Source organism: Crinia signifera, chromosome 5 (assembly GCF_055691185.1).
Source record: "Crinia signifera chromosome 5, ASM5569118v1, whole genome shotgun sequence".
NCBI lineage: Eukaryota > Metazoa > Chordata > Amphibia > Anura > Myobatrachidae > Crinia > Crinia signifera.
The window spans coordinates 195,472,845-195,617,023 of NC_139221.1; the positions used below are offsets into that span (position 1 = coordinate 195,472,845).

At 41.1% G+C, this 144,179-nt stretch overlaps 1 protein-coding gene and 2 non-coding genes across 3 annotated transcripts; all 3 read right to left on the reverse strand.

Annotated features, from left to right (window-relative positions):
- Positions 1 to 19,994: 19,994 nt before the first annotated feature.
- On the reverse strand, positions 19,995 to 78,684 carry LOC146005773 (uncharacterized). The gene is made up of 2 exons (XM_083145197.1): positions 78,069 to 78,684; positions 19,995 to 21,082 (listed from the first exon to the last, which is right to left on the reverse strand). Exons 1-2 carry the CDS (start codon positions 78,682 to 78,684, stop codon positions 19,995 to 19,997), a joined length of 1,704 nt encoding a protein of 567 aa, XP_083001323.1.
- LOC146006109 (U2 spliceosomal RNA) lies at positions 21,854 to 22,044 on the reverse strand. The gene has a single exon (XR_014444105.1). It is a non-coding gene; the product is annotated as a U2 spliceosomal RNA (small nuclear RNA).
- A 575-nt stretch (positions 78,685 to 79,259) lies between the features above and the next one.
- On the reverse strand, positions 79,260 to 79,450 carry LOC146006090 (U2 spliceosomal RNA). The gene has a single exon (XR_014444104.1). It is a non-coding gene; the product is annotated as a U2 spliceosomal RNA (small nuclear RNA).
- Between the last annotated feature and the right edge of the window lie 64,729 nt (positions 79,451 to 144,179).

Consider the following 144,179-nt stretch of genomic DNA (forward strand, 5'->3'; position numbering starts at 1 on the left):
GTAAAATAGAAAACTGTTGACTGACAGTACATAAACCAATTGGAATGGATTGTTTTGAATGAGTATTAATGATGGCCATTGTTGCCTTTGCCAACAATGTTTTTACATTTCAGTGGTCATCCATTGTATTTGACTGACTAGGCTTTGGGCCAATCAGAATATGGGGGCGGGGCTTCACGGGTGTCGTGGGTGGAGCTATGCTCCGTGTCCCAGGAAATAGCAAAACAAAACTAGTAGTTTGAGCTTGACATCGATGATAACACATCGATGGGTTATAAACATCGATGGTCGATGGTCATCCCTAATCAGAATTGCATCAACCAATCAGATGGTCTAATTTCCAAACTAATTTGCATAAGGAATTTATTTGCTCTCCATAACTTACTTAGGTCCTTCCTCAGCCTAATCTAATTGAAAACCTATAAAACCAGCCAAAGATGGTTGATGAGAAGAACATTCTTGACCAATTGGCTTCCTGGTTGAAGACTATTGCATGATGGTCCCATCAAAAGTAGTAAAATAGACTTGGAATTGGAATGGATTGTTTTGAATGAGTATTAATGATAGCCCATGTTGCCTTTGCCATCGATGTTGTTACATATCAGTGGTCATCCATTGTATTTGACTGACTGGCCTGTGGGCCAATCAGAATATGGGGGCGGGGCTTCACTGGTGTCGTGGGTTGATTTGTGCTCCGTCAACCAGGAAATAGCAAAACAAAACTAGTCGTTTTAACTTGTCATTGATGCTGTGAAACCATCTGGTTCTCCCCCTTTGATGTCAAAACTATTGAACATCGACCATAACACATCGATGGTTTACAACCATCGATGGTCGATGGTCGATGGTCATCCCTAATGAGAATTGCATCAACCAATCAGATGGTCTAATTTCCAAACTAATTTGCATAAAGAATTTATTTGCTCTCCATAACTTACTTAGGTCCTTCCTCACCCTAGTCTAATTGAAAACCTATAAAACCAGCCAAAGATGGTTGATGAGAAGAACATTCTGGACCAATTGGCTTCCTGGTTGAAGACTATTGCATGATGGTCCATCAAAATTATTAAAATTAAAAACTGTTGACTGACAGTACATAAACAAATCAGAATAGATTGTTTTGAATGAGTATTAATGATGGCCATTGTTGCCTTTGCCATCAATGTTTTTACATATCAGCGGTAATCCATTGTATTTGACTGACTAGGCTGTGGGCCAATCAGAATATGGGGGTGGGGCTTCACTGGTGTCGTGGGTGGAGCTATGCTCCGTGTCCCAGGAAATAGCAAAACAAAACTAGTAGTTTGAGCTTGACATTGATGGTGTGAAACCATCTGGTTCTCCCCCATCGATGTCAAAACTATTGAACATCGACCATAACCCGTCGAAGGTTTATAAACATCGATGGCCGATGGCCATCCCTAATGAGAATTGCATCAACCAATCAGATGGTCTAATTTCCAAACTAATTTGCATAAGGGATTTATTTGCTCTCCATAACTTACTTAGGTCCTTCCTTACCCTAGTCTAATTGAAAACCTATAAAACCAGCCAAAGATGGTTGATGAGAAGAACATTCTTGACCAATTGGCTTCCTGGTTGAAGACTATTGCATGATGGTCCCATCAAAAGTAGTAAAATAGAAAACTGTTGACTGACAATACATAAACCAATCGGAATGGATTGTTTTGAATGAGTATTAATGATGGCCATTGTTGCCTTTGCCATCAATGTTTTTACATATCAGCGGTAATCCATTGTATTTGACTGACTGGCCTGTGGGCCAATCAGAATATGGGGGCGGGGCTTCACTGGTGTCGTGGGTTGATTTGTGCTCCGTCAACCAGGAAATAGCAAAACAAAACTAGTCGTTTTAACTTGTCATTGATGCTGTGAAACCATCTGGTTCTCCCCCTTTGATGTCAAAACTATTGAACATCGACCATAACACATCGATGGTTTACAACCATCGATGGTCGATGGTCATCCCTAATGAGAATTGCATCAACCAATCAGATGGTCTAATTTCCAAACTAATTTGCATAAAGAATTTATTTGCTCTCCATAACTTACTTAGGTCCTTCCTCACCCTAGTCTAATTGAAAACCTATGAAACCAGCCAAAGATGGTTGATGAAAGTGGTCAAGAATGTTCTTCTCATCAACCATCTTTGGCTGGTTTTATTGGTTTTCACTTAGACTAGGGTGAGGAAGGACCTAAGTAAGTTATGGAGAGCAAATAAATTCCTTATGCAAATTAGTTTGGAAATTAGACCATCTGATTGGATGATGCAATTCTCATTAGGGATGGCCATCGACCATCGATGTTTGTAAACCATCGATGTGTTATGGTCGATGTTCAATAGTTTTTACATCGATGGGGGAGAACCAGATGGTTTCACACCATCAATGACAAGTTAAAACGACTAGTTTTGTTTTGCTATTTGCTGGTTGATGGAGCACAACTCCACCCACGACACCAGTGAAGCCCCGCCCCCATATTCTGATTGGCCCACAGGCCTGTCAGTCAAATACAATGGATGACCACTGATATGTAACAACATCGATGGCAAAGGCAACATGAGCTATCATTAATACTCATTCAAAACAATCCATTCCAATTGGTTTATGTACTGTCAGTCAACAATTTTCTATTTTACTACTTTTGATGGGACCATCATGCAATAGTCTTCAACCAGGAAACCAATTGGTCAATAATGTTCTTGTTAACAACCATCTTTGGCTGGTTGTGTAGGTTTTCAATTAGACTAGGGTTAGGAAGGACCTAAGTAAGTTATTGAGAGCAAATAAATTCCTTATGCAAATTAGTTTGGAAATTAGACCATCTGATTGGTTGATGCATTTCTCATTAGGGATGGCCATCGGCCATCGATGTTTATAAACCATCGACGGGTTATGGTCGATGTTCAATAGTTTTGACATCGATGGGGGAGAACCAGATGGTTTCACACCATCAATGTCAAGCTCAAACTACTAGTTTTGTTTTGCTATTTCCTGGGACACGGAGCATAGCCCTACCCCCATATTCTGATTGGCCCACAGGCCAGTCAGTGAAATACAATGGATGACCACTGATATGTAACAACATCGATTGCAAAGGCAACAATGGCCATCATTAATACTCATTCAAAACAATCCATTCTGATTGGTTTATGTTCTGTCAGTCAACAGTTTTCAATTTTAATAATTTTGATGGGACCATCATGCAATAGTCTTCAACCAGGAAGCCACTTGGTCAAGAATGTTCTTGTTATCAACCATCTTTTCCTGGTTTTATAGGTTTTCAATTAGACTAGGGTTAGGAAGGACCTAAGTAAGTTATAGAGAGCAAATAAATTTCCTATGCAAATTAGTTTGGAAATCAGACCATCTGATTGGTTGATGCTCTTCTCATTAGGGATGACCATCGATGTGTTATGGTCGATGTTCAATAGTTTTGACATCGATGGGGGAGAACCAGATGGTTTCACACCATCAATGTCAAGTTAAAACGACTAGTTTTGTTTTGCTATTTCCTGGTTGACGGAGCATAACTCCACCCACGATACCAGTGAAGCCCCGCCCCCATATTCTGATTGGCCCACAGGCCAGTCAGTCAAATACAATGGATGACCACTGATATTTAACAACATCGATGGCAAAGGCAACATGGGCTATCATTAATACTCATTCAAAACAATCCATTCCAATTGGTTTATGTACTGTCAGTCAACAGTTTTCTATTTTACTACTTTTGATGGGACCATCAAGCAATAGTCTTCAACCAGGAAACCAATTGGTCAAGAATGTGCTTGTTAACAACCATCTTTGGCTGGTTGTGTAGGTTTTCAATTAGACTATGGTTAGGAAGGACCTAAGTAAGTTATAGAGAGCAAATAAATGCCTTATGCAAATTAGTTTGGAAATCAGACCATCTGATTGGTTGATGCAATTCTCATTAGGGATGGCCATCGGCCATCGATGTTTATAAACCATCGATGGATTATGGTCGATGTTCAATAGTTTTGACATCGATGGGGGAGAACCAGATGGTTTCACACCATCAATGTCAAGCTCAAACTACTAGTTTTGTTTTGCTATTTCCTGGTTGACGGAGCATAACTCCACCCACGACACCAGTGAAGCCCCGCCCCCATATTCTGATTGGCCCATAGGCCAGTCAGTGAAATACAATGGATGACCACTGATATGTAACAACATCGATGGCAAAGGCAACAATGGCCATCATTAATACTCATTCAAAACAATCCATTCCGATTGGTATATGTACTGTCAATCAACAGTTTTCAATTTTACTACTTTTGATGGGACCATCATGCAATAGTCTTCAACCAGTAAACCATTTGGTCAAGAATGTTCTTGTTAAAAAACCATCTTTGGCTGGTTGAGTAGGTTTTCAATTAGACTAGGGTTAGGAAGGACCTAAGTAAGTTATGGAGAGCAAATAAATTCCTTATGCAAATTAGTTTGGAAATTAGACCATCTGATTGGTTGCTGCAATTCTCATTAGGGATGGCCATCGGCCATCGATGTTTATAAACCATCGATGGGTTATGGTCGATGTTCAATAGTTTTGACATCGATGGGGGAGATCCAGATGGTTTCACACCATCAATGTCAAGCTCAAACTAGTAGTTTTGTTTTGCTATTTCCTGGGACACGGAGCATAGCTCCACCCACGACACCAGTGAAGCCCCACCCCCATATTCTGATTGGCCCACAGGACAGTCAGTGAAATACAATGGATGACCACTGATATGTAACAACATCGATGGCAAAGGCAACAATGGCCATCATTAATACTCAGGCAAAACAATCCATTCCGATTGGTATATGTACTGTCAATCAACAGTTTTCAATTTTACTACTTTCGATGGGACCATCATGCAATAGTCTTCAACCAGGAAGCAAATTGGTCAAGAATGTTCTCATTATCAACCATCTTTGGCTGGTTTTGTAGGTTTTCTATTAGACTAGGGTGAGGAAGGACCTAAGTAAGTTATGGAGAGCAAATAAATGCCTTATACAAATTAGTTTGGAAATTAGACCATCTGATTAGTTGATGCAATTATCATTAGGGATGGCCATCGATGTTTATAAACCGTCGATGGGTTATGTTCGATTTTCAATAGTTTTGACATCGATGGGGGAGAACCAGATGGTTTCACACCATCAATGTCAAGCTCAAACTACTAGTTTTGTTTTGCTATTTCCTGGGACACGGAGCATAGCTCCACCCACGACACCAGTGAAGACCCGCCCCCCATATTTTGATTGGCCCACAGGCAAGTCAGTCAAATACAATGGATGACCACTGATATGTAAAAACATTGATGGCAAAGGCAACAATGGCCATCATTAGAACTCAGTCAAAACAATCCATTCCGATTGGTTTATGTATTATCAGTCAACAGTTTTCTATTTTACTACTTTTGATGGGACCATCATGCAATAGTCTTCAAACAGGAAGACAATTGGTCAAGAATGTTCTTCTCATCAACCATCTTTGGCTGGTTTTATAGGTTTTCAATTAGACTAGGGTGAGGAAGGACCTAAGTAAGTTATGGAGAGCAAATAAATTCTTTATGCAAATTAGTTTGGAAATTAGACCATCTGATTGGTTGCTGCAATTCTCATTAGGGATGGCCATCGGCCATCGATGTTTATAAACCATCGATGGGTTATGGTCGATGTTCAAAAGTTTTGACATCGATGGGGGAGAACCAGATGGTTTCACACCATCAATGTAAAGCTCAAACTACTAGTTTTGTTTTGCTATTTCCTGGGACATGGAGCATAGCCCCGCCCCCATATTCTGATTGGCCCACAGGCTAGTCAGTCAAATACAATGGATGACCACTGATATGTAAAAACATTGATGGCAAAGGCAACAATGGCCATAATTAATACTCATTCAAAACAATCCATTCCGATTGGTTTATGTACTTTCAGTCAACAGTTTTCAATGTTACTACTATTGATGGGACCATCATGCAATAGTCTTTAACCAGGTATCCAATTTAGTCAAGAATGTTCTTCTCATCAACCATCTTTGGCTGGTTTTATAGGTTTTCAATTAGACTAGGGTGAGGAAGGACCTAAGTAAGTTATGGAGAGCAAATAAATTACTTATGCAAATTAGTTTGGAAATTAGACCATCTGATTGGTTGATGCAATTCTCATTAGGGATGGCCATCGACCATCGATGTTTGTAAACCATCAATGTGTTATGGTCAATGTTCAATAGTTTTGACATCAATGGGGGAGAACCAGATGGTTTCACACCATCAATGTCAAGTTAAAACGACTAGTTTTGTTTTGCTATTTCCTGGTTGACGGAGCATAACTCCACCCATGACACCAGTAAAGCCCCGCCCCCATATTTTGATTGGCCCACAGGCCAGTCAGTGAAATACAATGGATGACCACTGATATGTAACAACATCGATTGCAAAGGCAACAATGGCCATCATTAAAACGCATTCAAAACAATCCATTCCGAATGGTATATGTACTGTCAATCAACAGTTTTCAATTTTACTACTTTCGATGGGACCATCATGCAATAGTTTTCAACCAGGAACCCAATTGGTCAAGAAGGTTCTTATTAACAACCATCTTTGGCTGGTTGTGTTAGTTTTCAATTAGACTAGGGTTAGAAAGGACCTAAGTAAGTTATGGAGAGCAAATAAATTTCTTATGCAAATTAGTTTGGAAATTAGACCATCTGATTGGTTGATGCAATTCTAATTAGGGATGGCCATCGGCCATCGATGTTTATAAACCATCGATGGGTTATGGTCGATGTTCAATAGTTTTGACATCGATGGGGGAGAACCAGATGGTTCACACCATCAATGTCAAGCTCAAACTACTAGTTTTGTTTTGCTATTTCCTGGGACACGGAGCATAGCTCCACCCACGACACCAGTGAAGCCCCACCCCCATATTCTGATTGGCCCACAGGCCAGTCAGTGAAATACAATGGATGACCACTGATATGTAACAACATCGATGGCAAAGGCAACAATGGCCATCATTAATACTCAGTCAAAACAATCCATTCCGATTGGTTTATGTACTGTCAGCCAACAGTTTTCAATTTTAATAATTTTGATGGGACCATCATGCAATAGTCTTCAACCAGGAAGCCAATTGTTCAAGAATGTTCTAGTTATCAACCATCTTTGGCTGGTTTTGTAGGTTTTCTATTAGACTAGGGTGAGGAAGGACCTAAGTAAGTTATGGAGAGCAAATAAATTCCTTATACAAATTAGTTTGGAAATTAGACCATCTGATTAGTTGATGCAATTTTCATTAGGGATGGCCATCGGCCATCGATGTTTATAAACCATCGATGGGTTATGGTCGATTTTCAATAGTTTTGACATCGATGGGGGAGAACCAGATGGTTTCACACCATCAATGTCAAGCTCAAACTACTAGTTTTGTTTTGCTATTTCCTGGGACACGGAGCATAGCTCCACCCACGACACCAGTGAAGCCCCGCCCCCATATTATGATTGGCCCACAGGCTAGTCAGTCAAATACAATGGATGACCACTGATATGTAAAAACATTGATGGCAAAGGCAACAATGGCCATCATTAATACTCAGTCAAAACAATCCATTCCGATTGGTTTATGTACTGTCAGCCAACAGTTTTCAATTTTAATAATTTTGATGGGACCATCATGCAATAGTCTTCAACCAGGAAGCCAATTGGTCAAGAATGTTCTTCTCATCAACCATCTTTGGCTGGTTTTATAGGTTTTCAATTAGACTAGGGTGAGGAAGGACCTAAGTAAGTTATGAAGAGCAAATTAATTCCTTATGCAAATTAGTTTGGAAATTTGACCATCTGATTGTTTGATGCAATTCTCATTAGGGATGACCATCGACCATCGATGTTTGTAAACCATCGATGTGTTATGGTCGATGTTCAATAGTTTTGACATCGATGGGGGAGAACCAGATGGTTTCACACCATCAATGACAAGTTAAAACGTCTAGTTTTGTTTTGCTATTTCCTGGTTGACGGAGCACAACTCCACCCACGACACCAGTGAAGCCCCGCCCCCATATTCTGATTGGCCCACAGGCCAGTCAGTCAAATACAATGGATGACCACTGATATGTAACAACATTGATGGCAAAGGCAACATGGGCTATCATTAATACTCATTTAAACAGTCCATTACAATTGGTTTATGTACTGTCAGTCAACAGTTTTCTATTTTACTACTTTTGATGGGACCATCATGCAATAGTCTTCAACCAGGAAACCAATTGGTCAAGAATGTTCTTGTTAACAACCATCTTTGGCTGGTTGTGTAGGTTTTCAATTAGACTAGGGTTAGGAAGGACCTAAGTAAGTTATGGAGAGCAAATAAATTCCTTATGCAAATTAGTATGGAAATTAGACCATCTGATTGGTTGATGCAATTCTCATTAGGGATGGCCATCGGCCATCGGCCATCGATGTTTATAAAACATCGACGGGTTATGGTCAATGTTCAATAGTTTTGACATCGATGGGGGAGAACCAGATGGTTTCACACCATCAATGTCAAGCTCAAACTACTAGTTTTGTTTTGCTATTTCCTGGGACATGGAGCATAGCCCCACCCCCATATTCTGATTGCCCCAAAGGCCAGTCAGTGAAATACAATGGATGACCACTGATATGTAACAACATCGATGGCAAAGGCAACAATGGCCATCATTAATACTCATTCAAAACAATCCATTCCGATTGTTATATGTACTGTCAATCAACAGTTTTCAATTTTACTACTTTTGATGGGACCATCATGCAATAGTCTTCAACTAGGAAACCAATTGGTCAAGAATGTTCTTGTTAACAACCATCTTTGGCTGGTTTCTGTAGGTTTTTCAATTAGACTAGGTTTAGAAAGGACCTAAGTAAGTTATGGAGAGCAAATAAATTCCTTATGCAAATTAGTTTGGAAATTAGACCATCTGATTGGTTGATACAATTCTCATTAGGGATGGCCATCGGCCATCGATGTTTAGAAACCATCGATGGGTTATGGTCGATGTTCAATAGTTTTGACATCGATGGGGGAGAACCAGATGGTTTCACACCATCAATGTCAAGCTCAAACTACTAGTTTTGTTTTGCTTTTTCCAGGGACACGGAGCATAGCTCCACCCACGACACCAGTGAAGCCCCACCCCCATATTCTGATTGGCCCACAGGCCAGTCAGTGAAATACAATGGATGACTACTGATATGTAACAACATCAATTGCAAAGGCAACAATGGCCATCATTAATACTCGTTCAAAACAATCCATTCCAATTGGTTTATGTACTGTCAGTCAACAGTTTTCAATTTTAATGGGACCATAATGCAATAGTCTTCAACCAGGAAGCCAATTGGTCAAGAACATTCTTGTTATCAACCATCTTTGGCTGGTTTTGTAGGTTTTCTATTAGACTAGGGTGAGGAAGGAACTAAGTAAGTTATGGAGAGCAAATAAATTCCTTATGCAAATTAGTTTGGAAATTAGACCATCTGATTGGTTGATGGAATTCTCATTAGGGATGACCATCGACCATCGATGTTTGTAAACCATCGATGTGTTATGGTCGATGTTCAATAGTTTTGACATCGATGGGGGAGAACCAGATGGTTTCACACCATCAATGACAAGTTAAAACGACTAGTTTTGTTTTGAAATTTCCTGGTTGACGGAGCACAACTCCACCCACGACACCAGTGAAGCCCCGCCCCCTTATTTTGATTGGCCCACAGGCCAGTCAGTCAAATACAATGGATGACCACTGATATGTAACAACATCGATGGCAAAGGCAACATGGGCTATCATTAATACGCATTCAAAACAGTCCATTCCAATTGGTTTATGTACTGTCAGTCAACAGTTTTCTATTTTACTACTTTTGATGGGACCATCATGCAATAGTCTTCAACCAGGAAACCAATTGGTCAAGAATGTTCTTGTTAACAACCATCTTTGGCTGGTTGTGTAGGTTTTCAATTAGACTAGGGTTAGGAAGGACCTAAGTAAGTTATGGAGAGCAAATAAATTCCTTATGCAAATTAGTTTGGAAATTAGACCATCTGATTGGTTGATGCAATTCTCATTAGGGATGGCCATCGACCATCGATGTTTATAAACCATCAACGGGTTATGGTCAATGTTCAATAGTTTTGACATCGATGGGGGAGAACCAGATGGTTTCACAACATCAATGTCAAGCTCAAACTACTAGTTTTGTTTTGCTATTTCCTGGGACACGGAGCATAGCTCCACCCACGACACCAGTGAAGCCCCACCCCCATATTCTGATTGGCCCACATACCAGTCAGTGAAATACAATGGATGACCACTGATATGTAACAACATTGATTGCAAAGGCAACAATGGCCATCATTAATACTCATTCAAAACAATCCATTCCAATTGGTTTATGTATTGTCAGTCAACAGTTTTCTATTTTACTACTTTTGATGGGACCATCATGCAATAGTCTTCAACAAGGAAGCCAATTGGTCAAGAATGTTCTTCTCATCAACCATCTTTGGCTGGTTGTGTAGGTTTTCAATTAGACTAGGGTTAGGAAGGATCTAAGTAAGTTATGGAGAGCAAATAAATTCCTTATGCAAATTTGTTTGGAAATTAGACCATCTGATTGATTGATGCAATTCTCATTAGGGATGGCCATCGGCCATCGATGTTTATAAACCATCGATGTGTTATGGTCGATGTTCAATAGTTTTGACATCGATGGGGGAGAACCAGATGGTTTCACACCATCAATGTCAAGTTAAAAAGACTAGTTTTGTTTTGCTATTTCCTGGTTGACGGAGCATAACTCCACCCACGACACCAGTGAAGCCCTGCCCCCATATTCTGATTGGCCCACAGGCTAGTCAGTCAAATACAGTGGATGACCACTGATATGTAACAACATCGATTGCAAAGGCAACAATGGCCATCATTAATACTCATTCAAAACAATCCATTCCGATTGGTATATGTACTGTCAATCAACAGTTTTCAATTTTACTACTTTTGATGGGACCATCATGCAATAGTCTTCAACCAGGAAGCCAATTGGTCAAAAATGTTCTTGTTAACAACCATCTTTGGCTGGTTGTGTAGGTTTTCATTTAGACTAGGGTTAGGAAGGACCTAAGTAAGTTATGGAGAGCAAATAAATTCCTTATGCAAATTAGTTTGGAAATTAGACCATCTGATTGATTGATGCAATTCTCATTAGGGATGGCCATCGGCCATCGGCCATCGATGTTTATAAACCATCGATGTGTTATGTCGATGTTCAATAGTTTTGACCTCGATGGGGGAGAACCAGATGGTTTCACACCATCAATGTCAAGCTCAAACTACTAGTTTTGTTTTGCTATTTCCTGGGACACGGAGCATAGCTCCACCCACGACACCAGTGAAGCCCCGCCCCCATATTCTGATTGGCCCACAGGCCAGTCAGTGAAATACAATGGATGACCACTGATATGTAACAACATCGATTGCAAAGGCAACAATGGCCATCATTATTAATCATTCAAAACAATCCATTCCGATTGGTATATGTACTGTCAATCAACAGTTTTAAATTTTACTACTTTTGATGGGACCATCATGCAATAGTCTTCAACCAGGAAGCCAATTGGTCAAGAATGTTCTTGTTAACAACTATCTTTGGCTGGTTGTGTAGGTTTTCAATTAGACAAGGGTTAGGAAGGACCTAAGTAAGTTATGGAGAGCAAATAAATTTCTTATGCAAATTAGTTTGGAAATTAGACCATCTGATTGGTTGATGCAATTCTCATTAGGGATGGCCATCGGCCATCGATGTTTATAAACCATCGATGGGTTATGGTCGATGTTCAATAGTTTTGACATCGATGGGGGAGAACCAGATGGTTTCACACCATCAATGTCAAGCTCAAACTACTAGTTTTGTTTTGCTATTTCCTGGGACACGGAGCATAGCTCCACCCACGACACCAGTGAAGCCCCGCCCCCATATTCTGATTGGCCCACAGGCCAGTCAGTGAAATACAATGGATGACCACTGATATGTAACAACATCGATGGCAAAGGCAACAATGGCCATCATTAATACTCATTCAAAACAATCCATTCCGATTGGTATATGTACTGTCAATCAACAGTTTTCAATTTTACTACTTTTGATGGGACCATCATGCAACAGTCTTCAATCAGGAAGCCAAATGGTCAAGAATGTTCTTCTCATCAACCATCTTTGGCTGGTTTTACAGGTTTTTTAATTAGACTAGGGTGAGGAAGGACCTAAGTAAGTTATGGAGAGCAAATAAATTCCTTATGAAAATTAGTTTGGAAATTAGACCATCTGATTGGTTGATGCAATTCTCATTAGGGATGACCATCGACCATCGATGTTTGTAAACCATCGATGTGTTATGGTCGATGTTCAATAGTTTTGACATTGATGGGGGAGAACCAGATGGTTTCACACCATCAATGTCAAGTTAAAACGACTAGTTTTGTTTTGAAATTTCCTGGTTGACGGAGCACAACTCCACCCACGACACCAGTGAAGCCCCGCCCCCTTATTTTGATTGGCCCACAGGCCAGTCAGTCAAATACAATGGATGACCACTGATATGTAACAACATCGATGGCAAAGGCAACATGGGCTATCATTAATACGCATTCAAAACAGTCCATTCCAATTGGTTTATGTACTGTCAGTCAACAGTTTTCTATTTTACTACTTTTGATGGGACCATCATGCAATAGTCTTCAACCAGGAAACCAATTGGTCAAGAATGTTCTTGTTAACAACCATCTTTGGCTGGTTGTGTAGGTTTTCAATTAGACTAGGGTTAGGAAGGACCTAAGTAAGTTATGGAGAGCAAATAAATTCCTTATGCAAATTAGTTTGGAAATTAGACCATCTGATTGGTTGATGCAATTCTCATTAGGGATGGCCATCGACCATCGATGTTTATAAACCATCAACGGGTTATGGTCAATGTTCAATAGTTTTGACATCGATGGGGGAGAACCAGATGGTTTCACAACATCAATGTCAAGCTCAAACTACTAGTTTTGTTTTGCTATTTCCTGGGACACGGAGCATAGCTCCACCCACGACACCAGTGAAGCCCCACCCCCATATTCTGATTGGCCCACATACCAGTCAGTGAAATACAATGGATGACCACTGATATGTAACAACATTGATTGCAAAGGCAACAATGGCCATCATTAATACTCATTCAAAACAATCCATTCCAATTGGTTTATGTATTGTCAGTCAACAGTTTTCTATTTTACTACTTTTGATGGGACCATCATGCAATAGTCTTCAACAAGGAAGCCAATTGGTCAAGAATGTTCTTCTCATCAACCATCTTTGGCTGGTTGTGTAGGTTTTCATTTAGACTAGGGTTAGGAAGGACCTAAGTAAGTTATGGAGAGCAAATAAATTCCTTATGCAAATTAGTTTGGAAATTAGACCATCTGATTGATTGATGCAATTCTCATTAGGGATGGCCATCGGCCATCGATGTTTATAAACCATCGATGTGTTATGTCGATGTTCAATAGTTTTGACCTCGATGGGGGAGAACCAGATGGTTTCACACCATCAATGTCAAGCTCAAACTACTAGTTTTGTTTTGCTATTTCCTGGGACACGGAGCATAGCTCCACCCACGACACCAGTGAAGCCCCGCCCCCATATTCTGATTGGCCCACAGGCCAGTCAGTGAAATACAATGGATGACCACTGATATGTAACAACATCGATTGCAAAGGCAACAATGGCCATCATTATTAATCATTCAAAACAATCCATTCCGATTGGTATATGTACTGTCAATCAACAGTTTTAAATTTTACTACTTTTGATGGGACCATCATGCAATAGTCTTCAACCAGGAAGCCAATTGGTCAAGAATGTTCTTGTTAACAACTATCTTTGGCTGGTTGTGTAGGTTTTCAATTAGACAAGGGTTAGGAAGGACCTAAGTAAGTTATGGAGAGCAAATAAATTTCTTATGCAAATTAGTTTGGAAATTAGACCATCTGATTGGTTGATGCAATTCTCATTAGGGATGGCCATCGGCCATCGATGTTTATAAACCATCGATGGGTTATGGTCGATGTTCAATAGTTTTGACATCGATGGGGGAGAACCAGATGGTTTCACACCATCAATGTCAAGCTCAAACTACTAGTTTTGTTTTGCTATTTCCTGGGACACGGAGCATAGCTCCACCCACGACACCAGTGAAGCCCCGCCCCCATATTCTGATTGGCCCACAGGCCAGTCAGTGAAATACAATGGATGACCACTGATATGTAACAACATCGATGGCAAAGGCAACAATGGCCATCATTAATACTCATTCAAAACAATCCATTCCGATTGGTATATGTACTGTCAATCAACAGTTTTCAATTTTACTACTTTTGATGGGACCATCATGCAACAGTCTTCAACCAGGAAGCCAAATGGTCAAGAATGTTCTTCTCATCAACCATCTTTGGCTGGTTTTACAGGTTTTTTAATTAGACTAGGGTGAGGAAGGACCTAAGTAAGTTATGGAGAGCAAATAAATTCCTTATGAAAATTAGTTTGGAAATTAGACCATCTGATTGGTTGATGCAATTCTCATTAGGGATGACCATCGACCATCGATGTTTGTAAACCATCGATGTGTTATGGTCGATGTTCAATAGTTTTGACATTGATGGGGGAGAACCAGATGGTTTCACACCATCAATGTCAAGTTAAAACGACTAGTTTTGTTTTGCTATTTCCTGGTTGACGGCGCATAACTCCACCCACGACACCAGTGAAGCCCCGCCTCCATATTCTGATTGGCCCACAAGCCAGTCAGTCAAATACAATGGATGACCACTGATATGTAACAACATCGATGGCAAAGGCAACATGGGCTATCATTAATACTCATTCAAAACAATCCATTCCAATTGGTTTATGTACTGTCAGTCATCAGTTTTCTATTTTACTACTTTTGATGGGACCATCATGCAATAGTCTTCAACCAGGAAACCAATTGTTCAAGAATGTTCTTGTTAACAACCATCTTTGGCTGGTTGTGTAGGTTTTCTATTAGACTAGGGTGAGGAAGGACCTAACTAAGTTATGGAGAGCAAATAAATTCCTTATACATATTAGTTTGGAAATTAGACCATCTGATTGGTTGATGCAATTCTCATTAGGGATGGCCATCGGCCATCGATGTTTATAAACCATCGATGGGTTATGGTCGATGTTCAATAGTTTTGACATCGATGGGGGAGAACCAGATGGTTTCACACCATCAATGTCAAGCTCAAACTACTAGTTTTGTTTTGCTATTTCCTGGTTGACGGAGCATAACTCCACCCACGACACCAGTGAAGCCGCGCCCCCATATTTTGATTGGCCCACAGGCCAGTCAGTGAAATACAATGGATGACCACTGATATGTAACAACATTGACTGCAAAGGCAACAATGGCCATCGTTAATACTCATTCAAAACAATCCATTCCGATTGGTATATGTACTGTCAATCAACAGTTTTCAATTTTACTACTTTTGATGGGACCATCATGAAATAGTCTTCAACCAGGAAGCCAATTGGTCAAGAATGTTCTTGTTAACAACCATCTTTGGCTGGTTGTATAGGTTTTCAATTAGACTAGGGTTAGGAAGGACCTAAGTAAGTTATGGAGAGCAAATAAATTCCTTATGCAAATTAGTTTGGAAATTAGACCATCTGATTGTTTGATGCGATTCTCATTAGGGATGGCCATCGGCCATCGATGTTTATAAACCATTGATGGGTTATGGTCGATGTTCAATAGTTTTGACATCGATGGGGGAGAACCAGATGGTTTCACACCATCAATGTCAAGCTCAAACTACTTGTTTTGTTTTGCTATTTCCTGGGACACGGAGCATAGCTCCACCCACGACACCAGTGAACCCCCGCCCCCATATTCTGATTGGCCCACAGGCTAGTCAGTCAAATACAATGGATAACCACTGATATGTAAAAACATTGATGGAAAAGGCAACAATGGCCATCATTAATACTCATTCAAAACAATCCATTCCGATTGGTTTATGTACTGTCAGTCAACAGTTTTCAATTTTAATGGGACCATCATGCAATAGTCTTCAACCAGGAAGCCAATTTTTTGATTGAAAAAGCAGGTCTTTATTGTACATAAAGAATGCAAAAAACAGACGATAACAAATATCACACATATACCGTGTCGCAGCACAGCCAAAACACAGTACACATGCAAACAGTATAGTACATATTATAAAATACAGTACAAGATAAACTTACACTATAGACTATACTATGCACTATGCATTCTAACAGTAACATTTACACACCAGTATACAAGACTATGGGTGTGGAGGGTAGGGGGTGAAGGAGGAGGAATCACATGCCCGAAGCTTTATTGACCAGACAGACACATATAAGGGGAGGGCAATAAATAGAAATACATCAACAAAACAACAGACATTGTGAAGTGAGGGGGAAGGGGCCACGGTCCCAAAGTCTTATAAAACAGTCCAAACAAGGGGAAAGGACCAGAAGAAAAGGGGTTTAGTCCTCTTCTTCCTCAGGGCTATCCCGAATGGAATAGTCTCTGAGCAGGCTGTGAACCAGCCTGCGGCAGTCCTGAACGGACATTCTCTCCCTCCGCAATATGAGACGATTTCTGGCAAACCACAAAGCGTCCTTAACACAGTTTATAAGGCGCCAGGCTTCCTGGGTCGCCCCATATGTGTGGGTGCCCGGGAATAGTCCATACAATACCGAAAGGTATGAAAGACAGTTCCTGGGCACGGAGTCCTTGAATTCAGTCTCTAGGGCATCCAACAACAACTGTGCATAGGTGCAGTCCCAGAAGATGTGCATGGAGGTTTCTTCATGCACAAAGCACCAGGGACAATGTCTATACCTACACAAGTTTCGGGAGTGCATGAATGACCGGTGAGGCAAGCCCCCCTGAATGGCCATCCATGACATGTCTTTGTGTCTATTTGTTAGCCTTTTGGAGGCCACATACTCCCAGACAAACTTGGCAGTTGCTGAAGGGAGCCCTGAAATTGGTTCCATGACGTCTTTTGCTCTGATGAGCTTGTGGACATTTTTAGGTTTTCACAAGTCGGGTTTCAATCCCTCCAGTTGGTGCTCCCTCACAAACTTGGACACATCCAGGTAGAACCATGGAGTAGTCCAGTTGTAAGGGATGGAACTGTCCCACTTGTCCCATTTAAGGGTCCTCCACATAGGTAGGAGGAAGAAGCGGGACATGGAGTTCCCCGCAGAGCCGGTACAATTGTCAATCAAAGTTCTGCGGATGCAGTTACATGCAAAGAAGGTTCTCAGCATAGTTGGAATGTCTGGAATGCCTTTGCCACCTTTGAGGGGATCTTTGTACATAACAATCCGCTTGACTCTGTCCATTTTGGAGCCCCAGATGAAGTGGAAAAAAGCCCGTGTGATGGCCTTGCAGATCGCCGCCAGAGGTGGCCAGGCCAGGCCTGGGCGGTGTACTGAAGAACAGGAAGAATCTCATTCCGCAGCACAAGTGTTTTCCCTTCGATGGTAAGGTCTCTGAGACTCCACAATCCCAATTTCTGACGCATTGTCGCAAGTCTTTCATCCCAGCACTTCAGGGCCGCTCCATCTCCTCCGAACCAGACACCAAGGATCTTGATGAGGTCTGGCTTTACCGTGAAGGGAAATGGGGCGGAGGATGACAGGTGCCACTTTCCGAAGAGCATAGCCTCTGACTTTCCAAGGTTAACCTTTGCTCCTGAAGCACGGCCGAAGTCCTCGCAGGTCTGGACGAGAGCTGTCACTGATATCTGGTCTGCGCAGAACACAGTGACGTCATCCATGTACAGCGAACACTTGGCCTCTGGCTGGTCTGGACCCGGTGCGGTGATCCCTCTGATCTCTTGATTTTGCCTGATGGATACAGCGAAGAGCTCTATAACACAAACAAAAAGAAGAGGTGAAAGAGGGCAGCGTTGTCTGACCCCAGACATGACAGAGAAGGGGTCAGTCTTCCAGCCGTTCACCAGCACCGAGCTGTAAATGTCAAGGTACATCAGGTTAACATAAGAACAGAACAGCTCACCAAGACCAAATTTACGCAGTACCTTGCCCATCAGCTCATGGGAGACACGGTCAAAGGCCTTTTCCTGATCAAGACTGATCAGGGCTGTGCACACATTACGGTCTTTCACGTAATGGACCGTGTCTCTGAGGAGGGCAAGGCTGTCTGCGATTCTGCGGCCGGGAATGGCGCAGGTTTGGTCTGGATGAACGATCTGCCCAATGACAGCCTTCAGCCGGTTGGCCAGTACCTTGGCGAGGATCTTGTAATCCACGTTCAGAAGAGAGATGGGACGCCAGTTTTTCAGGTCACATCTCTCCCCCTTACGCTTATACAAGATCGTGATCATTCCTTCCCTCAGCGAAGGAGGCATTTTGCCCTCCACCACCATCTCCTCGTACAGCTCGAGCAGGTCCGGGCCAATGAGATCCCACAGCGCGACATAAAGCTCTGCTGGGAGACCATCACCGCCCGGAGTCCTGCCCTGCCTAAAGGATTTAGCGGCAGAGAGCACCTCCTCCAACGCCAGGGGAGTGTCCATGGCTGATTTACCTGCAGGATCAATAGTGTTAGTGATACCTGACAGGAACTTATCCGCCTCATCGGTGTCTGTAGTCTTAGGGGAGTAGAGGTCGCTGTAGTAGTCGCAAACGACCTTCATCACGCCCTCCTTCCCCTGTCTGGGGATGCCATTCTCATCACGCAGCTCTGTCAGGGGCGTATGGCCAGAGTGGAGTTTCCTGAAAAAGAAAGAAGTACACTTCTCACCCTTCTCCAGATTCTCCACCTTGGAACGGAAGACGATACGTCTGGACTCCTCCTCAAATTGCCTTTTCAGGCTCTTTTTGGTTTTTCTGAGGTTCCTCTTACGGTCGCATGCCTGGATACGCCCTTTAGCCTGAAAGAAACTGCGGATGTTAGATTTGGCATATTCCCACCAATCAGACATACAGTCAAAGTAACATTTGTCATTCTTCCATGTGATGTAGGCATCCTTAAGCTCAGCCAGTACTTCCTCCCTTTCCAGTAAGGCACAATTCAACTTCCAGGAGCCTGGGCCAGATGGAAAACCATGGCCCAGAACCCCTTGGAAGAGAATGGCCCTGTGGTCAGAGAAGAAGCAGGGAACCATAGAATGTCTAACCTGCTGCACTGCCCGGGATGTGAACACAAAGTCAATGCGGGAACGCACGGAGCCATCGGGGCGGCTCCACGTGAAATTCACGGAGCCAGCCCCCATGGAGCCCACAGCGTCCCGCAGTGATGCTTCGGCCACCATTTCCCTGAGCAGGTTGGACGTGATGTCCAGCTTCGCAGAGTTGCAGGTGCTTCGACCATCCCCTTCAATCGGGCAGTTGAAGTCCCCGGCCATCACTACAGCCCTGGTGGTGGCGAGCTGGGTCCGCAGGGTCTGGAATAATTCCAAACGCTCATTCTTAAAGGGTGAAGCATACACGCAGATTAGCCTGATAGGCTCACCTGCCCAGGACCCATCTACGACGAGCAATCTGCCGCAGACAAACTCCTGAACAGAATCTAACGTGAAGAGGCTGCCCCTAATAAGAATGGCTACCCCTGCAGACTTACACTCACCTCCACCGGACCAGTAGGACGGACCATGGGACCACTGCCGGGCCAGGTGCCTGTAGGACCTGGAGAAAGGGAGAGAGCATTCCTGCAACATATACACATCACATTTCTGAATGTCAAGAAAGGAAAAAATAGTTTTACGTCTGTTCTTGTCCTTAATGCTCCTTACATTAATGGTAAAAAGATTAAAAGCTACCATTTGTTAAGAGAAAAAGGTTACTGTGGCGATACGTATACTTTACCACTCCCATCGGGAGGTGCTTCCTCTGGGTCGGCCACCGGATCTCCCTGCTGGGGTGTCTCGATGTTGTTGAGCAGTTGGTCGATGTTGTTGAGGCTGTCAAGCTCAGGCACCCCACTCTCCTCGAAGACCTCTGCATATGCCTCCATCTCCTCCTCGAGGGTGAGGGAGTCCTGGTCTGGCTCGACCGATTCGACTGCCGCTTTCTTGGAAGATTCTGGGTCAGCAGCTGGGCTGTCTAACTCCTTCCTCTTCCTTCTCGGCTGTACATTTCCTGCATGGGCAAGTGGTGGAAACTCTTCCTCGGAGAGGAGAGGGACAGGGAGGGGGCGAGAGGGGGTGGTGGGAAGAAGGGTGGGTTGGATCACAGGTCGGGAGGGTGAGGGAGGAGGGGTGGTGCGAGCAGCCGGGATGGGAGTAGCTGTCACAGAGGGAGGGAGGGGAGGAGGGTAAGGAATGGTGGGGGAAGGTTTCTTACCACCTTGGTTTTGCGGAACCTTCTTCCTCTGCACTGGTGTGGGTGGCACCTTGGGAGGGACGATCACACCCGATGCTGCTGCGGCGTAGGATCTTGCTCTACTTGGACAGTCCTTGTAGACATGATCCACTGAGCCACACAGGTTGCAGGTTCTCTTCGTGGGGCAGTCCTTTGTCTCGTGACCGGCCAGTCGACAAATCCTGCAAGCCAGGACCTTGCATTCCTTCCCAAAGTGGTCCTTTCCATCACACTTACGACAAGTGCGTGGCTGGTCCACGTAGTGGATAAGTCCTGCAGTTCCCACCAGGGAGAAGCACGGTCTGAGGTGCTTGACTCCATCTGGGCACGAAGTGTCCTTGTGCAGCCTGACAATCACCGACCACTTTCCAGTCCAGAGTCCATTCTCGTAAAGGATCCTTGTGGGGTCCTTTATGACGGTGCAGGATCTGCTGAGAAAAGTGACGATGTCCTTGATGTTTGTGTGTGGGCTTCGCATTGAAACCGTCACCCGCCTCTCCTCTCTTTGGATAGGGCAGTTGCCCACAAAGCGAGAGAGAGGGGACTCAGGCTTCGCCGCTTTCACCGCTTCCCAATACCTCTTGCAGATTGCGATGGAGGCAAAGGTGGCGTAGAAGATGCCTCTGAAGAAGCTCTGGACGCTGAGCATTTCAGGGGCAGAGAATCCTTGCTCCAGGACCATCTTCTTGCCGAAGTATTCAACTGTCATGTCCGGCACCTGGCCATCTAACTCCTTTAGCTTCATCACCACGGTCTGCCTCATCCAGGGCTCCAGGGCTGGGACGCCTTTGGAATGGTCCTGGACGGGCACCGTCGGTGGTGTCACAGAAGGGGCAGTGGAGCTAGGGCCGGCCAATCTGGTCGGACATTCGGCCGGTGACTTACCCTTCTTCCCGGGCTTCCTCCCAGCGAGGGGGGCCGAAGTGGAGGCGGTGGCCATCCTTCCGGCTTCTCGGGGCAGCTGAAGTCGAGGCAAAGGGTCTTCTCCGGCGACGAGAGGAGGAGATGAAGGGGATGCTTCAGAGGGCAGAGCAACACAAGTCTAACCCTCCAAGGAGGCTAGAGAGCGATGCACGGCTTCAGAGGGCAGAGCAAAGCAAGTCTAACCCTCCACGGAGGCGGCGGAGGCTTCAGAGGGCAGAGCAGAAAAGTCTGACCCTCCTAGGCAGCTCGGGAGTGCTGCAAGGCTTCGAGAGGGCAGAGCAAACAAGTCTGCCTCTCCCAGGTGGCTAGGGTGCGTTGATCTCCTCTTCAGGCGAAATCCTCTACTCCTCGCAGTCGGGGGCGGAGCTTCTTCCTCAGCATCGAGAGGAGGAGGGGTCGGCAGTCGCTTCGGAGGGCAGCAGAGCAAGGTTGAGCCTCAGTCTCCTCCTCGCAGTCTCCGCTCAATTCACTCTTCTCGGCCTGGCAGCGGTAGCCCTGAGAAGGACCGTTGTCGGTCCAAGAAACAAGGAGCAGAGCTGCCTCTCAATATAAACTGATAAGAACAGATACTACACTTGATCTTAGCCAAAAAGCCGAGAAGACCAGGAAGCCAATTGGTCAAGAATGTTCTTGTTATCAACCATCTTTGGCTGGTTTTGTAGGTTTTCTATTAGACTAGGGTGAGGAAGGACCTAAGTAAGTTATGGAGAGCAAATAAATTCCTTATGCAAATTAGTTTGGAAATTAGACCATCTGATTGGTTGATGCAATTCTCATTAGGGATTGCCATCAACCATCGATGTGTTATGGTCGATGTTCAATAGTTTTGACATTGATGGGGGAGAACCAGATCAATGTCAAGCTCAAACTACTAGTTTTGTTTTGCTATTTCCTGGGACACGGAGCATAGCTCCACCCACGACACCAGTGAAGCCCCTCCACCATATTCTGATTGGCCCACAGGCTAGTCAGTCAAATACAATGGATGACCACTGATATGTAAAAACATTGATGGCAAAGGCAACAATGGCCATCATGAATACTCATTCAAAACAATACATTTCGATTGGTATATGTACTGTCAATCAACTGTTTTCAATTTTACTACTTTTGATGGGACCATCATGCAATAGTCTTCAACCAGGAAGCCACTTGGTCAAGAATGTTCTTGTTATCAACCATCTTTGGCTGTTTTTGTAGGTTTTCAATTAGACTAGGGTGAGGAAGGACCTAAGTAAGTTGTGGAGAGCAAATAAATTTCTTATGCAAATTAGTTTGGAAATTAGACCATCTGATTGGTTGATGCAATTCTCATTAGGGATGGCCATCGGCCATCGATGTTTATAAACCATCGATGGGTAATGGTCGATGTTCAATAGTTTTGACATCGATGGGGGAGAACCAGATGGTTTCACACCATCAATGTCAAGCTCAAACTACTAGTTTTGTTTTGCTATTTCCTGGGACACGGAGCATAGCTCCACCCACGACACCAGTGAAGCCCCTCCACCATATTCTGATTGGCCCACAGGCTAGTCAGTCAAATACAATGGATGACCACTGATATGTAAAAACATTGATGGCAAAGGCAACAATGGCCATCATGAATACTCATTCAAAACAATACATTTCGATTGGTATATGTACTGTCAATCAACTGTTTTCAATTTTACTACTTTTGATGGGACCATCATGCAATAGTCTTCAACCAGGAAGCCACTTGGTCAAGAATGTTCTTGTTATCAACCATCTTTGGCTGTTTTTGTAGGTTTTCAATTAGACTAGGGTGAGGAAGGACCTAAGTAAGTTGTGGAGAGCAAATAAATTTCTTATGCAAATTAGTTTGGAAATTAGACCATCTGATTGGTTGATGCAATTCTCATTAGGGATGGCCATCGGCCATCGGCCATCGGCCATCGATGTTTATAAACCATCGATGGGTAATGGTCGATGTTCAATAGTTTTGACATCGATGGGGGAGAACCAGATGGTTTCACACCATCAATGTCAAGCTCAAACTACTAGTTTTGTTTTGCTATTTCCTGGGACACGGAGCATAGCTCCACCCACGACACCAGTGAAGCCCCACCCCCATATTCTGATTGGCCCACAGGCCAGTCAGTGAAATAGAATGGATAACCACTGATATGTAACAACATCGATGGCAAAGGCAACAATGGCCATCATTAATACTCATTCAAAACAGTCCATTCCGATTGGTTTATGCACTGTCAGCCAACAGTTTTCAATTTTAATGGGACCATCATGCAATAGTCTTCAACCAGGAAGCCAATTGGTCAAGAATGTTCTAGTTATCAACCATCTTTGGCTGGTTTTGTAGGTTTTCTATTAGACTAGGGTGAGGAAGGACCTAAGTAAGTTATGGAGAGCAAATAAATTCCTTATACAAATTAGTTTGGAAATTAGACCATCTGATTAGTTGATGCAATTCTCATTAGGGATGGCCATCGGTCATCGATGTTTACAAACCATCGATGTTTACAAACCATCGATGGGTTATGGTAGATGTTCAATAGTTTTGACATCGATGGGGGAGTACCAGATGGTTTCACACCATCAATGTCAAGCTCAAACTACTAGTTTTGTTTTGCTATTTCCTGGGACACGGAGCATAGCTCCACCCACGACACCAGTGAAGCCCCGCCCCCATATTTTGATTGGCCCACAGGCTAGTCAGTCAAATAAAATGGATGACCACTGATATGTAAAAACATTGATGGCAAAGGCAACAATGGACATCATTAATACTCATTCAAAACAATCCATTCCGATTGGTTTATGTATTGTCAGTCAACAGTTTTCTATTTTACTACTTTTGATGGGACCATCATGCAATAGTCTTCAACCAGGAAGCCAATTGGTCAAGAATGTTCTTCTCATCAACCATCTTTGGCTGGTTTTATAGGTTTTCAATTAGACTAGGGTTAGGAAGGATCTAAGTAAGTTATGGAGAGCAAATAAATTTCTTATGCAAATTAGTTTGGAAATTAGACCATCTGATTGGTTGATGCAATTCTCATTAGGGATGGCCATCGGCCATCGATGGTTATAAACCATCGATGGGTTATGGTCGATGTTCAATAGTTTTGACATCGATGGGGGAGAACCAGATGGTTTCACACCATCAATGTCAAGCTCAAACTACTAGTTTTGTTTTGCTATTTCCTGGGACACGGAGCATAGCTCCACCCACGACACCAGTGAAGCCCCGCCCCCATATTCTGATTGGCCCACAGGCCAGTCAGTGAAATACAATGGATGACCACTGATATGTAACAACATCGATGGCAAAGGCAACAATGGCCATCATGAATACTCATTCAAAACAATCCATTCCGATTGGTATATGTACTGTCAATCAACAGTTTTCAATTTTACTACTTTTGATGGGACCATCATGCAATAGTCTTCAACCAGGAAGCCAATTGGTCAAGAATGTTCTTGTTAACAACGATCTTTGGCTGGTTGTGTAGGTTTTCAATTAGACTAGGGTTAGGAAGGACCTAAGTAAGTTATGGAGAGCAAATAAATTTCTTATGCAAATTAGTTTGGAAATTAGACCATCTGATTGGTTGATGCAATTCTCATTAGGGATGGCCATCGGCCATCGATGTTTATAAACCATCGATGGGTTATGGTCGATGTTCAATAGTTTTGACATCGATGGGGGAGAACCAGATGGTTTCACACCATCAATGTCAAGTTAAAACGACTAGTTTTGTTTTGCTATTTCCTGGTTGACGGAGCATAACTCCACCCACGACACCAGTGAAGCCCCGTCCCCATATTCTGATTGGCCCACAGGCCTGTCAGTGAAATACAATGGATGACCACTGATATGTAACAACATCGATTGCAAAGGCAACAATGGCCATCATTAATACTCATTCAAAACAATCCATTCCGATTGGTATATGTACTGTCAATCAACAGTTTTCAATTTTACTACTTTTGATGGGACCATCATACAATAGTCTTCAACCAGGAAGCCAATTGGTCAAGAATGTTCTTGATAACAACCATCTTTGGCTGGTTGTGTAGGTTTTCAATTAGACTAGGGTTAGGAAGGACCTAATTAAGTTATGGAGAGCAAATAAATTCCTTATGCAAATTAGTTTGGAAATTAGACCATCTGATTGGTTGATGCAATTCTCATTAGGGATGGCCATCGGCCATCGATGGTTATAAACCATCGATGGGTTATGGTCGATGTTCAATAGTTTTGACATCGATGGGGGAGAACCAGATGGTTTCACACCATCAATGTCAAGCTCAAACTACTAGTTTTGTTTTGCTATTTCCTGGGACACGGAGCATAGCTCCACCCACGACACCAGTGAAGCCCCGCCCCCATATTCTGATTGGCCCACAGGCCAGTCAGTGAAATACAATGGATGACCACTGATATGTAACAACATCGATTGCAAAGGCAACAATGGCCATCATTAATACTCATTCAAAACAATCCATTCCGATTGGTATATGTACTGTCAATCAACAGTTTTCAATTTTACTACTTTTGATGGGACCATCATGCAATAGTCTTCAACCAGGAAGCAAATTGGTCAAGAATGTTCTTGATAACAACCATCTTTGGCTGGTTGTGTAGGTTTTCAATTAGACTAGGGTTAGGAAGGACCTAATTAAGTTATGGAGAGCAAATAAATTCCTTATGCAAATTAGTTTGGAAATTAGACCATCTGATTGGTTGATGCAATTCTCATTAGGGATGGCCATCGGCCATCGGCCATCGATGTTTATAAACCATTGATGGGTTATGGTCGATGTTCAATAGTTTTGACATCGATGGGGGAGAACCAGATGGTTTCACACCATCAATGTCAAGCTCAAACTACTAGTTTTGTTTTGCTATTTCCTGGTTGACGGAGCATAACTCCACCCACGACACCAGTGAAGCAACGCCCCCATATTCTGATTGGCCCACAGGCCAGTCAGTGAAATAAAATGGATGACAACTGATATGTAACAACATCGATGGCAAAAGCAACATGGGCTATCATTAATACTCATTCAAAACAATCCATTCCAATTGGTTTATGTACTGTCAGTCAACAATTCTCTATTTTACTACTTTTGATGGGACCATCATGCAATAGTCTTCAACCAGGAAGCTACTTGGTCAAGAATGTTCTTGTTATCAACCATCTTTGGCTGGTTTTGTAGGTTTTCTATTAGACTAGGGTGAGGAAGGACCTAAGTAAGTTATGGAGAGCAAATAAATTCCTTATACAAATTAGTTTGGAAATTAGACCATCTGATTATTTGATGCAATTCTCATTAGGGATGGCCATCGGCCATCGATGTTTATAAACCATCGATTGGTTATGGTCGATTGTCAATAGTTTTGACATCGATGGGGGAGAACCAGATGGTTTCACACCATCAATGTCAAGCTCAAACTACTAGTTTTGTTTTGCTATTTCCTGAGACACGGAGCATAGCCCCACCCCCATATTATGATTGGCCCAAAGGCCTGTCAGTGAAATACAATGGATGACCACTGATATGTAACAACATCGATGGCAAAGGCAACAATGGCCATCATTAATACTCATTCAAAACAATCCATTCCGATTGGTTTATGTATTGTCAGTCAACAGCTTTCTATTTTACTACTTTTGATGGGACCCTCCTGCAATAGTCTTCAACCAGGAAGCTACTTGGTCAAGAATGTTCTTGTTATCAACCATCTTTGGCTGGTTTTGTAGGTTTTCTATTAGACTAGGGTGAGGAAGGACCTAAGTAAGTTATGGAGAGCAAATAAATTCCTTATACAAATTAGTTTGGAAATTAGACCATCTGATTATTTGATGCAATTCTCATTAGGGATGGCCATCGGCCATCGATGTTTATAAACCATCGATTGGTTATGGTCGATTGTCAATAGTTTTGACATCGATGGGGGAGAACCAGATGGTTTCACACCATCAATGTCAAGCTCAAACTACTAGTTTTGTTTTGCTATTTCCTGAGACACGGAGCATAGCCCCACCCCCATATTATGATTGGCCCAAAGGCCTGTCAGTGAAATACAATGGATGACCACTGATATGTAACAACATCGATGGCAAAGGCAACAATGGCCATCATTAATACTCATTCAAAACAATCCATTCCGATTGGTTTATGTATTGTCAGTCAACAGCTTTCTATTTTACTACTTTTGATGGGACCCTCCTGCAATAGTCCTCAACCAGGAAGCCAATTGGTCAAGAATGTTCTTGTTAACAACCATCTTTGGCTGGTTTTATAGGTTTTCAATTAGACTAGGGTAAGGAAGGACCTAAGTAAGTTATGGAGAGCAAATAAATTCCTTATGCAAATTAGTTTGGAAATTTGACCATCTGATTGGTTGATGCAATTCTCATTAGGGATGGCCATCGGCCATCGATGTTTCTAAACCATCGATGGGTTATGGTCGATGTTTAATAGTTTAGACATCGATGGGGGAGAACCAGATGGTTTCACACCATCAATGTCAAGCTCAAACTACTAGTTTTGTTTTGCTATTTCCTGGGACACGGAGCATAGCTCCACCCACAACAACAGTGAAGCCCCACCCCCATATTCTGATTGGCCCACTGGCCAGTCAGTGAAATACATTGGATGTCCACTGATATGTAACAACATCGATGGCAAAGGCAACAATGGCCATCATTAATACTCATTCAAAACAATCCATTACGATTGGTTTATGTATTGTCAGTCAACAGTTTTCTATTTTACTACTTTTGATGGGACCATCATGCAATAGTCTTCAACCAGGAGGCCAATTGGTCAAGAATGTTCTTCTCATCAACCATCTTTGGCTGGTTTTATAGGTTTTCAATTAGACTAGGGTAAGGAAGGACCTAAGTAAGTTATGGAGAGCAAATAAATTCCTTATGCAAATTAGTTTGGCAATTAGACCATCTGATTGGTTGATGCAATTCTCATTAGGGATGGCCATCGGCCATCGATGTTTATAAACCATCGATGGGTTATGGTCGATGTTCAATAGTTTTGACATCGATGGGGGAAAACCAGATGGTTTCACACCATCAATGTCAAGCTCAAACGACTAGTTTTGTTTTGCTATTTCCTGATTGACGGAGCATAACTCCACCCACGACACCAGTGAAGCCCCGCCCCCATATTCTGATTGGCCCACAGGCCAGTTAGTGAAATACAATGGATGACCACTGATATGTAACAACATCGATGGCAAAGGCAACAATGGCCATCATTAATACTCATTCAAAACAATCCATTCCGATTGGTTTATGTACTGTCAGTCAACAGTTTTCTATTTTACTACTTTTAATGGGACCATCATGCAATAGTCTTCAACCAGGAAGCTAATTGGTCAAGAATGTTCTTGTTAACAACCATCTTTGTCTGGTTGTGTATGTTTTCAATTAGACTAGGGTGAGGAAGGACCTAAGTAAGTTATGGAGAGCAAATAAATTCCTTATGCAAATTAGTTTGGAAATTAGACCATCTGATTGGTTGATGCAATTCTCATTAGGGATGGCCATCGGCCATCGATGTTTATAAACCATCGATGTGTTATGGTCGATGTTCAATAGTTTTGACATCGATGGGGGAGAACCAGATGGTTTCACACCATCAATGTCAAGCTCAAACTACTAGTTTTGTTTTGCTATTTCCTGGGACACAGAGCATAGCTCCACCCACGACACCAGTGAAGCCCCACCCCCATATTCTGATTGGCCCACTGGCCAGTCAGTGAAATACATTGGATGTCCACTGATATGTAACAACATCGATGGCAAAGGCAACAATGGCCATCATTAATACTCATTCAAAACAATCCATTACGATTGGTTTATGTATTGTCAGTCAACAGTTTTCTATTTTACTACTTTTGATGGGACCATCATGCAATAGTCTTCAACCAGGAGGCCAATTGGTCAAGAATGTTCTTCTCATCAACCATCTTTGGCTGGTTTTATAGGTTTTCAATTAGACTAGGGTAAGGAAGGACCTAAGTAAGTTATGGAGAGCAAATAAATTCCTTATGCAAATTAGTTTGGAAATTAGACCATCTGATTGGTTGATGCAATTCTCATTAGGGATGGCCATCGGCCATCGATGGTTATAAACCATCGATGGGTTATGGTCGATGTTCAATAGTTTTGACATCGATGGGGGAGAACCAGATGGTTTCACACCATCAATGTCAAGCTCAAACTACTAGTTTTGTTTTGCTATTTCCTGGGACACGGAGCATAGCTCCACCCACGACACCAGTGAAGCCCCGCCCCCATATTCTGATTGGCCCACAGGCCAGTCAGTGAAATACAATGGATGACCACTGATATGTAACAACATCGATGGCAAAGGCAACAATGGCCATCATGAATACTCATTCAAAACAATCCATTCCGATTGGTATATGTACTGTCAATCAACAGTTTTCAATTTTACTACTTTTGATGGGACCATCATGCAATAGTCTTCAACCAGGAAGACAATTGGTCAAAAATGTTCTTGTTAACAACGATCTTTGGCTGGTTGTGTAGGTTTTCAATTAGACTAGGGTTAGGAAGGACCTAAGTAAGTTATGGAGAGCAAATAAATTTCTTATGCAAATTAGTTTGGAAATTAGACCATCTGATTGGTTGATGCAATTCTCATTAGGGATGGCCATCGGCCATCGATGTTTATAAAGCATCGATGGGTTATGGTCGATGTTCAATAGTTTTGACATCGATGGGGGAGAACCAGATGGTTTCACACCATCAATGTCAAGTTAAAACGACTAGTTTTGTTTTGCTATTTCCTGGTTGACGGAGCATAACTCCACCCATGACACCAGTGAAGCCCCGTCCCCATATTCTGATTGGCCCACAGGCCTGTCAGTGAAATACAATGGATGACCACTGATATGTAACAACATCGATTGCAAAGGCAACAATGGCCATCATTAATACTCATTCAAAACAATCCATTCCGATTGGTATATGTACTGTCAATCAACAGTTTTCAATTTTACTACTTTTGATGAGACCATCATGCAATAGTCTTCAACCAGGAAGCCAATTGGTCAAGAATGTTCTTGATAACAACCATCTTTGGCTGTTTGTGTAGGTTTTCAATTAGACTAGGGTTAGGAAGGACCTAATTAAGTTATGGAGAGCAAATAAATTCCTTATGCAAATTAGTTTGGAAATTAGACCATCTGATTGGTTGATGCAATTCTCATTAGGGATGGCCGATGGCCATCGGCCATCGGCCATCGATGTTTATAAACCATTGATGGGTTATGGTCGATGTTCAATAGTTTTTACATCGATGGGGGAGAACCAGATGGTTTCACACCATCAATGTCAAGCTCAAACTACTAGTTTTGTTTTGCTATTTCCTGGTTGACGGAGCATAACTCCACCCACGACACCAGTGAAGCAACGCCCCCATATTCTGATTGGCCCACAGGCCAGTCAGTGAAATAAAATGGATGACCACTGATATGTAACAACATCGATTGCAAAGGCAACAATGGCCATCATTAATATTCATTCAAAACAATCCATTCCGATTGGTATATGTACTGTCAATCAACAGTTTTCAATTTTACTACTTTTGATGGGACCATCATGCAATAGTCTTCAAACAGGAAGCCAATTGGTCAAGAATGCTCTTGTTAACAACCATCTTTGGCTGGTTGTGTAGGTTTTCAATTAGACTAGGGTTAGGAAGGACCTAAGTAAGTTATGGAGAGCAAATAAATTTCTTATGCAAATTAGTTTGGAAATTAGACCATCTGATTGGTTGATGCAATTCTCATTAGGGATGACCATCGGCCATCGATGGTTATAAACCATCGATGGGTTATGGTCGATGTTCAATAGTTTTGACATCGATGGGGGAGAACCAGATGGTTTCACACCATCAATGTCAAGCTCAAACTACTAGTTTTGTTTTGCTATTTCCTGGGACACAGAGCATAGCTCCACCCACGACACCAGTGAAGCCCCGCCCCCATATTCTGATTGGCCCACAGGCCAGTCAGTGAAATACAATGGATGACCACTGATATGTAACAACATCGATGGCAAAGGCAACAATGGCCATCATGAATACTCATTCAAAACAATCCATTCCGATTGGTTTATGTACTGCCAATCAACAGTTTTCAATTTTAATAATCTTGATGGGACCATCATGCAATAGTCCTCAACCAGGAAGCCAATTGGTCAAGAATGTTCTTGTTAACAACCATCTTTGGCTGGTTGTGTAGTTTTCAATTAGACTAGGGTTAGGAAGGACCTAAGTAAGTTATGGAGAGCAAATAAATTTCTTATGCAAATTAGTTTGGAAATTAGACCATCTGATTGGTTGATGCAATTCTCATTAGGGATGGCCATCGGCCATCGATGGTTATATTAATGATGGCCATTGTTGCCTTTGCCATCAATGTTGTTACATATCAGTGGTCATCCATTGTATTTCACTGACTGGCCTGTGGGCCAATCAGAATATGGGGGCGGGGCTTCACTGGTGTCGTGGGTGGAGTTATGCTCCGTCAACCAGGAAATAGCAAAACAAAACTAGTCGTTTTAACTTGACATTGATGGTGTGAAACCATCTGGTTCTCCCCCATCGATGTCAAAACTATTGGACATCGACCATAACCCATCGATGGTTTATAAACATCGATGGCCGATAGCCATCCCTAATGAGAATTGCATCAACCAATCAGATGGTCTAATTTCCAAACTAATTTGCATAAGGAATTTATTTGCTCTCCATAACTTACTTAGGTCCTTCCTCACCCAAGTCTAACAGAAAAACCTACAAAACCAGCCAAAGATGGTTGATAACAAGAACGTTCTTGACCAATTGGCTTCCTGGTTGAAGACTATTGCAGGAGGGTCCCATCAAAAGTAGTAAAATAGAAAGCTGTTGACTGACAATACATAAACCAATCGGAATGGATTGTTTTGAATGAGTATTAATGATGGCCATTGTTGCCTGTGCCATCGATGTTTTTACATATCATTGGTCATCCATTGTATTTCACTGACTGGCCTGTGGGCCAATCAGAATATGGGGGCGGGGCTTCACTGGTGTCGTGGGTGGAGCTATGCTCCGTGTCCCAGGAAATAGTAAAACAAAACTAGTAGTTTGAGCTTGACATTGATGGTGTGAAACCATCTGGTTCTCCCCCATCGATGTCAAAACTATTGAACATCGACCATAACACATCGATGGTTTACAAACATCGATGGTCGATGGTCATCCCTAATGAGAATAGCATCAACCAATCAGATGGTCTGATTTCCAAACTAATTTGCATAAGAAATTTATTTTCTCTCTATAACTTACTTAGGTCCTTCCTAACCCTAGTCTTATTGAAAACCTATAAAACCAGCCAAAGATGGTTGTTAACAAGAACATTCTTGACCAATTGGCTTCCTGGTTGAAGACTATTGCATGATGGTCCCATCAAAATTATTAAAATTGAAAACTGTTGGCTGACAGTACATAAACCAATTGGAATGGATTGTTTTGAATGAGTATTAATGATGGCCATTGTTGCCTTTGCCATCGATGTTGTTACATATCAGTGGTCATCCATTGTATTTCACTGACTGGCCTTTGGGCCAATCAGAATATGGGGGTGGGGCTATGCTCCGTGTCCCAGGATATAGCAAAACAAAACTAGTAGTTTGAGCTTGACATTGATGGTGTGAAACCATCTGGTTCTCCCCCATCGATGTCAAAACTATTGAACATTGACCATAACCCGTCGATGTTTTATAAACATTGATGGCCGATGGCCATCCCTAATAAGAATTGCATCAACCAATCAGATGGTCTAATTTCCAAACTAATTTGCATAAGGAATTTATTTGCTCTCCATAACTTACTTAGGTCCTTCCTAACCCTAGTCTAATTGAAAACCTACACAACCAGCCAAAGATGGTTGTGAACAAGAACGTTCTTGACCAATTGGTTTCCTGGTTGAAGACTATTGCATGATGGTCCCATCAAAAGTAGTAAAATAGAAAACTGTTGACTGACAGTACATAAACCAATTGTAATGGACTGTTTTAATGAGTATTAATGATAGCCCATGTTGCCTTTGTCTTAAATGTTGTCACATATCAGTGGTCATCCATTGTATTTGACTGACTGGCCTATGGGCCAATCAGAATATGGGGGCGGGGCTTCACTGGTGTCGTGGGTGGAGTTGTGCTCCGTCAACCAGGAAATAGCAAAACAAAACTAGTCGTTTTAACTTGTTATTGATGGTGTGAAACCATCTGGTTCTCCCCCATCGATGTCATAACTATTGAACATCGACCATAACACATCGATGGTTTACAAACATCGATGGTCGACGGCCGATGGCCATCCCTAATTAGAATTGCATCAACCAATCAGATGGTCTAATTTCCAAACTAATTTGCATAAGAAATTTATTTGCTCTCCATAACTTACTTAGGTCCTTTCTAACCCTAGTCTAATTGAAAACTAACACAACCAGCCAAAGATGGTTGTTAATAAGAACATTCTTGACCAATTGGCTTCCTGGTTGAAAACTATTGCATGATGGTCCCATCGAAAGTAGTAAAAGTGAAAACTGTTGAGTGATAGTACATATACCAATCGGAATGGATTGTTTTGAATGAGTATTAATGATGGCCATTGTTGCCTTTGCAATCAATGTTGTTACATATCAGTGGTCATCCATTGTATTTGACTGACTAGCCTGTGGGCCAATCAGAATATGGGGGCGGGGCTTTACTGGTGTCATGGGTGGAGTTATGCTCCGTCAACCAGGAAATAGCAAAACAAAACTAGTCGTTTTAACTTGACATTGATGGTGTGAAACCATCTGGTTCTCCCCCATCGATGTCAAAACTATTGAACATTGACCATAACACATTGATGGTTTACAAACATCGATGGTCGATGGCCATTCCTAATGAGAATTGCATCAACCAATCAGATGGTCTAATTTCCAAACTAATTTGCATAAGTTATTTATTTGCTCTCCATAACTTACTTAGGTCCTTCCTCACCCTAGTCTAATTGAAAACCTATAAAACCAGCCAAAGATGGTTGATGAAAAGAACATTCTTGACCAATTGGCTTCCTGGTTGAAGACTATTGCGTGATGGTCCCATCAAAATTATTAAAATTGAAAACTGTTGGCTGACAGTACATAAACCAATCGGAATGGATTGTTTTGACTGAGTATTAATGATGGCCATTGTTGCCTTTGCCATCAATGTTTTTACATATCAGTGGTCATCCATTGTATTTGACTGACTACCCTGTTGGCCAATCAAAATATGGGGGCGGGGCTTCACTGGTGTCATGGGTGGAGCTATGCTCCGTGTCCCAGGAAATAGCAAAACAAAACTAGTAGTTTGAGCTTGACATTGATGGTGTGAAACCATCTGGTTCTCCCCATCGATGTCAAAACTATTGAACATCGACCATAACCCATCGATGGTTTATAAACATCGATGGCCGATGGTCATCCCTAATGAGAATTGCATCAACCAATCAGATGGTCAAATTTCCAAACTAATTTGCATAAGGAATTAATTTGCTCTCCATAACTTACTTAGGTCCTTCCTCACCCTAGTCTAATTGAAAACCTATAAAACCAGGCAAAGATGGTTGATGAGAAGAACGTTCTTGACCAATTGGCTTCCTGGTTGAAGACTATTGCGTGATGGTCCCATCAAAATTATTAAAATTGAAAACTGTTGGCTGACAGTACATAAACCAATCGGAATGGGTTGTATTGACTGAGTATTAATGATGGCCATTGTTGCCTTTGCCATCAATGTTTTTACATATCAGTGGTCATCCATTGTATTTGACTGACTAGCCTGTGGGCCAATCAAAATATGGGGGCGGGGCTTCACTGGTGTCGTGGGTGGAGCTATGTTCCGTGTCCCAGGAAATAGCAAAACAAAACTAGTAGTTTGAGCTTGACATTGATGGTGTGAAACCATCTGGTTCTCCCCCATCGATGTCAAAACTATTGAAAATCAACCATAACCCATTGATGGTTTATAAACATCGATGGCCGATGGCCATCCCTAATGAGAATTGCATCAACTAATCAGATGGTCTAATTTCCAAACTAATTTGTATAAGGAATTTATTTGCTCTCCATAACTTACTTAGGTCATTCCTCACCCTAGTCTAATAAAAAACCCTACAAAACCAGCCAAAGATGGTTGATAACTAGAACATTCTTGACCAATTGGCTTCCTGGTTGAAGACTATTGCATGATGGTCCCATCAAAATTATTAAAATTGAACACTGTTGGCTGACAGTACATAAACCAATCGGAATGGATTGTTTTGAATGAGTATTAATTATGGCCGTTGTTGCCTTTGCCATCGATGTTGTTACATATCAGTGGTCATCCATTGTATTTCACTGACTGGCCTGTGCGCCAATCAGAATATGGGGGTGGGGCTCCACTGGTGTCGTGGGTGGAGCTATGCTCCGTGTCCCAGGAAATAGCAAAACAAAACTAGTAGTTTGAGCTTGACATTGATGGTGTGAAACCATCTGGTTCTCCCCCATCGATGTCAAAACTATTGAACATCGACCATAACCCATCGATGGTTTATAAACATCGATGGCCGATGGCCGATGGCCGATGGCCATCCCTAATTAGAATTGCATCAACCAATCAGATGGTCTAATTTCCAAACTAATTTGCATAAGAAATTTATTTGCTCTCCATAACTTACTTAGGTCCTTTCTAACCCTAGTCTAATTGAAAACTAACACAACCAGCCAAAGATGGTTGTTAATAAGAACATTCTTGACCAATTGGCTTCCTGGTTAAAAACTATTGTATGATGGTCCCTTCGAAAGTAGTAAAATTGAAAACTGTTGATTGACAGTACATAAACCAATCGGAATGGATTGTTTTGAATGAGTATTAATGATGGCCGTTGTTGCCTTTGCCATCGATGTTGTTACATATCAGTGGTCATCCATTGTATTTCACTGACTGGCCTGTGCGCCAATCAGAATATGGGGGTGGGGCTTTACTGGTGTCATGGGTGGAGTTATGCTCCGTCAACCAGGAAATAGCAAAACAAAACTAGTCGTTTTAACTTGACATTGATGGTGTGAAACCATCTGGTTCTCCCCCATCGATGTCAAAACTATTGAACATTGACCATAACACATTGATGGTTTACAAACATCGATGGTCGATGGCCATTCCTAATGAGAATTGCATCAACCAATCAGATGGTCTAATTTCCAAACTAATTTGCATAAGTAATTTATTTGCTCTCCATAACTTACTTAGGTCCTTCCTCACCCTAGTCTAATTGAAAACCTATAAAACCAGCCAAAGATGGTTGATGAGAAGAACATTCTTGACCAATTGGATTCCTGGTTAAAGACTATTGCATGATGGTCCCATCAATAGTAGTAACATTGAAAACTGTTGACTGAAAGTACATAAACCAATCGGAATGGATTGTTTTGAATGAGTATTAATGATGGCCATTGTTGCCTTTGCCATCGATGTTTTAACATATCAGTGGTCATCCATTGTATTTCACTGACTGGCCTGTGGGCCAATCAGAATATGGGGGTGGGGCTTCACTGGTGTCGTGGGTGGAGCTATGCTCCGTGTCCCAGGAAATAACAAAACTAGTAGTTTGAGCTTGACATTGATGGTGTGAAACCATCTGGTTCTCCCCCATCGATGTCAAAACTATTGAACATCGACCATAACCCATCGATGGTTTATAAACATCGATGGCCGATGGCCATCCCTAATGAGAATTGCATCAACCAATCAGATGGTCTAATTTCCAAACTAATTTGCATAAGGAATGTATTTGCTCTCCATAACTTACTTAGGTCCTTCCTCAGCCTAGTCTAATAGAAAAACCTACAAAACCAGCCAAAGATGGTTGTTAACAAGAACATTCTTGACCAATTGGCTTCCTGGTTGAAGACTATTGCATGATGGTCCCATCAAAAGTAGTAAAATAGAAAACTGTTGACTGACAGTACATAAACCAATTGTAATGGACTGTTTTGAATGAGTATTAATGATAGCCCATGTTGCCTTTGCCATCAATGTTGTTACATATCAGTGGTCATCCATTGTATTTGACTGACTGGCCTGTGGGCCAATCAGAATATGGGGGCGGGGCTTCACTGGTGTCGTGGGTGGAGTTGTGCTCCGTCAACCAGGAAATAGTAAAACAAAACTAGTCGTTTTAACTTGTCATTGATGGTGTGAAACCATCTGGTTCTCCCCCATCGATGTCAAAACTATTGAACATCGACCATAACACATCGATGGTTTACAAACATCGATGGTCCTCCCTAATGAGAATTGCATCAACCAATCAGATGGTCTAATTTCCAAACTAATTTGCATAAGGAATTTATTTGCTCTCCATAACTTACTTAGGTCCTTTCTCACCCTAGTCTAATTGAAAACCTATAAAACCAGCCAAAGATGGTTGATGAGAAGAAAATTTTTGACCAATTGGCTTCCTGGTTGAAGACTATTGCATGATGGTCCCATTGAAAGTAGTAAAATAGAAAACTGTTGACTCACAATACATAAACCAATCGGAATGGATTGTTTTGAATGAGTATTAATGATGGCCATTGTTGCCTTTGCCATCGATGTTGTTACATATCAGTGGTCATCCATTGTATTTGACTGACTGGCCTGTGGCCAATCAGAATATGGGGGCGGGGCTTCACTGGTGTCGTGGGTGGAGTTGTGCTCCGTCAACCAGTAAATAGCAAAACAAAACTAGTAGTTTGAGCTTGACATTGATGGTGTGAAACCATCTGGTTCTCCCCCATCGATGTCAAAACTATTGAACATCGACCATAACCCATCGATGGTTTATAAACATCGATGGCCGATGGCCGATGGCCATCCCTAATGAGAATTGCATCAACCAATCAGATGGTCTAATTCCCAAACTAATTTGCATAAGAAATTTATTTGCTCTCCATAACTTACTTAGGTCCTTCCTAACCCTAGTCTAATTGAAAACTAACACAACCAGCCAAAGATGGTTGTTAATAAGAACATTCTTGACCAATTGGCTTCCTGGTTGAAGACTATTGCACGATGGTCCCATCGAAAGTAGTAAAATTGAAAACTGTTGATTGACAGTACATATACCAATCGGAATGGATTGTTTTGAATGAGTATTAATGATGGCCATTGTTGCCTTTGCAATCAATGTTGTTACATATCAGTGGTCATACATTGTATTTCACTGACTGGCCTGTGGGCCAATCAGAATATGGGGACGGGGCTTTACTGGTGTCGTGGGTGGAGTTATGCTCCGTCAACCAGGAAATAGCAAAACAAAACTAGTCGTTTTAACTTGACATTGATGGTGTGAAACCATCTGGTTCTCCCCCATCAATGTCAAAACTATTGAACATTGACCATAACACATCGATGTTTTACAAACATCGATGGTCGATGGCCATCCCTAATGAGAATTGCATCAACCAATCAGATGGTCTAATTTCCAAACTAATTTGCATAAGAAAATTATTTGCTCTCCATAACTTACTTAGGTCCTTCCTCACTCTAGTCTAATTGAAAACCTACAAAACTAGCCAAAGATGGTTGATGACAAGAACGTTCTTGACCAATTGGCTTCCTGGTTGAAGACTATTGCATGATGGTCCCATCAAAAGTAGTAAAATAGAAAACTGTTGACTGACAATACATAAACCAATCGGAATGGATTGTTTTGAATGAGAATTAATGATGGCCATTGTTTCCTTTGCCATCAATGTTTTTACATATCAGTGGTCATCCATTGTATTTGACTGACTGGCCTGTAGCCAATCAGTATATGGGGGCGGGGCTTCACTGGTGTCGTGGGTGGAGTTGTGCTCCGTCAACCAGGAAATAGCAAAACAAAACTAGTAGTTTGAGCTTGACATTGATGGTGTGAAACCATCTGGTTCTCACCCATCGATGTCAAAACTATTGAACATCTACCATAACCCATCGATGGTTTATAAACATCGATGGCCGATGGCCATCCCTAATGAGAATTGCATCAACCAATCAGATGGTCTAATTCCCAAACTAATTTGCATAAGAAATTTATTTGCTCTCCATAACTTACTTAGGTCCTTCCTCACCCTAGTCTAATTGAAAACTAACACAACCAGCCAAAGATGGTTGTTAATAAGAACATTCTTGACCAATTGGCTTTCTGGTTGAAGACTATTGCACGATGGTCCCATCATAAGTAGTGAAATAGAAAACTGTTGACTGACAATACATAAACCAATCGGAATGGATTGTTTTGAATGAGTATTAATTATGGCCATTGTTGCCTTTGCCATCAATGTTTTTACATATCAGTGGTCATCCATTGTATTTGACTGACTAGCCTGTGGGCCAATCAGAATATGGGGGCGGGGCTATGCTCAGTGTCCCAGGAAATAGCTAAACAAAACTAATAGTTTGAGCTTGACATTGATGGTGTGAAACCATCTGGTTCTCCCCCATCGATGTCAAAACTATTGAACATCGACCATAACCCATCGATGGTTTATAAACATCGATGGCCGATGGCCATCCCTAATGAGAATTGCATCAACCAATCAGATGGTCTAATTTACAAACTAATATGTATAAGGCATTTATTTGCTCTCCATAACTTAGTTAGGTCCTTCCTCACCCTAGTCTAATAGAAAACCTACACAACCAGCCAAAGATGGTTGTTAACAAGAACGTTCTTGACCAATTAGCTTCCTGTTGAAGACTATTGCATGATGGTCCCATCAAAAGTAGTAAAATTAAAAACTGTTGATTGACAGTACATATACCAATCGGGATGGATTGTTTTAAATGAGTATTAAAGATGGCCATTGTTGCCTTTGCAATCGATGTTGTTACATATCAGTGGACATCCATTGTATTTGACTGACTAGCCTGTAGGCCAATCAGAATATGGTGGCGGGGCTTCACTGGTGTCGTGGGTGGAGCTATGCTCCGTGTCCCAGGAAATAGCAAAACAAAACTAGTCGTTTTAACTTGACATTGATGGTGTGAAACCATCTGGTTCTCCCCCATCAATGTCAAAACTATTGAACATTGACCATAACACATCGATGTTTTACAAACATCGATGGTCGATGGCCATCCCTAATGAGAATTGCATCAACCAATCAGATGGTCTAATTTCCAAACTAATTTGCATAAGAAAATTATTTGCTCTCCATAACTTACTTAGGTCCTTCCTCACTCTAGTCTAATTGAAAACCTACAAAACTAGCCAAAGATGGTTGATGACAAGAACGTTCTTGACCAATTGGCTTCCTGGTTGAAGACTATTGTATGATGGTCCCATCAAAAGTAGTAAAATAGAAAACTGTTGACTGACAATACATAAACCAATCGGAATGGATTGTTTTGAATGAGAATTAATGATGGCCATTGTTTCCTTTGCCATCAATGTTTTTACATATCAGTGGTCATCCATTGTATTTGACTGACTGGCCTGTAGCCAATCAGTATATGGGGGCGGGGCTTCACTGGTGTCGTGGGTGGAGTTGTGCTCCGTCAACCAGGAAATAGCAAAACAAAACTAGTAGTTTGAGCTTGACATTGATAATGTGAAACCATCTGGTTCTCACCCATCGATGTCAAAACTATTGAACATCTACCATAACCCATCGATGGTTTATAAACATCGATGGCCGATGGCCATCCCTAATGAGAATTGCATCAACCAATCAGATGGTCTAATTCCCAAACTAATTTGCATAAGAAATTTATTTGCTCTCCATAACTTACTTAGGTCCTTCCTCACCCTAGTCTAATTGAAAACTAACACAACCAGCCAAAGATGGTTGTTAATAAGAACATTCTTGACCAATTGGCTTTCTGGTTGAAGACTATTGCACGATGGTCCCATCATAAGTAGTGAAATAGAAAACTGTTGACTGACAATACATAAACCAATCGGAATGGATTGTTTTGAATGAGTATTAATTATGGCCATTGTTGCCTTTGCCATCAATGTTTTTACATATCAGTGGTCATCCATTGTATTTGACTGACTAGCCTGTGGGCCAATCAGAATATGGGGGCGGGGCTATGCTCAGTGTCCCAGGAAATAGCAAAACAAAACTAATAGTTTGAGCTTGACATTGATGGTGTGAAACCATCTGGTTCTCCCCCATCGATGTCAAAACTATTGAACATCGACCATAACCCATCGATGGTTTATAAACATCGATGGCCGATGGCCATCCCTAATGAGAATTGCATCAACCAATCAGATGGTCTAATTTACAAACTAATATGTATAAGGCATTTATTTGCTCTCCATAACTTAGTTAGGTCCTTCCTCACCCTAGTCTAATAGAAAACCTACACAACCAGCCAAAGATGGTTGTTAACAAGAACATTCTTGACCAATTAGCTTCCTGTTGAAGACTATTGCATGATGGTCCCATCAAAAGTAGTAAAATTAAAAACTGTTGATTGACAGTACATATACCAATCGGGATGGATTGTTTTAAATGAGTATTAAAGATGGCCATTGTTGCCTTTGCAATCGATGTTGTTACATATCAGTGGACATCCATTGTATTTGACTGACTAGCCTGTAGGCCAATCAGAATATGGTGGCGGGGCTTCACTGGTGTCGTGGGTGGAGCTATGCTCCGTGTCCCAGGAAATAGCAAAACAAAACTAGTAGTTTGAGCTTGACATTGATGGTGTGAAACCATCTGGTTCTCCCCCATCGATGTCTAAACTATTGAACATCGACCATCACACATCGATGGTCGATGGCCATCCCTAATGAGAATTGCATCAACCAATCAGATGGTCTAATTGCCAAACTAATTTGCATAAGGAATTTATGTGCTCTCCATAACTTACTTAGGTCCTTCCTCACCCTAGTCTAATTGAAAACCTACAAAACTAGCCAAAGATGGTTGATGACAAGAACATTCTTGACCAATTGGCTTCCGGGTTGAAGAGTATTGCATGATGGTCCCATTAAAATTAAAAACTGTTGACTGACAGTACATAAACCAATCGGAATGGATTGTTTTGAATGAGTATTAATGATGGCCATTGTTGCCTTTGCCATCAATGTTTTTACATATCAGTGGTCATCCATTGTATTTGACTGACTAGCCTGTGGGCCAATCAGAATATGGGGGCGGGGCTTCACTGGTGTCGTGGGTGGAGCTATGCTCCGTGTACCAGGAAATAGCAAAACAAAACTAATAGTTTGAGCTTGACATTGATGGTGAGAAACCATCTGGTTCTCCCCCATCGATGTCAAAACTATTGAACATCGACCATAACCCATCGATGGTTTATAAACATCGATGGCCGATAGCCATCCCTAATGAGAATTGCATCAACCAATCAGATGGTCTAATTTCCAAACTAATTTGCATAAGGAATTTATTTGCTCTCCATAACTTACTTAGGTCCTTCCTCACCCTAGTCTAATTGAAAACCAATGAAACCAGCCAAAGATGGTTGATGAGAAGAATATTCTTGACCAATTGGCTTCCTGGTTGAAGACTATTGCATGATGGTCCCATCATAAGTAGTGAAATAGAAAACTGTTGACTGACAATACATAAACCAATCGGAATGGATTGTTTTGAATGAGTATTAATTATGGCCATTGTTGCCTTTGCCATCAATGTTTTTACATATCAGTGGTCATCCATTGTATTTGAATGACTAGCCTGTGGGCCAATCAGAATATGGGGGCGGGGCTATGCTCCGTGTCCCAGGAAATAGCAAAACAAAACTAGTAGTTTGAGCTTGACATTGATGGTGTGAAACCATCTGGTTCTCCCCCATCGATGTCAAAACTATTGAACATCGACCATAACCCATCGATGGTTTATAAACATCGATGGCCGATGGCCATCACTAATGAGAATTGCATCAACCAATCAGATGGTCTAATTTCCAAACTAATTTGCATAAGAAAATTATTTGCTCTCCATAACTTACTTAGGTCCTTCCTCACCCTAGTCTAATTGAAAACCTACAAAACTAGCCAAAGATGGTTGATGACAAGAACATTCTTGACCAATTGGCTTCCTGGTTGAAGACTATTGCATGATGGTCCCATTAAAATTAAAAACTGTTGACTGACAGTACATAAACCAATCGGAATGGATTGTTTTGAATGAGTATTAATGATGGCCATTGTTGCCTTTGCCATCAATGTTTTTACATATCAGTGGTCATCCATTGTATTTGACTGACTAGCCTGTGGGCCAATCAGAATATGGGGGCGGGGCTATGCTCCGTGTCCCAGGAAATAGCAAAACAAAACTAGTAGTTTGAGCTTGACATTGATGGTGTGAAACCATCTGGTTCTCCCCCATCGATGTCAAAACTATTGAACATCGACCATAACCCATCGATGGTTTATAAACATCGATGGCCATCCCTAATTAGAATTGCATCAACCAATCAGATGGTCTAATTTCCAAACTAATTTGCATAAGAAATTTATTTGCTCTCCATAACTTACTTAGGTCCTTTCTAACCCTAGTCTAATTGAAAACTAACACAACCAGCCAAAGATGGTTGTTAATAAGAACATTCTTGACCAATTGGCTTCCTGGTTGAAAACTATTGCATGATGGTCCCATCGAAAGTAGTAAAATTGAAAACTGTTGATTGACAGTACATATACCAATCGGAATGGATGGTTTTGAATGAGTATTAATGATGGCCATTGTTGCCTTTGCAATCGATGTTGTTACATATCAGTTGTCATCCATTGTATTTCACTGACTGGCCTGTGGGCCAATCAGAATATGGGGGCGGGGCTTTACTGGTGTCGTGGGTGGAGTTATGCTCCGTCAACCAGGAAATAGCAAAACAAAACTAGTCGTTTTAACTTGACATTGATGGTGTGAAACCATCTGGTTCTCCCCCATCGATGTCAAAACTATTGAACATTGACCATAACACATCGATGTTTTACAAACATCGATGGTCGATGGTCATCCCTAATGAGAATTGCATCAACCAATCAGATGGTCTAATTTCCAAACCAATTTGCATAAGAAAATTATTTGCTCTCCATAACTTACTTAGGTCCTTCCTCACTCTAGTCTAATTGAAAACCTACAAAACTAGCCAAAGATGGTTGATGACAAGAACGTTCTTGACCAATTGGCTTCCTGGTTGAAGACTATTGCATGATGGTCCCATCGAAAGTAGTAAAATAGAAAACTGTTGACTCACAATACATAAACCAATCGGAATGGATTGTTTTGAATGAGTATTAATGATGGCCATTGTTGCCTTTGCCATCGATGTTGTTACATATCAGTGGTCATCCATTGTATTTGACTGACTGGCCTGTGGCCAATCAGAATATGGGGGCGGGGCTTCACTGGTGTCGTGGGTGGAGTTGTGCTCCGTCAACCAGGAAATAACAAAACTAGTAGTTTGAGCTTGACATTGATGGTGTGAAACCATCTGGTTCTCACCCATCGATGTCAAAACTATTGAACATCTACCATAACCCATCGATGGTTTATAAACATCGATGGCCGATGGCCGATGGCCATCCCTAATGAGAATTGCATCAACCAATCAGATGGTCTAATTCCCAAACTAATTTGCATAAGAAATTTATTTGCTCTCCATAACTTACTTAGGTCCTTCCTCACCCTAGTCTAATTGAAAACTAACACAACCAGCCAAAGATGGTTGTTAATAAGAACATTCTTGACCAATTGGCTTCCTGGTTGAAGACTATTGCACGATGGTCCCATCGAAAGTAGTAAAATTGAAAACTGTTGATTGACAGTACATATACCAATCGGAATGGATTGTTTTGAATGAGTATTAATGATGGCCATTGTTGCCTTTGCAATCAATGTTGTTACATATCAGTGGTCATACATTGTATTTCACTGACTGGCCTGTGGGCCAATCAGAATATGGGGACGGGGCTTTACTGGTGTCGTGGGTGGAGTTATGCTCCGTCAACCAGGAAATAGCAAAACAAAACTAGTCGTTTTAACTTGACATTGATGGTGTGAAACCATCTGGTTCTCCCCCATCGATGTCAAAACTATTGAACATTGACCATAACACATCGATGTTTTACAAACATCGGTGGTCGATGGCCATCCCTAATGAGAATTGCATCAACCAATCAGATGGTCTAATTTCCAAACTAATTTGCATAAGAAAATTATTTGCTCTCCATAACTTACTTAGGTCCTTCCTCACCCTAGTCTAATTGAAAACCTATAAAACCAGCCAAAGATGGTTGATGAGAAGAACATTCTTGACCAATTGGCTTCCTGGTTGAAGACTATTGCGTGATGGTCCCATCAAAATTATTAAAATTGAAAACTGTTGGCTGACAGTACATAAACCAATCGGAATGGATTGTTTTGACTGAGTATTAATGATGGCCATTGTTGCCTTTGCCATCAATGTTTTTACATATCAGTGGTCATCCATTGTATTTGACTGACTAGCCTGTGGGCCAATCAAAATATGGGGGCGGGGCTTCACTGGTGTCGTGGGTGGAGCTATGCTCCGTGTCCCAGGAAATAGCAAAACAAAACTAGTAGTTTGAGCTTGACATTGATGGTGTGAAACCATCTGGTTCTCCCCCATCGATGTCAAAACTATTGAAAATCAACCATAACCCATCGATGGTTTATAAACATCGATGGCCGATGGCCATCCCTAATGAGAATTGCATCAACTAATCAGATGGTCTAATTTCCAAACTAATTTGTATAAGGAATTTATTTGCTCTCCATAACTTACTTAGGTCATTCCTCACCCTAGTCTAATAGAAAACCTACAAAACCAGTCAAAGATGGTTGATAACTAGAACATTCTTGACCAATTGGCTTCCTGGTTGAAGACTATTGCATGATGGTCCCATCAAAATTATTAAAATTGAAAACTGTTGGCTGACAGTACATAAACCAATCGGAATGGATTGTTTTGAATGAGTATTAATGATGGCCGTTGTTGCCTTTGCCATCGATGTTGTTACATATCAGTGGTCATCCATTGTATTTCACTGACTGGCCTGTGGGCCAATCAGAATATGGGGGTGGGGCTCCACTGGTGTCGTGGGTGGAGCTATGCTCCGTGTCCCAGGAAATAGCAAAACAAAACTAGTAGTTTGAGCTTGACATTGATGGTGTGAAACCATCTGGTTCTCCCCCATCGATGTCAAAACTATTGAACATCGACCATAACCCATCGATGGTTTATAAACATCGATGGCCGATGGCCATCCCTAATGAGAATTGCATCAACCAATCAGATGGTCTTATTTCCAAACTAATTTGCATAAGAAAATTATTTGCTCTCCATAACTTACTTAGGTCCTTCCTCACTCTAGTCTAATTGAAAACCTACAAAACTAGCCAAAGATGGTTGATGACAAGAACGTTCTTGACCAATTGGCTTCCTGGTTGAAGACTATTGCATGATGGTCCCATCAAAAGTAGTAAAATAGAAAACTGTTGACTGACAATACATAAACCAATCGGAATGGATTGTTTTGAATGAGAATTAATGATGGCCATTGTTGCCTTTGCCATCAATGTTTTTACATATCAGTGGTCATCCATTGTATTTGACTGACTGGCCTGTAGCCAATCAGTATATGGGGGCGGGGCTTCACTGGTGTCGTGGGTGGAGTTGTGCTCCGTCAACCAGGAAATAGCAAAACAAAACTAGTAGTTTGAGCTTGACATTGATGGTGTGAAACCATCTGGTTCTCACCCATCGATGTCAAAACTATTGAACATCTACCATAACCCATCGATGGTTTATAAACATCGATGGCCGATGGCCATCCCTAATGAGAATTGCATCAACCAATCAGATGGTCTAATTCCCAAACTAATTTGCATAAGAAATTTATTTGCTCTCCATAACTTACTTAGGTCCTTCCTCACCCTAGTCTAATTGAAAACTAACACAAAAAGCCAAAGATGGTTGTTAATAAGAACATTCTTGACCAATTGGCTTTCTGGTTGAAGACTATTGCACGATGGTCCCATCGAAAGTAGTAAAATTGAAAACTGTTGATTGACAGTACATATACCAATCGGAATGGATTGTTTTGAATGAGTATTAATGATGGCCATTGTTGCCTTTGCAATCAATGTTGTTACATATCAGTGGTCATACATTGTATTTCACTGACTGGCCTGTGGGCCAATCAGAATATGGGGACGGGGCTTTACTGGTGTCGTGGGTGGAGTTATGCTCCGTCAACCAGGAAATAGCAAAACAAAACTAGTCGTTTTAACTTGACATTGATGGTGTGAAACCATCTGGTTCTCCCCCATCGATGTCAAAACTATTGAACATTGACCATAACACATCGATGTTTTACAAACATCGATGGTCGATGGCCATCCCTAATGAGAATTGCATCAACCAATCAGATGGTCTAATTTCCAAACTAATTTGCATAAGAAAATTATTTGCTCTCCATAACTTACTTAGGTCCTTCCTCACCCTAGTCTAATTGAAAACCTACAAAACTAGCCAAAGATGGTTGATGACAAGAACATTCTTGACCAATTGGCTTCCGGGTTGAAGACTATTGCATGATGGTCCCATTAAAATTAAAAACTGTTGACTGACAGTACATAAACCAATCGGAATGGATTGTTTTGAATGAGTATTAATGATGGCCATTGTTGCCTTTGCCATCAATGTTTTTACATATCAGTGGTCATTCATTGTATTTGACTGACTAGCCTGTGGGCCAATCAGAATATGGGGGCGGGGCTTCACTGGTGTCGTGGGTGGAGCTATGCTCCGTGTACCAGGAAATAGCAAAACAAAACTAATAGTTTGAGCTTGACATTGATGGTGAGAAACCATCTGGTTCTCCCCATCGATGTCAAAACTATTGAACATCGACCATAACCCATCGATGGTTTATAAACATCGATGGCCGATAGCCATCCCTAATGAGAATTGCATCAACCAATCAGATGGTCTAATTTCCAAACTAATTTGCATAAGGAATTTATTTGCTCTCCATAACTTACTTAGGTCCTTCCTCACCCTAGTCTAATTGAAAACCAATGAAACCAGCCAAAGATGGTTGATGAGAAGAATATTCTTGACCAATTGGCTTCCTGGTTGAAGACTATTGCATGATGGTCCCATCATAAGTAGTGAAATAGAAAACTGTTGACTGACAATACATAAACCAATCGGAATGGATTGTTTTGAATGAGTATTAATTATGGCCATTGTTGCCTTTGCCATCAATGTTTTTACATATAAGTGGTCATCCATTGTATTTGAATGACTAGCCTGTGGGCCAATCAGAATATGGGGGCGGGGCTATGCTCCGTGTCCCAGGAAATAGCAAAACAAAACTAGTAGTTTGAGCTTGACATTGATGGTGTGAAACCATCTGGTTCTCCCCCATCGATGTCAAAACTATTGAACATCGACCATAACCCATCGATGGTTTATAAACATCGATGGCCGATGGCCATCCCTAATGAGAATTGCATCAACCAACCAGATGGTCTAATTTCCAAACTAATTTGCATAAGAAAATTATTTGCTCTCCATAACTTACTTAGGTCCTTACTCACCCTATTCTAATTGAAAACCTACAAAACTAGCCAAAGATGGTTGATGACAAGAACATTCTTGACCAATTGGCTTCCTGGTTGAAGACTATTGCATGATGGTCCCATTAAAATTAAAAACTGTTGACTGACAGTACATAAACCAATCGGAATGGATTGTTTTGAATGAGTATTAATGATGGCCATTGTTGCCTTTGCCATCAATGTTTTTACATATCAGTGGTCATCCATTGTATTTGACTGACTAGCCTGTGGGCCATTCAGAATATGGGGGCGGGGCTTCACTGGTGTCGTGGGTGGAGCTATGCTCCGTGTACCAGGAAATAGCAAAACAAAACTAGTAGTTTGAGCTTGACATTGATGGTGAGAAACCATCTGGTTCTCCCCCATCGATGTCAAAACTATTGAACATCGACCATAACCCATCGATGGTTTATAAACATCGATGGCCGATAGTCATCCCTAATGAGAATTGCATCAACCAATCAGATGGTCTAATTTCCAAACTAATTTGCATAAGGAATTTATTTGCTCTCCATAACTTACTTAGGTCCTTCCTCACCCTAGTCTAATTGAAAACCAATGAAACCAGCCAAAGATGGTTGATGAGAAGAATATTCTTGACCAATTGGCTTCCTGGTTGAAGACTATTGCATGATGGTCCCATCATAAGTAGTGAAATAGAAAACTGTTGACTGACAATACATAAACCAATCGGAATGGATTGTTTTGAATGAGTATTAATTATGGCCATTGTTGCCTTTGCCATCAATGTTTTTACATATCAGTGGTCATCCATTGTATTTGACTGACTAGCCTGTGGGCCAATCAGAATATGGGGGCGGGGCTATGCTCCTTGTCCCAGGAAATAGCAAAACAAAACTAGTAGTTTGAGCTTGACATTGATGGTGTGAAACCATCTGGTTCTCCCCCATCGATGTCAAAACTATTGAACATCGACCATAACCCATCGATGGTTTATAAACATCGATGGCCGATGGCCATCACTAATGAGAATTGCATCAACCAATCAGATGGTCTAATTTCCAAACTAATTTGCATAAGAAAATTATTTGCTCTCCATAACTTACTTAGGTCCTTCCTCACCCTAGTCTAATTGAAAACCTACAAAACTAGCCAAAGATGGTTGATGACAAGAACATTCTTGACCAATTGGCTTCCTGGTTGAAGACTATTGCATGATGGTCCCATTAAAATTAAAAACTGTTGACTGACAGTACATAAACCAATCGGAATGGATTGTTTTGAATGAGTATTAATGATGGCCATTGTTGCCTTTGCCATCAATGTTTTTACATATCAGTGGTCATCCATTGTATTTGACTGACTAGCCTGTGGGCCAATCAGAATATGGGGGCGGGTCTTCACTGGTGTCGTGGGTGGAGCTATGCTCCGTGTACCAGGAAATAGCAAAACAAAACTAGTAGTTTGAGCTTGACATTGATGGTGAGAAACCATCTGGTTCTCCCCTATCGATGTCAAAACTATTGATCATCGACCATAACCCATCGATGGTTTATAAACATCGATGGCCGATAGCCATCCCTAATGAGAATTGCATCAACCAATCAGATGGTCTAATTTCCAAACTAATTTGCATAAGGAATTTATTTGCTCTCCATAACTTACTTAGGTCCTTCCTCACCCTAGTCTAATTGAAAACCTATGAAACCAGCCAAAGATGGTTGATGAGAAGAATATTCTTGACCAATTGGCTTCCTGGTTGAAGACTATTGCATGATGGTCCCATCATAAGTAGTGAAATAGAAAACTGTTGACTGACAATACATAAACCAATCGGAATGGATTGTTTTGAATGAGTATTAATTATGGCCATTGTTGCCTTTGCCATCAATGTTTTTACATATCAGTGGTCATCCATTGTATTTGACTGACTAGCCTGTGGGCCAATCAGAATATGGGGGCGGGGCTTCACTGGTGTCGTGGGTGGAGCTATGCTCCGTGTACCAGGAAATAGCAAAACAAAACTAGTAGTTTGAGCTTGACATTGATGGAGAGAAACCATCTGGTTCTCCCCCATCGATGTCAAAACTATTGAACATCGACCATAACCCATCGATGGTTTATAAACATCGATGGCCGATAGCCATCCCTAATGAGAATTGCATCAACCAATCAGATGGTCTAATTTCCAAACTAATTTGCATAAGGAATTTCTTTGCTCTCCATAACTTACTTAGGTCCTTCCTCACCCTAGTCTAATTGAAAACCTATGAAACCAGCCAAAGATGGTTGATGAGAAGAATGTTCTTGACCAATTGGCTTCCTGGTTGAAGACTATTGCATGATGGTCCCATCATAAGTAGTGAAATAGAAAACTGTTGACTAACAATACATAAACCAATCGGAATGGATTGTTTTGAATGAGTATTAATTATGGCCATTGTTGCCTTTGCCATCAATGTTTTTACATATCAGTGGTCATCCATTGTATTTGACTGACTAGCCTGTGGGCCAATCAGAATATGGGGGCGGGGCTATGCTCCGTGTCCCAGGAAATAGCAAAACAAAACTAGTAGTTTGAGCTTGACATTGATGGTGTGAAACCATCTGGTTCTCCCCCATCGATGTCAAAACTATTGAACATCGACCATAACCCATCGATGGTTTATAAACATCGATGGCCGATAGCCATCCCTAATGAGAATTGCATCAACCAATCAGATGGTCTAATTTCCAAACTAATTTGCATAAGGAATTTATTTGCTCTCCATAACTTACTTAGGTCCTTTCTCACCCTAGTCTAATTGAAAACCTATAAAACCAGCCAAAGATGGTTGATGAGAAGAACATTCTTGACCAATTGGCTTCCTGGTTGAAGACTATTGCATGGGGTTGGGATCATTTGGTCTATTGCATTATGGTAGAAAGTCATTAGGTCGAATCCATTAGGTCGACATGCTAAAAGGTCGACATGATTCTAGGTCGACATGGGAAAAGGTCGACATGATTCTAGGTCGAAAGGTCATTAGTTCGACAGGTCATTAGTTCGACAAGGTCATTAGTTCGACATTGTCTATGTCGACATTCACAAGGTCGACATGGGGTTTTTCACTGTTTTTTTACCTGAATGTCAACACAGTCGACATGGACACAGTTTAAAGTGCACTGCATCCCCTCGCATCGCTCGCTGCGCTCGCTATGCGTCGGGCACGGTGCCTCGCTACGCTCAGCACACTATTTTATTCTCCCACCACGCCCTAGTGGATGGTAGGGCATGAAATACCGCCTGTCGGCACATGTTGGCTCAAAAAACAGTGAAAAACTCCATGTCGACCTTGTGAATGTCGACATAGACAATGTCGAACTAATGACCTTGTCGAACTAATGACCTGTCGAACTAATGACCTTTCGAACTAGAATCATGTCGACCTTTTCCCATGTCGACCTAGAGTCATGTCGACCTTTTAGCATGTCGACCTAATGGATTCGACCTAATGACTTTCTACCATAATGCAGTAGACCAAATGACCGCATCCCATTGCATGATGGTCCCATCGAAAGTAGTAAAATAGAAAACTGTTGACTGACAATACATAAACCAATCGGAATGGATTGTTTTGAATGAGTATTAATGATGGCCATTGTTGCCTTTGTCATCGATGTTGTTACATATCAGTGGTCATCCATTGTATTTCACTGACTGGCCTTTGGGCCAATCAGAATATGGGGGTGGGGCTATGCTCCGTGTCCCAGGAAATAGCAAAACAAAACTAGTAGTTTGAGCTTGATATTGATGGTGTGAAACCATCTGGTTCTCCCCCATCGATGTCAAAACTATTGAACATCGACCATAACCCATTGATGGTTTATAAACATCGATGGCCGTTGGCCATCCCTAATGAGAATTGCATCAACCAATCAGATGGTCTAATTTCCAAACTAATTTGCATAAGAAATTTATTTGCTCTCCATAACTTACTTAGGTCCTTCCTAACCCTAGTCTAATTGAAAACTTACACAACCAGCCAAAGATGGTTGTTAACAAGAACATTCTTGACCAATTGGCTTCCTGGTTGAAGACTATTGCATGATGGTCCCATCAAAATTATTAAGATTGAAAACTGTTGACTGACAGTACATAAACCAATCGGAATGGATTGTTTTGAATGAGTATTAATGATGGCCATTGTTGCCTTTGCCATCAATGTTTTTACATATCAGTGGTCATCCATTGTATTTGACTGACTAGCCTGTGGGCCAATCAGAATATGGGGGCGGGGCTTCACTGGTGTCGTGGGTGGAGCTATGCTCCGTGTACCAGGAAATAGCAAAACAAAACTAGTAGTTTGAGCTTGACATTGATGGTGAGAAACCATCTGGTTCTCCCCCATCGATGTCAAAACTATTGAACATCGACCATAACCCATCGATGGTTTATAAACATCGATGGCCGATAGCCATCCCTAATGAGAATTGCATCAACCAATCAGATGGTCTAATTTCCAAACTAATTTGCATAAGGAATTTATTTGCTCTCCATAACTTACTTAGGTCCTTCCTCACCCTAGTCTAATTGAAAACCTATGAAACCAGCCAAAGATGGTTTATGAGAAGAATATTCTTGACCAATTGGCTTCCTGGTTGAAGACTATTGCATGATGGTCCCATCATAAGTAGTGAAATAGAAAACTGTTGACTGACAATACATAAACCAATCGGAATGGATTGTTTTGAATGAGTATTAATTATGGCCATTGTTGCCTTTGCCATCAATGTTTTTACATATCAGTGGTCATCCATTGTATTTGACTGACTAGCCTGTGGGCCAATCAGAATATGGGGGCGGGGCTATGCTCCGTGTCCCAGGAAATAGCAAAACAAAACTAGTAGTTTGAGCTTGACATTGATGGTGTGAAACCATCTGGTTCTCCCCCATCGATGTCAAAACTATTGAACATCGACCATAACCCATCGATGGTTTATAAACATCGATGGCCGACGGCCATCCCTAATGAGAATTGCATCAACCAATCAGATGGTCTAATTTCCAAACTAATTTGCATAAGGAATTTATTTTCTCTCAATAACTTACTTAGGTCCTTCCTCACCCTAGTCTAATAGAAAACCTACAAAACTAGCCAAAGATGGTTGATGACAAGAACATTCTTGACCAATTGGCTTCCTGGTTGAAGACTATTGCATGATGGTCCCATTAAAATTAAAAACTGTTGACTGACAGTACATAAACCAATCGGAATGGATTGTTTTGAATGAGTATTAATGATGGCCATTGTTGCCTTTGCCATCAATGTTTTTACATATCAGTGGTCATCCATTGTATTTGACTGACTAGCCTGTGGGCCAATCAGAATATGGTGGCGGGGCTTCACTGGTGTCGTGGGTGGAGCTATGCTCCGTGTACCAGAAAATAGCAAAACAAAACTAGTAGTTTGAGCTTGACATTGATGGTGAGAAACCATCTGGTTCTCCTCCATCGATGTCAAAACTATTGAACATCGACCATAACCCATCGATGGTTTATAAACATCGATGGCCGATAGCCATCCCTAATGAGAATTGCATCAACCAATCAGATGGTCTAATTTCCAAACTAATTTGCATAAGGAATTTATTTTGCTCTCCATAACTTACTTAGGTCCTTCCTCACCCTAGTCTAATTGAAAACTTATGAAACCAGCCAAAGATGGTTGATGAGAAGAATATTCTTGACCAATTGGCTTCCTGGTTGAAGACTATTGCATGATGGTCCCCATAAGTAGTGAAATAGAAAACTGTTGACTGACAATACATAAACCAATCGGAATGGATTGTTTTGAATGAGTATTAATTATGGCCATTGTTGCCTTTGCCATCAATGTTTTTACATATCAGTGGTCATCCATTGTATTTGACTGACTAGCCTGTGGGCCAATCAGAATATGGGGGCGGGGCTATGCTCCGTGTCCCAGTAAATAGCAAAACAAAACTAGTAGTTTGAGCTTGACATTGATGGTGTGAAACCATCTGGTTCTCCCCCATCGATGTCAAAACTATTGAACATCGACCATAACCCATCGATGGTTTATAAACATCGATGGCCGATGGCCATCCCTAATGAGAATTGCATCAACCAATCAGATGGTCTAATTTCCAAACTAATTTGCATAAGAAAATTATTTGCTCTCCATAACTTACTTAGGTCCTTCCTCACCCTAGTCTAATTGAAAACCTACAAAACTAGCCAAAGATGGTTGATGACAAGAACATTCTTGACCAATTGGCTTCCTGGTTAAAGACTATTGCATGATGGTCCCATTAAAATTAAAAACTGTTGACTGACAGTACATAAACCAATCGGAATGGATTGTTTTGGATGAGTATTAATGATGGCCATTGTTGCCTTTGCCATCAATGTTTTTACATATCAGTGGTCATCCATTGTATTTGACTGACTAGCCTGTGGGCCAATCAGAATATGGGGGCGGGGCTTCACTGGTGTCGTGGGTGGAGCTATGCTCCGTGTACCAGGAAATAGCAAAACAAAACTAGTAGTTTGAGCTTGACATTGATGGTGAGAAACCATCTGGTTCTCCCCCATCGATGTCAAAACTATTGAACATCGACCATAACCCATCGATGGTTTATAAACATCGATGGCCGATAGCCATCCCTAATGAGAATTGCATCAACCAATCAGATGGTCTAATTTCCAAACTAATTTGCATAAGGAATTTATTTGCTCTCCATAACTTACTTAGGTCCTTCCTCACCCTAGTCTAATTGAAAACCTATGAAACCAGCCAAAGATGGTTGATGAGAAGAATATTCTTGACCAATTGGCTTCCTGGTTGAAGACTATTGCATGATGGTCCCATCATAAGTAGTGAAATAGAAAACTGTTGACTGACAATACATAAACCAATCGGAATGGATTGTTTTGAATGAGTATTAATTATGGCCATTGTTGCCTTTGCCATCAATGTTTTTACATATCAGTGGTCATCCATTGTATTTGACTGACTAGCCTGTGGGCCAATCAGAATATGGGGGCGGGGCTATGCTCCGTGTCCCAGGAAATAGCAAAACAAAACTAGTAGTTTGAGCTTGACATTGATGGTGTGAAACCATCTGGTTCTCCCCCATCGATGTCAAAACTATTGAACATCTACCATAACCCATCGATGGTTTATAAACATCGATGGCCGATGGCCATCCCTAATGAGAATTGCATCAACCAATCAGATGGTATAATTCCCAAACTAATTTGCATAAGAAATTTATTTGCTCTCCATAACTTACTTAGGTCCTTCCTCACCCTAGTCTAATTGAAAACTAACACAACCAGCCAAAGATGGTTGTTAATAAGAACATTCTTGCCCAATTGGCTTCCTGGTTGAAAACTATTGCATGATGGTCCCATCGAAAGTAGTAAAATTGAAAACTGTTGATTGACAGTACATAAACCAATCGGAATGGATTGTTTTGAATGAGTATTAATGATGGCCGTTGTTGCTTTTGCCATTGATGTTGTTACATATCAGTGGTCATCCATTGTATTTCACTGACTGGCCTGTGCGCCAATCAGAATATGGGGGTGGGGCTCCACTGGTGTCGTGGGTGGAGCTATGCTCCGTGTCCCAGGAAATAGCAAAACAAAACTAGTAGTTTGAGCTTGACATTGATGGTGTGAAACCATCTGGTTCTCCCCCATCGATGTCAAAACTATTGAACATCGACCATAACCCATCGATGGTTTATAAACATCGATGGCCGATGGCCATCCCTAATTAGAATTGCATCAACCAATCAGATGGTCTAATTTCCAAACTAATTTGCATAAGAAATTTATTTGCTCTCCATAACTTACTTAGGTCCTTTCTAACCCTAGTCTAATTGAAAACTAACACAACCAGCCAAAGATGGTTGTTAATAAGAACATTCTTGACCAATTGGCTTCCTGGTTGAAAACTATTGCATGATGGTCCCATCGAAAGTAGTAAAATTGAAAACTGTTGATTGACAGTACATATACCAATCGGAATGGATTGTTTTGAATGAGTATTGATGATGGCCATTGTTGCCTTTGCAATCAATGTTGTTACATATCAGTGGTCATCCATTGTATTTCACTGACTGGCCTGTGGGCCAATCAGAATATGGGGGTGGGGCTTTACTGGTGTCATGGGTGCAGTTATGCTCCGTCAACCAGGAAATAGCAAAACAAAACTAGTCGTTTTAACTTGACATTGATGGTGTGAAACCATCTGGTTCTCCCCCATCGATGTCAAAACTATTGAACATTGACCATAACACATTGATGGTTTACAAACATCGATGGTCGATGGCCATTCCTAATGAGAATTGCATCAACCAATCAGATGGTCTAATTTCCAAACTAATTTGCATAAGTAATTTATTTGCTCTCCATAACTTTCTTAGGTCCTTCCTCACCCTAGTCTAATTGAAAACCTATAAAACCAGCCAAAGATGGTTGATGAGAAGAACATTCTTGACCAATTGGATTCCTGGTTAAAGACTATTGCATGATGGTCCCATCAATAGTAGTAACATTGAAAACTGTTGACTGAAAGTACATAAACCAATCGGAATGGATTGTTTTGAATGAGTATTAATGATGGCCATTGTTGCCTTTGCCATCGATGTTTTAACATATCAGTGGTCATCCATTGTATTTGACTGACTGGCCTGTGGTACAATCAGAATATGGGGGCGGGGCATCACTGGTGTCGTGGGTGGAGCTATGCTCCGTGTCCCAGGAAATAGCAAAACAAAACTAGTAGTTTGAGCTTGACATTGATGGTGTGAAACCATCTGGTTCTCCCCCATCGATGACAAAACTATTGAACATCGATCATAACACATCGATGGTTTACAAACATCGATGGTCGATGGTCATCCCTAATGAGAATTGCATCAACCAATCAGATGGTCTAATTTCCAAACTAATTTGCATAAGGAATTTATTTGCTCTCCATAACTTACTTAGGTCCTTTCTCACCCTAGTCTAATTGAAAACCTATAAAACCAGCCAAAGATGGTTGATGAGAAGAACATTCTTGACAAATTGGCTTCCTGGTTGAAGACTATTGCATGATGATCCCATCGAAAGTAGTAAAATAGAAAACTGTTGACTGACAATACATAAACCAATCGGAATGGATTGTTTTGAATGAGTGTTAATGATGGCCATTGTTGCCTTTGTCATCGATGTTGTTAAGCTGGCCATACATCAGAAAGATCGATCTTAAGATCGATTGCACTCATGATTGTGTACAATTTCCCTTGAAATCCCCAGCAGTCCTTGGTGGTTTTTGGACACACAATCTACACACAATCGATCATATGATCAGTCATACAATCCATCTGCTGCATGATTTTGTACACAAGATGTGCACACAATCTGCATACAATCCATCATACAATCAATCATACAATCCATCTTATGATTGATTGTATGATTTTGTACACAAGATGTGCACACAATCTGCATACAATCCATCTTACAATCAATTGAGATTGTATGATTGGGTACAATATCTTTCTGATGTATGGCCAGCTTTACATATCAGTGGTCATCCATTGTATTTCACTGACTGGCCTGTGGGCCAATCAGAATATGGGGGTGGGGCTATGCTCCGTGTCCCAGGAAATAGCAAAACAAAACTAGTCGTTTTAACTTGACATTGATGGTGTGAAACCATCTGGTTCTCCCCCATCGATGTCAAAACTATTGAACATTGACCATAACACATCGATGTTTTACAAACATCGATGGTCGATGGCCATCCCTAATGAGAATTGCATCAACCAATCAGATGGTCTAATTTCCAAACTAATTTGCATAAGAAAATTTTTTGCTCTCCATAACTTACTTAGGTCCTTCCTCACTCTTGTCTAATTGAAAACCTACAAAACTAGCCAAAGATGGTTGATGACAAGAACGTTCTTGACCAATTGGCTTCCTGGTTGAAGACTATTGCATGATGGTCCCATCAAAAGTAGTAAAATAGAAAACTGTTGACTGACAATACAAAAACCAATCGGAATGGATTGTTTTGAATGAGTATTAATGATGGCCATTGTTGCCTTTGCCATCAATGTTTTTACATATCAGTGGTCATCCATTGTATTTGACTGACTGGCCTGTGGGCCAATCAGAATATGGGGGCGGGGCTATGCTCCGTGTCCCAGGAAATAGCAAAACAAAACTAGTAGTTTGAGCTTGACATTGATGGTGTGAAACCATCTGGTTCTCCCCCATCGATGTCAAAACTATTGAACATCGACCATAACCCATCGATGGTTTATAAACATCGATGGCCGATGGCCATCTTTAATGAGAATTGCATCAACCAATCAGATGGTCTAATTTCCAAACTAATTTGCATAAGAAAATTATTTGCTCTCCATAACTTACTTAGGTCCTTCCTCACCCTAGTCTAATTGAAAACCTACAAAACTAGCCAAAGATGGTTGATGACAAGAACATTCTTGACCAATTGGCTTCCTGGTTGAAGACTATTGCATGATGGTCCTATTAAAATTAAAAACTGTTGACTGACAGTACATAAACCAATCGGAATGGATTGTTTTGAATGAGTATTAATGATGGCCATTGTTGCCTTTGCCATCAATGTTTTTACATATCAGTGATCATCCATTGTATTTGACTGACTAGCCTGTGGGCCAATCAGAATATGGGGGCGGGGCTTCACTGGTGTCGTGGGTGGAGCTATGCTCCGTGTACCAGGAAATAGCAAAACAAAACTAGTAGTTTGAGCTTGACATTGATGGTGAGAAACCATCTGGTTCTCCCCCATCGATGTCAAAACTATTGAACATCGACCATAACCCATCGATGGTTTATAAACATCGATGGTCGATAGCCATCCCTAATGAGAATTGCATCAACCAATCAGATGGTCTAATTTCCAAACTAATTTGCATAAGGAATTTATTTGCTCTCCATAACTTACTTAGGTCCTTCCTCACCCTAGTCTAATTGAAAACCTATGAAACCAGCCAAAGATGGTTGATGAGAAGAATATTCTTGACCAATTGGCTTCCTGGTTGAAGACTATTGCATGATGGTCCCATCAGAAGTAGTGAAATAGAAAACTGTTGACTGACAATACATAAACCAATCGGAATGGATTGTTTTGAATGAGTATTAATTATGGCCATTGTTGCCTTTGCCATCAATGTTTTTACATATCAGTGGTCATCCATTGTATTTGACTGACTAGCCTGTGGGCCAATCAGAATATGGGGGCGGGCTATGCTACGTGTCCCAGGAAATAGCAAAACAAAACTAGTAGTTTGAGCTTGACATTGATGGTGTGAAACCATCTGGTTCTCCCCCATCGATGTCAAAACTATTGAACATCGACCATAACCCATCGATGGTTTATAAACATCGATGGCCGATGGCCATCCCTAATGAGAATTGCATCAACCAATCATATGGTCTAATTTCCAAACTAATTTGCATAAGAAATTTATTTGCTCTCCATAACTTACTTAGGTCCTTCCTCACCCTAGTCTAATTGAAAACCTACAAAACTAGCCAAAGATGGTTGATGACAAGAACATTCTTGACCAATTGGCTTCCTGGTTAAAGACTATTGCATGATGGTCCCATTAAAATTAAAAACTTTTGACTGACAGTACATAAACCAATCGGAATGGATTGTTTTAAATGAGTATTAATGATGGCCATTGTTGCCTTTGCAATCAATGTTGTTACATATCAGTGGTCATACATTTTATTTCACTGACTGGCCTGTGGGCCAATCAGAATATGGGGACGGGGCTTTACTGGTGTCGTGGGTGGAGTTATGCTCCGTCAACCAGGAAATAGCAAAACAAAACTAGTCGTTTTAACTTGACATTGATGGTGTGAAACCATCTGGTTCTCCCCCATCGATGTAAAAACTATTGAACATTGACCATAACACATCGATGTTTTACAAACATCGATGGTCGATGGCCATCCCTAATGAGAATTGCATCAACCAATCAGATGGTCTAATTTCCAAACTAATTTGCATAAGAAAATTATTTGCTCTCCATAACTTACTTAGGTCCTTCCTCACCCTAGTCTAATTGAAAACCTACAAAACTAGCCAAAGATGGTTGATGACAAGAACATTCTTGACCAATTGGCTTCCTGGTTGAAGACTATTGTATGATGGTCCCATTAAAATTAAAAACTGTTGACTGACAGTACATAAACCAATCGGAATGGATTGTTTTGAATGAGTATTAATGATGGCCATTGTTGCCTTTGCCATCAATGTTTTTACATATCAGTGGTCATCCATTGTATTTGACTGACTAGCCTGTGGGCCAATCAGAATATGGGGGCGGGGCTTCACTGGTGTCGTGGGTGGAGCTATGCTCCGTGTACCAGGAAATAGCAAAACAAAACTAGTAGTTTGAGCTTGACATTGATGGTGAGAAACCATCTGGTTCTCCCCCATTGATGTCAAAACTATTGAACATCGACCATAACCCATCGATGGTTTATAAACATTGATGGCCGATAGCCATCCCTAATGAGAATTGCATCAACCAATCAGATGGTCTAATTTCCAAACTAATTTGCATAAGGAATTTATTTGCTCTCCATAACTTACTTAGGTCCTTCCTCACCCTAGTCTAATTGAAAACCTATGAAACCTGCCAAAGATGGTTGATGAGAAGAATATTCTTGACCAATTGGCTTCCTGGTTGAAGACTATTGCATGATGGTCCCATCATAAGTAGTGAAATAGAAAAGTGTTGACTGACAATACATAAACCAATCGGAATGGATTGTTTTGAATGAGTATTAATTATGGCCATTGTTGCCTTTGCCATCAATGTTTTTACATATCAGTGGTCATCCATTGTATTTGACTGACTAGCCTGTGGGCCAATCAGAATATGGGGGCGGGGCTATGCTCCGTGTCCCAGGAAATAGCAAAACAAAACTAGTAGTTTGAGCTTGACATTGATGGTGTGAAACCATCTGGTTCTCCCCCATCGATGTCAAAACTATTGAACATCGACCATAACCCATCGATGGTTTATAAACATCGATGGCCGATAGCCATCCCTAATGAGAATTGCATCAACCAATCAGATGGTCTAATTTCCAAACTAATTTGCATAAGGAATTTATTTGCTCTCCATAACTTACTTAGGTCCTTCCTCACCCTAGTCTAATTGAAAACCTCTGAAACCAGCCAAAGATGGTTGATGAGAAGAATATTCTTGACCAATTGGCTTCCTGGTTGAAGACTATTGCATGATGGTCCCATCATAAGTAGTGAAATAGAAAACTGTTGACTGACAATACATAAACCAATCGGAATGGATTGTTTTGAATGAGTATTAATTATGGCCATTGTTGCCTTTGCCATCAATGTTTTTACATATCAGTGGTCATCCATTGTATTTGACTGACTAGCCTGTGGGCCAATCAGAATATGGGGGCGGGGCTATGCTCCGTGTCCCAGGAAATAGCAAAACAAAACTAGTAGTTTGAGCTTGACATTGACGGTGTGAAACCATCTGGTTCTCCCCCATCGATGTCAAAACTATTGAACATCTACCATAACCCATCGATGGTTTATAAACATCGATGGCCGATGGCCATCCCTAATGAGAATTGCATCAACCAATCAGATGGTCTAATTCATAAACTAATTTGCATAAGAAATTTATTTGCTCTCCATAACTTACTTAGGTCCTTCCTCACCCTAGTCTAATTGAAAACTAACACAACCAGCCAAAGATGGTTGTTAATAAGAACATTCTTGACCAATTGGCTTCCTGGTTGAAGACTATTGCACGATGGTCCCATCGAAAGTAGTAAAATTGAAAACTGTTGATTGACAGTACATAAACCAATCGGAATGGATTGTTTTGAATGAGTATTAATGATGGCCGTTGTTGCTTTTGCCATCGATGTTGTTACATATCAGTGGTCATCCATTGTATTTCACTGACTGGCCTGTGCGCCAATCAGAATATGGGGGTGGGGCTCCACTGGTGTCGTGGGTGGAGCTATGCTCCGTGTCCCAGGAAATAGCAAAACAAAACTAGTAGTTTGAGCTTGACATTGATGGTGTGAAACCATCTGGTTCTCCCCCATCGATGTCAAAACTATTGAACATCGACCATAACCCATCGATGGTTTATAAACATCGATGGCCGATGGCCGATGGCCGATGGCCATCCCTAATTAGAATTGCATCAACCAATCAGATGGTCTAATTTCCAAACTAATTTGCATAAGAAATTTATTTGCTCTCCATAACTTACTTAGGTCCTTTCTAACCCTAGTCTAATTGAAAACTAACACAACCAGCCAAAGATGGTTGTTAATAAGAACATTCTTGACCAATTGACTTCCTGGTTGAAAACTATTGCATGATGGTCCCATCGAAAGTAGTAAAATTGAAAACTGTTGATTGACAGTACATATACCAATCGGAATGGATTGTTTTGAATGAGTATTAATGATGGCCATTGTTGCCTTTGCAATCGATGTTGTTACATATCAGTGGTCATCCATTGTATTTCACTGACTGGCCTGTGGGCCAATCAGAATATGGGGGTGGGGCTTTACTGGTGTCATGGGTGCAGTTATGCTCCGTCAACCAGGAAATAGCAAAACAAAACTAGTCGTTTTAACTTGACATTGATGGTGTGAAACCATCTGGTTCTCCCCCATCGATGTCAAAACTATTGAACATTGACCATAACACATTGATGGTTTACAAACATCGATGGTCGATGGCCATTCCTAATGAGAATTGCATCAACCAATCAGATGGTCTAATTTCCAAACTAATTTGCATAAGTAATTTATTTGCTCTCCATAACTTACTTAGGTCCTTCCTCACCCTAGTCTAATTGAAAACCTATAAAACCAGCCAAAGATGGTTGATGAGAAGAACATTCTTGACCGATTGGATTCCTGGTTAAAGACTATTGCATGATGGTCCCATCAATAGTAGTAACATTGAAAACTGTTGACTGAAAGTACATAAACCAATCGGAATGGATTGTTTTGAATGAGTATTAATGATGGCCATTGTTGCCTTTGCCATCAATGTTTTTACATATCAGTGGTCATCCATTGTATTTGACTGACTAGCCTGTGGGCCAATCAGAATATGGGGGCGGGGCTTCACTGGTGTCGTGGGTGGAGCTATGCTCCGTGTACCAGGAAATAGCAAAACAAAACTAGTAGTTTGAGCTTGACATTGATGGTGAGAAACCATCTGGTTCTCCCCCATCGATGTCAAAACTATTGAACATCGACCATAACCCATCGATGGTTTATAAACATCGATGGTCGATAGCCATCCCTAATGAGAATTGCATCAACCAATCAGATGGTCTAATTTCCAAACTAATTTGCATAAGGAATTTATTTGCTCTCCATAACTTACTTAGGTCCTTCCTCACCCTAGTCGAATTGAAAACCTATGAAACCAGCCAAAGATGGTTGATGAGGAGAATATTCTTGACCAATTGGCTTCCTGGTTGAAGACTATTGCATGATGGTCCCATCATAAGTAGTGAAATAGAAAACTGTTGACTGACAATACATAAACCAATCGGAATGGATTGTTTTGAATGAGTATTAATTATGGCCATTGTTGCCTTTGCCATCAATGTTTTTACATATTAGTGGTCATCCATTGTATTTGACTGACTAGCCTGTGGGCCAATCAGAATATGGGGGCGGGCTATGCTACGTGTCCCAGGAAATAGCAAAACAAAACTAGTAGTTTGAGCTTGACATTGATGGTGTGAAACCATCTGGTTCTCCCCCTTCGATGTCAAAACTATTGAACATCGACCATAACCCATCGATGGTTTATAAACATCGATGGCCGATGGCCATCCCTAATGAGAATTGCATCAACCAATCATATGGTCTAATTTCCAAACTAATTTGCATAAGAAAATTATTTGCTCTCCATAACTTACTTAGGTCCTTCCTCACCCTAGTGTAATTGAAAACCTACAAAACTAGCCAAAGATGGTTGATGACAAGAACATTCTTGACCAATTGGCTTCCTGGTTGAAGACTATTTCATGATGGTCCCATTAAAATTAAAAACTGTTGACTGACAGTACATAAACCAATCGGAATGGATTGTTTTGAATGAGTATTAATGATGGTCATTGTTGCCTTTGCAATCAATGTTGTTACATATCAGTGGTCATACATTGTATTTCACTGACTGGCCTGTGGGCCAATCAGAATATGGGGACGGGGCTTTACTGGTGTCGTGGGTGGAGTTATGCTTCGTCAACCAGGAAATAGCAAAACAAAACTAGTCGTTTTAACTTGACATTGATGGTGTGAAACCATCTGGTTCTCCCCCATCGATGTAAAAACTATTGAACATTGACCATAACACATCAATGTTTTACAAACATCGATGGTCGATGGCCATCCCTAATGAGAATTGCATCAACCAATCAGATGGTCTAATTTCCAAACTAATTTGCATAAGAAAATTATTTGCTCTCCATAACTTACTTAGGTCCTTCCTCACCCTAGTCTAATTGAAAACCTACAAAACTAGCCAAAGATGGTTGATGACAAGAACATTCTTGACCAATTGGCTTCCTGGTTGAAGACTATTGCATGATGGTCCCATTAAAATTAAAAACTGTTGACTGACAGTACATAAACCAATCGGAATGGATTGTTTTGAATGAGTATTAATGATGGCCATTGTTGCCTTTGCCATCAATGTTTTTACATATCAGTGGTCATCCATTGTATTTGACTGACTAGCCTGTAGGCCAATCAGAATATGGGGGCGGGGCTTCACTGGTGTCGTGGGTGGAGCTATGCTTCGTGTACCAGGAAATAGCAAAACAAAACTAGTAGTTTGAGCTTGACATTGATGGTGAGAAACCATCTGGTTCTCCCCCATCGATGTCAAAACTATTGAACATCGACCATAACCCATCGATGGTTTATAAACATCGATGGCCGATATCCATCCCTAATGAGAATTGCATCAACCAATCAGATGGTCTAATTTCCAAACTAATTTGCATAAGGAATTTATTTGCTCTCCATAACTTACTTAGGTCCTTCCTCACCCTAGTGTAATTGAAAACCTATGAAACCAGCCAAAGATGGTTGATGAGAAGAATATTCTTGACCGATTGGCTTCCTGGTTGAAGACTATTGCATGATGGTCCCATCATAAGTAGTGAAATAGAAAACTGTTGACTGACAAAACATAAACCAATCGGAATGGATTGTTTTGAATGAGTATTAATTATGGCCATTGTTGCCTTTGCCATCAATGTTTTTACATATCAGTGGTCATCCATTGTATTTGACTGACTAGCCTGTGGGCCAATCAGAATATGGGGACGGGGCTATGCTCCGTTTCCCAGGAAATAGCAAAACAAAACTAGTAGTTTGAGCTTGACATTGATGGTGTGAAACCATCTGGTTCTCCCCCATCGATGTCAAAACTATTGAACATCGACCATAACCCATCGATGGTTTATAAACATCGATGGCCGATGGCCATCCCTAATGAGAATTGCATCAACCAATCAGATGGTCTAATTTCCAAACTAATTTGCATAAGGAATTTATTTTCTCTCAATAACTTACTTAGGTCCTTCCTCACCCTAGTCTAATAGAAAACCTACAAAACTTTCCAAAGATGGTTGATGACAAGAACATTCTTGACCAATTGGCTTCCTGGTTGAAGATTATTGCATGATGGTCCCATTAAAATTAAAAACTGTTGACTGACAGTACATAAACCAATCGGAATGGATTGTTTTGAATGAGTATTAATGATGGCCATTGTTGCCTTTGCCATCAATGTTTTTACATATCAGTGGTCATCCATTGTATTTGACTGACTAGCCTGTGGGCCAATCAGAATATGGTGGCGGGGCTTCACTGGTGTCGAGGGTGGAGCTATGCTCCGTGTACCAGGAAATAGCAAAACAAAACTAGTAGTTTGAGCTTGACATTGATGGTGAGAAACCATCTGGTTCTCCCCCATCGATGTCAAAACTATTGAACATCGACCATAACCCATCGATGGTTTATAAACATCGATGGCCGATAGCCATCCCTAATGAGAATTGCATCAACCAATCAGATGGTCTAATTTCCAAACTAATTTGCATAAGGAATTTATTTGCTCTCCATAACTTACTTAGGTCCTTCCTCACCCTAGTCTAATTGAAAACCTATGAAACTCGCCAAAGATGGTTGATGAGAAGAATATTCTTGACCAATTGGCTTCCTGGTTGAAGACTATTGCATGATGGTCCCATTAAAATTAAAAACTGTTGACTGACAGTACATAAACCAATCGGAATGGATTGTTTTGAATGAGTATTAATGATGGCCATTGTTGCCTTTGCCATCAATGTTTTTACATATCAGTGGTCATCCATTGTATTTGACTGACTAGCCTGTGGGCCAATCAGAATATGGGGGCGGGGCTATGCTCCGTGTCCCAGGAAATAGCAAAACAAAACTAGTAGTTTGAGCTTGACATTGATGGTGTGAAACCATCTGGTTCTCCCCCATCGATGTCAAAACTATTGAACATCGACCATAACCCATCGATGGTTTATAAACATCGATGGCCGATGGCCATCCCTAATGAGAATTGCATCAACCAATCAGATGGTCTAATTTCCAAACTAATTTGCATAAGAAAATTATTTGCTCTCCATAACTTACTTAGGTCCTTCCTCACCCTAGTCTAATTGAAAACCTACAAAACTAGCCAAAGATGGTTGATGACAAGAACATTCTTGACCAATTGGCTTCCTGGTTGAAGACTATTGCATGATGGTCCCATTAAAATTAAAAACTGTTGACTGACAGTACATAAACCAATCGGAATGGATTGTTTTGAATGAGTATTAATGATGGCCATTGTTGCCTTTGCCATCAATGTTTTTACATATCAGTGGTCATCCATTGTATTTGACTGACTAGCCTGTGGGCCAATCAGAATATGGGGGCGGGGCTTCACTGGTGTCGTGGGTGGAGCTATGCTCCGTGTACCAGGAAATAGCAAAACAAAACTAGTAGTTTGAGCTTGACATTGATGGTGAGAAACCATCTGGTTCTCCCCCATCGATGTCAAAACTATTGAACATCGACCATAACCCATCGATGGTTTATAAACATCGATGGCCGATAGCCATCCCTAATGAGAATTGCATCAACCAATCAGATGGTCTAATTTCCAAACTAATTTGCATAAGGAATTTATTTGCGCTCCATAACTTACTTAGGTCCTTCATCACCCTAGTCTAATTGAAAACCTATGAAACCAGCCAAAGATGGTTGATGAGAAGAATATTCTTGACCAATTGGCTTCCTGGTAGAAGACTATTGCATGATGGTCCCATTAAAATTAAAAACTGTTGACTGACAGTACATAAACCAATCGGAATGGATTGTTTTGAATGAGTATTAATGATGGCCATTGTTGCCTTTGCCATCAATGTTTTTACATATCAGTGGTCATCCATTGTATTTGACTGACTAGCCTGTGGGCCAATCAGAATATGGGGGCGGGGCTTCACTGGTGTCGTGGGTGGAGCTATGCTCCGTGTACCAGGAAATAGCAAAACAAAACTAGTAGTTTGAGCTTGACATTGATGGTGAGAAACCATCTGGTTCTCCCCCATCGATGTCAAAACTATTGAACATCGACCATAACCCATCGATGGTTTATAAACATCGATGGCCGATAGCCATCCCTAATGAGAATTGCATCAACCAATCAGATGGTCTAATTTCCAAACTAATTTGCATAAGGAATGGCAAAGGCAACAATGGCCATCATTAATACTCATTCAAAACAATCCATTCCGATTGGTATATGTACTGTCAATCAACAGTTTTCAATTTTACTACTTTTGATGGGACCATCATGCAACAGTCTTCAACCAGGAAGCCAAATGGTCAAGAATGTTCTTCTCATCAACCATCTTTGGCTGGTTTTACAGGTTTTTTAATTAGACTAGGGTGAGGAAGGACCTAAGTAAGTTATGGAGAGCAAATAAATTCCTTATGAAAATTAGTTTGGAAATTAGACCATCTGATTGGTTGATGCAATTCTCATTAGGGATGACCATCGACCATCGATGTTTGTAAACCATCGATGTGTTATGGTCGATGTTCAATAGTTTTGACATTGATGGGGGAGAACCAGATGGTTTCACACCATCAATGTCAAGTTAAAACGACTAGTTTTGTTTTGAAATTTCCTGGTTGACGGAGCACAACTCCACCCACGACACCAGTGAAGCCCCGCCCCCTTATTTTGATTGGCCCACAGGCCAGTCAGTCAAATACAATGGATGACCACTGATATGTAACAACATCGATGGCAAAGGCAACATGGGCTATCATTAATACGCATTCAAAACAGTCCATTCCAATTGGTTTATGTACTGTCAGTCAACAGTTTTCTATTTTACTACTTTTGATGGGACCATCATGCAATAGTCTTCAACCAGGAAACCAATTGGTCAAGAATGTTCTTGTTAACAACCATCTTTGGCTGGTTGTGTAGGTTTTCAATTAGACTAGGGTTAGGAAGGACCTAAGTAAGTTATGGAGAGCAAATAAATTCCTTATGCAAATTAGTTTGGAAATTAGACCATCTGATTGATTGATGCAATTCTCATTAGGGATGGCCATCGACCATCGATGTTTATAAACCATCAACGGGTTATGGTCAATGTTCAATAGTTTTGACATCGATGGGGGAGAACCAGATGGTTTCACAACATCAATGTCAAGCTCAAACTACTAGTTTTGTTTTGCTATTTCCTGGGACACGGAGCATAGCTCCACCCACGACACCAGTGAAGCCCCACCCCCATATTCTGATTGGCCCACATACCAGTCAGTGAAATACAATGGATGACCACTGATATGTAACAACATTGATTGCAAAGGCAACAATGGCCATCATTAATACTCATTCAAAACAATCCATTCCAATTGGTTTATGTATTGTCAGTCAACAGTTTTCTATTTTACTACTTTTGATGGGACCATCATGCAATAGTCTTCAACAAGGAAGCCAATTGGTCAAGAATGTTCTTCTCATCAACCATCTTTGGCTGGTTGTGTAGGTTTTCAATTAGACTAGGGTTAGGAAGGATCTAAGTAAGTTATGGAGAGCAAATAAATTCCTTATGCAAATTTGTTTGGAAATTAGACCATCTGATTGATTGATGCAATTCTCATTAGGGATGGCCATCGGCCATCGATGTTTATAAACCATCGATGTGTTATGGTCGATGTTCAATAGTTTTGACATCGATGGGGGAGAACCAGATGGTTTCACACCATCAATGTCAAGTTAAAAAGACTAGTTTTGTTTTGCTATTTCCTGGTTGACGGAGCATAACTCCACCCACGACACCAGTGAAGCCCCGCCCCCATATTCTGATTGGCCCACAGGCTAGTCAGTCAAATACAGTGGATGACCACTGATATGTAACAACATCGATTGCAAAGGCAACAATGGCCATCATTAATACTCATTCAAAACAATCCATTCCGATTGGTATATGTACTGTCAATCAACAGTTTTCAATTTTACTACTTTTGATGGGACCATCATGCAATAGTCTTCAACCAGGAAGCCAATTGGTCAAAAATGTTCTTGTTAACAACCATCTTTGGCTGGTTGTGTAGGTTTTCATTTAGACTAGGGTTAGGAAGGACCTAAGTAAGTTATGGAGAGCAAATAAATTCCTTATGCAAATTAGTTTGGAAATTAGACCATCTGATTGATTGATGCAATTCTCATTAGGGATGGCCATCGGCCATCGATGTTTATAAACCATCGATGTGTTATGTCGATGTTCAATAGTTTTGACCTCGATGGGGGAGAACCAGATGGTTTCACACCATCAATGTCAAGCTCAAACTACTAGTTTTGTTTTGCTATTTCCTGGGACACGGAGCATAGCTCCACCCACGACACCAGTGAAGCCCCGCCCCCATATTCTGATTGGCCCACAGGCCAGTCAGTGAAATACAATGGATGACCACTGATATGTAACAACATCGATTGCAAAGGCAACAATGGCCATCATTATTAATCATTCAAAACAATCCATTCCGATTGGTATATGTACTGTCAATCAACAGTTTTAAATTTTACTACTTTTGATGGGACCATCATGCAATAGTCTTCAACCAGGAAGCCAATTGGTCAAGAATGTTCTTGTTAACAACTATCTTTGGCTGGTTGTGTAGGTTTTCAATTAGACAAGGGTTAGGAAGGACCTAAGTAAGTTATGGAGAGCAAATAAATTTCTTATGCAAATTAGTTTGGAAATTAGACCATCTGATTGGTTGATGCAATTCTCATTAGGGATGGCCATCGGCCATCGATGTTTATAAACCATCGATGGGTTATGGTCGATGTTCAATAGTTTTGACATCGATGGGGGAGAACCAGATGGTTTCACACCATCAATGTCAAGCTCAAACTACTAGTTTTGTTTTGCTATTTCCTGGGACACGGAGCATAGCTCCACCCACGACACCAGTGAAGCCCCGCCCCCATATTCTGATTGGCCCACAGGCCAGTCAGTGAAATACAATGGATGACCACTGATATGTAACAACATCGATGGCAAAGGCAACAATGGCCATCATTAATACTCATTCAAAACAATCCATTCCGATTGGTATATGTACTGTCAATCAACAGTTTTCAATTTTACTACTTTTGATGGGACCATCATGCAACAGTCTTCAACCAGGAAGCCAAATGGTCAAGAATGTTCTTCTCATCAACCATCTTTGGCTGGTTTTACAGGTTTTTTAATTAGACTAGGGTGAGGAAGGACCTAAGTAAGTTATGGAGAGCAAATAAATTCCTTATGAAAATTAGTTTGGAAATTAGACCATCTGATTGGTTGATGCAATTCTCATTAGGGATGACCATCGACCATCGATGTTTGTAAACCATCGATGTGTTATGGTCGATGTTCAATAGTTTTGACATTGATGGGGGAGAACCAGATGGTTTCACACCATCAATGTCAAGTTAAAACGACTAGTTTTGTTTTGCTATTTCCTGGTTGACGGCGCATAACTCCACCCACGACACCAGTGAAGCCCCGCCTCCATATTCTGATTGGCCCACAAGCCAGTCAGTCAAATACAATGGATGACCACTGATATGTAACAACATCGATGGCAAAGGCAACATGGGCTATCATTAATACTCATTCAAAACAATCCATTCCAATTGGTTTATGTACTGTCAGTCATCAGTTTTCTATTTTACTACTTTTGATGGGACCATCATGCAATAGTCTTCAACCAGGAAACCAATTGTTCAAGAATGTTCTTGTTAACAACCATCTTTGGCTGGTTGTGTAGGTTTTCTATTAGACTAGGGTGAGGAAGGACCTAACTAAGTTATGGAGAGCAAATAAATTCCTTATACATATTAGTTTGGAAATTAGACCATCTGATTGGTTGATGCAATTCTCATTAGGGATGGCCATCGGCCATCGATGTTTATAAACCATCGATGGGTTATGGTCGATGTTCAATAGTTTTGACATCGATGGGGGAGAACCAGATGGTTTCACACCATCAATGTCAAGCTCAAACTACTAGTTTTGTTTTGCTATTTCCTGGTTGACGGAGCATAACTCCACCCACGACACCAGTGAAGCCGCGCCCCCATATTTTGATTGGCCCACAGGCCAGTCAGTGAAATACAATGGATGACCACTGATATGTAACAACATTGACTGCAAAGGCAACAATGGCCATCGTTAATACTCATTCAAAACAATCCATTCCGATTGGTATATGTACTGTCAATCAACAGTTTTCAATTTTACTACTTTTGATGGGACCATCATGAAATAGTCTTCAACCAGGAAGCCAATTGGTCAAGAATGTTCTTGTTAACAACCATCTTTGGCTGGTTGTATAGGTTTTCAATTAGACTAGGGTTAGGAAGGACCTAAGTAAGTTATGGAGAGCAAATAAATTCCTTATGCAAATTAGTTTGGAAATTAGACCATCTGATTGTTTGATGCGATTCTCATTAGGGATGGCCATCGGCCATCGATGTTTATAAACCATTGATGGGTTATGGTCGATGTTCAATAGTTTTGACATCGATGGGGGAGAACCAGATGGTTTCACACCATCAATGTCAAGCTCAAACTACTTGTTTTGTTTTGCTATTTCCTGGGACACGGAGCATAGCTCCACCCACGACACCAGTGAACCCCCGCCCCCATATTCTGATTGGCCCACAGGCTAGTCAGTCAAATACAATGGATAACCACTGATATGTAAAAACATTGATGGAAAAGGCAACAATGGCCATCATTAATACTCATTCAAAACAATCCATTCCGATTGGTTTATGTACTGTCAGTCAACAGTTTTCAATTTTAATGGGACCATCATGCAATAGTCTTCAACCAGGAAGCCAATTTTTTGATTGAAAAAGCAGGTCTTTATTGTACATAAAGAATGCAAAAAACAGACGATAACAAATATCACACATATACCGTGTCGCAGCACAGCCAAAACACAGTACACATGCAAACAGTATAGTACATATTATAAAATACAGTACAAGATAAACTTACACTATAGACTATACTATGCACTATGCATTCTAACAGTAACATTTACACACCAGTATACAAGACTATGGGTGTGGAGGGTAGGGGGTGAAGGAGGAGGAATCACATGCCCGAAGCTTTATTGACCAGACAGACACATATAAGGGGAGGGCAATAAATAGAAATACATCAACAAAACAACAGACATTGTGAAGTGAGGGGGAAGGGGCCACGGTCCCAAAGTCTTATAAAACAGTCCAAACAAGGGGAAAGGACCAGAAGAAAAGGGGTTTAGTCCTCTTCTTCCTCAGGGCTATCCCGAATGGAATAGTCTCTGAGCAGGCTGTGAACCAGCCTGCGGCAGTCCTGAACGGACATTCTCTCCCTCCGCAATATGAGACGATTTCTGGCAAACCACAAAGCGTCCTTAACACAGTTTATAAGGCGCCAGGCTTCCTGGGTCGCCCCATATGTGTGGGTGCCCGGGAATAGTCCATACAATACCGAAAGGTATGAAAGACAGTTCCTGGGCACGGAGTCCTTGAATTCAGTCTCTAGGGCATCCAACAACAACTGTGCATAGGTGCAGTCCCAGAAGATGTGCATGGAGGTTTCTTCATGCACAAAGCACCAGGGACAATGTCTATACCTACACAAGTTTCGGGAGTGCATGAATGACCGGTGAGGCAAGCCCCCCTGAATGGCCATCCATGACATGTCTTTGTGTCTATTTGTTAGCCTTTTGGAGGCCACATACTCCCAGACAAACTTGGCAGTTGCTGAAGGGAGCCCTGAAATTGGTTCCATGACGTCTTTTGCTCTGATGAGCTTGTGGACATTTTTAGGTTTTCACAAGTCGGGTTTCAATCCCTCCAGTTGGTGCTCCCTCACAAACTTGGACACATCCAGGTAGAACCATGGAGTAGTCCAGTTGTAAGGGATGGAACTGTCCCACTTGTCCCATTTAAGGGTCCTCCACATAGGTAGGAGGAAGAAGCGGGACATGGAGTTCCCCGCAGAGCCGGTACAATTGTCAATCAAAGTTCTGCGGATGCAGTTACATGCAAAGAAGGTTCTCAGCATAGTTGGAATGTCTGGAATGCCTTTGCCACCTTTGAGGGGATCTTTGTACATAACAATCCGCTTGACTCTGTCCATTTTGGAGCCCCAGATGAAGTGGAAAAAAGCCCGTGTGATGGCCTTGCAGATCGCCGCCAGAGGTGGCCAGGCCAGGCCTGGGCGGTGTACTGAAGAACAGGAAGAATCTCATTCCGCAGCACAAGTGTTTTCCCTTCGATGGTAAGGTCTCTGAGACTCCACAATCCCAATTTCTGACGCATTGTCGCAAGTCTTTCATCCCAGCACTTCAGGGCCGCTCCATCTCCTCCGAACCAGACACCAAGGATCTTGATGAGGTCTGGCTTTACCGTGAAGGGAAATGGGGCGGAGGATGACAGGTGCCACTTTCCGAAGAGCATAGCCTCTGACTTTCCAAGGTTAACCTTTGCTCCTGAAGCACGGCCGAAGTCCTCGCAGGTCTGGACGAGAGCTGTCACTGATATCTGGTCTGCGCAGAACACAGTGACGTCATCCATGTACAGCGAACACTTGGCCTCTGGCTGGTCTGGACCCGGTGCGGTGATCCCTCTGATCTCTTGATTTTGCCTGATGGATACAGCGAAGAGCTCTATAACACAAACAAAAAGAAGAGGTGAAAGAGGGCAGCGTTGTCTGACCCCAGACATGACAGAGAAGGGGTCAGTCTTCCAGCCGTTCACCAGCACCGAGCTGTAAATGTCAAGGTACATCAGGTTAACATAAGAACAGAACAGCTCACCAAGACCAAATTTACGCAGTACCTTGCCCATCAGCTCATGGGAGACACGGTCAAAGGCCTTTTCCTGATCAAGACTGATCAGGGCTGTGCACACATTACGGTCTTTCACGTAATGGACCGTGTCTCTGAGGAGGGCAAGGCTGTCTGCGATTCTGCGGCCGGGAATGGCGCAGGTTTGGTCTGGATGAACGATCTGCCCAATGACAGCCTTCAGCCGGTTGGCCAGTACCTTGGCGAGGATCTTGTAATCCACGTTCAGAAGAGAGATGGGACGCCAGTTTTTCAGGTCACATCTCTCCCCCTTACGCTTATACAAGATCGTGATCATTCCTTCCCTCAGCGAAGGAGGCATTTTGCCCTCCACCACCATCTCCTCGTACAGCTCGAGCAGGTCCGGGCCAATGAGATCCCACAGCGCGACATAAAGCTCTGCTGGGAGACCATCACCGCCCGGAGTCCTGCCCTGCCTAAAGGATTTAGCGGCAGAGAGCACCTCCTCCAACGCCAGGGGAGTGTCCATGGCTGATTTACCTGCAGGATCAATAGTGTTAGTGATACCTGACAGGAACTTATCCGCCTCATCGGTGTCTGTAGTCTTAGGGGAGTAGAGGTCGCTGTAGTAGTCGCAAACGACCTTCATCACGCCCTCCTTCCCCTGTCTGGGGATGCCATTCTCATCACGCAGCTCTGTCAGGGGCGTATGGCCAGAGTGGAGTTTCCTGAAAAAGAAAGAAGTACACTTCTCACCCTTCTCCAGATTCTCCACCTTGGAACGGAAGACGATACGTCTGGACTCCTCCTCAAATTGCCTTTTCAGGCTCTTTTTGGTTTTTCTGAGGTTCCTCTTACGGTCGCATGCCTGGATACGCCCTTTAGCCTGAAAGAAACTGCGGATGTTAGATTTGGCATATTCCCACCAATCAGACATACAGTCAAAGTAACATTTGTCATTCTTCCATGTGATGTAGGCATCCTTAAGCTCAGCCAGTACTTCCTCCCTTTCCAGTAAGGCACAATTCAACTTCCAGGAGCCTGGGCCAGATGGAAAACCATGGCCCAGAACCCCTTGGAAGAGAATGGCCCTGTGGTCAGAGAAGAAGCAGGGAACCATAGAATGTCTAACCTGCTGCACTGCCCGGGATGTGAACACAAAGTCAATGCGGGAACGCACGGAGCCATCGGGGCGGCTCCACGTGAAATTCACGGAGCCAGCCCCCATGGAGCCCACAGCGTCCCGCAGTGATGCTTCGGCCACCATTTCCCTGAGCAGGTTGGACGTGATGTCCAGCTTCGCAGAGTTGCAGGTGCTTCGACCATCCCCTTCAATCGGGCAGTTGAAGTCCCCGGCCATCACTACAGCCCTGGTGGTGGCGAGCTGGGTCCGCAGGGTCTGGAATAATTCCAAACGCTCATTCTTAAAGGGTGAAGCATACACGCAGATTAGCCTGATAGGCTCACCTGCCCAGGACCCATCTACGACGAGCAATCTGCCGCAGACAAACTCCTGAACAGAATCTAACGTGAAGAGGCTGCCCCTAATAAGAATGGCTACCCCTGCAGACTTACACTCACCTCCACCGGACCAGTAGGACGGACCATGGGACCACTGCCGGGCCAGGTGCCTGTAGGACCTGGAGAAAGGGAGAGAGCATTCCTGCAACATATACACATCACATTTCTGAATGTCAAGAAAGGAAAAAATAGTTTTACGTCTGTTCTTGTCCTTAATGCTCCTTACATTAATGGTAAAAAGATTAAAAGCTACCATTTGTTAAGAGAAAAAGGTTACTGTGGCGATACGTATACTTTACCACTCCCATCGGGAGGTGCTTCCTCTGGGTCGGCCACCGGATCTCCCTGCTGGGGTGTCTCGATGTTGTTGAGCAGTTGGTCGATGTTGTTGAGGCTGTCAAGCTCAGGCACCCCACTCTCCTCGAAGACCTCTGCATATGCCTCCATCTCCTCCTCGAGGGTGAGGGAGTCCTGGTCTGGCTCGACCGATTCGACTGCCGCTTTCTTGGAAGATTCTGGGTCAGCAGCTGGGCTGTCTAACTCCTTCCTCTTCCTTCTCGGCTGTACATTTCCTGCATGGGCAAGTGGTGGAAACTCTTCCTCGGAGAGGAGAGGGACAGGGAGGGGGCGAGAGGGGGTGGTGGGAAGAAGGGTGGGTTGGATCACAGGTCGGGAGGGTGAGGGAGGAGGGGTGGTGCGAGCAGCCGGGATGGGAGTAGCTGTCACAGAGGGAGGGAGGGGAGGAGGGTAAGGAATGGTGGGGGAAGGTTTCTTACCACCTTGGTTTTGCGGAACCTTCTTCCTCTGCACTGGTGTGGGTGGCACCTTGGGAGGGACGATCACACCCGATGCTGCTGCGGCGTAGGATCTTGCTCTACTTGGACAGTCCTTGTAGACATGATCCACTGAGCCACACAGGTTGCAGGTTCTCTTCGTGGGGCAGTCCTTTGTCTCGTGACCGGCCAGTCGACAAATCCTGCAAGCCAGGACCTTGCATTCCTTCCCAAAGTGGTCCTTTCCATCACACTTACGACAAGTGCGTGGCTGGTCCACGTAGTGGATAAGTCCTGCAGTTCCCACCAGGGAGAAGCACGGTCTGAGGTGCTTGACTCCATCTGGGCACGAAGTGTCCTTGTGCAGCCTGACAATCACCGACCACTTTCCAGTCCAGAGTCCATTCTCGTAAAGGATCCTTGTGGGGTCCTTTATGACGGTGCAGGATCTGCTGAGAAAAGTGACGATGTCCTTGATGTTTGTGTGTGGGCTTCGCATTGAAACCGTCACCCGCCTCTCCTCTCTTTGGATAGGGCAGTTGCCCACAAAGCGAGAGAGAGGGGACTCAGGCTTCGCCGCTTTCACCGCTTCCCAATACCTCTTGCAGATTGCGATGGAGGCAAAGGTGGCGTAGAAGATGCCTCTGAAGAAGCTCTGGACGCTGAGCATTTCAGGGGCAGAGAATCCTTGCTCCAGGACCATCTTCTTGCCGAAGTATTCAACTGTCATGTCCGGCACCTGGCCATCTAACTCCTTTAGCTTCATCACCACGGTCTGCCTCATCCAGGGCTCCAGGGCTGGGACGCCTTTGGAATGGTCCTGGACGGGCACCGTCGGTGGTGTCACAGAAGGGGCAGTGGAGCTAGGGCCGGCCAATCTGGTCGGACATTCGGCCGGTGACTTACCCTTCTTCCCGGGCTTCCTCCCAGCGAGGGGGGCCGAAGTGGAGGCGGTGGCCATCCTTCCGGCTTCTCGGGGCAGCTGAAGTCGAGGCAAAGGGTCTTCTCCGGCGACGAGAGGAGGAGATGAAGGGGATGCTTCAGAGGGCAGAGCAACACAAGTCTAACCCTCCAAGGAGGCTAGAGAGCGATGCACGGCTTCAGAGGGCAGAGCAAAGCAAGTCTAACCCTCCACGGAGGCGGCGGAGGCTTCAGAGGGCAGAGCAGAAAAGTCTGACCCTCCTAGGCAGCTCGGGAGTGCTGCAAGGCTTCGAGAGGGCAGAGCAAACAAGTCTGCCTCTCCCAGGTGGCTAGGGTGCGTTGATCTCCTCTTCAGGCGAAATCCTCTACTCCTCGCAGTCGGGGGCGGAGCTTCTTCCTCAGCATCGAGAGGAGGAGGGGTCGGCAGTCGCTTCGGAGGGCAGCAGAGCAAGGTTGAGCCTCAGTCTCCTCCTCGCAGTCTCCGCTCAATTCACTCTTCTCGGCCTGGCAGCGGTAGCCCTGAGAAGGACCGTTGTCGGTCCAAGAAACAAGGAGCAGAGCTGCCTCTCAATATAAACTGATAAGAACAGATACTACACTTGATCTTAGCCAAAAGGCCGAGAAGACCAGGAAGCCAATTGGTCAAGAATGTTCTTGTTATCAACCATCTTTGGCTGGTTTTGTAGGTTTTCTATTAGACTAGGGTGAGGAAGGACCTAAGTAAGTTATGGAGAGCAAATAAATTCCTTATGCAAATTAGTTTGGAAATTAGACCATCTGATTGGTTGATGCAATTCTCATTAGGGATTGCCATCAACCATCGATGTGTTATGGTCGATGTTCAATAGTTTTGACATTGATGGGGGAGAACCAGATCAATGTCAAGCTCAAACTACTAGTTTTGTTTTGCTATTTCCTGGGACACGGAGCATAGCTCCACCCACGACACCAGTGAAGCCCCTCCACCATATTCTGATTGGCCCACAGGCTAGTCAGTCAAATACAATGGATGACCACTGATATGTAAAAACATTGATGGCAAAGGCAACAATGGCCATCATGAATACTCATTCAAAACAATACATTTCGATTGGTATATGTACTGTCAATCAACTGTTTTCAATTTTACTACTTTTGATGGGACCATCATGCAATAGTCTTCAACCAGGAAGCCACTTGGTCAAGAATGTTCTTGTTATCAACCATCTTTGGCTGTTTTTGTAGGTTTTCAATTAGACTAGGGTGAGGAAGGACCTAAGTAAGTTGTGGAGAGCAAATAAATTTCTTATGCAAATTAGTTTGGAAATTAGACCATCTGATTGGTTGATGCAATTCTCATTAGGGATGGCCATCGGCCATCGATGTTTATAAACCATCGATGGGTAATGGTCGATGTTCAATAGTTTTGACATCGATGGGGGAGAACCAGATGGTTTCACACCATCAATGTCAAGCTCAAACTACTAGTTTTGTTTTGCTATTTCCTGGGACACGGAGCATAGCTCCACCCACGACACCAGTGAAGCCCCTCCACCATATTCTGATTGGCCCACAGGCTAGTCAGTCAAATACAATGGATGACCACTGATATGTAAAAACATTGATGGCAAAGGCAACAATGGCCATCATGAATACTCATTCAAAACAATACATTTCGATTGGTATATGTACTGTCAATCAACTGTTTTCAATTTTACTACTTTTGATGGGACCATCATGCAATAGTCTTCAACCAGGAAGCCACTTGGTCAAGAATGTTCTTGTTATCAACCATCTTTGGCTGTTTTTGTAGGTTTTCAATTAGACTAGGGTGAGGAAGGACCTAAGTAAGTTGTGGAGAGCAAATAAATTTCTTATGCAAATTAGTTTGGAAATTAGACCATCTGATTGGTTGATGCAATTCTCATTAGGGATGGCCATCGGCCATCGGCCATCGATGTTTATAAACCATCGATGGGTAATGGTCGATGTTCAATAGTTTTGACATCGATGGGGGAGAACCAGATGGTTTCACACCATCAATGTCAAGCTCAAACTACTAGTTTTGTTTTGCTATTTCCTGGGACACGGAGCATAGCTCCACCCACGACACCAGTGAAGCCCCACCCCCATATTCTGATTGGCCCACAGGCCAGTCAGTGAAATAGAATGGATAACCACTGATATGTAACAACATCGATGGCAAAGGCAACAATGGCCATCATTAATACTCATTCAAAACAGTCCATTCCGATTGGTTTATGCACTGTCAGCCAACAGTTTTCAATTTTAATGGGACCATCATGCAATAGTCTTCAACCAGGAAGCCAATTGGTCAAGAATGTTCTAGTTATCAACCATCTTTGGCTGGTTTTGTAGGTTTTCTATTAGACTAGGGTGAGGAAGGACCTAAGTAAGTTATGGAGAGCAAATAAATTCCTTATACAAATTAGTTTGGAAATTAGACCATCTGATTAGTTGATGCAATTCTCATTAGGGATGGCCATCGGTCATCGATGTTTACAAACCATCGATGTTTACAAACCATCGATGGGTTATGGTAGATGTTCAATAGTTTTGACATCGATGGGGGAGTACCAGATGGTTTCACACCATCAATGTCAAGCTCAAACTACTAGTTTTGTTTTGCTATTTCCTGGGACACGGAGCATAGCTCCACCCACGACACCAGTGAAGCCCCGCCCCCATATTTTGATTGGCCCACAGGCTAGTCAGTCAAATAAAATGGATGACCACTGATATGTAAAAACATTGATGGCAAAGGCAACAATGGACATCATTAATACTCATTCAAAACAATCCATTCCGATTGGTTTATGTATTGTCAGTCAACAGTTTTCTATTTTACTACTTTTGATGGGACCATCATGCAATAGTCTTCAACCAGGAAGCCAATTGGTCAAGAATGTTCTTCTCATCAACCATCTTTGGCTGGTTTTATAGGTTTTCAATTAGACTAGGGTTAGGAAGGATCTAAGTAAGTTATGGAGAGCAAATAAATTTCTTATGCAAATTAGTTTGGAAATTAGACCATCTGATTGGTTGATGCAATTCTCATTAGGGATGGCCATCGGCCATCGATGGTTATAAACCATCGATGGGTTATGGTCGATGTTCAATAGTTTTGACATCGATGGGGGAGAACCAGATGGTTTCACACCATCAATGTCAAGCTCAAACTACTAGTTTTGTTTTGCTATTTCCTGGGACACGGAGCATAGCTCCACCCACGACACCAGTGAAGCCCCGCCCCCATATTCTGATTGGCCCACAGGCCAGTCAGTGAAATACAATGGATGACCACTGATATGTAACAACATCGATGGCAAAGGCAACAATGGCCATCATGAATACTCATTCAAAACAATCCATTCCGATTGGTATATGTACTGTCAATCAACAGTTTTCAATTTTACTACTTTTGATGGGACCATCATGCAATAGTCTTCAACCAGGAAGCCAATTGGTCAAGAATGTTCTTGTTAACAACGATCTTTGGCTGGTTGTGTAGGTTTTCAATTAGACTAGGGTTAGGAAGGACCTAAGTAAGTTATGGAGAGCAAATAAATTTCTTATGCAAATTAGTTTGGAAATTAGACCATCTGATTGGTTGATGCAATTCTCATTAGGGATGGCCATCGGCCATCGATGTTTATAAACCATCGATGGGTTATGGTCGATGTTCAATAGTTTTGACATCGATGGGGGAGAACCAGATGGTTTCACACCATCAATGTCAAGTTAAAACGACTAGTTTTGTTTTGCTATTTCCTGGTTGACGGAGCATAACTCCACCCACGACACCAGTGAAGCCCCGTCCCCATATTCTGATTGGCCCACAGGCCTGTCAGTGAAATACAATGGATGACCACTGATATGTAACAACATCGATTGCAAAGGCAACAATGGCCATCATTAATACTCATTCAAAACAATCCATTCCGATTGGTATATGTACTGTCAATCAACAGTTTTCAATTTTACTACTTTTGATGGGACCATCATACAATAGTCTTCAACCAGGAAGCCAATTGGTCAAGAATGTTCTTGATAACAACCATCTTTGGCTGGTTGTGTAGGTTTTCAATTAGACTAGGGTTAGGAAGGACCTAATTAAGTTATGGAGAGCAAATAAATTCCTTATGCAAATTAGTTTGGAAATTAGACCATCTGATTGGTTGATGCAATTCTCATTAGGGATGGCCATCGGCCATCGATGTTTATAAACCATTGATGGGTTATGGTCGATGTTCAATAGTTTTGACATCGATGGGGGAGAACCAGATGGTTTCACACCATCAATGTCAAGCTCAAACTACTAGTTTTGTTTTGCTATTTCCTGGTTGACGGAGCATAACTCCACCCACGACACCAGTGAAGCAACGCCCCCATATTCTGATTGGCCCACAGGCCAGTCAGTGAAATAAAATGGATGACAACTGATATGTAACAACATCGATGGCAAAGGCAACATGGGCTATCATTAATACTCATTCAAAACAATCCATTCCAATTGGTTTATGTACTGTCAGTCAACAATTCTCTATTTTACTACTTTTGATGGGACCATCATGCAATAGTCTTCAACCAGGAAGCTACTTGGTCAAGAATGTTCTTGTTATCAACCATCTTTGGCTGGTTTTGTAGGTTTTCTATTAGACTAGGGTGAGGAAGGACCTAAGTAAGTTATGGAGAGCAAATAAATTCCTTATACAAATTAGTTTGGAAATTAGACCATCTGATTATTTGATGCAATTCTCATTAGGGATGGCCATCGGCCATCGATGTTTATAAACCATCGATTGGTTATGGTCGATTGTCAATAGTTTTGACATCGATGGGGGAGAACCAGATGGTTTCACACCATCAATGTCAAGCTCAAACTACTAGTTTTGTTTTGCTATTTCCTGAGACACGGAGCATAGCCCCACCCCCATATTATGATTGGCCCAAAGGCCTGTCAGTGAAATACAATGGATGACCACTGATATGTAACAACATCGATGGCAAAGGCAACAATGGCCATCATTAATACTCATTCAAAACAATCCATTCCGATTGGTTTATGTATTGTCAGTCAACAGCTTTCTATTTTACTACTTTTGATGGGACCCTCCTGCAATAGTCTTCAACCAGGAAGCTACTTGGTCAAGAATGTTCTTGTTATCAACCATCTTTGGCTGGTTTTGTAGGTTTTCTATTAGACTAGGGTAAGGAAGGACCTAAGTAAGTTATGGAGAGCAAATAAATTCCTTATGCAAATTAGTTTGGAAATTTGACCATCTGATTGGTTGATGCAATTCTCATTAGGGATGGCCATCGGCCATCGATGTTTCTAAACCATCGATGGGTTATGGTCGATGTTTAATAGTTTAGACATCGATGGGGGAGAACCAGATGGTTTCACACCATCAATGTCAAGCTCAAACTACTAGTTTTGTTTTGCTATTTCCTGGGACACGGAGCATAGCTCCACCCACAACAACAGTGAAGCCCCACCCCCATATTCTGATTGGCCCACTGGCCAGTCAGTGAAATACATTGGATGTCCACTGATATGTAACAACATCGATGGCAAAGGCAACAATGGCCATCATTAATACTCATTCAAAACAATCCATTACGATTGGTTTATGTATTGTCAGTCAACAGTTTTCTATTTTACTACTTTTGATGGGACCATCATGCAATAGTCTTCAACCAGGAGGCCAATTGGTCAAGAATGTTCTTCTCATCAACCATCTTTGGCTGGTTTTATAGGTTTTCAATTAGACTAGGGTAAGGAAGGACCTAAGTAAGTTATGGAGAGCAAATAAATTCCTTATGCAAATTAGTTTGGCAATTAGACCATCTGATTGGTTGATGCAATTCTCATTAGGGATGGCCATCGGCCATCGATGTTTATAAACCATCGATGGGTTATGGTCGATGTTCAATAGTTTTGACATCGATGGGGGAAAACCAGATGGTTTCACACCATCAATGTCAAGCTCAAACGACTAGTTTTGTTTTGCTATTTCCTGATTGACGGAGCATAACTCCACCCACGACACCAGTGAAGCCCCGCCCCCATATTCTGATTGGCCCACAGGCCAGTTAGTGAAATACAATGGATGACCACTGATATGTAACAACATCGATGGCAAAGGCAACAATGGCCATCATTAATACTCATTCAAAACAATCCATTCCGATTGGTTTATGTACTGTCAGTCAACAGTTTTCTATTTTACTACTTTTAATGGGACCATCATGCAATAGTCTTCAACCAGGAAGCTAATTGGTCAAGAATGTTCTTGTTAACAACCATCTTTGTCTGGTTGTGTATGTTTTCAATTAGACTAGGGTGAGGAAGGACCTAAGTAAGTTATGGAGAGCAAATAAATTCCTTATGCAAATTAGTTTGGAAATTAGACCATCTGATTGGTTGATGCAATTCTCATTAGGGATGGCCATCGGCCATCGATGTTTATAAACCATCGATGTGTTATGGTCGATGTTCAATAGTTTTGACATCGATGGGGGAGAACCAGATGGTTTCACACCATCAATGTCAAGCTCAAACTACTAGTTTTGTTTTGCTATTTCCTGGGACACAGAGCATAGCTCCACCCACGACACCAGTGAAGCCCCACCCCCATATTCTGATTGGCCCACTGGCCAGTCAGTGAAATACATTGGATGTCCACTGATATGTAACAACATCGATGGCAAAGGCAACAATGGCCATCATTAATACTCATTCAAAACAATCCATTACGATTGGTTTATGTATTGTCAGTCAACAGTTTTCTATTTTACTACTTTTGATGGGACCATCATGCAATAGTCTTCAACCAGGAGGCCAATTGGTCAAGAATGTTCTTCTCATCAACCATCTTTGGCTGGTTTTATAGGTTTTCAATTAGACTAGGGTAAGGAAGGACCTAAGTAAGTTATGGAGAGCAAATAAATTCCTTATGCAAATTAGTTTGGAAATTAGACCATCTGATTGGTTGATGCAATTCTCATTAGGGATGGCCATCGGCCATCGATGGTTATAAACCATCGATGGGTTATGGTCGATGTTCAATAGTTTTGACATCGATGGGGGAGAACCAGATGGTTTCACACCATCAATGTCAAGCTCAAACTACTAGTTTTGTTTTGCTATTTCCTGGGACACGGAGCATAGCTCCACCCACGACACCAGTGAAGCCCCGCCCCCATATTCTGATTGGCCCACAGGCCAGTCAGTGAAATACAATGGATGACCACTGATATGTAACAACATCGATGGCAAAGGCAACAATGGCCATCATGAATACTCATTCAAAACAATCCATTCCGATTGGTATATGTACTGTCAATCAACAGTTTTCAATTTTACTACTTTTGATGGGACCATCATGCAATAGTCTTCAACCAGGAAGACAATTGGTCAAAAATGTTCTTGTTAACAACGATCTTTGGCTGGTTGTGTAGGTTTTCAATTAGACTAGGGTTAGGAAGGACCTAAGTAAGTTATGGAGAGCAAATAAATTTCTTATGCAAATTAGTTTGGAAATTAGACCATCTGATTGGTTGATGCAATTCTCATTAGGGATGGCCATCGGCCATCGATGTTTATAAAGCATCGATGGGTTATGGTCGATGTTCAATAGTTTTGACATCGATGGGGGAGAACCAGATGGTTTCACACCATCAATGTCAAGTTAAAACGACTAGTTTTGTTTTGCTATTTCCTGGTTGACGGAGCATAACTCCACCCATGACACCAGTGAAGCCCCGTCCCCATATTCTGATTGGCCCACAGGCCTGTCAGTGAAATACAATGGATGACCACTGATATGTAACAACATCGATTGCAAAGGCAACAATGGCCATCATTAATACTCATTCAAAACAATCCATTCCGATTGGTATATGTACTGTCAATCAACAGTTTTCAATTTTACTACTTTTGATGAGACCATCATGCAATAGTCTTCAACCAGGAAGCCAATTGGTCAAGAATGTTCTTGATAACAACCATCTTTGGCTGGTTGTGTAGGTTTTCAATTAGACTAGGGTTAGGAAGGACCTAATTAAGTTATGGAGAGCAAATAAATTCCTTATGCAAATTAGTTTGGAAATTAGACCATCTGATTGGTTGATGCAATTCTCATTAGGGATGGCCGATGGCCATCGGCCATCGGCCATCGATGTTTATAAACCATTGATGGGTTATGGTCGATGTTCAATAGTTTTTACATCGATGGGGGAGAACCAGATGGTTTCACACCATCAATGTCAAGCTCAAACTACTAGTTTTGTTTTGCTATTTCCTGGTTGACGGAGCATAACTCCACCCACGACACCAGTGAAGCAACGCCCCCATATTCTGATTGGCCCACAGGCCAGTCAGTGAAATAAAATGGATGACCACTGATATGTAACAACATCGATTGCAAAGGCAACAATGGCCATCATTAATATTCATTCAAAACAATCCATTCCGATTGGTATATGTACTGTCAATCAACAGTTTTCAATTTTACTACTTTTGATGGGACCATCATGCAATAGTCTTCAAACAGGAAGCCAATTGGTCAAGAATGCTCTTGTTAACAACCATCTTTGGCTGGTTGTGTAGGTTTTCAATTAGACTAGGGTTAGGAAGGACCTAAGTAAGTTATGGAGAGCAAATAAATTTCTTATGCAAATTAGTTTGGAAATTAGACCATCTGATTGGTTGATGCAATTCTCATTAGGGATGACCATCGGCCATCGATGGTTATAAACCATCGATGGGTTATGGTCGATGTTCAATAGTTTTGACATCGATGGGGGAGAACCAGATGGTTTCACACCATCAATGTCAAGCTCAAACTACTAGTTTTGTTTTGCTATTTCCTGGGACACAGAGCATAGCTCCACCCACGACACCAGTGAAGCCCCGCCCCCATATTCTGATTGGCCCACAGGCCAGTCAGTGAAATACAATGGATGACCACTGATATGTAACAACATCGATGGCAAAGGCAACAATGGCCATCATGAATACTCATTCAAAACAATCCATTCCGATTGGTTTATGTACTGCCAATCAACAGTTTTCAATTTTAATAATCTTGATGGGACCATCATGCAATAGTCCTCAACCAGGAAGCCAATTGGTCAAGAATGTTCTTGTTAACAACCATCTTTGGCTGGTTGTGTAGTTTTCAATTAGACTAGGGTTAGGAAGGACCTAAGTAAGTTATGGAGAGCAAATAAATTTCTTATGCAAATTAGTTTGGAAATTAGACCATCTGATTGGTTGATGCAATTCTCATTAGGGATGGCCATCGGCCATCGATGGTTATATTAATGATGGCCATTGTTGCCTTTGCCATCAATGTTGTTACATATCAGTGGTCATCCATTGTATTTCACTGACTGGCCTGTGGGCCAATCAGAATATGGGGGCGGGGCTTCACTGGTGTCGTGGGTGGAGCTATGCTCCGTGTCCCAGGAAATAGTAAAACAAAACTAGTAGTTTGAGCTTGACATTGATGGTGTGAAACCATCTGGTTCTCCCCCATCGATGTCAAAACTATTGAACATCGACCATAACACATCGATGGTTTACAAACATCGATGGTCGATGGTCATCCCTAATGAGAATAGCATCAACCAATCAGATGGTCTGATTTCCAAACTAATTTGCATAAGAAATTTATTTTCTCTCTATAACTTACTTAGGTCCTTCCTAACCCTAGTCTTATTGAAAACCTATAAAACCAGCCAAAGATGGTTGTTAACAAGAACATTCTTGACCAATTGGCTTCCTGGTTGAAGACTATTGCATGATGGTCCCATCAAAATTATTAAAATTGAAAACTGTTGGCTGACAGTACATAAACCAATTGGAATGGATTGTTTTGAATGAGTATTAATGATGGCCATTGTTGCCTTTGCCATCGATGTTGTTACATATCAGTGGTCATCCATTGTATTTCACTGACTGGCCTTTGGGCCAATCAGAATATGGGGGTGGGGCTATGCTCCGTGTCCCAGGATATAGCAAAACAAAACTAGTAGTTTGAGCTTGACATTGATGGTGTGAAACCATCTGGTTCTCCCCCATCGATGTCAAAACTATTGAACATTGACCATAACCCGTCGATGTTTTATAAACATTGATGGCCGATGGCCATCCCTAATAAGAATTGCATCAACCAATCAGATGGTCTAATTTCCAAACTAATTTGCATAAGGAATTTATTTGCTCTCCATAACTTACTTAGGTCCTTCCTAACCCTAGTCTAATTGAAAACCTACACAACCAGCCAAAGATGGTTGTGAACAAGAACGTTCTTGACCAATTGGTTTCCTGGTTGAAGACTATTGCATGATGGTCCCATCAAAAGTAGTAAAATAGAAAACTGTTGACTGACAGTACATAAACCAATTGTAATGGACTGTTTTAATGAGTATTAATGATAGCCCATGTTGCCTTTGTCTTAAATGTTGTCACATATCAGTGGTCATCCATTGTATTTGACTGACTGGCCTATGGGCCAATCAGAATATGGGGGCGGGGCTTCACTGGTGTCGTGGGTGGAGTTGTGCTCCGTCAACCAGGAAATAGCAAAACAAAACTAGTCGTTTTAACTTGTTATTGATGGTGTGAAACCATCTGGTTCTCCCCCATCGATGTCATAACTATTGAACATCGACCATAACACATCGATGGTTTACAAACATCGATGGTCGACGGCCGATGGCCATCCCTAATTAGAATTGCATCAACCAATCAGATGGTCTAATTTCCAAACTAATTTGCATAAGAAATTTATTTGCTCTCCATAACTTACTTAGGTCCTTTCTAACCCTAGTCTAATTGAAAACTAACACAACCAGCCAAAGATGGTTGTTAATAAGAACATTCTTGACCAATTGGCTTCCTGGTTGAAAACTATTGCATGATGGTCCCATCGAAAGTAGTAAAATTGAAAACTGTTGAGTGATAGTACATATACCAATCGGAATGGATTGTTTTGAATGAGTATTAATGATGGCCATTGTTGCCTTTGCAATCAATGTTGTTACATATCAGTGGTCATCCATTGTATTTGACTGACTAGCCTGTGGGCCAATCAGAATATGGGGGCGGGGCTTTACTGGTGTCATGGGTGGAGTTATGCTCCGTCAACCAGGAAATAGCAAAACAAAACTAGTCGTTTTAACTTGACATTGATGGTGTGAAACCATCTGGTTCTCCCCCATCGATGTCAAAACTATTGAACATTGACCATAACACATTGATGGTTTACAAACATCGATGGTCGATGGCCATTCCTAATGAGAATTGCATCAACCAATCAGATGGTCTAATTTCCAAACTAATTTGCATAAGTTATTTATTTGCTCTCCATAACTTACTTAGGTCCTTCCTCACCCTAGTCTAATTGAAAACCTATAAAACCAGCCAAAGATGGTTGATGAAAAGAACATTCTTGACCAATTGGCTTCCTGGTTGAAGACTATTGCGTGATGGTCCCATCAAAATTATTAAAATTGAAAACTGTTGGCTGACAGTACATAAACCAATCGGAATGGATTGTTTTGACTGAGTATTAATGATGGCCATTGTTGCCTTTGCCATCAATGTTTTTACATATCAGTGGTCATCCATTGTATTTGACTGACTACCCTGTTGGCCAATCAAAATATGGGGGCGGGGCTTCACTGGTGTCATGGGTGGAGCTATGCTCCGTGTCCCAGGAAATAGCAAAACAAAACTAGTAGTTTGAGCTTGACATTGATGGTGTGAAACCATCTGGTTCTCCCCATCGATGTCAAAACTATTGAACATCGACCATAACCCATCGATGGTTTATAAACATCGATGGCCGATGGTCATCCCTAATGAGAATTGCATCAACCAATCAGATGGTCAAATTTCCAAACTAATTTGCATAAGGAATTAATTTGCTCTCCATAACTTACTTAGGTCCTTCCTCACCCTAGTCTAATTGAAAACCTATAAAACCAGGCAAAGATGGTTGATGAGAAGAATGTTCTTGACCAATTGGCTTCCTGGTTGAAGACTATTGCGTGATGGTCCCATCAAAATTATTAAAATTGAAAACTGTTGGCTGACAGTACATAAACCAATCGGAATGGGTTGTATTGACTGAGTATTAATGATGGCCATTGTTGCCTTTGCCATCAATGTTTTTACATATCAGTGGTCATCCATTGTATTTGACTGACTAGCCTGTGGGCCAATCAAAATATGGGGGCGGGGCTTCACTGGTGTCGTGGGTGGAGCTATGTTCCGTGTCCCAGGAAATAGCAAAACAAAACTAGTAGTTTGAGCTTGACATTGATGGTGTGAAACCATCTGGTTCTCCCCCATCGATGTCAAAACTATTGAAAATCAACCATAACCCATTGATGGTTTATAAACATCGATGGCCGATGGCCATCCCTAATGAGAATTGCATCAACTAATCAGATGGTCTAATTTCCAAACTAATTTGTATAAGGAATTTATTTGCTCTCCATAACTTACTTAGGTCATTCCTCACCCTAGTCTAATAAAAAAACCTACAAAACCAGCCAAAGATGGTTGATAACTAGAACATTCTTGACCAATTGGCTTCCTGGTTGAAGACTATTGCATGATGGTCCCATCAAAATTATTAAAATTGAACACTGTTGGCTGACAGTACATAAACCAATCGGAATGGATTGTTTTGAATGAGTATTAATTATGGCCGTTGTTGCCTTTGCCATCGATGTTGTTACATATCAGTGGTCATCCATTGTATTTCACTGACTGGCCTGTGCGCCAATCAGAATATGGGGGTGGGGCTCCACTGGTGTCGTGGGTGGAGCTATGCTCCGTGTCCCAGGAAATAGCAAAACAAAACTAGTAGTTTGAGCTTGACATTGATGGTGTGAAACCATCTGGTTCTCCCCCATCGATGTCAAAACTATTGAACATCGACCATAACCCATCGATGGTTTATAAACATCGATGGCCGATGGCCGATGGCCGATGGCCATCCCTAATTAGAATTGCATCAACCAATCAGATGGTCTAATTTCCAAACTAATTTGCATAAGAAATTTATTTGCTCTCCATAACTTACTTAGGTCCTTTCTAACCCTAGTCTAATTGAAAACTAACACAACCAGCCAAAGATGGTTGTTAATAAGAACATTCTTGACCAATTGGCTTCCTGGTTAAAAACTATTGCATGATGGTCCCTTCGAAAGTAGTAAAATTGAAAACTGTTGATTGACAGTACATAAACCAATCGGAATGGATTGTTTTGAATGAGTATTAATGATGGCCGTTGTTGCCTTTGCCATCGATGTTGTTACATATCAGTGGTCATCCATTGTATTTCACTGACTGGCCTGTGCGCCAATCAGAATATGGGGGTGGGGCTTTACTGGTGTCATGGGTGGAGTTATGCTCCGTCAACCAGGAAATAGCAAAACAAAACTAGTCGTTTTAACTTGACATTGATGGTGTGAAACCATCTGGTTCTCCCCCATCGATGTCAAAACTATTGAACATTGACCATAACACATTGATGGTTTACAAACATCGATGGTCGATGGCCATTCCTAATGAGAATTGCATCAACCAATCAGATGGTCTAATTTCCAAACTAATTTGCATAAGTAATTTATTTGCTCTCCATAACTTACTTAGGTCCTTCCTCACCCTAGTCTAATTGAAAACCTATAAAACCAGCCAAAGATGGTTGATGAGAAGAACATTCTTGACCAATTGGATTCCTGGTTAAAGACTATTGCATGATGGTCCCATCAATAGTAGTAACATTGAAAACTGTTGACTGAAAGTACATAAACCAATCGGAATGGATTGTTTTGAATGAGTATTAATGATGGCCATTGTTGCCTTTGCCATCGATGTTTTAACATATCAGTGGTCATCCATTGTATTTCACTGACTGGCCTGTGGGCCAATCAGAATATGGGGGTGGGGCTTCACTGGTGTCGTGGGTGGAGCTATGCTCCGTGTCCCAGGAAATAACAAAACTAGTAGTTTGAGCTTGACATTGATGGTGTGAAACCATCTGGTTCTCCCCCATCGATGTCAAAACTATTGAACATCGACCATAACCCATCGATGGTTTATAAACATCGATGGCCGATGGCCATCCCTAATGAGAATTGCATCAACCAATCAGATGGTCTAATTTCCAAACTAATTTGCATAAGGAATGTATTTGCTCTCCATAACTTACTTAGGTCCTTCCTCAGCCTAGTCTAATAGAAAAACCTACAAAACCAGCCAAAGATGGTTGTTAACAAGAACATTCTTGACCAATTGGCTTCCTGGTTGAAGACTATTGCATGATGGTCCCATCAAAAGTAGTAAAATAGAAAACTGTTGACTGACAGTACATAAACCAATTGTAATGGACTGTTTTGAATGAGTATTAATGATAGCCCATGTTGCCTTTGCCATCAATGTTGTTACATATCAGTGGTCATCCATTGTATTTGACTGACTGGCCTGTGGGCCAATCAGAATATGGGGGCGGGGCTTCACTGGTGTCGTGGGTGGAGTTGTGCTCCGTCAACCAGGAAATAGTAAAACAAAACTAGTCGTTTTAACTTGTCATTGATGGTGTGAAACCATCTGGTTCTCCCCCATCGATGTCAAAACTATTGAACATCGACCATAACACATCGATGGTTTACAAACATCGATGGTCCTCCCTAATGAGAATTGCATCAACCAATCAGATGGTCTAATTTCCAAACTAATTTGCATAAGGAATTTATTTGCTCTCCATAACTTACTTAGGTCCTTTCTCACCCTAGTCTAATTGAAAACCTATAAAACCAGCCAAAGATGGTTGATGAGAAGAAAATTTTTGACCAATTGGCTTCCTGGTTGAAGACTATTGCATGATGGTCCCATCGAAAGTAGTAAAATAGAAAACTGTTGACTCACAATACATAAACCAATCGGAATGGATTGTTTTGAATGAGTATTAATGATGGCCATTGTTGCCTTTGCCATCGATGTTGTTACATATCAGTGGTCATCCATTGTATTTGACTGACTGGCCTGTGGCCAATCAGAATATGGGGGCGGGGCTTCACTGGTGTCGTGGGTGGAGTTGTGCTCCGTCAACCAGTAAATAGCAAAACAAAACTAGTAGTTTGAGCTTGACATTGATGGTGTGAAACCATCTGGTTCTCCCCCATCGATGTCAAAACTATTGAACATCGACCATAACCCATCGATGGTTTATAAACATCGATGGCCGATGGCCGATGGCCATCCCTAATGAGAATTGCATCAACCAATCAGATGGTCTAATTCCCAAACTAATTTGCATAAGAAATTTATTTGCTCTCCATAACTTACTTAGGTCCTTCCTAACCCTAGTCTAATTGAAAACTAACACAACCAGCCAAAGATGGTTGTTAATAAGAACATTCTTGACCAATTGGCTTCCTGGTTGAAGACTATTGCACGATGGTCCCATCGAAAGTAGTAAAATTGAAAACTGTTGATTGACAGTACATATACCAATCGGAATGGATTGTTTTGAATGAGTATTAATGATGGCCATTGTTGCCTTTGCAATCAATGTTGTTACATATCAGTGGTCATACATTGTATTTCACTGACTGGCCTGTGGGCCAATCAGAATATGGGGACGGGGCTTTACTGGTGTCGTGGGTGGAGTTATGCTCCGTCAACCAGGAAATAGCAAAACAAAACTAGTCGTTTTAACTTGACATTGATGGTGTGAAACCATCTGGTTCTCCCCCATCAATGTCAAAACTATTGAACATTGACCATAACACATCGATGTTTTACAAACATCGATGGTCGATGGCCATCCCTAATGAGAATTGCATCAACCAATCAGATGGTCTAATTTCCAAACTAATTTGCATAAGAAAATTATTTGCTCTCCATAACTTACTTAGGTCCTTCCTCACTCTAGTCTAATTGAAAACCTACAAAACTAGCCAAAGATGGTTGATGACAAGAACGTTCTTGACCAATTGGCTTCCTGGTTGAAGACTATTGCATGATGGTCCCATCAAAAGTAGTAAAATAGAAAACTGTTGACTGACAATACATAAACCAATCGGAATGGATTGTTTTGAATGAGAATTAATGATGGCCATTGTTTCCTTTGCCATCAATGTTTTTACATATCAGTGGTCATCCATTGTATTTGACTGACTGGCCTGTAGCCAATCAGTATATGGGGGCGGGGCTTCACTGGTGTCGTGGGTGGAGTTGTGCTCCGTCAACCAGGAAATAGCAAAACAAAACTAGTAGTTTGAGCTTGACATTGATGGTGTGAAACCATCTGGTTCTCACCCATCGATGTCAAAACTATTGAACATCTACCATAACCCATCGATGGTTTATAAACATCGATGGCCGATGGCCATCCCTAATGAGAATTGCATCAACCAATCAGATGGTCTAATTCCCAAACTAATTTGCATAAGAAATTTATTTGCTCTCCATAACTTACTTAGGTCCTTCCTCACCCTAGTCTAATTGAAAACTAACACAACCAGCCAAAGATGGTTGTTAATAAGAACATTCTTGACCAATTGGCTTTCTGGTTGAAGACTATTGCACGATGGTCCCATCATAAGTAGTGAAATAGAAAACTGTTGACTGACAATACATAAACCAATCGGAATGGATTGTTTTGAATGAGTATTAATTATGGCCATTGTTGCCTTTGCCATCAATGTTTTTACATATCAGTGGTCATCCATTGTATTTGACTGACTAGCCTGTGGGCCAATCAGAATATGGGGGCGGGGCTATGCTCAGTGTCCCAGGAAATAGCTAAACAAAACTAATAGTTTGAGCTTGACATTGATGGTGTGAAACCATCTGGTTCTCCCCCATCGATGTCAAAACTATTGAACATCGACCATAACCCATCGATGGTTTATAAACATCGATGGCCGATGGCCATCCCTAATGAGAATTGCATCAACCAATCAGATGGTCTAATTTACAAACTAATATGTATAAGGCATTTATTTGCTCTCCATAACTTAGTTAGGTCCTTCCTCACCCTAGTCTAATAGAAAACCTACACAACCAGCCAAAGATGGTTGTTAACAAGAACGTTCTTGACCAATTAGCTTCCTGTTGAAGACTATTGCATGATGGTCCCATCAAAAGTAGTAAAATTAAAAACTGTTGATTGACAGTACATATACCAATCGGGATGGATTGTTTTAAATGAGTATTAAAGATGGCCATTGTTGCCTTTGCAATCGATGTTGTTACATATCAGTGGACATCCATTGTATTTGACTGACTAGCCTGTAGGCCAATCAGAATATGGTGGCGGGGCTTCACTGGTGTCGTGGGTGGAGCTATGCTCCGTGTCCCAGGAAATAGCAAAACAAAACTAGTCGTTTTAACTTGACATTGATGGTGTGAAACCATCTGGTTCTCCCCCATCAATGTCAAAACTATTGAACATTGACCATAACACATCGATGTTTTACAAACATCGATGGTCGATGGCCATCCCTAATGAGAATTGCATCAACCAATCAGATGGTCTAATTTCCAAACTAATTTGCATAAGAAAATTATTTGCTCTCCATAACTTACTTAGGTCCTTCCTCACTCTAGTCTAATTGAAAACCTACAAAACTAGCCAAAGATGGTTGATGACAAGAACGTTCTTGACCAATTGGCTTCCTGGTTGAAGACTATTGTATGATGGTCCCATCAAAAGTAGTAAAATAGAAAACTGTTGACTGACAATACATAAACCAATCGGAATGGATTGTTTTGAATGAGAATTAATGATGGCCATTGTTTCCTTTGCCATCAATGTTTTTACATATCAGTGGTCATCCATTGTATTTGACTGACTGGCCTGTAGCCAATCAGTATATGGGGGCGGGGCTTCACTGGTGTCGTGGGTGGAGTTGTGCTCCGTCAACCAGGAAATAGCAAAACAAAACTAGTAGTTTGAGCTTGACATTGATAATGTGAAACCATCTGGTTCTCACCCATCGATGTCAAAACTATTGAACATCTACCATAACCCATCGATGGTTTATAAACATCGATGGCCGATGGCCATCCCTAATGAGAATTGCATCAACCAATCAGATGGTCTAATTCCCAAACTAATTTGCATAAGAAATTTATTTGCTCTCCATAACTTACTTAGGTCCTTCCTCACCCTAGTCTAATTGAAAACTAACACAACCAGCCAAAGATGGTTGTTAATAAGAACATTCTTGACCAATTGGCTTTCTGGTTGAAGACTATTGCACGATGGTCCCATCATAAGTAGTGAAATAGAAAACTGTTGACTGACAATACATAAACCAATCGGAATGGATTGTTTTGAATGAGTATTAATTATGGCCATTGTTGCCTTTGCCATCAATGTTTTTACATATCAGTGGTCATCCATTGTATTTGACTGACTAGCCTGTGGGCCAATCAGAATATGGGGGCGGGGCTATGCTCAGTGTCCCAGGAAATAGCAAAACAAAACTAATAGTTTGAGCTTGACATTGATGGTGTGAAACCATCTGGTTCTCCCCCATCGATGTCAAAACTATTGAACATCGACCATAACCCATCGATGGTTTATAAACATCGATGGCCGATGGCCATCCCTAATGAGAATTGCATCAACCAATCAGATGGTCTAATTTACAAACTAATATGTATAAGGCATTTATTTGCTCTCCATAACTTAGTTAGGTCCTTCCTCACCCTAGTCTAATAGAAAACCTACACAACCAGCCAAAGATGGTTGTTAACAAGAACATTCTTGACCAATTAGCTTCCTGTTGAAGACTATTGCATGATGGTCCCATCAAAAGTAGTAAAATTAAAAACTGTTGATTGACAGTACATATACCAATCGGGATGGATTGTTTTAAATGAGTATTAAAGATGGCCATTGTTGCCTTTGCAATCGATGTTGTTACATATCAGTGGACATCCATTGTATTTGACTGACTAGCCTGTAGGCCAATCAGAATATGGTGGCGGGGCTTCACTGGTGTCGTGGGTGGAGCTATGCTCCGTGTCCCAGGAAATAGCAAAACAAAACTAGTAGTTTGAGCTTGACATTGATGGTGTGAAACCATCTGGTTCTCCCCCATCGATGTCTAAACTATTGAACATCGACCATCACACATCGATGGTCGATGGCCATCCCTAATGAGAATTGCATCAACCAATCAGATGGTCTAATTGCCAAACTAATTTGCATAAGGAATTTATGTGCTCTCCATAACTTACTTAGGTCCTTCCTCACCCTAGTCTAATTGAAAACCTACAAAACTAGCCAAAGATGGTTGATGACAAGAACATTCTTGACCAATTGGCTTCCGGGTTGAAGAGTATTGCATGATGGTCCCATTAAAATTAAAAACTGTTGACTGACAGTACATAAACCAATCGGAATGGATTGTTTTGAATGAGTATTAATGATGGCCATTGTTGCCTTTGCCATCAATGTTTTTACATATCAGTGGTCATCCATTGTATTTGACTGACTAGCCTGTGGGCCAATCAGAATATGGGGGCGGGGCTTCACTGGTGTCGTGGGTGGAGCTATGCTCCGTGTACCAGGAAATAGCAAAACAAAACTAATAGTTTGAGCTTGACATTGATGGTGAGAAACCATCTGGTTCTCCCCCATCGATGTCAAAACTATTGAACATCGACCATAACCCATCGATGGTTTATAAACATCGATGGCCGATAGCCATCCCTAATGAGAATTGCATCAACCAATCAGATGGTCTAATTTCCAAACTAATTTGCATAAGGAATTTATTTGCTCTCCATAACTTACTTAGGTCCTTCCTCACCCTAGTCTAATTGAAAACCAATGAAACCAGCCAAAGATGGTTGATGAGAAGAATATTCTTGACCAATTGGCTTCCTGGTTGAAGACTATTGCATGATGGTCCCATCATAAGTAGTGAAATAGAAAACTGTTGACTGACAATACATAAACCAATCGGAATGGATTGTTTTGAATGAGTATTAATTATGGCCATTGTTGCCTTTGCCATCAATGTTTTTACATATCAGTGGTCATCCATTGTATTTGAATGACTAGCCTGTGGGCCAATCAGAATATGGGGGCGGGGCTATGCTCCGTGTCCCAGGAAATAGCAAAACAAAACTAGTAGTTTGAGCTTGACATTGATGGTGTGAAACCATCTGGTTCTCCCCCATCGATGTCAAAACTATTGAACATCGACCATAACCCATCGATGGTTTATAAACATCGATGGCCGATGGCCATCACTAATGAGAATTGCATCAACCAATCAGATGGTCTAATTTCCAAACTAATTTGCATAAGAAAATTATTTGCTCTCCATAACTTACTTAGGTCCTTCCTCACCCTAGTCTAATTGAAAACCTACAAAACTAGCCAAAGATGGTTGATGACAAGAACATTCTTGACCAATTGGCTTCCTGGTTGAAGACTATTGCATGATGGTCCCATTAAAATTAAAAACTGTTGACTGACAGTACATAAACCAATCGGAATGGATTGTTTTGAATGAGTATTAATGATGGCCATTGTTGCCTTTGCCATCAATGTTTTTACATATCAGTGGTCATCCATTGTATTTGACTGACTAGCCTGTGGGCCAATCAGAATATGGGGGCGGGGCTATGCTCCGTGTCCCAGGAAATAGCAAAACAAAACTAGTAGTTTGAGCTTGACATTGATGGTGTGAAACCATCTGGTTCTCCCCCATCGATGTCAAAACTATTGAACATCGACCATAACCCATCGATGGTTTATAAACATCGATGGCCATCCCTAATTAGAATTGCATCAACCAATCAGATGGTCTAATTTCCAAACTAATTTGCATAAGAAATTTATTTGCTCTCCATAACTTACTTAGGTCCTTTCTAACCCTAGTCTAATTGAAAACTAACACAACCAGCCAAAGATGGTTGTTAATAAGAACATTCTTGACCAATTGGCTTCCTGGTTGAAAACTATTGCATGATGGTCCCATCGAAAGTAGTAAAATTGAAAACTGTTGATTGACAGTACATATACCAATCGGAATGGATGGTTTTGAATGAGTATTAATGATGGCCATTGTTGCCTTTGCAATCGATGTTGTTACATATCAGTTGTCATCCATTGTATTTCACTGACTGGCCTGTGGGCCAATCAGAATATGGGGGCGGGGCTTTACTGGTGTCGTGGGTGGAGTTATGCTCCGTCAACCAGGAAATAGCAAAACAAAACTAGTCGTTTTAACTTGACATTGATGGTGTGAAACCATCTGGTTCTCCCCCATCGATGTCAAAACTATTGAACATTGACCATAACACATCGATGTTTTACAAACATCGATGGTCGATGGTCATCCCTAATGAGAATTGCATCAACCAATCAGATGGTCTAATTTCCAAACCAATTTGCATAAGAAAATTATTTGCTCTCCATAACTTACTTAGGTCCTTCCTCACTCTAGTCTAATTGAAAACCTACAAAACTAGCCAAAGATGGTTGATGACAAGAACGTTCTTGACCAATTGGCTTCCTGGTTGAAGACTATTGCATGATGGTCCCATCGAAAGTAGTAAAATAGAAAACTGTTGACTCACAATACATAAACCAATCGGAATGGATTGTTTTGAATGAGTATTAATGATGGCCATTGTTGCCTTTGCCATCGATGTTGTTACATATCAGTGGTCATCCATTGTATTTGACTGACTGGCCTGTGGCCAATCAGAATATGGGGGCGGGGCTTCACTGGTGTCGTGGGTGGAGTTGTGCTCCGTCAACCAGGAAATAACAAAACTAGTAGTTTGAGCTTGACATTGATGGTGTGAAACCATCTGGTTCTCACCCATCGATGTCAAAACTATTGAACATCTACCATAACCCATCGATGGTTTATAAACATCGATGGCCGATGGCCGATGGCCGATGGCCATCCCTAATGAGAATTGCATCAACCAATCAGATGGTCTAATTCCCAAACTAATTTGCATAAGAAATTTATTTGCTCTCCATAACTTACTTAGGTCCTTCCTCACCCTAGTCTAATTGAAAACTAACACAACCAGCCAAAGATGGTTGTTAATAAGAACATTCTTGACCAATTGGCTTCCTGGTTGAAGACTATTGCACGATGGTCCCATCGAAAGTAGTAAAATTGAAAACTGTTGATTGACAGTACATATACCAATCGGAATGGATTGTTTTGAATGAGTATTAATGATGGCCATTGTTGCCTTTGCAATCAATGTTGTTACATATCAGTGGTCATACATTGTATTTCACTGACTGGCCTGTGGGCCAATCAGAATATGGGGACGGGGCTTTACTGGTGTCGTGGGTGGAGTTATGCTCTGTCAACCAGGAAATAGCAAAACAAAACTAGTCGTTTTAACTTGACATTGATGGTGTGAAACCATCTGGTTCTCCCCCATCGATGTCAAAACTATTGAACATTGACCATAACACATCGATGTTTTACAAACATCGGTGGTCGATGGCCATCCCTAATGAGAATTGCATCAACCAATCAGATGGTCTAATTTCCAAACTAATTTGCATAAGAAAATTATTTGCTCTCCATAACTTACTTAGGTCCTTCCTCACCCTAGTCTAATTGAAAACCTATAAAACCAGCCAAAGATGGTTGATGAGAAGAACATTCTTGACCAATTGGCTTCCTGGTTGAAGACTATTGCGTGATGGTCCCATCAAAATTATTAAAATTGAAAACTGTTGGCTGACAGTACATAAACCAATCGGAATGGATTGTTTTGACTGAGTATTAATGATGGCCATTGTTGCCTTTGCCATCAATGTTTTTACATATCAGTGGTCATCCATTGTATTTGACTGACTAGCCTGTGGGCCAATCAAAATATGGGGGCGGGGCTTCACTGGTGTCGTGGGTGGAGCTATGCTCCGTGTCCCAGGAAATAGCAAAACAAAACTAGTAGTTTGAGCTTGACATTGATGGTGTGAAACCATCTGGTTCTCCCCCATCGATGTCAAAACTATTGAAAATCAACCATAACCCATCGATGGTTTATAAACATCGATGGCCGATGGCCATCCCTAATGAGAATTGCATCAACTAATCAGATGGTCTAATTTCCAAACTAATTTGTATAAGGAATTTATTTGCTCTCCATAACTTACTTAGGTCATTCCTCACCCTAGTCTAATAGAAAACCTACAAAACCAGTCAAAGATGGTTGATAACTAGAACATTCTTGACCAATTGGCTTCCTGGTTGAAGACTATTGCATGATGGTCCCATCAAAATTATTAAAATTGAAAACTGTTGGCTGACAGTACATAAACCAATCGGAATGGATTGTTTTGAATGAGTATTAATGATGGCCGTTGTTGCCTTTGCCATCGATGTTGTTACATATCAGTGGTCATCCATTGTATTTCACTGACTGGCCTGTGGGCCAATCAGAATATGGGGGTGGGGCTCCACTGGTGTCGTGGGTGGAGCTATGCTCCGTGTCCCAGGAAATAGCAAAACAAAACTAGTAGTTTGAGCTTGACATTGATGGTGTGAAACCATCTGGTTCTCCCCCATCGATGTCAAAACTATTGAACATCGACCATAACCCATCGATTGTTTATAAACATCGATGGCCGATGGCCATCCCTAATGAGAATTGCATCAACCAATCAGATGGTCTAATTTCCAAACTAATTTGCATAAGAAAATTATTTGCTCTCCATAACTTACTTAGGTCCTTCCTCACTCTAGTCTAATTGAAAACCTACAAAACTAGCCAAAGATGGTTGATGACAAGAACGTTCTTGACCAATTGGCTTCCTGGTTGAAGACTATTGCATGATGGTCCCATCAAAAGTAGTAAAATAGAAAACTGTTGACTGACAATACATAAACCAATCGGAATGGATTGTTTTGAATGAGAATTAATGATGGCCATTGTTGCCTTTGCCATCAATGTTTTTACATATCAGTGGTCATCCATTGTATTTGACTGACTGGCCTGTAGCCAATCAGTATATGGGGGCGGGGCTTCACTGGTGTCGTGGGTGGAGTTGTGCTCCGTCAACCAGGAAATAGCAAAACAAAACTAGTAGTTTGAGCTTGACATTGATGGTGTGAAACCATCTGGTTCTCACCCATCGATGTCAAAACTATTGAACATCTACCATAACCCATCGATGGTTTATAAACATCGATGGCCGATGGCCATCCCTAATGAGAATTGCATCAACCAATCAGATGGTCTAATTCCCAAACTAATTTGCATAAGAAATTTATTTGCTCTCCATAACTTACTTAGGTCCTTCCTCACCCTAGTCTAATTGAAAACTAACACAAAAAGCCAAAGATGGTTGTTAATAAGAACATTCTTGACCAATTGGCTTTCTGGTTGAAGACTATTGCACGATGGTCCCATCGAAAGTAGTAAAATTGAAAACTGTTGATTGACAGTACATATACCAATCGGAATGGATTGTTTTGAATGAGTATTAATGATGGCTATTGTTGCCTTTGCAATCAATGTTGTTACATATCAGTGGTCATACATTGTATTTCACTGACTGGCCTGTGGGCCAATCAGAATATGGGGACGGGGCTTTACTGGTGTCGTGGGTGGAGTTATGCTCCGTCAACCAGGAAATAGCAAAACAAAACTAGTCGTTTTAACTTGACATTGATGGTGTGAAACCATCTGGTTCTCCCCCATCGATGTCAAAACTATTGAACATTGACCATAACACATCGATGTTTTACAAACATCGATGGTCGATGGCCATCCCTAATGAGAATTGCATCAACCAATCAGATGGTCTAATTTCCAAACTAATTTGCATAAGAAAATTATTTGCTCTCCATAACTTACTTAGGTCCTTCCTCACCCTAGTCTAATTGAAAACCTACAAAACTAGCCAAAGATGGTTGATGACAAGAACATTCTTGACCAATTGGCTTCCGGGTTGAAGACTATTGCATGATGGTCCCATTAAAATTAAAAACTGTTGACTGACAGTACATAAACCAATCGGAATGGATTGTTTTGAATGAGTATTAATGATGGCCATTGTTGCCTTTGCCATCAATGTTTTTACATATCAGTGGTCATTCATTGTATTTGACTGACTAGCCTGTGGGCCAATCAGAATATGGGGGCGGGGCTTCACTGGTGTCGTGGGTGGAGCTATGCTCCGTGTACCAGGAAATAGCAAAACAAAACTAATAGTTTGAGCTTGACATTGATGGTGAGAAACCATCTGGTTCTCCCCATCGATGTCAAAACTATTGAACATCGACCATAACCCATCGATGGTTTATAAACATCGATGGCCGATAGCCATCCCTAATGAGAATTGCATCAACCAATCAGATGGTCTAATTTCCAAACTAATTTGCATAAGGAATTTATTTGCTCTCCATAACTTACTTAGGTCCTTCCTCACCCTAGTCTAATTGAAAACCAATGAAACCAGCCAAAGATGGTTGATGAGAAGAATATTCTTGACCAATTGGCTTCCTGGTTGAAGACTATTGCATGATGGTCCCATCATAAGTAGTGAAATAGAAAACTGTTGACTGACAATACATAAACCAATCGGAATGGATTGTTTTGAATGAGTATTAATTATGGCCATTGTTGCCTTTGCCATCAATGTTTTTACATATAAGTGGTCATCCATTGTATTTGAATGACTAGCCTGTGGGCCAATCAGAATATGGGGGCGGGGCTATGCTCCGTGTCCCAGGAAATAGCAAAACAAAACTAGTAGTTTGAGCTTGACATTGATGGTGTGAAACCATCTGGTTCTCCCCCATCGATGTCAAAACTATTGAACATCGACCATAACCCATCGATGGTTTATAAACATCGATGGCCGATGGCCATCCCTAATGAGAATTGCATCAACCAACCAGATGGTCTAATTTCCAAACTAATTTGCATAAGAAAATTATTTGCTCTCCATAACTTACTTAGGTCCTTACTCACCCTATTCTAATTGAAAACCTACAAAACTAGCCAAAGATGGTTGATGACAAGAACATTCTTGACCAATTGGCTTCCTGGTTGAAGACTATTGCATGATGGTCCCATTAAAATTAAAAACTGTTGACTGACAGTACATAAACCAATCGGAATGGATTGTTTTGAATGAGTATTAATGATGGCCATTGTTGCCTTTGCCATCAATGTTTTTACATATCAGTGGTCATCCATTGTATTTGACTGACTAGCCTGTGGGCCATTCAGAATATGGGGGCGGGGCTTCACTGGTGTCGTGGGTGGAGCTATGCTCCGTGTACCAGGAAATAGCAAAACAAAACTAGTAGTTTGAGCTTGACATTGATGGTGAGAAACCATCTGGTTCTCCCCCATCGATGTCAAAACTATTGAACATCGACCATAACCCATCGATGGTTTATAAACATCGATGGCCGATAGTCATCCCTAATGAGAATTGCATCAACCAATCAGATGGTCTAATTTCCAAACTAATTTGCATAAGGAATTTATTTGCTCTCCATAACTTACTTAGGTCCTTCCTCACCCTAGTCTAATTGAAAACCAATGAAACCAGCCAAAGATGGTTGATGAGAAGAATATTCTTGACCAATTGGCTTCCTGGTTGAAGACTATTGCATGATGGTCCCATCATAAGTAGTGAAATAGAAAACTGTTGACTGACAGTACATAAACCAATCGGAATGGATTGTTTTGAATGAGTATTAATGATGGCCATTGTTGCCTTTGCCATCAATGTTTTTACATATCAGTGGTCATCCATTGTATTTGACTGACTAGCCTGTGGGCCAATCAGAATATGGGGGCGGGGCTATGCTCCGTGTCCCAAGAAATAGCAAAACAAAACTAGTAGTTTGAGCTTGACATTGATGGTGTGAAACCATCTGGTTCTCCCCCATCGATGTCAAAACTATTGAACATCGACCATAACCCATCGATGGTTTATAAACATCGATGGCCGATGGCCATCCCTAATGAGAATTGCATCAACCAATCAGATGGTCTAATTTCCAAACTAATTTGCATAAGAAAATTATTTGCTCTCCATAACTTACTTAGGTCCTTCCTCACCCTAGTCTAATTGAAAACCTACAAAACTAGCCAAAGATGGTTGATGACAAGAACATTCTTGACCAATTGGCTTCCTGGTTGAAGACTATTGCATGATGGTCCCATTAAAATTAAAAACTGTTGACTGACAGTACATAAACCAATCGTAATGGATTGTTTTGAATGAGTATTAATGATGGCCATTGTTGCCTTTGCCATCAATGTTTTTACATATCAGTGGTCATCCATTGTATTTGACTGACTAGCCTGTGGGCCAATCAGAATATGGGGGCGGGGCTTCACTGGTGTCGTGGGTGGAGCTATGCTCCGTGTACCAGGAAATAGCAAAACAAAACTAGTAGTTTGAGCTTGACATTGATGGTGAGAAACCATCTGGTTCTCCCCCATCGATGTCAAAACTATTGAACATCGACCATAACCCATCGATGGTTTATAAACATCGATGGCCGATAGCCATCCCTAATGAGAATTGCATCAACCAATCAGATGGTCTAATTTCCAAACTAATTTGCATAAGGAATTTATTTGCTCTCCATAACTTACTTAGGTCCTTCCTCACCCTAGTCTAATTGAAAACCTATGAAACCAGCCAAAGATGGTTGATGAAAAGAATATTCTTGACCAATTGGCTTCCTGGTTGAAGACTGTTGCATGATGGTCCCATCATAAGTAGTGAAATAGAAAACTGTTGACTGACAATACATAAACCAATCGGAATGGATTGTTTTGAATGAGTGTTAATTATGGCCATTGTTGCCTTTGCCATCAATGTTTTTACATATCAGTGGTCATCCATTGTATTTGACTGACTAGCCTGTGGGCCAATCAGAATATGGGGGCGGGGCTATGCTCCGTGTCCCAGGAAATAGCAAAACAAAACTAGTAGTTTGAGCTTGACATTGATGGTGTGAAACCATCTGGTTCTCCCCCATCGATGTCAAAACTATTGAACATCGACCATAACCCATCGATGGTTTATAAACATCGATGGCCGATGGCCATCCCTAATGAGAATTGCATCAACCAATCAGATGGTCTAATTTCCAAACTAATTTGCATAAGAAAATTATTTGCTCTCCATAACTTACTTAGGTCCTTCCTCACCCTAGTCTAATTGAAAACCTACAAAAATAGCCAAAGATGGTTGATGACAAGAACTTTCTTGACCAATTGGCTTCCTGGTTGAAGACTATTGCATGATGGTCCCATTAAAAACTGTTGACTGACAGTACATAAACCAATCGGAATGGATTGTTTTGAATGAGTATTAATGATGGCCATTGTTGCCTTTGCCATCAATGTTTTTACATATCAGTGGTCATCCATTGTATTTGACTGACTAGCCTGTGGGCCAATCAGAATATGGGGGCGGGGCTTCACTGGTGTCGTGGGTGGAGCTATGCTCCGTGTACCAGGAAATAGCAAAACAAAACTAGTAGTTTGAGCTTGACATTGATGGTGAGAAACCATCTGGTTCTCCCCCATCGATGTCAAAACTATTGAACATCGACCATAACCCATCGATGGTTTATAAACATCGATGGACGATAGCCATCCCTAATGAGAATTGCATCAACCAATCAGATGGTCTAATTTCCAAACTAATTTGCATAAGGAATTTATTTGCTCTCCATAACTTACTTAGGTCCTTCCTCACCCTAGTCTAATTGAAAACCTATGAAACCAGCCAAAGATGGTTGATGAGAAGAATATTCTTGACCAATTGGCTTCCTGGTTGAAGATTATTGCATGATGGTCCCATCATAAGTAGTGAAATTAAAAACTGTTGATTGACAGTACATATACCAATCGGAATGGATTGTTTTGAATGAGTATTAATGATGGCCATTGTTGCCTTTGCAATCAATGTTGTTACATATCAGTGGTCATACATTGTATTTCACTGACTGGCCTGTGGGCCAATCAGAATATGGGGACGGGGCTTTACTGGTGTCGTGGGTGGAGTTATGCTCCGTCAACCAGGAAATAGCAAAACAAAACTAGTCGTTTTAACTTGACATTGATGGTGTGAAACCATCTGGTTCTCCCCCATCGATGTCAAAACTATTGAACATTGACCATAACACATCGATGTTTTACAAACATTGATGGTCGATGGCCATCCCTAATGAGAATTGCATCAACCAATCAGATGGTCTAATTTCCAAACTAATTTGCATAAGAAAATTTTTTGCTCTCCATAACTTACTTAGGTCCTTCCTCACTCTAGTCTAATTGAAAACCTACGAAACTAGCCAAAGATGGTTAATGACAAGAACGTTCTTGACCAATTGGCTTCCTGGTTGAAGACTATTGCATGATGGTCCCATCAAAAGTAGTAAAATAGAAAACTGTTGACTGACAATACATAAACCAATCGGAATGGATTGTATTGAATGAGTATTAATGATGGCCATTGTTGCCTTTGCCATCAATGTTTTTACATATCAGTGGTCATCCATTGTATTTGACTGACTGGCCTGTGGCCAATCAGAATATGGGGGCGGGGCTTCACTGGTGTCGTGGGTGGAGTTATGCTCCGTCAACCAGGAAATAGCAAAACAAAACTAGTCGTTTTAACTTGACATTGATGGTGTGAAACCATCTGGTTCTCCCCCATCGATGTCAAAACTATTGAACATCGACCATAACCCATCGATGGTTTATAAACATCGATGGCCGATGGCCATCCCTAATGAGAATTGCATCAACCAATCATATGGTCTAATTTCCAAACTAATTTGCATAAGAAAATGATTTGCTCTCCATAACTTACTTAGGTCCTTCCTCACCCTAGTCTAATTGAAAACCTACAAAACTAGCCAAAGATGGTTGATGACAAGAACATTCTTGACCAATTGGCTTCCTGGTTGAAGACTATTGCATGATGGTCCCATTAAAATTAAAAACTGTTGACTGACAGTACATAAACCAATCGGAATGGATTGTTTTGAATGAGTATTAATGATGGCCATTGTTGCCTTTGCCATCAATGTTTTTACATATCAGTGGTCATCCATTGTATTTGACTGACTAGCCTGTGGGCCAATCAGAATATGGGGGCGGGGCTTCACTGGTGTCGTGGGTGGAGCTATGCTCCGTGTACCAGGAAATAGCAAAACAAAACTAGTAGTTTGAGCTTGACATTGATGGTGAGAAACCATCTGGTTCTCCCCCATCGATGTCAAAACTATTGAACATCGACCATAACCCATCGATGGTTTATAAACATCGATGGCCGATAGCCATCCCTAATGAGAATTGCATCAACCAATCAGATGGTCTAATTTCCAAACTAATTTGCATAAGGAATTTATTTGCTCTCCATAACTTACTTAGGTCCTTCCTCACTCTAGTCTAATTGAAAACCTATGAAACCAGCCAAAGATGGTTGATGAGAAGAATATTCTTGACCAATTGGCTTCCTGGTTGAAGACTATTGCATGATGGTCCCATCATAAGTAGTGAAATAGAAAACTGTTGACTGACAATACATAAACCAATCGGAATGGATTGTTTTGAATGAGTATTAATTATGGCCATTGTTGCCTTTGCCATCAATGTTTTTACATATCAGTGGTCATCCATTGTATTTGACTGACTAGCCTGTGGGCCAATCAGAATATGGGGGCGGGCTATGCTACGTGTCCCAGGAAATAGCAAAACAAAACTAGTAGTTTGAGCTTGACATTGATGGTGTGAAACCATCTGGTTCTCCCCCATCGATGTCAAAACTATTGAACATCGACCATAACCCATCGATGGTTTATAAACATCGATGGCCGATGGCCATCCCTAATGAGAATTGCATCAACCAATCATATGGTCTAATTTCCAAACTAATTTGCATAAGAAAATTATTTGCTCTCCATAACTTACTTAGGTCCTTCCTCACCCTAGTCTAATTGAAAACCTACAAAACTAGCCAAAGATGGTTGATGACAAGAACATTCTTGACCAATTGGCTTCCTGGTTGAAGACTATTGCATGATGGTCCCATTAAAATTAAAAACTGTTGACTGACAGTACATAAACCAATCGGAATGGATTGTTTTGAATGAGTATTAATGATGGCCATTGTTGCCTTTGCAATCAATGTTGTTACATATCAGTGGTCATACATTGTATTTCACTGACTGGCCTGTGGGCCAATCAGAATATGGGGACGGGGCTTTACTGGTGTCGTGGGTGGAGTTATGCTCCGTCAACCAGGAAATAGCAAAACAAAACTAGTCGTTTTAACTTGACATTGATGGTGTGAAACCATCTGGTTCTCCCCCATCGATGTCAAAACTATTGAACATTGACCATAACACATCGATGTTTTACAAACATCGATGGTCGATGGCCATCCCTAATGAGAATTGCATCAACCAATCAGATGGTCTAATTTCCAAACTAATTTGCATAAGAAAATTATTTGCTCTCCATAACTTACTTAGGTCCTTCCTCACCCTAGTCTAATTGAAAACCTACAAAACTAGCCAAAGATGGTTGATGACAAGAACATTCTTGACCAATTGGCTTCCTGGTTGAAGACTATTGCATGATGGTCCCATTAAAATGAAAAACTGTTGACTGACAGTACATAAACCAATCGGAATGGATTGTTTTGAATGAGTATTAATGATGGCCATTGTTGCCTTTGCCATCAATGTTTTTACATATCAGTGGTCATCCATTGTATTTGACTGACTAGCCTGTGGGCCAATCAGAATATGGGGGCGGGGCTTCACTGGTGTCGTGGGTGGAGCTATGCTCCGTGTACCAGGAAATAGCAAAACAAAACTAGTAGTTTGAGCTTGACATTGATGGTGTGAAACCATCTGGTTCTCCCCCATCGATGTCAAAACTATTGAACATTGACCATAACACATCGATGTTTTACAAACATCGATGGTCGATGGCCATCCCTAATGAGAATTGCATCAACCAATCAGATGGTCTAATTTCCAAACTAATTTGCATAAGAAAATTATTTGCTCTCCATAACTTACTTAGGTCCTTCCTCACCCTAGTCTAATTGAAAACCTACTAAACTAGCCAAAGATGGTTGATGACAAGGACATTCTTGACCAATTGGCTTCCTGGTTGAAGACTATTGCATGATGGTCCCATTAAAATTAAAAACTGTTGACTGACAGTACATAAACCATTCGGAATGGATTGGTTTGAATGAGTATTAATGATGGCCATTGTTGCCTTTGCCATCAATGTTTTTACATATCAGTGGTCATCCATTGTATTTGACTGACTAGCCTGTGGGCCAATCAGAATATGGGGGCGGGGCTTCACTGGTGTCGTGGGTGGAGCTATGCTTCGTGTACCAGGAAATAGCAAAACAAAACTAGTAGTTTGAGCTTGACATTGATGGTGAGAAACCATCTGGTTCTCCCCCATCGATGTCAAAACTATTGAACATCGACCATAACCCATCGATGGTTTATAAACATCGATGGCCGATATCCATCCCTAATGAGAATTGCATCAACCAAACAGATGGTCTAATTTCCAAACTAATTTGCATAAGGAATTTATTTGCTCTCCATAACTTACTTAGGTCCTTCCTCACCCTAGTCTAATTGAAAACCTATGAAACCAGCCAAAGATGGTTGATGAGAAGAATATTCTTGACCGATTGGCTTCCTGGTTGAAGACTATTGCATGATGGTCCCATCATAAGTAGTGAAATAGAAAACTGTTGACTGACAATACATAAACCAATCGGAATGGATTGTTTTGAATGAGTATTAATTATGGCCATTGTTGCCTTTGCCATCAATGTTTTTACATATCAGTGGTCATCCATTGTATTTGACTGACTAGCCTGTGGGCCAATCAGAATATGGTGACGGGGCTATGCTCCGTTTCCCAGGAAATAGCAAAACAAAACTAGTAGTTTGAGCTTGACATTGATGGTGTGAAACCATCTGGTTCTCCCCCATCGATGTCAAAACTATTGAACATCGACCATAACCCATCGATGGCCGATGGCCATCCCTAATGAGAATTGCATCAACCAATCAGATGGTCTAATTTCCAAACTAATTTGCATAAGGAATTTATTTTCTCTCAATAACTTACTTAGGTCCTTCCTCACCCTAGTCTAATAGAAAACCTACAAAACTAGCCAAAGATGGTTGATGACAAGAACATTTTTGACCAATTGGCTTCCTGGTTGAAGACTATTGCATGATGGTCCCATTAAAATTAAAAACTGTTGACTGACAGTACATAAACCAATCGGAATGGATTGTTTTGAATGAGTATTAATGATGGCCATTGTTGCCTTTGCCATCAATGTTTTTACATATCAGTGGTCATCCATTGTATTTGACTGACTAGCCTGTGGGCCAATCAGAATATGGTGGCGGGGCTTCACTGGTGTCGTGGGTGGAGCTATGCTCCATGTACCAGGAAATAGCAAAACAAAACTAGTAGTTTGAGCTTGACATTGATGGTGAGAAACCATCTGGTTCTCCCCCATCGATGTCAAAACTATTGAACATCGACCATAACCCATCGATGGTTTATAAACATCGATGGTCGATAGCCATCCCTAATGAGAATTGCATCAACCAATCAGATGGTCTAATTTCCAAACTAATTTGCATAAGGAATTTATTTGCTCTCCATAACTTACTTAGGTCCTTCCTCACCCTAGTCTAATTGAAAACCTATGAAACCAGCCAAAGATGGTTGATGAGAAGAATATTCTTGACCAATTGGCTTCCTGGTAGAAGACTATTGCATGATGGTCCCATTAAAATTAAAAACTGTTGACTGACCGTACATAAACCAATCGGAATGGATTGTTTTGAATGAGTATTAATGATGGCCATTGTTGCCTTTGCCATCAATGTTTTTACATATCAGTGGTCATCCATTGTATTTGACTGACTAGCCTGTGGGCCAATCAGAATATGGGGGCGGGGCTATGCTCCGTGTCCCAGGAAATAGCAAAACAAAACTAGTAGTTTGAGCTTGACATTGATGGTGTGAAACCATCTGGTTCTCCCCCATCGATGTCAAAACTATTGAACATCGACCATAACCCATCGATGGTTTATAAACATCGATGGCCGATGGCCATCCCTAATGAGAATTGCATCAACCAATCAGATGGTCTAATTTCCAAACTAATTTGCATAAGAAAATTATTTGCTCTCCATAACCTACTTAGGTCCTTCCTCACCCTAGTCTAATTGAAAACCTACAAAACTAGCCGAAGATGGTTGATGACAAGAACTTTCTTGACCAATTGGCTTCCTGGTTGAAGACTATTGCATGATGGTCCCATTAAAAACTGTTGACTGACAGTACATAAACCAATCGGAATGGATTGTTTTGAATGAGTATTAATGATGGCCATTGTTGCCTTTGCCATCAATGTTTTTACATATCAGTGGTCATCCATTGTATTTGACTGACTAGCCTGTGGGCCAATCAGAATATGGGGGCGGGGCCTCACTGGTGTCGTGGGTGGAGCTATGCTCCGTGTACCAGGAAATAGCAAAACAAAACTAGTAGTTTGAGCTTGACATTGATGGTGAGAAACCATCTGGTTCTCCCCCATCGATGTCAAAACTATTGAACATCGACCATAACCCATCGATGGTTTATAAACATCGATGGACGATAGCCATCCCTAATGAGAATTGCATCAACCAATCAGATGGTCTAATTTCCAAACTAATTTGCATAAGGAATTTATTTGCTCTCCATAACTTACTTAGGTCCTTCCTCACCCTAGTCTAATTGAAAACCTATGAAACCAGCCAAAGATGGTTGATGAGAAGAATATTCTTGACCAATTGGCTTCCTGGTTGAAGATTATTGCATGATGGTCCCATCATAAGTAGTGAAATTAAAAACTGTTGATTGACAGTACATATACCAATCGGAATGGATTGTTTTGAATGAGTATTAATGATGGCCATTGTTGCCTTTGCAATCAATGTTGTTACATATCAGTGGTCATACATTGTATTTCACTGACTGGCCTGTGGGCCAATCAGAATATGGGGACGGGGCTTTACTGGTGTCGTGGGTGGAGTTATGCTCCGTCAACCAGGAAATAGCAAAACAAAACTAGTCGTTTTAACTTGACATTGATGGTGTGAAACCATCTGGTTCTCCCCCATCGATGTCAAAACTATTGAACATTGACCATAACACATCGATGTTTTACAAACATTGATGGTCGATGGCCATCCCTAATGAGAATTGCATCAACCAATCAGATGGTCTAATTTCCAAACTAATTTGCATAAGAAAATTTTTTGCTCTCCATAACTTACTTAGGTCCTTCCTCACTCTAGTCTAATTGAAAACCTACATAACTAGCCAAAGATGGTTGATGACAAGAACATTCTTGACCAATTGGCTTCCTGGTTGAAGATGATTGCATGATGGTCCCATCAAAAGTAGTAAAATAGAAAACTGTTGACTGACAATACATAAACCAATCGGAATGGATTGTTTTGAATGAGTATTAATGATGGCCATTGTTGCCTTTGCCATCAATGTTTTTACATATCAGTGGTCATCCATTGTATTTGACTGACTAGCCTGTGGGCCAATCAGAATATGGGGGCGGGGCTATGCTCCGTGTCCCAGGAAATAGCAAAACAAAACTAGTAGTTTGAGCTTGACATTGATGGTGTGAAACCATCTGGTTCTCCCCCATCGATGTCAAAACTATTGAACATCGACCATAACCCATCGATGGTTTATAAACATCGATGGCCGATGGCCATCCCTAATGAGAATTGCATCAACCAATCAGATGGTCTAATTTCCAAACTAATTTGCATAAGGAATTTATTTTCTCTCAATAACTTACTTAGGTCCTTCCTCACCCTAGTCTAATAGAAAACCTACAAAACTAGCCAAAGATGGTTGATGACAAGAACATTCTTGACCAATTGGCTTCCTGGTTGAAGACTATTGCATGATGGTCCCATTAAAATTAAAAACTGTTGACTGACAGTACATAAACCAATCGGAATGGATTGTTTTGAATGAGTATTAAGGATTGCCATTGTTGCCTTTGCCATCAATGTTTTTACATATCAGTGGTCATCCATTGTATTTGACTGACTAGCCTGTGGGCCAATCAGAATATGGTGGCGGGGCTTCACTGGTGTCGTGGGTGGAGCTATGCTCCGTGTACCAGGAAATAGCAAAACAAAACTAGTAGTTTGAGCTTGACATTGATGGTGAGAAACCATCTGGTTCTCCCCCATCGATGTCAAAACTATTGAACATCGACCATAACCCATCGATGGTTTATAAACATCGATGGCCGATAGCCATCCCTAATGAGAATTGCATCAACCAATCAGATGGTCTAATTTCCAAACTAATTTGCATAAGGAATTTATTTGCTCTCCATAACTTACTTAGGTCCTTCCTCACCCTAGTCTAATTGAAAACCTATGAAACCAGCCAAAGATGGTTGATGAGAAGAATATTCTTGACCAATTGGCTTCCTGGTTGTAGACTATTGCATGATGGTCCCATCATAAGTAGTGAAATAGAAAACTGTTGACTGACAATACATAAATCAATCGGAATGGATTGTTTTGAATGAGTATTAATTATGGCCATTGTTGCCTTTGCCATCAATGTTTTTACATATCAGTGGTCATCCATTGTATTTGACTGACTAGCCTGTGGGCCAATCAGAATATGGGGGCGGGGCTATGCTCCGTGTCCCAGGAAATAGCAAAACAAAACTAGTAGTTTGAGCTTGACATTGATGGTGTGAAACCATCTGGTTCTCCCCCATCGATGTCAAAACTATTGAACATCGACCATAACCCATCGATGGTTTATAAACATCGATGGCCGATAGCCATCCCTTATGAGAATTGCATCAACCAATCATATGGTCTAATTTCCAAACTAATTTACATAAGGAATTTATTTTCTCTCAATAACTTACTTAGGTCCTTCCTCATCCTAGTCTAATAGAAAACCTACAAAACCAACCAAAGATGGTTGATAACAAGAACATTCTTGACCAAGTGGCTTTCTGGTTGAAGACTATTGCATGATGGTCCCATCAAAATTATTAAAATTGAAAACTGTTGATTGACAGTACATATACCAATCGGAATGGATTGTTTTGAATGAGTATTAATGATGGCCATTGTTGCCTTTGCAATCGATGTTGTTACATATCAGTGGTCATCCATTGTAATTCACTGACTGGCCTGTGGGCCAATCAGAATATGGGGGCGGGGCGTCGTGGGTGGAGTTATGCTCCGTCAACCAGGAAATAGCAAAACAAAACTAGTCGTTTTAACTTGACATTGATGGTGTGAAACCATCTGGTTCTCCCCCATCGATGTCAAAACTATTGAACATTGACCATAACACATCGATGTTTTACAAACATCGATGGTCGATGGCCATCCCTAATGAGAATTGCATCAACCAATCAGATGGTCTAATTTCCAAACTAATTTGCATAAGAAAATTATTTGCTCTCCATAACTTACTTAGGTCCTTCCTCACCCTAGTCTAATTGAAAACCTACAAAACTAGCCAAAGATGGTTGATGACAAGAACATTCTTGACCAATTGGCTTCCTGGTTGAAGACTATTGCATGATGGTCCCATTAAAATTAAAAACTGTTGACTGACAGTACATAAACCAATCGGAATGGATTGTTTTGAATGAGTATTAATGATGGCCATTGTTGCCTTTGCCATCAATGTTTTTACATATCAGTGGTCATCCATTGTATTTGACTGACTAGCCTGTGGGCCAATCAGAATATGGGGGCTGGGCTTCACTGGTGTCGTGGGTGGAGCTATGCTCCGTGTACCAGGAAATAGCAAAACAAAACTAGTAGTTTGAGCTTGACATTGATGGTGAGAAACCATCTGGTTCTCCCCCATCGATGTCAAAACTATTGAACATCGATCATAACCCATCGATGGTTTATAAACATCGATGGCCGATAGCCATCCCTAATGAGAATTGCATCAACCAATCAGATGGTCTAATTTCCAAACTAATTTGCATAAGGAATTTATTTGCTCTCCATAACTTACTTAGGTCCTTCCTCACCCTAGTCTAATTGAAAACCTATGAAACCAGCCAAAGATGGTTGATGAGAAGAATATTCTTGACCAATTGGCTTCCTGGTAGAAGACTATTGCATGATGGTCCCATTAAAATTAAAAACTGTTGACTGACAGTACATAAACCGATCGGAATGGATTGTTTTGAATGAGTATTAATGATGGCCATTGTTGCCTTTGCCATCAATGTTTTTACATATCAGTGGTCATCCATTGTATTTGACTGACTAGCCTGTGGGCCAATCAGAATATGGTGGCGGGGCTTCACTGGTGTCGTGGGTGGAGCTATGCTCCGTGTACCAGGAAATAGCAAAACAAAACTAGTAGTTTGAGCTTGACATTGATGGTGAGAAACCATCTGGTTCTCCCCCATCAATGTCAAAACTATTGAACATCGACCATAACCCATCGATGGTTTATAAACATCGATGGCCGATAGCCATCCCTAATGAGAATTGCATCAACCAATCAGATGGTCTAATTTCCAAACTAATTTGCATAAGAAAATTATTTGCTCTCCATAACTTACTTAGGTCCTTCCTCACCCTAGTCTAATTGAAAACCTACAAAACTAGCCAAAGATGGTTGATGACAAGAACATTCTTGACCAATTGGCTTCCTGGTTGAAGACTATTGCATGATGGTCCCATTAAAATTAAAAACTGTTGACTGACAGTACATAAACCAATCGGAATGGATTGTTTTGAATGAGTATTAATGATGGCCATTGTTGCCTTTGCCATCAATGTTTTTACATATCAGTGGTCATCCATTGTATTTGACTGACTAGCCTGTGGGCCAATCAGAATATGGGGGCGGGGCTTCACTGGTGTCGTGGGTGGAGCTATGCTCCGTGTACCAGGAAATAGCAAAACAAAACTAGTAGTTTGAGCTTGACATTGATGGTGAGAAACCATCTGGTTCTCCCCCATCGATGTCAAAACTATTGAACATCGACCATAACCCATCGATGGTTTATAAACATCGATGGCCGATAGCCATCCCTAATGAGAATTGCATCAACCAATCAGATGGTCTAATTTCCAAACTAATTTGCATAAGGAATTTATTTGCTCTCCATAACTTACTTAGGTCCTTCCTCACCCTAGTCTAATTGAAAACCTATGAAACCAGCCAAAGATGGTTGATGAGAAGAATATTCTTGACCAATTGGCTTCCTGGTTGTAGACTATTGCATGATGGTCCCATCATAAGTAGTGAAATAGAAAACTGTTGACTGACAATACATAAATCAATCGGAATGGATTGTTTTGAATGAGTATTAATTATGGCCATTGTTGCCTTTGCCATCAATGTTTTTACATATCAGTGGTCATCCATTGTATTTGACTGACTAGCCTGTGGGCCAATCAGAATATGGGGGCGGGGCTATGCTCCGTGTCCCAGGAAATAGCAAAACAAAACTAGTAGTTTGAGCTTGACATTGATGGTGTGAAACCATCTGGTTCTCCCCCATCGATGTCAAAACTATTGAACATCGACCATAACCCATCGATGGTTTATAAACATCGATGGCCGATAGCCATCCCTAATGAGAATTGCATCAACCAATCATATGGTCTAATTTCCAAACTAATTTACATAAGGAATTTATTTTCTCTCAATAACTTACTTAGGTCCTTCCTCATCCTAGTCTAATAGAAAACCTACAAAACCAACCAAAGATGGTTGATAACAAGAACATTCTTGACCAAGTGGCTTCCTGGTTGAAGACTATTGCATGATGGTCCCATTAAAATTAAAAACTGTTGACTGACAATACATAAATCAATCGGAATGGATTGTTTTGAATGAGTATTAATTATGGCCATTGTTGCCTTTGCCATCAATGTTTTTACATATCAGTGGTCATCCATTGTATTTGACTGACTAGCCTGTGGGCCAATCAGAATATGGGGGCGGGCTATGCTACGTGTCCCAGGAAATAGCAAAACAAAACTAGTAGTTTGAGCTTGACATTGATGGTGTGAAACCATCTGGTTCTCCCCCATCGATGTCAAAACTATTGAACATCGACCATAACCCATCGATGGTTTATAAACATCGATGGCCGATGGCCATCCCTAATGAGAATTGCATCAACCAATCATATGGTCTAATTTCCAAACTAATTTGCATAAGAAAATTATTTGCTCTCCATAACTTACTTAGGTCCTTCCTCACCCTAGTCTAATTGAAAACCTACAAAACTAGCCAAAGATGGTTGATGACAAGAACATTCTTGACCAATTGGCTTCCTGGTTGAAGACTATTGCATGATGGTCCCATTAAAATTAAAAACTGTTGACTGACAGTACATAAACCAATCGGAATGGATTGTTTTGAATGAGTATTAATGATGGCCATTGTTGCCTTTGCAATCAATGTTGTTACATATCAGTGGTCATACATTGTATTTCACTGACTGGCCTGTGGGCCAATCAGAATATGGTGGCGGGGCTTCACTGGTGTCGCGGGTGGAGCTATGCTCCGTGTACCAGGAAATAGCAAAACAAAACTAGTAGTTTGAGCTTGACATTGATGGTGAGAAACCATCTGGTTCTCCCCCATCGATGTCAAAACTATTGAACATCGACCATAACCCATCGATGGTTTATAAACATCGATGGCCGATAGCCATCCCTAATGAGAATTGCATCAACCAATCAGATGGTCTAATTTCCAAACAAATTTGCATAAGGAATTTATTTGCTCTCCATAACTTACTTAGGTCCTTCCTCACCCTAGTCTAATTGAAAACCTATGAAACCAGCCAAAGATGGTTGATGAGAAGAATATTCTTGACCAATTGGCTTCCTGGTTGTAGACTATTGCATGATGGTCCCATCATAAGTAGTGAAATAGAAAACTGTTGACTGACAATACATAAATCAATCGGAATGGATTGTTTTGAATGAGTATTAATTATGGCCATTGTTGCCTTTGCCATCAATGTTTTTACATATCAGTGGTCATCCATTGTATTTGACTGACTAGCCTGTGGGCCAATCAGAATATGGGGGCGGGGCTATGCTCCGTGTCCCAGGAAATAGCAAAACAAAACTAGTAGTTTGAGCTTGACATTGATGGTGTGAAACCATCTGGTTCTCCCCCATCGATGTCAAAACTATTGAACATCGACCATAACCCATCGATGGTTTATAAACATCGATGGCCGATAGCCATCCCTAATGAGAATTGCATCAACCAATCAGATGGTCTAATTTCCAAACTAATTTGCATAAGGAATTTATTTTCTCTCAATAACTTACTTAGGTCCTTCCTCATCCTAGTCTAATAGAAAACCTACAAAACCAACCAAAGATGGTTGATAACAAGAACATTCTTGACCAAGTGGCTTTCTGGTTGAAGACTATTGCATGATGGTCCCATCAAAATTATTAAAATTGAAAACTGTTGATTGACAGTACATATACCAATCGGAATGGATTGTTTTGAATGAGTATTAATGATGGCCATTGTTGCCTTTGCAATCGATGTTGTTACATATCAGTGGTCATCCATTGTAATTCACTGACTGGCCTGTGGGCCAATCAGAATATGGGGGCGGGGCGTCGTGGGTGGAGTTATGCTCCGTCAACCAGGAAATAGCAAAACAAAACTAGTCGTTTTAACTTGACATTGATGGTGTGAAACCATCTGGTTCTCCCCCATCGATGTCAAAACTATTGTACATTGACCATAACACATCGATGTTTTACAAACATCGACGGTCGATGGCCATCCCTAATGAGAATTGCATCAACCAATCAGATGGTCTAATTTCCAAACTAATTTGCATAAGAAAATGATTTGCTCTCCATAACTTACTTAGGTCCTTCCTCACCCTAGTCTAATTGAAAACCTACAAAACTAGCCAAAGATGGTTGATGACAAGAACATTCTTGACCAATTGGCTTCCTGGTTGAAGACTATTGCATGATGGTCCCATTAAAATTAAAAACTGTTGACTGACAGTACATAAACCAATCGGAATGGATTGTTTTGAATGAGTATTAATGATGGCCATTGTTGCCTTTGCCATCAATGTTTTTACATATCAGTGGTCATCCATTGTATTTGACTGACTAGCCTGTGGGCCAATCAGAATATGGGGGCGGGGCTTCACTGGTGTCGTGGGTGGAGCTATGCTCCGTGTACCAGGAAATAGCAAAACAAAACTAGTAGTTTGAGCTTGACATTGATGGTGAGAAACCATCTGGTTCTCCCCCATCGATGTCAAAACTATTGAACATCGATCATAACCCATCGATGGTTTATAAACATCGATGGCCGATAGCCATCCCTAATGAGAATTGCATCAACCAATCAGATGGTCTAATTTCCAAACTAATTTGCATAAGGAATTTATTTGCTCTCCATAACTTACTTAGGTCCTTCCTCACTCTAGTCTAATTGAAAACCTATGAAACCAGCCAAAGATGGTTGATGAGAAGAATATTCTTGACCAATTGGCTTCCTGGTTGAAGACTATTGCATGATGGTCCCATCATAAGTAGTGAAATAGAAAACTGTTGACTGACAATACATAAACCAATCGGAATGGATTGTTTTGAATGAGTATTAATTATGGCCATTGTTGCCTTTGCCATCAATGTTTTTACATATCAGTGGTCATCCATTGTATTTGACTGACTAGCCTGTGGGCCAATCAGAATATGGGGGCGGGGCTATGCTCCGTGTCCCAGGAAATAGCAAAACAAAACTAGTAGTTTGAGCTTGACATTGATGGTGAGAAACCATCTGGTTCTCCCCCATCGATGTCAAAACTATTGAACATCGACCATAACCCATCGATGGTTTATAAACATCGATGGCCGATGGCCATCCCTAATGAGAATTGCATCAACCAATCAGATGGTCTAATTTCCAAACTAATTTGCATAAGGAATTTATTTTTTTTCATTAACTTACTTAGGTCCTTCCTCACCCTAGTCTAATAGAAAACCTACAAAACCAACCAAAGATGGTTGATAACAAGAACATTCTTGACCAAGTGGCTTTCTGGTTGAAGACTATTGCATGATGGTCCCATCAAAATTATTAAAATTGAAAACTGTTGATTGACAGTACATATACCAATCGGAATGGATTGTTTTGAATGAGTATTAATGATGGCCATTGTTGCCTTTGCAATCGATGTTGTTACATATCAGTGGTCATCCATTGTAATTCACTGACTGGCCTGTGGGCCAATCAGAATATGGGGGCGGGGCGTCGTGGGTGGAGTTATGCTCCGTCAACCAGGAAATAGCAAAACAAAACTAGTCGTTTTAACTTGACATTGATGGTGTGAAACCATCTGGTTCTCCCCCATCGATGTCAAAACTATTGAACATTGACCATAACACATCGATGTTTTACAAACATCGATGGTCGATGGCCATCCCTAATGAGAATTGCATCAACCAATCAGATGGTCTAATTTCCAAACTAATTTGCATAAGAAAATTATTTGCTCTCCATAACTTACTTAGGTCCTTCCTCACCCTAGTCTAATTGAAAACCTATGAAACCAGCCAAAGATGGTTGATGAGAAGAATATTCTTGACCAATTGGCTTCCTGGTTGAAGACTATTGCATGATGGTCCCATTAAAATTAAAAACTGTTGACTGACAGTATGGAGTGGATTGTTTTGAATGAGTATTAATTATGGCCATTGTTGCCTTTGCCATCAATGTTTTTACATATCAGTGGTCATCCATTGTATTTGACTGACTAGCCTGTGGGCCAATCAGAATATGGGGGCGGGGCTTCACTGGTGTCGTGGGTGGAGCTATGCTCCGTGTACCAGGAAATAGCAAAACAAAACTAGTAGTTTGAGCTTGACATTGATGGTGAGAAACCATCTGGTTCTCCCCCATCGATGTCAAAACTATTGAACATCGACCATAACCCATCGATGGTTTAGAAACATCGATGGCCGATAGCCATCCCTAATGAGAATTGCATCAACCAATCAGATGGTCTAATTTCCAAACTAATTTGCATAAGGAATTTATTTGCTCTCCATAACTTACTTAGGTCCTTCCTCACCCTAGTCTAATTGAAAACCTACAAAACTAGCCAAAGATGGTTGATGACAAGAACTTTCTTGACCAATTGGCTTCCTGGTTGAAGACTATTGCATGATGGTCCCATCATAAGTAGTGAAATAGAAAACTGTTGACTGACAATACATAAACCAATCGGAATGGATTGTTTTGAATGAGTATTAATTATGGCCATTGTTGCCTTTGCCATCAATGTTTTTACATATCAGTGGTCATCCATTGTATTTGACTGACTAGCCTGTGGGCCAATCAGAATATGGGGGCGGGGCTATGCTCCGTGTCCCAGGAAATAGCAAAACAAAACTAGTAGTTTGAGCTTGACATTGATGGAGTGAAACCATCTGGTTCTCCCCCATCGATGTCAAAACTATTGAACATCGACCATAACCCATCGATGGTTTATAAACATCGATGGCCGATGGCCATCCCTAATGAGAATTGCATCAACCAATCAGATGGTCTAATTTCCAAACTAATTTGCATAAGGAATTTATTTTCTCTCAATAACTTACTTAGGTCCTTCCTCACCCTAGTCTAATAGAAAACCTACAAAACTAGCCAAAGATGGTTGATGACAAGAACATTCTTGACCAATTGGCTTCCTGGTTGAAGACTATTGCATGATGGTCCCATTAAAATTAAAAACTGTTGACTGACAGTACATAAACCAATCGGAATGGATTGTTTTGAATGAGTATTAATGATGGCCATTGTTGCCTTTGCCATCAATGTTTTTACATATCAGTGGTCATCCATTGTATTTGACTGACTAGCCTGTGGGCCAATCAGAATATGGGGGCGGGGCTTCACTGGTGTCGTGGGTGGAGCTATGCTCCGTGTACCAGGAAATAGCAAAACAAAACTAGTAGTTTGAGCTTGACATTGATGGTGAGAAACCATCTGGTTCTCCCCCATCGATGTCAAAACTATTGAACATCGACCATAACCCATCGATGGTTTATAAACATCGATGGCCGATAGCCATCCCTAATGAGAATTGCATCAACCAATCAGATGGTCTAATTTCCAAACTAATTTGCATAAGAAAATTATTTGCTCTCCATAACTTACTTAGGTCCTTCCTCACCCTAGTCTAATTGAAAACCTACAAAACTAGCCAAAGATGGTTGATGACAAGAACATTCTTGACCAATTGGCTTCCTGGTTGAAGACTATTGCATGATGGTCCCATTAAAATTAAAAACTGTTGACTGACAGTACATAAACCAATCGGAATGGATTGTTTTGAATGAGTATTAATGATGGCCATTGTTGCCTTTGCCATCAATGTTTTTACATATCAGTGGTCATCCATTGTATTTGACTGACTAGCCTGTGGGCCAATCAGAATATGGTGGCGGGGCTTCACTGGTGTCGTGGGTGGAGCTATGCTCCGTGTACCAGGAAATAGCAAAACAAAACTAGTAGTTTGAGCTTGACATTGATGGTGAGAAACCATCTGGTTCTCCCCCATCGATGTCAAAACTATTGAACATCGACCATAACCCATCGATGGTTTATAAACATCGATGGCCGATAGCCATCCCTAATGAGAATTGCATCAACCAATCAGATGGTCTAATTTCCAAACTAATTTGCATAAGGAATTTATTTGCTCTCCATAACTTACTTAGGTCCTTCCTCACCCTAGTCTAATTGAAAACCTATGAAACCAGCCAAAGATGGTTGATGAGAAGAATATTCTTGACCAATTGGCTTCCTGGTTGAAGACTATTGCATGATGGTCCCATCATAAGTAGTGAAATAGAAAACTGTTGACTGACAATACATAAACCATTCGGAATGGATTGTTTTGAATGAATATTAATTATGGCCATTGTTGCCTTTGCCATCAATGTTTTTACATATCAGTGGTCATCCATTGTATTTGACTGACTAGCCTGTGGGCCAATCAGAATATGGGGGCGGGGCTATGCTCCGTGTCCCAGGAAATAGCAAAACAAAACTAGTAGTTTGAGCTTGACATTGATGGTGTGAAACCATCTGGTTCTCCCCCATCGATGTCAAAACTATTGAACATCGACCATAACCCATCGATGGTTTATAAACCTCGATGGCCGATGGCCATCCCTAATGAGAATTGCATCAACCAATCAGATGGTCTAATTTCCAAACTAATTTGCATAAGAAAATTATTTGCTCTCCATAACTTACTTAGGTCCTTCCTCACCCTAGTCTAATTGAAAACCTACAAAACTAGCCAAAGATGGTTGATGACAAGAACATTCTTGACCAATTGGCTTCCTGGTTGAAGACTATTGCATGATGGTCCCATTAAAATTAAAAACTGTTGACTGACAGTACATAAACCAATCGGAATGGATTGTTTTGAATGAGTATTAATGATGGCCATTGTTGCCTTTGCCATCAATGTTTTTACATATCAGTGGTCATCCATTGTATTTGACTGACTAGCATGTGGGCCAATCAGAATATGGGGGCGGGGCTTCACTGGTGTCGTGGGTGGAGCTATGCTCCGTGTACCAGGAAATAGCAAAACAAAACTAGTAGTTTGAGCTTGACATTGATGGTGTGAAACCATCTGGTTCTCCCCCATCGATGTCAAAACTATTGAACATCGACCATAACCCATCGATGGTTTATAAACATCGATGGCCGATGGCCATCCCTAATGAGAATTGCATCAACCAATCAGATGGTCTAATTTCCAAACTAATTTGCATAAGGAATTTATTTTTTTTCATTAACTTACTTAGGTCCTTCCTCACCCTAGTCTAATAGAAAACCTACAAAACCAACCAAAGATGGTTGATAACAAGAACATTCTTGACCAAGTGGCTTTCTGGTTGAAGACTATTGCATGATGGTCCCATCAAAATTATTAAAATTGAAAACTGTTGATTGACAGTACATATACCAATCGGAATGGATTGTTTTGAATGAGTATTAATGATGGCCATTGTTGCCTTTGCAATCGATGTTGTTACATATCAGTGGTCATCCATTGTAATTCACTGACTGGCCTGTGGGCCAATCAGAATATGGGGGCGGGGCGTCGTGGGTGGAGTTATGCTCCGTCAACCAGGAAATAGCAAAACAAAACTAGTCGTTTTAACTTGACATTGATGGTGTGAAACCATCTGGTTCTCCCCCATCGATGTCAAAACTATTGAACATTGACCATAACACATCGATGTTTTACAAACATCGATGGTCGATGGCCATCCCTAATGAGAATTGCATCAACCAATCAGATGGTCTAATTTCCAAACTAATTTGCATAAGAAAATTATTTGCTCTCCATAACTTACTTAGGTCCTTCCTCACCCTAGTCTAATTGAAAACCTATGAAACCAGCCAAAGATGGTTGATGAGAAGAATATTCTTGACCAATTGGCTTCCTGGTTGAAGACTATTGCATGATGGTCCCATTAAAATTAAAAACTGTTGACTGACAGTATGGAGTGGATTGTTTTGAATGAGTATTAATTATGGCCATTGTTGCCTTTGCCATCAATGTTTTTACATATCAGTGGTCATCCATTGTATTTGACTGACTAGCCTGTGGGCCAATCAGAATATGGGGGCGGGGCTTCACTGGTGTCGTGGGTGGAGCTATGCTCCGTGTACCAGGAAATAGCAAAACAAAACTAGTAGTTTGAGCTTGACATTGATGGTGAGAAACCATCTGGTTCTCCCCCATCGATGTCAAAACTATTGAACATCGACCATAACCCATCGATGGTTTATAAACCTCGATGGCCGATGGCCATCCCTAATGAGAATTGCATCAACCAATCAGATGGTCTAATTTCCAAACTAATTTGCATAAGAAAATTATTTGCTCTCCATAACTTACTTAGGTCCTTCCTCACCCTAGTCTAATTGAAAACCTACAAAACTAGCCAAAGATGGTTGATGACAAGAACATTCTTGACCAATTGGCTTCCTGGTTGAAGACTATTGCATGATGGTCCCATTAAAATTAAAAACTGTTGACTGACAGTACATAAACCAATCGGAATGGATTGTTTTGAATGAGTATTAATGATGGCCATTGTTGCCTTTGCCATCAATGTTTTTACATATCAGTGGTCATCCATTGTATTTGACTGACTAGCATGTGGGCCAATCAGAATATGGGGGCGGGGCTTCTTTGGTGTCGTGGGTGGAGCTATGCTCCGTGTACCAGGAAATAGCAAAACAAAACTAGTAGTTTGAGCTTGACATTGATGGTGTGAAACCATCTGGTTCTCCCCCATCGATGTCAAAACTATTGAACATCGACCATAACCCATCGATGGTTTATAAACATCGATGGCCGATGGCCATCCCTAATGAGAATTGCATCAACCAATCAGATGGTCTAATTTCCAAACTAATTTGCATAAGGAATTTATTTTTTTTCATTAACTTACTTAGGTCCTTCCTCACCCTAGTCTAATAGAAAACCTACAAAACCAACCAAAGATGGTTGATAACAAGAACATTCTTGACCAAGTGGCTTTCTGGTTGAAGACTATTGCATGATGGTCCCATCAAAATTATTAAAATTGAAAACTGTTGATTGACAGTACATATACCAATCGGAATGGATTGTTTTGAATGAGTATTAATGATGGCCATTGTTGCCTTTGCAATCGATGTTGTTACATATCAGTGGTCATCCATTGTAATTCACTGACTGGCCTGTGGGCCAATCAGAATATGGGGGCGGGGCGTCGTGGGTGGAGTTATGCTCCGTCAACCAGGAAATAGCAAAACAAAACTAGTCGTTTTAACTTGACATTGATGGTGTGAAACAATCTGGTTCTCCCCCATCGATGTCAAAACTATTGAACATTGACCATAACACATCGATGTTTTACAAACATCGATGGTCGATGGCCATCCCTAATGAGAATTGCATCAACCAATCAGATGGTCTAATTTCCAAACTAATTTGCATAAGAAAATTATTTGCTCTCCATAACTTACTTAGGTCCTTCCTCACCCTAGTCTAATTGAAAACCTATGAAACCAGCCAAAGATGGTTGATGAGAAGAATATTCTTGACCAATTGGCTTCCTGGTTGAAGACTATTGCATGATGGTCCCATTAAAATTAAAAACTGTTGACTGACAGTATGGAGTGGATTGTTTTGAATGAGTATTAATTATGGCCATTGTTGCCTTTGCCATCAATGTTTTTACATATCAGTGGTCATCCATTGTATTTGACTGACTAGCCTGTGGGCCAATCAGAATATGGGGGCGGGGCTTCACTGGTGTCGTGGGTGGAGCTATGCTCCGTGTACCAGGAAATAGCAAAACAAAACTAGTAGTTTGAGCTTGACATTGATGGTGAGAAACCATCTGGTTCTCCCCCATCGATGTCAAAACTATTGAACATCGACCATAACCCATCGATGGTTTAGAAACATCGATGGCCGATAGCCATCCCTAATGAGAATTGCATCAACCAATCAGATGGTCTAATTTCCAAACTAATTTGCATAAGGAATTTATTTGCTCTCCATAACTTACTTAGGTCCTTCCTCACCCTAGTCTAATTGAAAACCTACAAAACTAGCCAAAGATGGTTGATGACAAGAACTTTCTTGACCAATTGGCTTCCTGGTTGAAGACTATTGCATGATGGTCCCATCATAAGTAGTGAAATAGAAAACTGTTGACTGACAATACATAAACCAATCGGAATGGATTGTTTTGAATGAGTATTAATTATGGCCATTGTTGCCTTTGCCATCAATGTTTTTACATATCAGTGGTCATCCATTGTATTTGACTGACTAGCCTGTGGGCCAATCAGAATATGGGGGCGGGGCTATGCTCCGTGTCCCAGGAAATAGCAAAACAAAACTAGTAGTTTGAGCTTGACATTGATGGAGTGAAACCATCTGGTTCTCCCCCATCGATGTCAAAACTATTGAACATCGACCATAACCCATCGATGGTTTATAAACATCGATGGCCGATGGCCATCCCTAATGAGAATTGCATCAACCAATCAGATGGTCTAATTTCCAAACTAATTTGCATAAGGAATTTATTTTCTCTCAATAACTTACTTAGGTCCTTCCTCACCCTAGTCTAATAGAAAACCTACAAAACTAGCCAAAGATGGTTGATGACAAGAACATTCTTGACCAATTGGCTTCCTGGTTGAAGACTATTGCATGATGGTCCCATTAAAATTAAAAACTGTTGACTGACAGTACATAAACCAATCGGAATGGATTGTTTTGAATGAGTATTAATGATGGCCATTGTTGCCTTTGCCATCAATGTTTTTACATATCAGTGGTCATCCATTGTATTTGACTGACTAGCCTGTGGGCCAATCAGAATATGGGGGCGGGGCTTCACTGGTGTCGTGGGTGGAGCTATGCTCCGTGTACCAGGAAATAGCAAAACAAAACTAGTAGTTTGAGCTTGACATTGATGGTGAGAAACCATCTGGTTCTCCCCCATCGATGTCAAAACTATTGAACATCGACCATAACCCATCGATGGTTTATAAACATCGATGGCCGATAGCCATCCCTAATGAGAATTGCATCAACCAATCAGATGGTCTAATTTCCAAACTAATTTGCATAAGAAAATTATTTGCTCTCCATAACTTACTTAGGTCCTTCCTCACCCTAGTCTAATTGAAAACCTACAAAACTAGCCAAAGATGGTTGATGACAAGAACATTCTTGACCAATTGGCTTCCTGGTTGAAGACTATTGCATGATGGTCCCATTAAAATTAAAAACTGTTGACTGACAGTACATAAACCAATCGGAATGGATTGTTTTGAATGAGTATTAATGATGGCCATTGTTGCCTTTGCCATCAATGTTTTTACATATCAGTGGTCATCCATTGTATTTGACTGACTAGCCTGTGGGCCAATCAGAATATGGTGGCGGGGCTTCACTGGTGTCGTGGGTGGAGCTATGCTCCGTGTACCAGGAAATAGCAAAACAAAACTAGTAGTTTGAGCTTGACATTGATGGTGAGAAACCATCTGGTTCTCCCCCATCGATGTCAAAACTATTGAACATCGACCATAACCCATCGATGGTTTATAAACATCGATGGCCGATAGCCATCCCTAATGAGAATTGCATCAACCAATCAGATGGTCTAATTTCCAAACTAATTTGCATAAGGAATTTATTTGCTCTCCATAACTTACTTAGGTCCTTCCTCACCCTAGTCTAATTGAAAACCTATGAAACCAGCCAAAGATGGTTGATGAGAAGAATATTCTTGACCAATTGGCTTCCTGGTTGAAGACTATTGCATGATGGTCCCATCATAAGTAGTGAAATAGAAAACTGTTGACTGACAATACATAAACCATTCGGAATGGATTGTTTTGAATGAATATTAATTATGGCCATTGTTGCCTTTGCCATCAATGTTTTTACATATCAGTGGTCATCCATTGTATTTGACTGACTAGCCTGTGGGCCAATCAGAATATGGGGGCGGGGCTATGCTCCGTGTCCCAGGAAATAGCAAAACAAAACTAGTAGTTTGAGCTTGACATTGATGGTGTGAAACCATCTGGTTCTCCCCCATCGATGTCAAAACTATTGAACATCGACCATAACCCATCGATGGTTTATAAACCTCGATGGCCGATGGCCATCCCTAATGAGAATTGCATCAACCAATCAGATGGTCTAATTTCCAAACTAATTTGCATAAGAAAATTATTTGCTCTCCATAACTTACTTAGGTCCTTCCTCACCCTAGTCTAATTGAAAACCTACAAAACTAGCCAAAGATGGTTGATGACAAGAACATTCTTGACCAATTGGCTTCCTGGTTGAAGACTATTGCATGATGGTCCCATTAAAATTAAAAACTGTTGACTGACAGTACATAAACCAATCGGAATGGATTGTTTTGAATGAGTATTAATGATGGCCATTGTTGCCTTTGCCATCAATGTTTTTACATATCAGTGGTCATCCATTGTATTTGACTGACTAGCATGTGGGCCAATCAGAATATGGGGGCGGGGCTTCACTGGTGTCGTGGGTGGAGCTATGCTCCGTGTACCAGGAAATAGCAAAACAAAACTAGTAGTTTGAGCTTGACATTGATGGTGTGAAACCATCTGGTTCTCCCCCATCGATGTCAAAACTATTGAACATCGACCATAACCCATCGATGGTTTATAAACATCGATGGCCGATGGCCATCCCTAATGAGAATTGCATCAACCAATCAGATGGTCTAATTTCCAAACTAATTTGCATAAGGAATTTTTTTTTTTTCATTAACTTACTTAGGTCCTTCCTCACCCTAGTCTAATAGAAAACCTACAAAACCAACCAAAGATGGTTGATAACAAGAACATTCTTGACCAAGTGGCTTTCTGGTTGAAGACTATTGCATGATGGTCCCATCAAAATTATTAAAATTGAAAACTGTTGATTGACAGTACATATACCAATCGGAATGGATTGTTTTGAATGAGTATTAATGATGGCCATTGTTGCCTTTGCAATCGATGTTGTTACATATCAGTGGTCATCCATTGTAATTCACTGACTGGCCTGTGGGCCAATCAGAATATGGGGGCGGGGCGTCGTGGGTGGAGTTATGCTCCGTCAACCAGGAAATAGCAAAACAAAACTAGTCGTTTTAACTTGACATTGATGGTGTGAAACCATCTGGTTCTCCCCCATCGATGTCAAAACTATTGAACATTGACCATAACACATCGATGTTTTACAAACATCGATGGTCGATGGCCATCCCTAATGAGAATTGCATCAACCAATCAGATGGTCTAATTTCCAAACTAATTTGCATAAGAAAATTATTTGCTCTCCATAACTTACTTAGGTCCTTCCTCACCCTAGTCTAATTGAAAACCTATGAAACCAGCCAAAGATGGTTGATGAGAAGAATATTCTTGACCAATTGGCTTCCTGGTTGAAGACTATTGCATGATGGTCCCATTAAAATTAAAAACTGTTGACTGACAGTATGGAGTGGATTGTTTTGAATGAGTATTAATTATGGCCATTGTTGCCTTTGCCATCAATGTTTTTACATATCAGTGGTCATCCATTGTATTTGACTGACTAGCCTGTGGGCCAATCAGAATATGGGGGCGGGGCTTCACTGGTGTCGTGGGTGGAGCTATGCTCCGTGTACCAGGAAATAGCAAAACAAAACTAGTAGTTTGAGCTTGACATTGATGGTGAGAAACCATCTGGTTCTCCCCCATCGATGTCAAAACTATTGAACATCGACCATAACCCATCGATGGTTTATAAACCTCGATGGCCGATGGCCATCCCTAATGAGAATTGCATCAACCAATCAGATGGTCTAATTTCCAAACTAATTTGCATAAGAAAATTATTTGCTCTCCATAACTTACTTAGGTCCTTCCTCACCCTAGTCTAATTGAAAACCTACAAAACTAGCCAAAGATGGTTGATGACAAGAACATTCTTGACCAATTGGCTTCCTGGTTGAAGACTATTGCATGATGGTCCCATTAAAATTAAAAACTGTTGACTGACAGTACATAAACCAATCGGAATGGATTGTTTTGAATGAGTATTAATGATGGCCATTGTTGCCTTTGCCATCAATGTTTTTACATATCAGTGGTCATCCATTGTATTTGACTGACTAGCATGTGGGCCAATCAGAATATGGGGGCGGGGCTTCACTGGTGTCGTGGGTGGAGCTATGCTCCGTGTACCAGGAAATAGCAAAACAAAACTAGTAGTTTGAGCTTGACATTGATGGTGTGAAACCATCTGGTTCTCCCCCATCGATGTCAAAACTATTGAACATCGACCATAACCCATCGATGGTTTATAAACATCGATGGCCGATGGCCATCCCTAATGAGAATTGCATCAACCAATCAGATGGTCTAATTTCCAAACTAATTTGCATAAGGAATTTATTTTTTTTCATTAACTTACTTAGGTCCTTCCTCACCCTAGTCTAATAGAAAACCTACAAAACCAACCAAAGATGGTTGATAACAAGAACATTCTTGACCAAGTGGCTTTCTGGTTGAAGACTATTGCATGATGGTCCCATCAAAATTATTAAAATTGAAAACTGTTGATTGACAGTACATATACCAATCGGAATGGATTGTTTTGAATGAGTATTAATGATGGCCATTGTTGCCTTTGCAATCGATGTTGTTACATATCAGTGGTCATCCATTGTAATTCACTGACTGGCCTGTGGGCCAATCAGAATATGGGGGCGGGGCGTCGTGGGTGGAGTTATGCTCCGTCAACCAGGAAATAGCAAAACAAAACTAGTCGTTTTAACTTGACATTGATGGTGTGAAACCATCTGGTTCTCCCCCATCGATGTCAAAACTATTGAACATTGACCATAACACATCGATGTTTTACAAACATCGATGGTCGATGGCCATCCCTAATGAGAATTGCATCAACCAATCAGATGGTCTAATTTCCAAACTAATTTGCATAAGAAAATTATTTGCTCTCCATAACTTACTTAGGTCCTTCCTCACCCTAGTCTAATTGAAAACCTATGAAACCAGCCAAAGATGGTTGATGAGAAGAATATTCTTGACCAATTGGCTTCCTGGTTGAAGACTATTGCATGATGGTCCCATTAAAATTAAAAACTGTTGACTGACAGTATGGAGTGGATTGTTTTGAATGAGTATTAATTATGGCCATTGTTGCCTTTGCCATCAATGTTTTTACATATCAGTGGTCATCCATTGTATTTGACTGACTAGCCTGTGGGCCAATCAGAATATGGGGGCGGGGCTTCACTGGTGTCGTGGGTGGAGCTATGCTCCGTGTACCAGGAAATAGCAAAACAAAACTAGTAGTTTGAGCTTGACATTGATGGTGAGAAACCATCTGGTTCTCCCCCATCGATGTCAAAACTATTGAACATCGACCATAACCCATCGATGGTTTAGAAACATCGATGGCCGATAGCCATCCCTAATGAGAATTGCATCAACCAATCAGATGGTCTAATTTCCAAACTAATTTGCATAAGGAATTTATTTGCTCTCCATAACTTACTTAGGTCCTTCCTCACCCTAGTCTAATTGAAAACCTACAAAACTAGCCAAAGATGGTTGATGACAAGAACTTTCTTGACCAATTGGCTTCCTGGTTGAAGACTATTGCATGATGGTCCCATCATAAGTAGTGAAATAGAAAACTGTTGACTGACAATACATAAACCAATCGGAATGGATTGTTTTGAATGAGTATTAATTATGGCCATTGTTGCCTTTGCCATCAATGTTTTTACATATCAGTGGTCATCCATTGTATTTGACTGACTAGCCTGTGGGCCAATCAGAATATGGGGGCGGGGCTATGCTCCGTGTCCCAGGAAATAGCAAAACAAAACTAGTAGTTTGAGCTTGACATTGATGGTGTGAAACCATCTGGTTCTCCCCCATCGATGTCAAAACTATTGAACATCGACCATAACCCATCGATGGTTTATAAACATCGATGGCCGATGGCCATCCCTAATGAGAATTGCATCAATCAATCAGATGGTCTAATTTCCAAACTAATTTGCATAAGAAAATTATTTGCTCTCCATAACTTACTTAGGTCCTTCCTCACCCTAGTCTAATTGAAAACCTACAAAACTAGCCAAAGATGGTTGATGACAAGAACTTTCTTGACCAATTGGCTTCCTGGTTGAAGACTATTGCATGATGGTCCCATTAAAATTAAAAACTGTTGACTGACAGTACATAAACCAATCGGAATGGATTGTTTTGAATGAGTATTAATGATGGCCATTGTTGCCTTTGCCATCAATGTTTTTACATATCAGTGGTCATCCATTGTATTTGACTGACTAGCCTGTGGGCCAATCAGAATATGGGGGCGGGGCTTCACTGGTGTCGTGGGTGGAGCTATGCTCCGTGTACCAGGAAATAGCAAAACAAAACTAGTAGTTTGAGCTTGACATTGATGGTGAGAAACCATCTGGTTCTCCCCCATCGATGTCAAAACTATTGAACATCGACCATAACCCATCGATGTTTTACAAACATTGATGGTCGATGGCCATCCCTAATGAGAATTGCATCAACCAATCAGATGGTCTAATTTCCAAACTAATTTGCATAAGAAAATTTTTTGCTCTCCATAACTTACTTAGGTCCTTCCTCACTCTAGTCTAATTGAAAACCTACAAAACTAGCCAAAGATGGTTGATGACAAGAATGTTCTTGACCAGTTGGCTTCCTGGTTGAAGACTATTGCATGATGGTCCCATCAAAAGTAGTAAAATAGAAAACTGTTGACTGACAATACATAAACCAATCGGAATGGATTGTTTTGAATGAGTATTAATGATGGCCATTGTTGCCTTTGCCATCAATGTTTTTACATATCAGTGGTCATCCATTGTATTTGACTGACTGGCCTGTGGCCAATCAGAATATGGGGGCGGGGCTTCACTGGTGTCGTGGGTGGAGTTGTGCTCCGTCAACCAGGAAATAGCAAAACAAAACTAGTAGTTTGAGCTTGACATTGATGGTGTGAAACCATCTGGTTCTCACCCATCGATGTCAAAACTATTGAACATCTACCATAACCCATCGATGGTTTATAAACATCGATGGCCGATGGCCATCCCTAATGAGAATTGCATCAACCAATCAGATGGTCTAATTCCCAAACTAATTTGCATAAGAAATTTATTTGCTCTCCATAACTTACTTAGGTCCTTCCTCACCCTAGTCTAATTGAAAACTAACACAACCAGCCAAAGATGGTTGTTAATAAGAACATTCTTGACCAATTGGCTTCCTGGTTGAAGACTATTGCACGATGGTCCCATCGAAAGTAGTAAAATTGAAAACTGTTGATTGACAGTACATATACCAATCGGAATGGATTGTTTTGAATGAGTATTAATGATGGCCATTGTTGCCTTTGCAATCAATGTTGTTACATATCAGTGGTCATACATTGTATTTCACTGACTGGCCTGTGGGCCAATCAGAATATGGGGACGGGGCTTTACTGGTGTCGTGGGTGGAGTTATGCTCCGTCAACCAGGAAATAGCAAAACAAAACTAGTCGTTTTAACTTGACATTGATGGTGTGAAACCATCTGGTTCTCCCCCATCGATGTCAAAACTATTGAACATTGACCATAACACATCAATGTTTTACAAACATCGATGGTCGATGGCCATCCCTAATGAGAATTGCATCAACCAATCAGATGGTCTAATTTCCAAACTAATTTGCATAAGAAAATTATTTGCTCTCCATAACTTACTTAGGTCCTTCCTCACCCTAGTCTAATTGAAAACCTACAAAACTAGCCAAAGATGGTTGATGACAAGAACTTTCTTGACCAATTGGCTTCCTGGTTGAAGACTATTGCATGATGGTCCCATTAAAATTAAAAACTGTTGACTGACAGTACATAAACCAATCGGAATGGATTGTTTAGAATGAGAATTAATGATGGCCATTGTTGACTTTGCCATCAATGTTTTTACATATCAGTGGTCATCCATTGTATTTGACTGACTATCCTGTGGGCCAATCAGAATATGGGGGCGGGGCTTCACTGGTGTCGTGGGTGGAGCTATGCTCCGTGTACCAGGAAATAGCAAAACAAAACTAGTAGTTTGAGCTTGACATTGATGGTGAGAAACCATCTGGTTCTCCCCCATCGATGTCAAAACTATTGAACATCGACCATAACCCATCGATGGTTTAGAAACATCGATGGCCGATAGCCATCCCTAATGAGAATTGCATCAACCAATCAGATGGTCTAATTTCCAAACTAATTTGCATAAGGAATTTATTTGCTCTCCATAACTTACTTAGGTCCTTCCTCACCCTAGTCTAATTGAAAACCTATGAAACCAGCCAAAGATGGTTGATGAGAAGAATATTCTTGACCAATTGGCTTCCTGGTTGAAGACTATTGCATGATGGTCCCATCATAAGTAGTGAAATAGAAAACTGTTGACTGACAATACATAAACCAATCGGAATGGATTGTTTTGAATGAGTATTAATTATGGCCATTGTTGCCTTTGCCATCAATGTTTTTACATATCAGTGGTCATCCATTGTATTTGACTGACTAGCCTGTGGGCCAATCAGAATATGGGGGCGGGGCTTCACTGGTGTCGTGGGTGGAGCTATGCTCCGTGTACCAGGAAATAGCAAAACAAAACTAGTAGTTTGAGCTTGACATTGATGGTGAGAAACCATCTGGTTCTCCCCCATCGATGTCAAAACTATTGAACATCGACCATAACCCATCGATGGTTTATAAACATCGATGGCCGATAGCCATCCCTAATGAGAATTGCATCAACCAATCAGATGGTCTAATTTCCAAACTAATTTGCATAAGGAATTTATTTGCTCTCCATAACTTACTTAGGTCCTTCCTCACCCTAGTCTAATTGAAAACCTATGAAACCAGCCAAAGATGGTTGATGAGAAGAATATTCTTGACCAATTGGCTTCCTGGTTGAAGACTATTGCATGATGGTCCCATCATAAGTAGTGAAATAGAAAACTGTTGACTGACAATACATAAACCAATCGGAATGGATTGTTTTGAATGAGTATTAATTATGGCCATTGTTGCCTTTGCCATCAATGTTTTTACATATCAGTGGTCATCCATTGTATTTGACTGACTAGCCTGTGGGCCAATCAGAATATGGGGGCGGGGCTATGCTCCGTGTCCCAGGAAATAGCAAAACAAAACTAGTAGTTTGAGCTTGACATTGATGGTGTGAAACCATCTGGTTCTCCCCCATCGATGTCAAAACTATTGAACATCGACCATAACCCATCGATGGTTTATAAACATCGATGGCCGATGGCCATCCCTAATGAGAATTGCATCAACCAATCAGATGGTCTAATTTCCAAACTAATTTGCATAAGAAAATTATTTGCTCTCCATAACTTACTTAGGTCCTTCCTCACCCTAGTCTAATTGAAAACCTACAAAACTAGCCAAAGATGGTTGATGACAAGAACATTCTTGACCAATTGGCTTCCTGGTTGAAGACTATTGCACAATGGTCCCATCGAAAGTAGTAAAATTGAAAACTGTTGATTGACAGTACATATACCAATCGGAATGGATTGTTTTGAATGAGTATTAATGATGGCCATTGTTGCCTTTGCAATCAATGTTGTTACATATCAGTGGTCATACATTGTATTTCACTGACTGGCCTGTGGGCCAATCAGAATATGGGGACGGGGCTTTACTGGTGTCGTGGGTGGAGTTATGCTCCGTCAACCAGGAAATAGCAAAACAAAACTAGTCGTTTTAACTTGACATTGATGGTGTGAAACCATCTGGTTCTCCCCCATCGATGTCAAAACTATTGAACATTGACCATAACACATCGATGTTTTACAAACATCGATGGTCGATGGCCATCCCTAATGAGAATTGCATCAACCAATCAGATGGTCTAATTTCCAAACTAATTTGCATAAGAAAATTATTTGCTCTCCATAACTTACTTAGGTCCTTCCTCACCCTAGTCTAATTGAAAACCTACAAAACTAGCCAAAGATGGTTGATGACAAGAACATTCTTGACCAATTGGCTTTCTGGTTGAAGACTATTGCATGATGGTCCCATTAAAATTAAAAACTGTTGACTGACAGTACATAAACCAATCGGAATGGATTGTTTTGAATGAGTATTAATGATGGCCATTGTTGCCTTTGCCATCAATGTTTTTACATATCAGTGGTCATCCATTGTATTTGACTGACTAGCCTGTGGGCCAATCAGAATATGGGGGCGGGGCTTCACTGGTGTCGTGGGTGGAGCTATGCTCCGTGTACCAGGAAATAGCAAAACAAAACTAGTAGTTTGAGCTTGACATTGATGGTGAGAAACCATCTGGTTCTCCCCCATCGATGTCAAAACTATTGAACATCGACCATAACCCATCGATGGTTTATAAACATCGATGGCCGATAGCCATCCCTAATGAGAATTGCATCAACCAATCAGATGGTCTAATTTCCAAACTAATTTGCATAAGGAATTTATTTGCTCTCCATAACTTACTTAGGTCCTTCCTCACCCTAGTCTAATTGAAAACCTATGAAACCAGCCAAAGATGGTTGATGAGAAGAATATTCTTGACCAATTGGCTTCCTGGTTGAAGACTATTGCATGATGGTCCCATCATAAGAAGTGAAATAGAAAACTGTTGACTGACAATACATAAACCAATCGGAATGGATTGTTTTGAATGAGTATTAATTATGGCCATTGTTGCCTTTGCCATCAATGTTTTTACATATCAGTGGTCATCCATTGTATTTGACTGACTAGCCTGTGGGCCAATCAGAATATGGGGGCGGGGCTATGCTCCGTGTCCCAGGAAATAGCAAAACAAAACTAGTAGTTTGAGCTTGACATTGATGGTGTGAAACCATCTGGTTCTCCCCCATCGATGTCAAAACTATTGAACATCGACCATAACCCATCGATGGTTTATAAACATCGATGGCCGATGGCCATCCCTAATGAGAATTGCATCAACCAATCAGATGGTCTAATTTCCAAACTAATTTGCATAAGAAAATTATTTGCTCTCCATAACTTACTTAGGTCCTTCCTCACCCTAGTCTAATTGAAAACCTACAAAACTAGCCAAAGATGGTTGATGACAAGAACATTCTTGACCAATTGGCTTCCTGGTTGAAGACTATTGCACAATGGTCCCATCGAAAGTAGTAAAATTGAAAACTGTTGATTGACAGTACATATACCAATCGGAATGGATTGTTTTGAATGAGTATTAATGATGGCCATTGTTGCCTTTGCAATCAATGTTGTTACATATCAGTGGTCATACATTGTATTTCACTGACTGGCCTGTGGGCCAATCAGAATATGGGGACGGGGCTTTACTGGTGTCGTGGGTGGAGTTATGCTCCGTCAACCAGGAAATAGCAAAACAAAACTAGTCGTTTTATCTTGACATTGATGGTGTGAAACCATCTGGTTCTCCCCCATCGATGTCAAAACTATTGAACATTGACCATAACACATCGATGTTTTACAAACATCGATGGTCGATGGCCATCCCTAATGAGAATTGCATCAACCAATCAGATGGTCTAATTTCCAAACTAATTTGCATAAGAAAATTATTTGCTCTCCATAACTTACTTAGGTCCTTCCTCACCCTAGTCTAATTGAAAACCTACAAAACTAGCCAAAGATGGTTGATGATAAGAACATTCTTGACCAATTGGCTTTCTGGTTGAAGACTATTGCATGATGGTCCCATTAAAATTAAAAACTGTTGACTGACAGTACATAAACCAATCGGAATGGATTGTTTTGAATGAGTATTAATGATGGCCATTGTTGCCTTTGCCATCAATGTTTTTACATATCAGTGGTCATCCATTGTATTTGACTGACTAGCCTGTGGGCCAATCAGAATATGGGGGCGGGGCTTCACTGGTGTCGTGGGTGGAGCTATGCTCCGTGTACCAGGAAATAGCAAAACAAAACTAGTAGTTTGAGCTTGACATTGATGGTGAGAAACCATCTGGTTCTCCCCCATCGATGTCAAAACTATTGAACATCGACCATAACCCATCGATGGTTTATAAACATCGATGGCCGATAGCCATCCCTAATGAGAATTGCATCAACCAATCAGATGGTCTAATTTCCAAACTAATTTGCATAAGGAATTTATTTGCTCTCCATAACTTACTTAGGTCCTTCCTCACCCTAGTCTAATTGAAAACCTATGAAACCAGCCAAAGATGGTTGATGAGAAGAATATTCTTGACCAATTGGCTTCCTGGTTGAAGACTATTGCATGATGGTCCCATCATAAGTAGTGAAATAGAAAACTGTTGACTGACAATACATAAACCAATCGGAATGGATTGTTTTGAATGAGTATTAATTATGGCCATTGTTGCCTTTGCCATCAATGTTTTTACATATCAGTGGTCATCCATTGTATTTGACTGACTAGCCTGTGGGCCAATCAGAATATGGGGGCGGGGCTATGCTCCGTGTCCCAGGAAATAGCAAAACAAAACTAGTAGTTTGAGCTTGACATTGATGGTGTGAAACCATCTGGTTCTCCCCCATCGATGTCAAAACTATTGAACATCGACCATAACCCATCGATGGTTTATAAACATCGATGGCCGATGGCCATCCCTAATGAGAATTGCATCAACCAATCAGATGGTCTAATTTCCAAACTAATTTGCATAAGAAAATTATTTGCTCTCCATAACTTACTTAGGTCCTTCCTCACCCTAGTCTAATTGAAAACCTACAAAACTAGCCAAAGATGGTTGATGACAAGAACATTCTTGACCAATTGGCTTCCTGGTTGAAGACTATTGCATGATGGTCCCATTATAATTAAAAACTGTTGACTGACAGTACGTAAACCAATCGGAATGGATTGTTTTGAATGAGTATTAATGATGGCCATTGTTGCCTTTGCCATTAATGTTTTTACATATCAGTGGTCATCCATTGTATTTGACTGACTAGCCTGTGGGCCAATCAGAATATGGGGGCGGGGCTTCACTGGTGTCGTGGGTGGAGCTATGCTCCGTGTACCAGGAAATAGCAAAACAAAACTAGTAGTTTGAGCTTGACATTGATGGTGAGAAACCATCTGGTTCTCCCCCATCGATGTCAAAACTATTGAACATCGACCATAACCCATCGATGGTTTATAAACATCGATGGCCGATAGCCATCCCTAATGAGAATTGCATCAACCAATCAGATGGTCTAATTTCCAAACTAATTTGCATAAGGAATTTATTTGCTCTCCATAACTTACTTAGGTCCTTCCTCACCCTAGTCTAATTGAAAACCTATGAAACCAGCCAAAGATGGTTAATGAGAAGAATATTCTTGACCAATTGGCTTCCTGGTTGAAGACTATTGCATGATGGTCCCATCATAAGTAGTGAAATAGCAAACTGTTGACTGACAATACATAAACCAATCGGAATGGATTGTTTTGAATGAGTATTAATTATGGCCATTGTTGCCTTTGCCATCAATGTTTTTACATATCAGTGGTCATCCATTGTATTTGACTGACTAGCCTGTGGGCCAATCAGAATATGGGGGCGGGGCTATGCTCCGTGTCCCAGGAAATAGCAAAACAAAACTAGTAGTTTGAGCTTGACATTGATGGTGTGAAACCATCTGGTTCTCCCCCATCGATGTCAAAACTATTGAACATCGACCATAACCCATCGATGGTTTATAAACATCGATGGCCGATGGCCATCCCTAATGAGAATTGCATCAACCAATCAGATGGTCTAATTTCCAAACTAATTTGCATAAGAAATTTATTTGCTCTCCATAACTTACTTAGGTCCTTCCTCACCCTAGTCTAATTGAAAACTAACACAACCAGCCAAAGATGGTTGTTAATAAGAACATTCTTGACCAATTGGCTTCCTGGTTGAAGACTATTGCACGATGGTCCCATCGAAAGTAGTAAAATTGAAAACTGTTGATTGACAGTACATATACCAATCGGAATGGATTGTTTTGAATGAGTATTAATGATGGTCATTGTTGCCTTTGCAATCAATGTTGTTACATATCAGTGGTCATACATTGTATTTCACTGACTGGCCTGTGGGCCAATCAGAATATGGGGACGGGGCTTTACTGGTGTCGTGGGTGGAGTTATGCTCCGTCAACCAGGAAATAGCAAAACAAAACTAGTCGTTTTAACTTGACATTGATGGTGTGAAACCATCTGGTTCTCCCCCATCGATGTCAAAACTATTGAACATTGACCATAACACATCGATGTTTTACAAACATCGATGGTCGATGGCCATCCCTAATGAGAATTGCATCAACCAATCAGATGGTCTAATTTCCAAACTAATTTGCATAAGAAAATTATTTGCTCTCCATAACTTACTTAGGTCCTTCCTCACCCTAGTCTAATTGAAAACTAACACAACCAGCCAAAGATGGTTGTTAATAAGAACATTCTTGACCAATTGGCTTCCTGGTTGAAGACTATTGCACGATGGTCCCATCGAAAGTAGTAAAATTGAAAACTGTTGATTGACAGTACATATACCAATCGGAATGGATTGTTTTGAATGAGTATTAATGATGGTCATTGTTGCCTTTGCAATCAATGTTGTTACATATCAGTGGTCATACATTGTATTTCACTGACTGGCCTGTGGGCCAATCAGAATATGGGGACGGGGCTTTACTGGTGTCGTGGGTGGAGTTATGCTCCGTCAACCAGGAAATAGCAAAACAAAACTAGTCGTTTTAACTTGACATTGATGGTGTGAAACCATCTGGTTCTCCCCCATCGATGTCAAAACTATTGAACATTGACCATAACACATCGATGTTTTACAAACATCGATGGTCGATGGCCATCCCTAATGAGAATTGCATCAACCAATCAGATGGTCTAATTTCCAAACTAATTTGCATAAGAAAATTATTTGCTCTCCATAACTTACTTAGGTCCTTCCTCACCCTAGTCTAATTGAAAACTAACACAACCAGCCAAAGATGGTTGTTAATAAGAACATTCTTGACCAATTGGCTTCCTGGTTGAAGACTATTGCACGATGGTCCCATCGAAAGTAGTAAAATTGAAAACTGTTGATTGACAGTACATATACCAATCGGAATGGATTGTTTTGAATGAGTATTAATGATGGTCATTGTTGCCTTTGCAATCAATGTTGTTACATATCAGTGGTCATACATTGTATTTCACTGACTGGCCTGTGGGCCAATCAGAATATGGGGACGGGGCTTTACTGGTGTCGTGGGTGGAGTTATGCTCCGTCAACCAGGAAATAGCAAAACAAAACTAGTCGTTTTAACTTGACATTGATGGTGTGAAACCATCTGGTTCTCCCCCATCGATGTCAAAACTATTGAACATTGACCATAACACATCGATGTTTTACAAACATCGATGGTCGATGGCCATCCCTAATGAGAATTGCATCAACCAATCAGATGGTCTAATTT

What these genes read in the sequence shown, in the direction of transcription:
- LOC146005773 (XM_083145197.1), bottom strand. Translation starts at nt 78,684, where the DNA reads ATGAGGCAGACCGTGGTGATGAAGCTAAAGGAGTTAGATGGCCAGGTG. An exon ending in CGGTCACGAGACAAAGGACT is followed by an intron (nt 21,083 to 78,068) that starts GCCCCACGAAGA and finishes GGTATTGGGAAG; the next exon opens with CGGTGAAAGCGGCGAAGCCT.